This window comes from Dromaius novaehollandiae, chromosome 4, assembly GCF_036370855.1.
Source record: "Dromaius novaehollandiae isolate bDroNov1 chromosome 4, bDroNov1.hap1, whole genome shotgun sequence".
NCBI classification, from domain to species: Eukaryota; Metazoa; Chordata; class Aves; order Casuariiformes; family Dromaiidae; genus Dromaius; species Dromaius novaehollandiae.
Genome location: NC_088101.1, coordinates 76,398,699 through 76,542,877, shown reverse-complemented (window position 1 = coordinate 76,542,877; position 144,179 = coordinate 76,398,699). Strand labels below are relative to the sequence as shown.

Here is a 144,179-nt window from a genome sequence, read left to right as displayed (position 1 = left end):
ACAGCTTGGAACATCTTTTTTGCTCCTGCTCTGATGCCCCTAGGAAGCACTGCAAGGACAGCGCCTCGAGACACACCAAAGCCCATTACTTGACATACCCGACTGTCCTCTCAGTGATCAACAAGACTCGTCAATCAGTCTGTTTTAACACAACCTCATGCCACCTGAGGAAAGCAAGTCACACAAACTCCCAGCTACAGAGCCATAGACCCCTCTGTAACAGGTCACGATTTTAGCCATGAAAGTTCCTGATCTAGTAAATATTGCGTTGGCCAGTGGCTGATCAGTCACAGATCCACTAGCCAAACTCTCCAAGCATAAAGGGCTAAATTATGTGCTAATGTAGACATAGCCTAAGAGCTCTGGAGTCAGCCCTGTTGGTTGCCAGCAAGGTGGTGTCAAACTATTGATCAGCAAAGTAGAAATGAGGTTCAATGCAGGCGAGATGGAACAGAGCTGCTGTTATGGATGTTAAGGAAACGTGGAGATCTAGTATGAAGTTACATTCAGGTTGGGTTTTAGAATAAAAAAATTCTAAGCAAATACATTAGGCATATTTTCTTACTATATTTTGCGGCTCAGAATCCAGACCCATGTTTTAAAACTAAAGCTTGACAGTTAAAAATAGTCTGGAAACACATATTCCAGAAAAAGATATTGAACTCCTAGCAAATTCTCATGAGTTAAATACACTTCAGAAAGCCAGTCTCACTTCCACTGTAGGAGTTCTTTATCATTGTCTAGACTAGTTAATAAGATTCCTTTAAAATACCTAAAACTAATTTTTAAATTAATGAGTACAAATAGCTTCACAAAGTATTATAAATTCATTAAAAATATTAAATACAATCTCTCTTCAGACTACCAAGCTATTAAAGCTCCCATTTGTGAATGTTATTAAAAATGTATACAAAATCTCATTTTCTATTTGGTTTTAGAAGAGCAGATTTACACTTTCCAATTAAATAATTCTCATGTGGTTTCTTGTGAGGGGGAAAAAAAGAGAGAGTTTTATAAAACCTATTTTCAGATGAGGAAAAGATAAGCTATTTTATATGCAAATATAACTGATTTCATTTAATTGTTCCTGAGGGAAGCAGAAGATTTGTATGCAAACCTTTTGTCAACTGGTAGTGACTGCAACCTCCTAATTTTCTTCTCTCAGAGTATTAGTTAATAGGTGCACTTTCACAGTGGAAGAGTGCAGTCCTGCAAGATGTACTGAACATCTTTGTTTCTCAGCAAAATCAGCAGAAGTTAAGGGTGACTCTCAGGTCCAGGAGTTGCTAACTGCTCCACTGCAGGAAAATGCTCAAGACCTCAGAAGTCCAGCAAAACAAAAGCAGTCTCCCCAAAACAGTGCTGTAAGAGCACTATTCTTAGCCTATCAGTAGGGAATACATTTCAAGTTGGCACGCAGTGACTGAAACGATCATGCTAACATTTCTACATGAAATGTCTTCTGCTTGCGTTTAACTACCGTGCTGTTCCCATGGCAGGTGTTATAAACATATAAATCACAACCAGAGCCAAGCACACGGGCAAGACAAATGATCAACCATCAGGCACTTTAAGTTTCATCTCCACCTTTCGCCCTATGGGGGAAAATCTACATGTCTTGGAGGGGAGGACATTTTTAAAATTACATCAACACAAACACCATATTGTTGATTTGCAAGGAGACTTGTCTCAAACTAGCACTGCTGGGTTTTAGGCTACTTCACAAGGATCCTCTTCTGTGCTCTCTCGCCCTGTTGAACCGCTGTGAATCTTTCCCAAGGCAACACATTTTTGTCTCTGCTTAATTAATTGATCCACTTTACAGCTTATGTAGAGATCCACATCTCCTCCAATTTATCTAGTCATCTTATGCAGTCCAAACACTTTACTAACTTCCAAAACCACAGATCCTCTGCATACTCTTATGTAAAGCCTTAGCTGCTAGTTTCCGAAAGGGCAGACATCCCAGTAGCGGAGCGCAGTCAAAGCTAGGGACACCCACTCGGCATTTTGACCTATTTGCCGCGCAGCTCCCTAATTCTATTTTCTGTGTCACAGGCCCTTACGTCAGCAGATGTGTAGAGAGACAGCAAACATTTTTCTCCTGAATCTACACTGTGAAATTTCTGCGCTGAGCTCTAGAAGTCAAGGTGCCTGTTGCACTCACTAGTCCTGTGGCTTTAAGAGCTCTGTTCCTCTTTAGTACAAATCATGACATTCTGCAGAGGTGACTTAATTTGCATTCAGCTGCTCACATACCCACCCAAGGCACATGCAGGCTCTGGTCTGTTCCCACGCACCCTTCAACCACCAGTCACACTATGTTTCCTTGCAGGGCAAAGGGTTCAAATATGACTCAGAGCCAGATGGAGTCATTCTAGCCTTACGGACACCCCAATGAGTGTTTGGGGGTGTAGTGAATTTAACACTAGAGTAACCAAAGAAATACCCCAGCTGCCAAGTCCATCCCTCCAACTACAGGCAATCATGTAAAAACATATTCTTTGGTCCCCTCTGGTCTGAAGTCCTATTACATGTACCAGCATGTACAAAATGTCTTTCAATACCTTGTGATAAACTCGAGATCCCTTTTTTGTTTTTTTCTAAAGTCATCTTTTCCTTAAAGAAGCCATAACAGAACAGTTTAATAAGAAAATTTCACAACTGCATTTTTATATTGTTACCCATAATAGCCACTAAGCCTGAAAGAAGGGGACTTTCTAGATGCATAAAAGTATAATGCAACTAATTAAACATTTCCAACAGGTGATGACATCAAGCATCCCTTTTGAAGTTTTTCATCTATGAAATCAATTGACAAGGGAGAGAAGGGGCTCATAAATAAAGCTGTCAACACTCCAAACCTGAGTCTTTGACATCAGCCAAAAAGGAAAACGAAGGGTGATGGGACAGGCAAGAGTTTGCTGATTAGGAAAGCAGTAAGAGACAGAGACACTGCAGAGCTCTTCAGATCTACCAACTTCACTTCCACGTCAACATGCAGTGTTGCAGGAGATTCCCATGTGGCCAGCAGAAGCACCACCTAAAACTAAAGCAGAAGTTTATTCCAAAGTACTGTTTGAATTTGGCCATAGAAAACTTATTTTGTTTCCCCAGAAAGACTTATGACTTTCACTCCATGATTGCACACTCCAGAAATGGAGCTAACAATTTCTTAAATTGCTTATAAGAATATAGCTGCTATTTTTTTTATACAGCTAATGTTAAACTGTGGATCCTGTGCAATAAAGATTAATCTCAAAGTATAGCTGGAACATTAGCTGTATCTGTAGTCAAATACAGGACGCTTGCACCTCTGCCTCGTGCACTACCACTGATTTCAAGAGGGACTTCTGCTATGTCATAACATCATTGTTTTTCAGCTTCCCAATCTACAAGCTGAGTTTAGAGACTGGCTGAAGTCCTTAAATATGGTTTGAAGTTCTCATGTAATCCCATGGAAATGGTGTTAGTTAATTTTCAGCAGAACGGATTAGGGAGAAAAAATGTAGCAATTAAGTGGTTAAAACTGAAAGAAAGATTGAATCCTACTGCTACTAAGAAAATATGTGCAACATCAGCCTCCTGCTTGAGGCGTTTTCCGTGACTCCTTGGCTTTCTTCTAAAATTGTAGCTATCAGCACATCTTTGCTTGAAGAAGGTACTTGCTAGTCAGAAAGTAATTATAACCCACTCACACCGTAGAGCTGTCCAGCTTAACATGCCAGGTTAAATTTCGTTTTAATTTCTATATACTAACTCATAACAACAAGTTCATCAAAATGGCTCCATATAATTTTTTAATTTTTCCACAACGTTGCCAGAGTGTTGGCTCAGCCTAGCGAAAACAAAACTGGAAAAAACAAAAAACAAACTAAAAACCTGCATGACCTAATTAGTGACCTAAGGCAAAAAAATCTTGAAGCTGACAGTCAACCTGATCTGAAAACTGCTCCTCACAGAGACCAGATCATGTAGGTTTGTGGTGACAGATTGTCATAATGAGTTGTCCCTAGAGTTAAATACAAACTGCTTGTGAGGAGTTTTCAAAGTCAATAAAGCGTTTATCAACTCAACAGATGGGCTTTTCTAAATGCTTTTTCAACAGTACCTTAAAATCAAATGTTACACATCTTGCACCAAAGTCTAAGCACTTTACTTTGGTACTGCTAGATCAATATCAAGTGAAGTGTCCTATTAGTCTGATACTACTAGATAAAAAAAATAATATATCATTCTAGCAATACCAAAGTAGCTACTGGATTTTGCCATGATTTCACTGTGAGCAACTGAAATGTGGTCTTGTATTTTGTTTACATGTGAATTCAGTTTTTAGCAACTACAAGCTCACTTTCACTATTCAGTTTTACCTCATTTACTGTCCTGACTCAATTAATCTTTGTTCCCTGACTTCCCACAGGTCCTGGGCCAGCACAGCTGGGATAAGAGCACAACCATCAGAGGTTTTGTCCAGCTAGCACATGATCTGGCAGAAAATACAAGACTCCACAGATTAGAAGAAAAAAAGAAATAGAAACAGCAAAGTGGGTGTCTGGGAGCGGTGTGAGATGCTCCCAGCACAAGCCATGCCCTCACGACGAGGGTGCAGTCCTACAGCATCTGAACACAGCAAGCAGAGCCAGGTGCCCATAACCACGTCTATCGATGATCCCAGATGCAGCAAAGGGATGAACCAGGTCCAAGGGCCATCCAGGAGATCCTGCCAGGAGTGGCCGGAGATGGGGCTGGAGACAAGCCAGGAAACAATGCTACAGCATAGGTCTAAGGTCCATCCAGGAGACAGGGCCAAAGACTAGGTAGAGATACACATACCACATAGCTCAGGTTGGGACTGAAGGCCTAAGGCTGAGCTGAAATGAGGCTCCCAGGCCCTGAGCAGGGTGTGGATAGAGGCCTCAGGTGAGGCTGGCCAGGGCCATTAAGGCCCATTAGTGTCCTCAGGGCTCTGATTATGGGAAACCAACAGGTGAAGTGGAAGATAGACCAGAGAGCTTAGAGGTTCGTGAAGGACTTGAGGCGGCGGGACAGCAAAGTTAGGATGGGTCTAGCAGTGTGTCATGTTGCCTCTCTAAGGATAGTTCCCTGATAAGCTAACAAGTTGCCACTCTTCTCTCAGGTGGTAGATGGCAGTTTAATAATTGTATAGATGTGGCACTTTCTGATGACCCAGCTGAAGGTCAACATTGTACCACATTTCTATGTTTTCAGTTTAGGTTTTTCTTTGATTTAAAACAAACAACATCCTCTATAAAAGGTAACAATGCAAAGTATTCGATGGTTATGAAATTCCAAAATTTAAGTTGCTGTGCTGTATCTGTTCTCTCCACTCTTCCTGCAGTCCTCGGGAGTTCATACTTTATGATATATGGATACATTAACGTGATGACACAAAATATCTTTTTACCCAAATCATGCCTATTAAGCACACACATGGGCCTTATCTGCTCATTCATGTACAGTACTCTGCCTGTTTGTTAGAAGAGGGAGGGTGCATGGCGTATGGTGAAAAAAACAAGAGAAAAGTTACTCTTTTGACCAAAATGCAACTGAACGAAACCCAGAGTGTTCTTGTATATCCTGGGCAAGTCAATCACATGTACATTTGCCTTAAGTTTGCTTTAACATTTTCTGCGTAAGATCCCCATCTGTGAAATAGAAGTAATATCATCCCCTTACTTCCAAGAGATATACAAATAAATAGTATGGCAAACCATTATTTATTTTTTTTACTTCACAACACAGAGTACATCAGTAAAAATGAGGAAAATTTGAAGCTTGTTAACAGAGAAATATCCATTCTCTGCCTGAATTCAGACAGGAAACAGGTGGAAAAAGCATCCTTATTTGTTATATATGATTAAAGAAGGTAAAATAAAGCTTATGCACCAAGACCTGAATTAAGATTGCACAGATAATTTTATTTTCATCATTTTCTCTACAGAGCACTTGACTTAATAATCTTCATAATGTGCTTTGGACCATTTCTTTGTATGTGTGATGTACATAAAGTCAATATGCTCTTTTAGATACTTACAGGAGGATTAGTATAACTCTTACTGAGGTTGGCGAGCCCTCCCAATATTCTTATTAAAGTCAAAAAGATAGTTTATTTGGATAAAAGTTTTACAGACAAGGGTCTACACTATTTAAACTGCACATTATATAAGTTTTCGTCTTCAAAATACTTTTGGAAATGTATCTAACTGGAGAACATTTTTGGAGTAGCTTGCTGCTTCTGAGAATACTGAGAATTTTAAAAAAATGTATAAATGGAGTTTGAATTCAACAGATCTGTTCATTTTAAAAAGGTCCAGCAAGAAATGTAAGTCTACAGGATAGAGAGCTAAATTTTACTTTTTCCTTACAGTGATCTCCTATTGACTTCTGACAAGTCTGAGTAGTCTTTCAGAATTAATATACACTTCATATCTAGACTTCATTAATCTACCTTCTAGATGAAATATGTCATCCATCAATATTAAAAGTACCTTAACAAGGACAGAGTTTCATATCCATAATATACACAGGTGAGCAGACACGTAAAGGGGAAAAGTCTCACCAAATACGGTGCAGCAGGTCAATGTCAATAAATGATAATGGCATGGAAAGGAGCACTTGAACAGTGAGGCTCTTCCTAAACCCATCAATTTAGGTGCTAAGAATGAAGGGCATTTTTTATATTACTTATCCTTATCTTTACTTTTTTAAGTTTTAGTTTTCTCCCTCCATCTATTTTCTTCTGCTCTCCTCAGCAGTTGTCACTTCTGGCTGGAAACTCCTATCTGCAGCTGATTCAGTTTTTGGCATCCCCCTCTCTCTTTCTTCCTCCCTTCCCACTTCCATTTACAATACTTTTCAGCTTTCCTCTCTGATTATTTTTGCTGTCTTCCCCGCACCCTTAGACATTTTTCCTTTCTCAGACTCTATTTCCCCTAAAATAGCCGCTTTACTCTCATACAATATAGATAATTTCCACTTTTTTTAACATCTCATTAATTAAGACCAACTGCTTTATTTCTAAGAGGAAGCACCAGAAAGAAAATAAGGAAGAACTCCACAAGTATTTTTCCTTTTTTCTTCTTAGAAATTGCCTTCAAACTTTCACAAGGGCAAAACTGTGCCTCCTGAAACAAAATGATAAAGGTACAGACATGGTTACCTAATGGTGGCAGGGAAAGAGTGTGATTAATCACTTGCTGGACTGAAAATACTGGAGATAATAGAAAAAAGAAAAAGAGAAAGTAAGGTCTCTGAGAACAGGGTGTTGCTAATCATTCCTTTCATGTTATTATTATTATTATTATTATTAGAAGGTTGTCTTCCAGCTATCAAAAAGGAGAAGGTCAAGGAGCAGCTCTCCTAGCTAACTGGTCACCAAGCTGTCCAATGCGTAATACATTTGACAAACAAGCATTTTTTCAGTGTTTATTTCATTTTCCTTCTGGCACAAGGGAGAATTGATCAACCAGTTCACTTAGCGTAAATATAGATACCTGAAAAATACATTCCTAACAGCTCCAACTCTTATCAAATCACAGCAGCAAACTGTAGTACTACTGCGTGTGCATGTATGTGGGAGGAAAAGCATTGTTGTTGTGTGGTTCATTAGAAAGTATCAGATGTGTTCTTCAACTTAGACAAGAGGAAAATCCTCCACAGCAACACACCGTTATTTAAACGAAGACAGTAAATTTTCATTTTCAGTTGATGTAACCAAAGTCAGAGACTAAAATTTTGTTTCTACAGGTGCTATTCAATGAGACCCATTTTAAATAAAGCCTTTTGTATATCACACTCCTATGCACAACACACTTTACTGAGGCTGATTGCTGATGTACCTGCAGCACTTCTAAAAGCAGGCAGACATTTAAGCAGAACAATTAGGAAAATTGCAACATATAAATTATTTTTTCAAGTAATTTAGTAACCAGTTTTCATGGCATAAGCTTTGGTCAGGACTGTTTCAGCCTTATCACTGAAATTACCCAAGCTGTTGTCATGAGATTTCTATCTCTTACTGGAATGAAAATGTGGACAAGATTTCAACATTTAAAACCAGAAAATATTTCACGGATGGGGCACAACTTGAATTCAAAGAGAAATAGAGTCGACTTTGATCTCTGGCCACTGAAAACATGCACATGTTAACACCTGTCATTAAGGTTTGGGGCTTTTTTCTAGTAAAGAAAAAAATATCAAATAGCAAATGAAGTAGTTGCAACTAAATCATGTATAAAACACAAGTCCCTAAAGATCAAAAAAATACGGATGACAAAAATACTTAGAGTATATATATTTAGCATGGAAGCAAACATGGAGCAATGGAAGACTGCAGATGATAAACCTCATTAATAGCCCAGGCCACTCTTTGTGTATCAGAATGGAAAAGACAGACTCTGGAGACAAGTCATTGCCAGAACTGCCTACTGCAAAAAATCATTCTCTGAATTATCTCAGTCAGGATATAGACAAATAAAAAACAATAGACTAGAGGGAGTAATGGTCTGATCCAACATGTTAGTAATTGCACATTGTAAGCAATAAGTGATGCTTTTTTATGTTTATTCCTTTTGCTCTGTCTTCTCACCGTAAGCCATTGGGAACTATTTGACCTTGAGATGAAAGTAGCCTGTCAGCTTCCACCGAGTGACACCTTTGTGAAATCCATAGTTTATCCAGAAGTTGGAGACTATTTTTTAGCAAGCAACAATTATTAAGTGACAGAGAGAGAGACAAATCCTTAGGTGAGATTCTTCAAAGCTCAACCACGCTCCTGATTAAAATGCATGCATTATTTCTAATCCGAATGTATTTAGCTTGAACTAGATAGGACTGACAGATACTGTTATACCTTTTCTTCTAAAATAGAAAGCCTTATTGTATCATAAATCTTTTTTCCCTCCGGGTAATTCTAGGCTGTGATCACGTTAACCTTCCCATTGCTAAACTCTGCTGTCTAAGCTCTTGCAGCCTCTCACCACAAGGCGAATGAGACTCACACCTCAAAGACTGGCACTGAGCTACCTTGAAATACTTACAAACAGTTTTACAAATTCCAAAGTATTTATAAAGAGTGTTTAGCATTTTATTATTATGATGATGATTTTCTTTTCCTCCTGTCACTATACTCGTGTCCGATTTTGTGGCTCTACATTGGTTACCCAGGCAACCTCTGCAGAAAGGCAGCTGCTTGCTGGTGCTGTCAGAGGGACTGGCTGAGCCCTGGTGCGGCAGTGAGTTTTCATCCGAGTCAATTCTCCACCGCAGAAGGAGCGCCCATAAAAGATGGAGGAACTGGTAATGAGCTTAAGCAGGTTAGGCAAGCCCAATTAGGCGACTGACTGCAGTAATGGGAGCTTTATTTAAAGGTTAACAGTGTTAATAAATTCATTTATGCACATAATTAAAAAAAATCCTATGACTTGCAGGAAATGACAGGGAGAGAGATTACATCAATGTATTTCTGATATCAACCCAAGTGCAATAACTAAATGTAATGCAAAGACATCCCAGTGACATTTTCTAAGGATGTTAGTTAAACTGAAACTGATATAGCTCATCCTTCATTACAAATGCATGTCCTTGCACTTTTGAAAGTATGAGCAGAAACTACCACCCAGGCAGAACAAGACCCTTTAAGATATCCTAAAAACACATTACATCGAGACTTGACTTTTAAATGGAAAATTGCTAACTGCCTACACCTCTACTAAACCCATTTCAGGTAAATAATACAGATTAATTTGCTGTACAGAACTAATGTTTTTCATTAGTGATTAGTAGATGTATCACTTTATAGCTACAGATATATTTGCTTGTCCCTGAAAAGGAAGCCAATCAAGAAAGGCAACTCACTCCAATGGAAAGAAACTTATTGTTTCAAAAAAAGCACTAGAAGGATGCTCTTAAGCTAAAAGTTGCCTCTGAGGACAATTTCAGCATTTCTTAGGCAGTTTGCTTTCTTTTAGTCTAACAAAGAGCTGCATTACACCCATACAGCACCTGTCCACGCAGTTCCAGTTCAGCCCTGGATCCAAATGGGGATTCAGCCACCTGGTACCAGTATGTCACCATCCCAGTGGTGGCAGCAACCTCTGTGAGCTTCTAGCTTTTGCAGTATGTTAGTACATAGGTAGAGCATAGTCTCTGAATTATAAGTTTCAAAAGCATTTAGGAAAGCTTTTGATATTTTGCATTTATCCCTACCAGTTTATGTGGATATGGCCCTTCAAAGATCCCTTGGCTTACTGATTGTCTTCATTTGTTAGTACAACAGGTGATATTCTAACATGGCTACCTCAAAACATTTAAAATTTATCTCAGAGAAGTTGAGTTAAAATCATTTTTAAATCATTTGAAAATAAAATACAAGAGAAAAAAACTATTATCTTAAAAGAAAGTTATTCTAAAGGTCATTATTTATATAATATTCAAAAAATACCACCATCACTCAAAGCAAAACAGAACTTTTTATATTGAGATAGATAGATAGATACACAGATACATAGATAGATAGATATATTTGAAACCAAAATACTGAAGATTTAAGTCTCCAGGTTTCATTTTACTTTTTGTTTTTTACTGTTCTCCCTCTGATTAGCCTTTAAAAATTTCCTATTAGAATGCAGATAGCTGAAGAGAAACAGTAGTGGGAAGAAAAAGCCTTTGCTCCCCTGTAATCTTCATATTTTGGACTGAAAGTTTATTCATGAAAACTATGAAAATTCTTTTTTATTAATTCATTAACTTCATTAAAACTTTGAATTTTGTAAAATATTTATTAATCTAAGTAGATGTAACAAAAAGATGTGAAGGATTTACTGAACTTTTATTTTGTTCAGCATATTCAAGCAAAATAGGGATCCATATAATAGATTAACTTCACAAGCCACATATTCACGGTCATTTCTAATATAATTTTAGATAGTTTTTAATTAGTTTTAAATGGTACTTCCAGAAGCTTGGTCTTTCATTTTCTCATGAAACTCAGAATAGTATGAAATTGTACTATCTTTTGAGAATGTTAAGAAAAGCAGTTTAACTGGGTTTATTACAAAGAAATTTAAACAAAAAGAACCTAGCAATGAATGTTTAATCTTCAAGAAATCCTCTCTGTTCCCTTAAGCGTCATTCCTATTGGAGAATTGTCCCTGGGAAAAGGTTGATGAAGGGTGCACCATCACATTTCTCAGAAGAAAAATTATCGAGACTACCATTTAACACAATATTTTCAAATATAATTGTTCTTTCTCTATTAATTTGGACTGGTGTAAGAAAAGGCTGCTAGAAAGTTCAGGGCAAAGAGAGTCTGTCATATGGAAGGATACTATCAAAGATTGTTTTATTTAGTCTCAAAAATAAAAGGTGAATCACTGTCTATAAGTATATTAGGCAAGAGAAGAGCTACTGCCATGAAAGAATAATATTGGCAGAGAATAAAACAGATAAAGAGCATGGAGGTTCTGGTCCAGTCAACGCAGAAGAAGCAAAGATCCAAACTAATTTTAAAATAGAAGAGATGTAATATAATTCAATATGCTGGAAATATGTATTTGTAGCATGAGATATGCAGAGCTATCTAAGACAGATTATATGTCATGACTGGGAGAATGGGGTCAGTGATCAGATTCCCCCTTCCTGGTTTGTGCTCCAATTTCAGTTAAAGAAAACAGTCAATTTCAGAAGTATTTTAAAAAATTTCATGTGACCAATTAGGGTCTGCTAATAAGAATTTTCCAGATCCAAAAGAAAAATTGTTTCTTGATAAATTGGTGGGAATCCATGATGACTTCTTGTTCACACATCATTTCTTCTGCTACTCCCCAGCTTTTGAACCTTATTTATAGTGGTTACAGAAGAGAAAGTTCCCTCTGCTGAGGGACCTAGTGTCTGGGTTCCCCATGTATGTCCTCCTTTCTGCTCCCAAACTTAGTAGTGGAGAGAGGAATGGGCAAGATGAAATAGAAAATGCAATCAAAATTTCTGTCTATTTTTTTATATATTGAGGCTGCTTGAGTTGTTAAAGAATTTTAAAATACTAGAAGTATTCACAGTTGGTGGACAGAGCACAGGTGGTGAGGTGAAGCTTCAACAGAAAGTTATCTCATGGCTATCAGAAGCCCATGGTAAATATTTATGTATGTGTCACTCTGGAAAGAGTGGCATTTCCAGCTAGAAAAATACAATGAGCATATTCTTATCAAACAGCCTCAGTAATAACCTTTCCTGCCAGCATTGTGCTCACAATCTTTTTTTTTTTCTTTCATGAATTTTTAAATCAATTTCAATATTTTGTCCTGTGGTTTGTTAAGGGAAATTGAAAATTATACAATTATAAACTTCGTGGAAAATAGCTCTGAATTTCCATTTTAAAAAAGAAAAATAATCGAGAAACACTTCAAGATAAGTTCCCTTGGGATATTATTTAGAAACCCAAATTACTTATCCCCTAATTCTCTCTTCTCAAGATAGAACATCTCTTATACTGATTTAAAACGTATCAGATATTTCTATTCTTTACTAGGATTAACAAAAACAGTTGAATACTATGTTCATCCAGATTCTTTTCTCTCCTCTTTTTAATTACATATTTTGTCTTTTATTTCCATTATATGTTCTATTTTTTCCTTCCAGCAGACAAAACAGTAACACACTCCACAGACAAACCGTGTAGGTGTGTTGCCAGGGACAACAGTTTCACACATCAAATACTTTTGAACCACAAACCTTTTTATTGCTCTTTATTGAAGGCCATCTGTATGTTGTTATGTTAATTCAAGGCTTTCAACTAACTCTTCTGAACATAGCAATTTAGTGTGTTAGCAAACGTCCATATCATAACTGTTTACCATGGAGCAGTAACGTTAACTTACAGATTGCAAACAGGTATGTCCTAGTGCTGCAGCAAGCAAGTTAAGGCTTAACATAGATTTGTAAAGTGGCATGAACCACTATTAAAAGAATCATCCCTAAATTATAACTAAAATGTAACTAAAAGGGAATTAAAGCTACCTGATACAAAACAATAATTTCACCTTATCTACTGAAGGTATAAAAGAGAAATGAAGCATACTATTTTAACCAAGACTGTCTAACTTCCAAACTACAATTTCATAGTAGTTGCCTCAACTCAATCCTTCATCACTATCAGTTTGAGCATGGATGTTTTCTGCTGAAGCTGGTGGAGCTTTCATGATTCATATTTGCTGAAATCTGGACCATTTTTTTTTTTTTATTGCCCTACAATATGAAAATTTCAGTCAATTAAAAAGAAAGGTTCTAAAGCCTGAATGTTCTTTTTGCTTCGTTTGGTATGTGCTTTTCACTTTGACATTGATTGAGGGTAAAAATGAGTCAAGTTCCCAGCTGAAAGGGAAAGAGTGTAATTGATGGTTTTATGAAATTGCACTGACTTCTGCCAACCAAAGACCTGGCTGTTGCTTCGTTTTGCTTTTGTTTATAGTCCATAGATGTACCCTGTAACTGGCTCGATTGGATTATAAACTTTTAGGTACATAAACCACTTGTGTTTTGCTTCCTATATGTTGCCAAAGATACTGTTGACAATCAGTTATAAAGAAAAATAACATCTATGAGCAAGATGCAGAACACTACAGAGCTTTGAATACCACTCTCTCAAAAAGGTCATAAAGTCATTTCAGTCCATAAGGACTTTGAGGACATTATTTTTTGAGAAAAAAAAAAGTAAATATCTGACAGCAGCTCTATAAATATAGAAATATTCAGTATCCATAGAAGAATAGCCCTCCAAAACAAAAACTGAAAAGATGGCAGCAGAGAGGAAGAGACAAAGAGCATAGATAGATTGTGCCTCTGCTTCTATGTTTCATAACAACTCCACAGGTTGATGTGGGACTTAGGTGTCCTTGTCCTCTTAAATACCTTCAGAAGTGAGATCCAATTTGGGCAATCATCAGAGGATAATCCATACCAAAGGGTAAGTGCATTCTACACTCGCTATCTTGATGAGAGCACCACGTAGGATACGTGTGCATTTTACATATGGTCAATAGCAGCCCCTTTCACAAAGAATCCAAATTCCCTGGAGGTGAGAACTGAGAAAAAGCCCAGAAAAGCAGAGCCTCTGTGAAAGAGACCTCATATATTTATACCTCACACTTTCCGTGATTCTTAGGAGCTATTAGGTTGGTCTTCAGGTATCTCTCTTTGAGGTGAGACTTGAGCAGAAACTGTGCTAAAGCACATCCCTGAATTTCTGATGTGGCATTCAGACACGGCTTGTTCTCTACAAAGATTTTATAATTTTCTATTTTTGCTTTTGTCAAAACTGAGCAATGGAGCTTGGTAAAACCAGTTTAAAAATACTTTAAATATTTCCAGAGGAACTATTGCATCTCTAAGCCTTAGCTCAAGAGCAATAAATAACAGCACAAAGACTCCTTGCTTACCTTGCAGGACTTTGCCAAAAAAGAGACTTGCTGAGCTGTCTCTTTCCTGCAAGATTTGGACCTTCAGTCCTTGAGCTTGTACACCCCAAAAGGGTCAAGAGTGATGCTCTGAAAGCCCTACGCCATCCATCAGTCTCAGTGAAGTCACCTACTACCAGGGGGCTTTGCAAGCTGGTGTACTGAGAAGCTTAAAGCCTCTGAGATGCAGCATACTGCCACCTCCGTTTTTCAGCTTGCTGGGAGCTAAGGCCCTGAGGGGTTAAGTGTCTTGCCACGCACAAAGTCTGGTCTAACAAGGGTGTGAGTGCAGCTGTCTCAAGACCTCACTTCGGGCTGTAGTTCCTGGCCCCTGTTTTAGTTCCTCTGTCTCTCCCCTTTCTGGGAGTAAACCCAGGGAATCTTGTTGCTTCACTGCCTACTCCCCTCCCTCCCACTGGGATACAGCAAACAACAGGTAATAAAAGTTAATAAAATATAAACCAAAGAAAAATACCTCAGATTGAGTAAATAAGGAAAAATGACAGCATCCGAAAGGGTGGAAAATAAGGAAATGAGAAAATTACAACATAACATTAAGATTTTTACTACCTACAATAAGAAATTGTAATGGACAGGTAGGTTTTCAGCAGTATGTGTGCATTGAAAAGCCTGTGAAAGTCAGTTTAGCTGTCAAAACGTGAATGAGAACATAAGGGAGAGAAAAGGTAGTGTCTGAAAAGGATGGATTAGCATGATAAAATGCATATATTGTAACAGAACTGAAAAATGCAGAGCACATCTCTGTTGGATAACATAATTAATGGGGAAAGGTTTGTAGAAATATCATTTGGAGAGAGCTCAGGAGGAACAAAAATATGGAAAAAGCTAAGATATGCAATTTTGTGTTCCTGAAGTAACTTGAATAACCTCTCAGTTTAAAAATAACTATAGCAAAAGAACCTTGTATGTCTTTCCATGTCAGTATTGTCTGGACAGATTATGCCTTTCAAATGTACATACAGAAATCGTATGTTTCAAGTTATTTTTTCAAATGAGCTGTTTGAAAAGGAATTTCAAAATAGGAAGAAAGAAAAACATCAGATTTTCTCTTGGTAGAGAGAAAACCTGAGGGATTTGAGGGATTTCTGTAATCCAGACCATTGAAAAGGATCACCTGTTGAACCATACTTAACTCCATTTTCAAAAGCAGAACTTGCCAAATAAATGACTGCAAATATAAGCTGGGAAGACTAATATTGTCTAAAGGAAGGAGAGGAATTCTTGATGATAAATGATAAGTAACAGAAAAAAGGAAACAAAAAAGATGACTTTTAGGAAGACCACAGGGACATGGGTACTAGTTAGTTGGTCAAACAGTCTCCCAAAGGAAGCAAAAGAAGATCCAGCACTTTGTAGAGTAAAAATTGGTCTGTACAATACAATAAATAGTTTGAGTGTGAAAGATGACATTTCTTCCTTGGCAAGGGGTGTAGCAGAGAACCAGTCTCTTCTCCAGGGCTCACGCTGTAGTTCTTAGGCTTCACTTGCCAGTTTTCTTTAGTAAACCAGTCACGTTCTACAGCTAACGCACATCTTGAATGTGCAAGCCATTTGTACTAGAGTAATGCTTTCTAAAAAAAATCTCTGAAAACCTATATTATATTTCTGCCTTTCTAAGTCTTGTAACTCCATAGTGCTCATCACGGTAAAATTTAAGCCTAAGGTAAATTAGATCTACATCACAAGAGCTTTCTGGTATTTCCATAAAAAACAGTGATATTTTCATTAAAATATCTTATTCATTAAAATATCTTTTTCAGTCATCCTCCGTTTTTGAAGAAAAAGGAGAAGTTTATGAATAATTGTTTTTTGGATCACTAACTAAATGACAAAAATTAAAAAAAATTGGCTCAAAATAGGAGAATCTTTTTTCAGCAAAATAACAACTATAAATTCTTTGCCATTCAACCAAAACATCTGATGTAGACTAAAACAAAATGTTTTTATCTCATTTGCTTGGGGTTTATTCTTGTTTTAATTTATTTTGGGGAAATGTAAAAACAAATGTCATTTTGAAACATATGGCCTTTTTCAAAGTCTTCAGTTTCATTTTTTTCCCACTACCTACCTCTGCTTAGTCAAAATAATGCCAACTCAGTGCAAATAAACAGAATTTGCCCCCAGAAAAGGAAGTAATTCACAGACTCCCACATAAGACTTCCCCCAGTTTCTTGTCTTGGCTTGATGTCAAGCTTCATCCCATGAGTCAAAAGTTCTTCAGAAATTGAACTGTTCGGCTTTTGTCTGAATAAAGACAGCAGTAAGATTTTAGAAGCAGATCCAACCATACCGGGGACAGAATTCCCTTCTCAAGTCTGCTGCTGGGAGAATCATGATATTTATTCCTTAGAGTTGCTATCTATCATTTCAGGGACCTTTAAGAGAGAAACCCTTTACGTGGCACAAACCCTGTACATTTTGAAGGTTAGCATCTGGTCCTTATTTTGGCCTGGACTTGCTTGGAAAATGCAAACTCTTCCACCCGCGGAGGAATAACCAGTACAAGCTGGGGACCAACCCTCTGGAAAGCAGCTTTGCAGGACAGGCCCTGGGGTCCTGGTGGACAAGCTGACCATGAGCCAGCAATGCGCCCTGTGGCAAGGAAGGCCCGAGCAGCACCCTGCGCTGCCTTAGGAGGAGCGTTGCTGGCAGGCGGAGAGAGATGATCCTTCCCCTCTAATCAGCCCTGGTGAGGCCACACCTGGAGTGCTGTGTCCAGTACTTGGCTCCCCAGTACAAGAGAGATGTGAATAAACTAGAGCAAGTTCAGTGAAGGGCCTCAAAGACAGTTAAGGGTTTGGAACATCTGACATAGGAGAAGAGGCTGAGAGAGCTGGGTCTGTTCAGCTTGGAGAAGGAAGGCTCAGGAAGGGTCTTATCCATGTGTATAAATACCTGATGTGGGGAGTAAAGAAGATGGAGCCAGACTTCTCAGTGGTGCCTGGTGAAAGGACAAAAGGCAATGGGCACAAACTGAAATTCAGGAAACACTATAAGAAAAAGTCTATTTTACCGTGAGGGTAAGAGACTGTGAAGTCTCCATCCTTTGAGACTGTCAAGACCTAACTGGACTGGGAAAGGTCCTGAGCAACCTGCTCTTTGCAGAAGGGGGTTGGACTAGACGATCGCCAGAACTCCTTTTCTACCTCAGTGATTCTATGATTCTGTTTGCTTGGCCATATTTCCACTTCTCAGTCTTAGCTAAAATTCATCAACTGCACTCTTGCTAGCCAGCTGAGGCAAGAACAGCCTATAGCCATTACGGAGGACTTTCACCCAGCCTCTTTTGCCTGTATTTTACAGGGCTCGTTTCATGCGAATACATGCTATTTCCACGCTGGTTACCCTGTAACACAGACACTAAGGCACCACAAGCATACGAAGCAGAACATTTGTAAGTACAATAAGCCTGGCTAGGGCCTAATCAAAAGATGTCTTTCATTGTGCAGCTGAGAATACAGCAATTCAAGAGAAATTAGAGTCTTCAAAGTTGTGGCTCTGGAGCTTAACAGATGGGCTTCTTCAAAGATTCATTATTAGTCTAACAGAAACTATAAATACCAGGGTGTGAATTGAAAAACCAAAACACACACCTGCCTGTTTAAATCCATCAGATATATGGTCAGCTCTCTGCAGCAAAGGCAATGGAGGAAAATTCTCTGTATTTTAAAGGAAACAATATTAAGCACCTCATCTTGATATGAGAGACAGAAAGGTGGTTTTCACCATATAAAATATTATAACAAATGTATGTGACTAAACGTCATATCCTTAGAAAAAATGCAAACACATTTTTATACAGAGGCCATTTTTTAAGATTGGGATTATCACACAAGAGAAAATTTCAAACAAAACCTGTTTCTGAATTGTCAGACTTTTCAGTACTGCTCTTTATCCTCCCTTCCCTGCACAACTCGCATCTGTGCTTCTCATTCTCAAATTACTTTTAGGTTGAGACCTGCTAGACAGTGGCTCATTGTTTGAGGACTGAAAATGCAAAGTGACAAAGGGAACCATAGAGAAAGGGTGTGTAACAACCAGGCACATATAGTGATAGAGACAGAGATACACTAAAGGTAGCCAGATGCCAACTGAGAAGAAACTCAGACAACATACACTTCTTCCAAACCACACAAGTCCTTGCTGACAGCCATGCTGCTGGGGTTACACAGCTGTCTGTGTCCTCATCACCTAAACTGCTGCAGCATTCACACGTGTTGGAGTCTCACCATCAATTGTAGTAGCAACATAACCCCCCAAATGGGAAAACTTTCTATATTTGAGAGGACAAAGAGTAAAAGCAGGGGAACAGCCATGTATACTCCTATTGGATGATCCTGTGCATGGGTACAAAGGGCTTTTGATAGAGAATAGGCGCAGTCGTGATGTGATGGGACTGTAATTTCTGTCAGAGCTTCCTTCTTGCTGGGAGGCTAAACTCACCCCAGATAACTCTCTTTTTGCTCTTCTCTGTCTGCAAAAGACCGTGCAGACATCCTCTGCCGCCTGTAGTCCCTTGGCTTTGACTGTCCCACCATATAATAGAAATAAATCTCCCCCTTACATCTGGAGGTGCTGTAAGGATTGCTACATTGAAGATTTTTATACACTCAGCTACTGTGGTAATATAAACACAGTAAAAATCACTTTTATTAATATTGGTAAAATTGCATAAAAATGCGGTCAAGCCTCACTGAGCAGCAGACCTGAAAATTTAGTGTTTTATATTTGACTTTAAAGTTGATTGAGAATCAGCTGTCTCTAAATCCTGAGGTGCTGTGCTCCAGCTATCATAGGAGTGTTGTGACTTCATTCTCCCATTTCTGGCATGATTGTTTGCACTACATTCACAGCTTAATGTATGCCATTGTGCGAGTTTTTTTGCAATAATCTTGGAGGCAACCACAGGATGCCACTTGGCAGGGAAGAAAAGGATGGTATATTATTGGTAAGAGATATTTACAAAAGATTCATCTCATTTTATTAATCTGGAGTGGTTGTAACTATAGGTCACAAATGATGGTGCTGTTTGGTGCCTGATGTAACATGTTGGGCTAGATGTACTCTCCTCCCTGCTGTGTGAGCAAAAAAGGAGTGAGAGGGGGAAAAAAATGTGTTTTTTGGTTTATGTATAACTGGGCACTTTTCACACATATCCTCATCTATCTTGTTTCTACCACCTGGGGCTGGGAGCTGCAGGGCTTCCCATTATGCTGGATCTGACATCCCTAATCCACACTCTCATCATGCACTTTCTCTGGCCGTTACTATCATTCTGCTCCTGTATGGGGAGGAAGTTTCCAATAAATAAATATTAGTTAGATATTTTTTAGCTGGAGTTTTAGTTAATTCCTGTTAGATTTTTGAGCAGCTTTGTCACATGAGTTCCTTATGCTCATGAAGAGATTCCTTACCAAGATTATCAGAAGTGTGGGGAAAAAAAGAATAGAAGCTTTGTGCAATTAGTGAAGGTGAGGAGAGTAAATTAAATGGGCTATTTGAACCCCAAACTGCTCATTTCCTTTGGTGGAGAAGAAAAAAAAATAGCACATGAAGAAAAAGGCCCAGAAATTCCTGAAGAACTCTGTCTGTCTTCCACAGTTTCCTGCACAATGCAGTCTTATTTAGATGAGCACATGTTGCTTTCACTAGAGATGAAAACCAATATGACAGATGACTAAATTAGCAACCTGCCAAAATTCAGAATTGTTTTTATAGAAAAAGAAAGATATACACCTTTGCCCTAGATAAACAGAGACCTAGAAATCTGGAGATCTAGTCTTCTATCTAAACTGCTTGAGCTCTGGTAAGTCAAAAGACATCACAAGTGACCTATTTCAAGCAGTGTTATTCTAGCAGTGGATCACTGCAAGATATATTCTTTACTTACCCTTTAGCTTTAGATTTTCCCCAGTGTATACAGTTTCTGGCACACACTGAAGACACAGTTGTAAGATAAGCTGAAATAAATCCTGTTTTCTTCCTATCATCTTCCTATCATCTTCTAGCTATTTTACTTAATAAAATACTTTTGATTTTTTTAAGGCATTTCATATATACTGATGATAGCATTTGCAAAACCCATGAGAAGGGAAAAGAATCTGCTCTTCAGAAAGAAGCTGTATATATCGGTATGGTTCCGTGTTAAATTTCGTTAAAAGGTGGAGACAGAAGGTTTGTTGACAAAGAAAGAGGGCCTTTAGCAGATTTTGGAAATGTGGAAGTACATCCCAGGCATAGTCAGTACTCTTCAGAGGTCAAAAACATTCAGTAAGACTTGTCTGAACCTATCGCACACAGTTTGCTGAACAGGGTAGAGGGGAATATATTTGCAAAGCCACTTTAATTTCTACATCTTTGGAGAACCTACAAAATTTCATTTAAAGTTCATCATTCCTCAGGCTCCATGTGCTCCACAATACTCAACAACTGTGTGTTCTATAAATCAGTAAATCTTGATGTGGTTTGAAAAACCCTGGCTGGAGTTTTAAGAGAGCCGGCTGTCTTTTTTTGGCTCTTATCCCTGTTTCCAGATGGTAAAATGCATTTATAGACTTTGCATACGTTTCCGCCCAAAACATAAACAAATAAACAAAACCTATGCTAAAAATGCTCCAACATTTACAAAATCAAGCACCAGTAGTTAAGAAACGTGAGAATGCAGGGTCATCATGTAGCCAATTCACAGAATATCCACAAATTAGAATGCTTGAAATTAGGAAATTTAACTATTGTAAACTTGAAATAATTATTGATTCTAGGTCAAAGATACCTTTTCTTTGGCCATCTATTTTTCACCACAGAGATCTTCAAAATGCCTATTTAAGAGAAAGACCTGCTATCACAAACTGAAGTTAGAATGAAATAAGATTATTTGCTTTGTAACTTCATCCTCTAGCTGTCTTAAGTGGGCTCAGTAGGTTTAGTGTCACCCTGTTGACTGAGATTCATCAATAATAATTTTGTTCTGCTGCTTTGTTTGCTGTGCTTTAGTTCTCTATGAATAAAATGCAGAACAGAACAGAACTGAACTACAGAGGACAGACCACTGGGTCTACTCTTTGCTCTTGTTCTACTCCAAATTTCTTATGCACAAGGGATCAAATTTATACGCAGGTTTCACAAGGACCTACAATAGCACTGATCCCTATCCCTAAGGAAAATATTTTTTTTGCTGAGGCAACCCTAACCTTTTTCACAGCAACAGCACACCAGCAGCTCTCAGTCAACCTCAGCCAAAAATGTACCCATGTCTTCCTCTTCTTGTTGTTTTCAACCAATGATTATTGCAGAAGTTCTTGCTGCCAGCCCAGTGACATTGCACCCTGTACAACGGAGTGCAGGTTTACCTCCATTTTTCCCAGCCTGCCAAGCAGTCTCATTCTCTGACTGATAACTCAGTGCATCTCTGTGCGGGTTATACCCCCTAATTTTGTTTCATCGGCACAAAGCTGGCCAAGATCAGCTCTCATCATCTGATGCTCAAGTGATTCCTTTCGGTATCTCCCACTAACCTGATACCTATTGCCGTCTCTCTGTGGAGCAGTTCTTTGCCCATCTTATATTACTTATGTATTAAATACCTATGCAGTCCTTATTTTGTCATCTCCAATTACTGCTCACAGCTATATTCAAGGCAGCCTCAAGGCAGGTCTTAACAGACTGGGTACACAAACTTGTAGAACCAGTTTCTTTCATAATACATGAAACTTTGAAAGTTTGGGCTAATATCTGCAGCATATACATATGTACTTTTTCTCCCTGCAATTCTGATACAGAAATACCCTCCTATGTTATTAGTTTTAGCCTTTGTTTATGATGCTGAACACAAATTTCCATAATAGCATTGATATATCACTGTCTGCAAGTCATTACCATGACTGAGTTATTTATGTCCCTAAATATTTACGTATTCCATTTCAACTGGGCACTATTTATCAAACAAAGGCAATCACTGTGAAACAAAGTCAGCTTTTGCTTGTGAAGGATGATCCAAATATAAGCACTCTCTTCCTTCTGACTATACATTAATCTTCTGTGAAATAAAAAGCCTGTCCCTTTTTCCAAGCCAGGAGCAGCAAAATGATTTCAGACTGCATTTTTAAAGTACTCTGTAGAAAATTGTTCTTCTGAGAAATCCTGATCAAGATATTTAGTGCTGTATGCATATTTCATAGCAGGGCAGATCAGTATTAAATGTACACAAAACCACTGTGAGAAAGATAGTATCAAAAACACAGCAGTAATTTATCTGATAACAATCTTGCCTCAGATGGCAGTATTAGCTATTATTTTATAGGAAAAATCATCCTATTTCAAGGTTTTCTTTTTTTTTTTTTTTTTTTTTTTTCTTCCACAAAGGGATGTTCATCAAGAGCTTTGAAAAGAACCTGAGAATAAGACTGAATTCACTGGGGGCCAGCTTTTGTTCTGCGAGGATACAGTCTGTAGCCAACAAAACCCTAAGCCCCACTGGTCCCTCCAGGCTGATTTTACTATTAACAATTTCAACATGAGTCACTTGGAATATTGTGTCCAGGCTTTCGCTTCTTTGACCTCTTCTGTATAAATCTCATCTCCGCAGACAGAATCCCAGAAAACAGGGCCTGCAGGAGATCATCTATGCCATCTCTTTGTGCCAAGGCAAGGCCATGCATATCTAAACCATTCAGTACAGGCTTTCATTTAACCAGCTCTTAAAAATCCTAGTAACAGAGTCCCACCCACCATAACACCAGTCATTAACACTCTTCTCTCATTATTAATGCCAGTGTTAAAAATTGCATTTTAAAATAGGTGCTTTAGTCATGTTCATTTGTTAAGCATTTAACACTTAGGGAAAAAAATCACTTAAAACTTATATGAGGTACATTATTTTAGACTTACTTTTAAAAAAAAAAAGAAAAAAAAAAAGAAAGAAGAAGTAGTCTTGGCACACGAACATTAACTTAGCCAGCTAAGGAAATTTCAGCATATCTTCCTGGAAACTAGTTTGATTCTCCAGGTACAACTGTCTACATCAGACCCTGCTCCTTAGAATTATGCTTATCCTGTCAGGCAGTCGAGGAACACAAAGTACCTGTATCTCTAATTAAAATTACAGTAATTGAGAATATTATACCTTCAAAACAGTTCTGCAGCATAGAGTTCAGGGCCAGATCAATCTCTGAGTTGTTATTTATCCACACAAAATACTCTTAGACTAATTTGCCTGTAAGCAACTTATACATTTCCAGATTTTATTGTCATCATCCGTTTACTGGCAACTGGGAAATATAAAATAGCTAAGTTCAATGAATAAATTATTTGCTAGCAGCAGTCCACCAAGCTCTCACTTTCCGTTAACATCAGAAAAACATTGCCTATCTTTAGAGTAATTCTTTTTGTTAATTTTTTTTCTATTGAATGGATAGAATTTCGGAAATAAATCAGCAAAAGGAAAAGACAGACGATAGAAATAATTGTTCTACGGTGTATTTGGAGAAACAGTACCTTTCAGCCTGAAGGCAGCTATGACTGGGAACGTTCCTTTGGGGTGTCCTGTCATGGGCCAGCTGCAACTGGTCGCAGCACGCTCATCTGCACAGATCACTGGTAAATCGCACAACAGCACCAGCGAAGCATAGGTTCTCACTTACTGACGTTTTGTTCAACAGAAAATTGAAAACAAGAAGGCCTAAGCTGTGAACCACTGACATCAGTCCCTGGAGAGCTTGAGAAATATAAAGAAGCAGCTAAATCGAAACCAAGAAGTCAATGGGCTTTGAAGTCCTGGGAGCTGCTGCTGCCTCATAAAACCAGGATGATGTGTGTGTGTGGTGGGAAATATAGGTTATAAGCAGCAGCGTATCATTAGAAGTAGTGTTTCCTCCAGCTCCGTATGAAACTGTCATGCTATATAAATACAACCACTCATTATACCTTCTGCTGACCCCAGAAGATGATGCACCAAGCTGGGATTTTTGCCCAAGAAGTCCTTTGAGAGGCAAGAACTGCAGCAGGCAGTGGTGGCTGAGGTACAGCACTCAACAAGAAATAGCAGCTTTTCCAAAGTCCCATAATAACACTGATCTCTCTAGAAGATTCACGAAGCCACTTTACCACCAAAGCGTCTTAAGGCTCAGCTTGTTAAATTAAGCCAAGTTCAGTGTTTTTAAGGCACAGCCGCATAGTCCTGTGCAGCAGGTTTTTAACTACAGATGACGTGTATTAACAGATCATGAAATTGTTCTTTACCTCCTGCAGTACAAAGGCAGCTGAGCTAATGTGAACCATTTGGGGGCTATTTTAGTTAGACTATCTTTGCACAGAAGTAAGTGAAGAAAATGTTCTAGCCATGTGGCTTAGCTGTGAGACGATTACTTCCAGAAATTAGCAGCTAAGGATAGATTTTCCTTGCACCAGTTCTGTAAGAGGATCCCTCTCTTTGCTCCGGACTAGCAGACTGACCAGAAGTATTTGAAAATGTAAATCACGTGAATGCTGCTTGTTTATTTTTATTCTTAAATTTGACCGACGAAGGAAGATTTGGGAAACAATCCATACAAGAAACCTACTGAGGCAATCTGGACTCAAGCCATGTTATGCAGATTCGTGTTACGCCATCCTGATCTGCAAAACACCAAAAGAGAGATCTTGGTCAGGCTCCTTGGTGCCGAGTGACTAACGAACAACCACCACTAACAGGACAGCGGAGTTTTACAGTATCACAATGCAGATCCTGGCTCTCTCATTACAACTTGTGTTTAATGCAAGGCTGAACTGATTCCCTTCCTTCGTTCTAAATCTAGTTTTCAAGAACTAAAAAAAAAAAATTACATTCTTTTTCAAGACCGCAAAGTAATTTTGTTTGTTCTGCTAAAAGAGCAAAGAATGAAGCAGGCTTATCTGTAAACAATTCTTTTTCTTTTATCAGTTCTATATTTTTCACATAATGCTTGTCAGAATATCAGAAAGACACTGCTTAAAAAAAAGAAAAGAAAAGAAAAAAGTCTGACTCATGTATTGTACTGCTGAGATAACACTGCAGAAATGGGTACAGGGAAAAAAAAAAAACAAGATAATGTATCAGAAGTTCAGCTTGCTGAGGCTGCAGCTGGTATTATCCTGTGATGCTAAAATAACTTACACTTTAGAAATCTTACAATCAAAAAACAACTGCCAGAAAGCCAAGCAGATTGAAATACTGGCAAAAAAGAGCATAATAGTCATACATCTCAGAAGCTGCAAATATGGACTCTCTGAATATCTCTTGCCACTTAATTCATCAACTATTAAAAAACCAACTGTCAGCATAGTTCTCTAAAGCATATGTGAGTACATATGCATAAATGAAATACTTCTAACAAGAAACAATCCATCAGAAACCTCATAACTGAAACACCAATTTAACCCTGCCTCAGCTCTTCTGCTAATCCAGTCAATGCTTTCTCTATGAGTCTCACCCCTGGGCACCAGCAGCCAACACAGTGGCCTGCTGGAGATGCCCAAGGTATTTCTACGTACAACGGCACAGGCAGAGAGTGGTTCACAGGCCTGAAGAAGGACAGGAATGCCCTAAATGCCATTACTTAGCCCGGCTGATAAAGCCAACCTGCACCACTTGCCTTTCCAGCCAGTGCTGCACTGCACAGCGTTGGCATGATCTGAAGCACCCAAAGGGTGTCAGCAGATTTCCTGACTTCTCATATATCCCTGAAACATACCCTTCCTCAAGGTCTTACTTTGAAAAATATGTTTTAGGTATATATTACATGAGCAGTCACAGTCTTTTGCCCATATGGAAAAGATGAGATTCACTACAGCTAAAGCTAAATGAGAAGAGAAAGTTGTTTTCTTTTATGTACTGGTTTAGAAGTGGTAAGCTTTAGATGACTAAAAATGAAAGTTCTACTAATTTTTAATTCAATCACATTTAAATGTCTTTTTTTTAATTTTCAGAACTATCAAAATTGTTTCATCATTCTCTAATAGTGATTTCATTCCTTTACTATCATTAAAGGAGTACTTTGGAACATTTTACAAACATTTTTATGTTGGGACAGCATTTTTAGTGCTATTTTTGTCACGCAGGTTTTCCAAGACACACCAAGAATGTTTACAACCAAAAAAGAAAAATGATTTTTTTTCCCTAATAAATACACCTGAAATTTACTTTTCACATTTCACTGTGTGTTGAGATAACATATATCACCTTTTCTTTGGATAGCTTTCTCTAAAAGAGGAGGAAAAAATCATTATTTAAAATAATGGAATTATGATGAAAGGGGAAATTAAAAAATCACCTTTTTGAAAAGGATATTAATAAAATTAATTTGAGACAAGTGCCTCAGTTTACACATCTACAAAATTCATTTTGTTAAATACAATTGAAAATTAAAGTATAAAATTAAAAAGTATATTATATTTAAATATTATATAGCTACATTATAAATATATATTTACACTATATTATGCAGTATATTTATATTATAAAGTACTATAGTACTTAGGTTTGAAAACTTTAAAACTGAAGCAAGTAGTTTTCCATGTTCATAAATACATGCCAAATTTAAGTTCGGCATGGTCCAATATGTTCAAAAGTAATAAACTAGTGCTAGGAAAATGGGGAGAGTGGCTTAAAGAAAATGAGAAGAGACTTTATGAACAAACTTTTTGTTTTAAAGATAGTTTTCTGACATTAAAACTTTTATTATGTATATTGGTCTCATTTCCAGTTTGACCATGAGAGCTAAAGGATGCTTTCCCCTGAAGACCAAGCTTAGGTTCTCACCCTCAAAGACCCGACATCCCCAGCTCATATCCAGCCTTGATTTCCTCCAGAGAAACCTTTTGGGCCTCCAGAAAAAGGAAAGCATGACAGCATGAACACTGCTGCAGCAGAGAGCAATTTAGCTTCTCCTGGTGGGCTACAATTCTGTCTTTACTTAGCTAAGCAGACACAAACACGGCTTAGATGTTATGAATTTAGACATTCAGCTAATAATGTAACTGTTTTCCACAGCAGTACTGCAAGTGTCTGCCTTTGCCTTTCATTAACGCATAGATGTGTTCTCTGCTACTTCTTATTTTCATTTTCATTCTCGCCTCATAAATTTTAGAGTGAGTAGGAAATTAGTAGGACCAGTCCCGCCTTTGCCTTTCCACATGGACATCCATGCCCTCAGACGCCGTACCTGCACCAATTTAATCTGAACTTTAAAAGCATTGCAACTGATCCATAACACTCTGGGAATGCTGCAGATGTTCCGAGAGGGATGATGGTCCCAATTTCACAACATGAACTTAAAGTTCACCGACAAGTACCAATTATCAGTTGCTGAGGCATGTGATTATACTGTGCAAGCTACATGATCAGTTTATATAATTACAAATTATAATTTGTGTCTCCATCTGAATGGATTACAGAGACTGCAGTTTAGCCCTTGATGTTCTATAGCCTCTTCATGATGAAGGAGCAAAACAACCATTAACCAGGCAAAAATATACCCCACACAGGAGATGCGCACAGTGTCTGTCGCTGACAAGCAGTGCTGAGTGGGATAGGATCATCCATGATCTAAATGAAGTAAACTGCAGTGAGCAGAGGATTCTGCCTGAAGGAAACCCTGCCCAGTGCATGTTACAAAATACTGAACAAAAAGAGAGATTTTTTTCTGACCATTCCCAGAGACATACCAGTGCAAAAATCTTAGTCCTATTAACCTCACTCTAATTTTCATGTTTCACTATGCTGAAATTTAAGCATTTCTTCTTAAACCTGTATTTTGTCTCCTCTCTTCCCAGCTTCTAATCTACAATTTCTTAATTTGGCTAAAGGGTCTGGTTATACCCTGCCCTTGCTGGAGCGGAGCTGGGTGAAAAGGTTACATCCCACAGCCCAGCACTAGCTTCTCACCATCACCTCCCAGGGAAAAACTGGCACTTCTTCAAATCTCCTGGCATAAAGTGCTCAGCTGATAACCTGATTCAGTTGAACTGATCAGGCTTAGCTAAAACATGTTAACAGAGGCACAGGCAAGCAGAGCTCCCACCTGGTGCTGATCCAGGTCAGGGAGTTGTCAGTCCCTTTGCCTGTTCATCACCACCCTCACCCTGCCTTTCCACCAAAGATTAGCACCTCCTCAGAGCTGCCAGTTAAACTGCTGGGGGTTTTTTGGTTGGTTGGTTGGTTTTTAAATATCAGTCATTTCAGAGCTCTGAGTATGGAATACAGCCAAACAAAGAAACTGCCCCCAAAACAGAAATAAGTGGAGAGAAACTTCTGGCCGAGGGCTGGAACAAGCACCCTCCGACACAAGGGGCATGACAGCCACAACCACATAACTGATCTGCCACAAGCAGAGTTACCGCATATTTTCTAATCCACACTGGTCTAAGATTCAGAGTTAGGGAACCAGGTTTTTTGATATTCTTTATTGCCCTAATACAGCCCCTCAAAAAGAAATTTCAAAGGTTTTAGTTGCCTTCACAGAAGCAACATTACTGTTCTCTTACATTCATCAGAAGGAATTATAGCTTGATTTTAATGATCACAGAACCCAGTCTTCAGAAAAGTAGCTGCTTTTAAGGTGAATTCACATATGTATATTTTTAATAGAACATCCAGTTCATTCTTCAATTATTTAAAGACTCTTGGATGAACCTGCCAATATGACATTTAACTAGGAAAAAGGAAGAGCAAAACCAGAGGAGCGAATAATACTGGATGAGAGACCTGATGTAGCCCTGTAGCCCTGCAAATACAGTATGGACATTGTTCATAACAGGCCACAGGCTTCATACGAGCCTGGAAAGGTCTCAGGGGTGAGGCTTGTCAGACTTTGAACTTGTCTTGGCCTGCCTGGAGCTCTGTTTTAGCTTGCTTAGATATAACAGTGATTTTTCTAATGACCAGGTAGCTAATTGCTCATTTGTTTTACTTTGTATAATCTCCTTGCATAATTATTTGATATAGCCATAATTTTTATATGGATAGTAGTTACAAGTGGTCACCTGGGGTAGAATGAAATACTGATGACCCTAGCATAACGATGCAGTGCAAAGGCAGGCAGGCGTGATAAGATGAAGGACACAGCATAGAGGAGTACAGGCTAATGCAGACTATGAGCTGCTCGCCAGTGGTCTGTTAAAGAAATGAAGGATTGGGAACTGTGCAAAACTGGTTTCAGCGATAACCATGAGAACAAAGAACAAGCATCCAGCACTGTAAGGCACTGCACATAAAGCGTATTCAGACACAACATGAAATTGCAGGCCAGTGGAGAAAGAGAAAGGGGTTAGGCATGGTAGAAGATGTATAAAGACAGTCCCAAGTGGACTCCAGAGTAAATAGGAAGAAATTGTTGGTGTCATGTTCCTGTCGGCAAAGAGGAGGAAGAAACGCCACCATCAATATCACGCTGCCCCAGCGAGGGACCCAGGACTCTGGTAACTCAGCATAACTCCTCCATCCCCCTGACAGAAGCCCACAGCCCAGGACCCGGAGCACAGCCGAGGGGCAAGCAGAACTGCAGAGGGAGGGATGGATACTAGGAAGTGTGAGCACAATAAATTCAACCATAATTAGACTTTTTCTGTAATACTCTTCTTATTTTCTTTATTTACCTGTATTAATTAGGTCCAGACTAGTAATAACTCTTCGATTAGACTGTTAAGATTTCAACTACAGTAACAATAAATCCTTGGCTTTACATATAACATGGTTTTGCCTTTGCCCATAACAGGATTTTAAGTGTAACACTGAAGAGGCAGTGACAATTTGTAAGATAGCCAGGATAAAACTGCAGCAGCTTTTTCTGTCAATAAGGTGTCTGGTATGTTGAGGTCCTAAAGCAGGAAAGGATTATAGTTTTTATGCAATCCCAGAGAAATGAGGTTTGGAGAAAGGATTGAATTATTTCTGTGGAATTCAAGGACAAAATAAGAGGATGTCCCCAGATTTTTAGAAGTGAAAGCTACTTAAGAAGAGTTATGACTTTGTACTTTCCTCTCTTTTTGTGGTACCTGTCAACAGTTACAATATTTTATTTTGTGAGAGTGTTCTTTAATTTGCAGTTTGTGAGTTTGTAGACTAATCTGATACTGTGTCCCCATAGTAAGAACTGCGACTGAGGGTAGCAAGCAGCGACGTCCCACAGCTGTCCTCCCAGTGCTGCACACCAAGTCCTGCTCAGGCCAGGTAACTTGCTCTCCAACTTCAGCTCCACTTTTAGCACCTCCACTTCAGACAGTGATTCCTCAATACGGTCAGACTACACTGTATTTAGTTAGTCATTTGCCTCAGTAAACAGTGAGGAATCAGACTCAGATTCCTTACTCTAGGTTTCCCTGGTGATTTCTTCTGCAATTTAAACTAAAATACCAAAGGGGTCTGCTTTTCTAATTAAGGCATGAATTTTAACAGACAAACATATGATTCTCTGTGCTATACTGTAAAATAGCTATAAAAAATAGCAAACGCTTAGCTCCATGAGCTATGTTCTATGCTTTACAGCCAAGTGGGAATTGCCTTCATACTTGCCATGCCATTGCTGAGCTATGTGTTATTGCTAACTTATGTATCTCTTTTTACTTCTACTGAAAGTATGATATGGTAGAGCTAAAAACAAGTTAGACTGCCAGCACTGAGCAGGCAGAACACATTTTATGTAAGAAAAGAATCCAGAAAAATATAGTTAAAACAAGAAATATTTCCAAAGCCTGATCCACACAGAATAAAAACATGGAAGTATTTCACTAGAGGAGCTAATACTCAGAATAGTTGTCCTGGAACAACCCCTCGTGCAGACATCATGGCTTCATCTACACCAGATAGGAAAAGTAGGCTAGCAGTCAGATTCACAAGCTGTCAGAATCACACAGATCTGAGCCCGCTCTAAATTTCTAAAATGTCTTAACATACCTTGCTAGTTTCCAGCTCCATCCTCAGTGTAAAATGTACCAACAAACCAATTCACCCACTCTCCCACCTACCTCTCCCAGCTGTGTTAATGACCCAGATCCACTTCAGGAAGTTTTCCAGGCTTCTACTATTTCCTTTCCTGCTTATCTCTAGTTTTAGCTCAGCTGACAATTATTTTCTTCTCACCTACTTATTCCAGGTATTACTAAAGCAGGCTGGTTTTAGAGAGACCAGGTTCGGACCTGGCAATGTGGCTACGTGGGATTGCTTTTCAGAGTGCCCGAGGCTTCAGGTCACTGCTAGAACAGCCATCTCAGCACAGCAGAGACATGTCAATGTATATACGTGCTCTGCCCACCTGAAACATCTTTGTGCTCATCTAATCCTATCCAAAAAAGAGAGATCATGCTACTTTTATACATACTAAAAAAATGGCAAACCCATATGTACAAAAAAACCTGCAGAAACAATGATCTCATAGTGTAAAAGAACATCACTGGGGAGTCCAAAATTGAAGTGACTCATTTGGAAATTTATAAAGACTAAAGAGACAAGTTCTTAGAAGTTTTAATAGTACTTTGTTTGGAACAGAGTAAAAATGTGGGGTAAAATGAGTTGGTCATCAAAGGCTCCAGTTAAAGGAGCAGCATCTCAGAGTACAGTTTCTTTTGTTTAATTAGGTCACTCAAAATATTTCCCATAAATGAGCGGTGCAGACATGCCCTTTCATCTGAGTCAATGAATCCATTAGGAGCCAACAGTCTGGGCAGGACTTTGTATTATTGCCAAAGATATTTCACAGGGCCTGAAGATATGTGAGTTTGGAAGAGGAGTGCAGGTTTCTGAGAGGCCATGTGAGGAGATATCAGCAAGAAGTCCTTTGGCTGTTAGATTTTGAGAAGCTGTAGCTATGTGAAATGAAAGCGATTAGGGTGGTAAATGGATATGCTGTTTCTTTTTACATTGCTATTGTTTTGCATAATAACAAATGTGCTAGAAAGATATTCTTTGATCTACCAGAAAATTGAATTCAAGCTGGTTGAAAAATATGGTGTCTTTTCCTCCACAAAAAAGGAAAATCAAATTTTCTGTGAAAAGTAGAAAATTTTAGCAAAAGAAAATTGTTTTGCTTAGTGAAGAAAAAAGTAAAACAAACATTTACAATGAATTTTAAATAAGGCTCTGTTATGAATACTGATCAACCTGTAACTGATCAATCTCATTGTAACATCAAAACCTGCACTTGTATTTAGAGATTACACAAATAAAGCCATTCTTTTAGACAATTTGGTTTTGCTTTCAGGAAGTGAAAGGCAGCCTGGAGATTTCCTTCACCTGAATCAGTGGAGACCCTCTCAGAATCACTGAAAAGAGCAGTTAGAAAAATGCTGAAAGCGAAAAAATTACACAGCAAAACCAAGGGAAAAACTTTCACAGCCCCATGAAGCCAGTGACAAACAAGAACATGATACCATCAGAAAAGCAGGACTTGTCCATCCCAGCTTTGGACAGTGATATCTCCCTTTTCTGCTGCTGAAAATAAGCTTCTCTGCTACATAAACAGGGAATTCTGAAACTTCTAAAACAAATTGGTCCTACAGCCCCTGCTGCTGTTGTATTCAAAAAAAAAAAAAAAATCCCTGAGAAATGTACCAGCTAAATCTTTAAAAACAGAAGGAAATGTCCCCTTTATTGTAGTGAAATGTCAGCCTGATGTGCAACTGAAAGAGCCAAGACTCCACCAATTTTTATGCCCAAACCACAAAAATGACTGAAATTGTGCTTTGTATCTAGCATCCCCACAGACATTTGCTTTAGTTTTATAATAAATTACAATTTAGGGCAAAAGCTATAGTTCTCCAATGCCAAATAAAATATTTTATTGGAATGTCTAATGCATTAAGGTTCTGTTTAATGTAAATATATGTATCAAAATTTGGCTGTTGCCAAAGAAGCAAAAACATATAAACTGAAAGCTCATATTCCCTGTCACTTTACCAAGTGACTTCACTGCCTGCATTAGAATTACTTCTGATTAACACAGGTGTGACTGAGGAGAAAATTAGGCATCGTCTCTAGCATGGATCTAAACATATTGCTGATGCTTAACATATAAGATAAGTGTAGTTTAGAGAAATGAGTTTTTCTTCTCTATACAACCACTCTTACTAAATACATCCTTCTAAATGTCAGACTCCCTGATGAAGTAAACACTGTATGAGTCATAAGCTTCTTTAAATGCAAAGCCACTATATTGAAGAAACTGAAAATGACTTTTAATTTTCTCTTTAATGATGCTGAAGAGTGTGTATCTATAAGATGCCCGAGTCTGACATCCAAGGCAGAAGCACAGATGCAGTTTCTTATTGTCTGCAAATCATCACCCATTCGGTATTTCCTTTTCTAGCACCTTGCCTTAGGTTTTTTCTCTAAAAATTCAATAAATCATATCATGAGATTTAATCACAGCCTTCTGTACGAGTCATGAAATAATCATTGTCTGTTGCATTATTTCTCCTTGATAACTTTGTTGCATAGTGAAACTCCATACTATTGTACTGTGCTCCAAATAGCTAATTCTTTATTAACAGAGAAACAACAGCAGCAGACCATAATAATCTTTTTTATTATGCTCCAACACCTCACGAAGTCCTTGGTGTTTTTTTGTACTGTAAGACTCAGAAACACAAGATGGAGACCTCTCATGAGATTGTCAAGAAAATGAAGAAAGAAGGGAGAAAGGGAAAAAAGAAATGTTTATTACCAGAGAATAAACCCAAAATGCAGTACACTGAGTAGGAAAATGATTCTTGACTGGGGACTACAGTTGATTCAAAGCCCAGCAACCTCAGTCTCCAAGTGGGACATCTAGGTTTCCTCAGTTCTTCTTGGTTTCTTTTGTTCCTTTCCACAACAAAACGCAACCTAAGATCTTGCCTCTTTCACTGGTTGGAATCTAGCTACCTCCAAAACAGCCTGGACTAAATTAAGAACTACATGGGTGAAATGAAGATGTTTGAGTACAACTATGCTACAAGCACATCTACTAAGGAAAATATAACTGAGGGGACATTAGCTCTGGGACTTATCAGGTCATTGCATGCACACACCTTGTAGTGGGCAGTGGAAAGACTTGAGCGGTTATGAAACCTCACATTTGGACTTAAATTTTGCATTTCATGCTTAGATATCATGCTAGATAAATATACTCATTGGTGAGGGCAAGGCCTTATTCAATCAGTAGAGCAGAAACGTTACTAAAGAAAGGGAAGACCCAAACAGACTCTTAGTCTTGTTTACAAAGATTTTCCTAAAATTCATCATGATTTTCCAGCAATTTACTCTTTTGTTAATGTCCTATCTGTCTTTTCAGGTTTGTTTGGGGGGATATTTTTGGCTTCAATTATGTGGGCTGAAGTTCCATTTGTTCCTTTAACTGCTTTGGCTAATGTTGCCTCATTCTGTTTTCTGCCATTTTAGTTGCCATTTTTTCCTCTATCAGCCTTCCAATATTCTGTCTACTTTTGACTAGTTGCCAGTGGCTAACTCTGTTCTGTGCAAGTCAGGTGCTTTATAACATAAAAATGTGTTTGATAAATATTTGTATTTGTTTCCTCAAAAACACCTGCGAAGCTCAAACTTTTCATAGTCTTTTTGTCCTAGAGTTAAAGAGAAAAAGCTTGAAACATCAAAAGACTATGTAAGGAAGCACAAAAATTAGCTGGTTAATGGAAATTGTCTTCCATTATAGGTAGACAGAACAACTGGAGGGAGCTGCTTCTTTTTCCATTGCTCCTCTCAGGTAAAGCACAAAATACAGTTTTAGGCCTTGCTTTTCCTCCACTACCACCAGCCACTCCCACCTTGAAATGGTTTTTTTCTTCTGGAACTCCATTACCTTTAACTAAGCTAGCACTGATTTATCCTGCATGGGGGAGGAGGAATGATGGAGAGGATGAAATGGCCCCCGATGTTAGCAGAAGACTTTTCTATTGACCTCACCTTGTGGTGACATCATAAGCCAGTTGTGGTTACTCCTTGCATGCCATCGTGAGGTTAAAATGCTTTTAAAATGCTCTGGTAATAAAAGAAATAGCTTACGTAGATGCCCCTTAAAAAACGTATTTACTAAAGAGGCTTGAAAGGGTTTCCTGCATCAACTGAAAAACCTTGAAAGAGTCAGTTGCCTACTCATTTCACAGCTATTGTGAGACATATGGGGGAGCAAATAAAAACTGACCATGACATACAACAACATTAAGCTCCAGCAAGATAAGTGAGACTCCTAGAATGAAGACTGGCAAAGTGCTTATATTTCAAAGTACAATATTTGTGAGTTTTGCTAAAGAAATACATGTTTGCAAAGTGAACTTACACACTACTATATGACACTTACACTTAAAACATTTGTTGGAGCACCATTTTATGTGAGGGCAGCAGAGGAAATGTGTTTACTTTAATTTTTAGAAGCAGATGGGGCTTCTACTATCACAAAAAAAAGGAGCTGATGGTTAAGTGTTGTCAGTATAGATGGGTGCCTGCTCTGCCATTCGGTTTTAGAACTGGCTCTCAAAATTCAACTTCCAAGCAATCCAGGGCTCCCTCAGCATTTCAGCACAGACAGAAGTCTGAATGGAGAAGTCAAAGTGGGATCTGCATTTTCCTGGGATAGACTATCCCCTTGAACGAATATCTGATTGACAGTTGCTTGTCAGGGGAAATAACCAACATGAGGTATTTGAAATAACATTTTCCTACCCCCAAAAAACCTTAAAAACAGACAAACTATAAGCGTAATGATAAGATTCAAAGCTTATTTACTTGGGAACGATATAGGAAGTCAGTCCGAATTGATGAAGGATATAGACACACAAACAAGTTACAGGGAAAGATAGGCTGTGAACTTAAGATCTTAACTTTAAGAACTCTCACAACTGCATTCATGCATGCTCCTGACATCCAGAAAATGGAAGATAATTTACTTCTCTTATCTGGTGTTTATTACAGTGTGCACACCGACAGTTACCTCAAGTTAGTACTGCATTGCAAAGTCAGTCTTGCTTGCCTAGTAGTAACTTGTGCATCTGTCCATATGCTAGACACAGTGCACATCTACAGCAGATTAACTGTCAAATTCCTGTGGAGAAACTGTGCATTTTAATTGGGAGTAAAATGTTATTTTAGTTTAGCATAATTAAGATTCATGGTAAACTCAAGTAAGCTAACTGAAGACAAGGTTAATTCTGAATTCAAGTGCTCACAGAAGGACTAAATGCCTTTTAATGAAATCAGTATTGAATGTCAGTTCAGACTAGGGGTCTGCTGTAGACAAACCCTCAGAAATCAGGCACTCAGAAGTCATTACATGCAAATACTCAGAAGAACAAGCAAGTTGCATGTGGTAGCTTAGCTCCCTCATGCTATCTGCTAAATTATGGTGTCTCATTAAATCATTTTACCTTGTATGACAGTTAACACAGTTATATAAGAACCAGGTTTGCGAGACACCCTCATAGTGACTTCTGCCTAAGTGTTTAATTAAGTGCAAACTGGCTGTGAAGCTCTGGACTCCAGGTCTAGTGCATAGATGGATAAATAAAGGTTAAAGAAAGAAAAGTAAATATCAAATGAAAATGAAATGCAATAAAGGTTATTTTTATTCATTGTGGTATTTTCCCAGGTTAAGCTTTTATGAGTTTTGTAAATGACATCATCTGTTAACTGCTTAAGCCAGACAACAAGCTTTACAAAATATCCTGATTTTACCAGAACAACGACAAAAAATGAAGCGATACTGAAATGAAATGAAATTGTTCTCCCACGTCAGTAAAAGCATCCCTCTCTTATTTTATCTGGGAAGATTCACACAACCAGAGAAACAGTTCCAGATGCGGTTCTCTAGCCACACGGGCTGAGCCGCACACACATCTGCAAGGCAATGCCCGTGTCAGGGGATGACACCGCCATAGCCTAACCACCTCGGTTTACAGCGGCCTTGCTTTGCCAGTCCATGGCCTGCCTTTAGGCTGCCTTCCCGATCCAGTGCCACTGCTGCTTATGGTATCAGAGCTTCCCTTCCCACTTGCTTTCTGGGAGGGTGGATTTCTAGGAGATTGTTCAGTCACATTCCTCACAGACCAACCTACCGGGCAGAAATCAAGACCACGCACCCACATTTCGTCACAACACTCATCTGTTACCTGCTAAACAAGCTGTTCCCATGATATTTTTTGAAGCACATAAGTAGTTTAGAAGCACCAGTATAACTGAAAACTCTTTCACTGGTGGTTCCTTAAATCATATCAATACTATTGAAGAGTCCACCTTCCATAAAGACAGACTCACTTCTTCAACTTGAGGATGTCTGGAAAGCCATCTGCTCAGAACAGATTCACCCTATGTATAATCAGATAATCAAACACCAAGATGCAGCAGACTTAGTGAAATTGTACTTTCCCTACAGGTTGACTTGTTAATCTGGTGCCAGGGCACACATGCCTTTGTGAAACCAGTTGTTCCTCAGAAGATTCCTATGTCATGGTACAGAAGATACCCTTAGTATGTGATTCAGTACATGCTGCCATTACTAACACTGCTTGGGGATTTTCCAACAAAACAGTTTTTGCTTAGATGAGATCTGTTTGTCAAAAGCTAAACTACCTACTGAAACACTGATTTAAAAAAGAATGTCATTGCCAAGAGATACTTCCTTTCCTCTAGGATGGTTAATAAATACTCCAGTGACAAGAACACTGATCTAAGATGTGAACAAACAAACTTCTTCTCCCTGTTCTTCTGTTTTCCTCCCTGATTCTTTCCTAATGGGTAGCAGAAACAAGTTTTCTTGTAGCTCCAGAGTTGTCAGCTGCGGATTCCTGTCCCACTCGATGCTGCCATGCTGCTCGAGGAAACTGCCTGCCCAAGGAAACCTCCACCCGCTGAGCCACTTGTGTGACTGGGTCACTCCAAACTAACTGCTACTTAAGCAGTTTAAGCCAATGTTCCTCTTTTTGATTGAAGTTAATATGGGAACAACTGCATGAATACCTTGGGCAAGATCTCAGGTGCCAGCAGCACGCTGCTGAGAGTTGGTGGCAACAACCATGAGCTCCAATCCAACTTGAAGTAGTTTCCACTCTTGGATTCAAGGATGCTGCCCCAGCCACCTGGCTGTTCTGCACGAGTTTCTTCCCACACTTTCCAGGAACTCTTTTACCTTATAGACAGTCATTCAACCCTGGGTCTCCCCCCATTCCGATTAAAAGTCTTTTCTATATGACAATATATTTTTTCCGACTAAATAAATATATAACTACTTAATATTTAAGCGAAGCAGCTCAAATAAGTGAAAAAAAAAGGACCAACAAACCTAGAATATCTCCTAGTGGACAGAGAAAACTGTAGGTTATTATTACAATTTCAAGTTTTTCTGGGTCTCAGCTATTTTTTATCCTTCTCAAGTTATGGCTTGATCTGCAATATCAAGAAATTGCCTTGAGTTTCTGTAATCCAGACAGGTACTAATTATGTACGCAAATACACAATTTTATGGTTGCCATCCTTTAATCCATTTTTTTGTTCCATCACTATTTATTTCTCCTTGATGCTCATCTCCCCCTCTCTTTCCCCAAAGTCTTGTTCAACAAAGCTGATCTATAAAAGCCTTTCAGTTCTTATCTGTAGTAGACAAAATCCTTTAAAAAGCTAATCTCAGGTTTTGTTTCATTTGACACTAACACATTAAGCATCCGAGAACTCTTTCTATTGTGCTGTCAGCTTACATTTTTCAGTGTTACAGGATTGAAAAGATGAAAATTAAACAGCAAGCCAGGGCTCGTTCCAACAGCACAGGTAGATAACTACGGCTCTGTCTCACCTCTTTAGTACATTTTTGAAGGCAGCTAGATAGGTTTTCCCCATATGCATGCAAAACTTTATTTTTTCTATAGCTGCAGTAAAGCACTGCTCTGGAGCCCTGACATCACAGCATGTAACTTGCAAGAACTCCTAGGACTCTTAAATTCAGAATACAACTACCAATTCACATCAATAAGAGCCGCATCCTATCCATGCTGAGGGAAATAGAGCAATTCCTAATGCTTCTGTCAGGCAGTGCTGTTGCTTGCTACCGGCCAGACAAGGCAGCTAGGCATATTTGCTTTTGTCAGTCATGACAACAGCCTGCAGCTGATAAAAGAGCATATTTTCTACTTTTCTACGTGTTTTCTTCAGTGCAAACCAATTTAGCAGCATGGACACAGCATTACCAGTTTCTGTCTGTGTGTGTTACTTTCTACTGTGTGGGGCAGTAGGTGGTTCATGCTGCCCGAGTACCTTTTTTCACCCTCATGGTTCATGGCCTAACATTATTCACCAGTTGAACAGAGCAAACCACTGCCAAGCACTTCAAATGCAGAAGAAACATTATGGCTACTTTGTGCTAGTGTATACGACTATATAAGGTGCAAAACACAATACTTTCAAACCCTTTGTATTTCATGTCTTTTTCTGATCAGGGTGGGCAGAGGGGACAGAGGACCACTGTTTTATTTCAACATGCATGCTGTTTTCTCTGTGCCTTAGAAACATCCTGAGCGGCTCCCTGCCGTGTAAGCGTAGCACACTCACAAACCTTACCCCAGCCTGAAGCAGAAACATCACACTGCTGAAATGCAATAGCTTTTAGAAGACTTTTACTTCTGATGCAGCAGTTCATGGCTTTCTGTTAATAATTTGCCTTTGTTCCTAGAGGGCTATTCATATGCAAATACTGCTCACTCTTTAGTCTGCTTAAAAAGAAATCTGAGCAGGAAACACAGCAAATACCTGACCCCTGCTTAGCACAAATAACAAGCTGAGATTAGTTCAGTTTTATGGCACATATTTCACAGAATATCAGCTGCTTAAAATTTACAGATAACAAGCTGCTTACAGAAACCTGGACCTGTATGTAACATATCACAAGCAGAGAAAACAGATAAATGTATTCAAATGGAGCAGCTGTGCTTAATGTATATCTCTGTACACATACTACATATAAATCTGTGTACACAATGCATACAGTAAATGTATTTAAATAGAGCAGATGCTCCTATAATCAGAATATAAATCAATAATTTTTATGATGGATTGTCCTACGATTGTTTGAAAATCAGCAAGGTAGCTACAGAAAAGTTGACAGCAACATTTAAAAAGCATGTCTAACAAGTAAACTACCTATGCTTAACTTTCCCCACCTGTGAAGCATGAGTAGTATTTCTTATTATGCTGAAAGTGTTCTTTCATATATATATATATATTTAAGTCCAAGAGAAAAACACACATAGGCACAGTCTGTCTAACAAACTAACCTGTTTTCAAATTTTAATAGAAAAAAAAAATCACACAGAGATAATCATCAGTAAATGCATAATGCTTGTATTGTATTCCTTTGAGACTTTTCTGTGTAGGATTTTCAGACTTACAAGCACTGATTTCTTGATCAGTGTTTATAATAAACAGGGAAGCAGACTGCTTGCAAATATTTACGCAAATGAAAAGAAAAATGAGACACTTTTGGATAGCTTGAAATTGTTTAACATACTGGGTGTTTCTTTAAGGAAAATGGGCATCCAAGAAGCTGTGTTTGCTGCTGTGTGGAAAAATACAGGTATCTCCTGAAAATGGATCCCAGTATTACCTCCTGATCCAGAATTAATTCCTATCTGCTCACAGATCACATTACCATGAGTAGCTTGCTTAACTCACAAAAGTAGCAATCCTTTTTCTACAATGTTTTAAGAGGAACTGGTTGTCCTGTGCAGGAATAAATGATGCACCAGTGGGTATGAAATTGTATTTTAATGAAAACGGTGTGTGGATTTTAAAGCTGCTCTAACTTGTATAGCTTTCACATCAAGAAACAAAAACAGTACTATGACTAATCTTCTTGTTAGACTCAGTCTTTTTGTTTACACAACTTAACTTGGATAGATGCTAATATGGATGAAAAGTCAAGTATTTTAATTAATATTCTGAATATTGCTAAGCTTGTAGAGTGCAAACTTCCTTTCCTATTCTTGAACAGTACCTACAGAAAGAAACACCCAGGAGCAGGAATGCCAGACCGCGACATCGGCTTTCCCCTTCCGTGGAAGGGGAAGACAAGTGGGAAGCCCCGTGATGAGCTGCCTACTTGCCTTCAGGAATCAGATCCACGCAGATCGCTGTGGTGTGCACATTACCATTGAATCTGCCATGAAACAGAAATCAGTTAGTGGATCTGGGCTTTCCTCTCCCTGTGCCTCCTTAACCTTCCTGTGGAACAGTGGATAACAAAACTTCTGAACATGACAGAATTAGTTTTAAAAATAAAACCTGCTAAGTGCCTAAATACTGTTCTAAAGGAGAGAGAGAAATACTACAGGTAGAGTAGGTGTTTTACATGTTTTCCAAAGAAGGTACGGAGACTGCAGTTGGTATCCCCTGCGATATGGACAGCTACACCTGAGCCAGGCACCCTATGCTTCCTTTATAGTCAATGAAGAAAAGCTGGGTGACTTTCGACGTTTCCTTTCATCCCATAGCAGACAACTAAACCAGACTGCACAAATCCCATTTTGAAAGCGTTTATTGCTCCCCATTCACTACAAAGGGCATTTAGGGGGACTAGCTCGTACGTTGATCACTACAGACAACAAAAATTAAGCGCAGTGAGTCCCTACCATAGCTGTCCAATTTAATGAACCTGGTTACCCATTTTCATTAGGTTCTTTTGCTGCAACAGAAAATTACTCTTAGCAACATACTTTTAGCTGCTTTTCAGTGTCTCCGCAGCAAAGAGGAACGAGAAGGAGCCAACACCATATAGCTAGCCAGCTCTCCACTGAACGCTACTGAGCGCTCCACAGGACAGGCTTTGAGAACCACTGTTACACAACATATCATTAATAATATTTTCATTGCATTAGTGTCTGGGGATGAATCCAGCAGAAAAGATGCACAAAAGACCTTTCACAAGCCCACATACAGATGAGGGCCATTCTGGCAGACCTCTGTGAAAACGGTTTGGACTAGAGTTTAAGGGGGGAGGAAAAGGTAAAGAAGCCAACAAGGCATGGAAAACCACTAACTTCTAACAGCAAACAGACTAAGATCAGCCTCAGTTCAGACCTGAAGTTGTCTTTACTTCTAGCATATATTAGAAATCTCTTATGTTATGCTAAATATTATGTCTCCGGTAAAGCCAGATATCAAACTTCACAGAAGCCATTTATTGGAGTCTAGAATATTCTTTAATAAATTCCATGTGTTTAATAATGCCAGCAGTTTCAACTATTATGACCATCTGTGACATTTTAAAAGTGCTTTCCTGCTAGAAAAGATTGCCTGGGAGTAGTGAGAGTGCAGCCACCAGGCCCAACCCAATCAAGCTGTCATGAGTCCAGATGAAGGTGACTCAACCTGAACCTTTGTATTACATTTGCAACAATATTTGAAAATTAGGTCTGTCCTAACGTGAACTTCTTCAAAATGTAGAGCCTCTAATCCCATGTAAATTGGCTTTGACATTTAAACAAATTCAATTTTCAGAAGAGTTTATATGCAACTTGAGTAGACACATTAAAATATTTTTCTGTCCATACATACTTATTCACGCTCACCAAAAATTTATTTTATTTGGCTATGGAGCTGTTTTTACTTTACTGAAGTGCATCAGGCAAGGAACTAGGACAGGAAGAGCACCTTCCTTTATTTTAGATATATGGCTTCAGTTTAGACTGCAGGACTGCAGTTTTGTCTATGAAGGCAGAGATTTTTGTGGCTGCGTGCCCTCAGGCATATTCACTTTGTTGACTCTCTACATTACACATCAGGTTTCAGAGTGGATAGGGGCAAGCTGTAACAGAGTTCAAGACTCTGAATGCCATATCATAGGTAATTTTATCACTTGTGACCTTAGAATAGCCATTTCACACAATCTGCAATACAAATTTCCTCGTCTTTTCTCTCCATCACACCTCAGCATTTAGGATATTTGATACTCTACACCTGGCTAACATAAGCCCAAAAGAATAGTCCAACTATTGCTGAATGATCTCATTGTCACTAGAGACAAGAGTATGTATTGTGATAATGCTTCATGTAGCTATCTGTTATCAATGGTATTTGAATTCAACCTGATTTGGGAAACAGTTCACTGAATAGTGAAAACAGCTAGAGGAAGGAAGCAAGAACATATAAGCCAAAGCCACTGCAAGCACTTCATCTGCTCACCTAATGAGGAAAGATGAGGGGTGCTGAAAGAGTGAAACAAGGAAAAAGAAACACAGTCCCTCTCTCCTTCAGAGGAAGACACATGAGGGCAGAGAAATGAAAGTGAAGAACATGAAGTGATATTTTATCAGAATAAATCCACATAAAGGGGTCCAGATTAACCATTAGAGAACTCATTCAGTTCCATATCCACTACTAGTGGATAAATCTTCTAACAGCTGTAAGAAATCCATGACTTTGGGACAGATTAGGATGTGTGCAAGATGGAAGATAAACCAGGGAAATATTTGCTTTGTTTATCATCCTCCTTCCCTAAGCATCCATTAGGACCACAGCCTTAGCTAGATATTTCTTTAGTCTAATTCTCAATTTGTCCTTCATAAATTCTGATAAGAAAATCTATTAATCAAATCTGTTTAGGAATCAAAAGGCTAGACCTTATGGCCCAATTTTCCATGTAAAGATATATATTAAAAAAAAAAATTCAGCTCACTTTAAGTCTGATATTAATTAATGAGAGATGCTTGAATACCCTGGAAAAATAGTTACTGACCCTTCTTTATGCTACTGAAGCCAATAGATTTTTGTAGGCTCAGAACCTAGCCTCATGATTCTTTTACAGCCAAATAGAAGAATCTGCAACAGACAGAGGTCGTGCTGACTACAGCCTGAAGAGCAACATTATTTCTTATTGATTTCTTTTGTCCTCTAAAAAAATAAAAAATTAAGTCTTACTCCACCAGCTTAATGTTTGATCTGGCCAGAATAACACTACAGTAGTTGAATAAATGACCCATAAATTTCACTTATACACGTGTTTTATGTTTAAAAGCCCTCATATAAAATTTCATTAGCCCATAACTTTTCTGTAGCATGTTGCTTAATGTAAGCAGAGCTTTAGCCAAGTAAAATACAATATGTGTTTTTTATTATTCCCCTTCAGATAATGAACTACAACTTTCAGCCCTGATGTAAGAGGGCTTATCTTAATCTCAGTCATTAGGGTATGTCTTTAGCTCTTGATGTTGAAAGATAGAAAGATGAAACCTGTTAGATGAAAGAGAATGTCAGCATTTGATGTATAACCCTCCATCTCACCCCGATTCCTTGACCATAATATCTATATCCATGGAAAATCTGAACACTTTCTAACACTATTATCAAGCTTTCATTCCCCAAGCCTTGCTGTACATTTCCCCTAAGAAATTATCAGGTTTATTTCTATTTACCCTAAATCAATATATTAATTAGACTATAGGCTTCACAAGTCTGATAGAATTAATGCTAGAAAAAGAAAATACTTCTCTTGGTCCTCTTTATATTCCATACACTAACCATCTATGAAACTTGTTCAAATGATATGGAAGTCAAAATATTCACAGAAGTGTTGGTTAATGCACAGAGGCCTAAAGAGAAGTCAGCAAATCCGTCCCATGGCTACTTATATATAGTATCATATATATTTATTTCTCTGGGTGAGAATTTAGAGAACCCTGCACAGTGACATTGCAAAATGAACTCTAAAACATAAACCACCAGTATTAATAAGCGTGCAGTTCAGGAACAAACCAGTTCCATTTCCCACACCCACTTCTATTGAAGAAGAGACTAACAATCATGTTGATGATCAGTTACAAAATCACCTAATCGTAAGCTATCAAACATGCATCTTTTAGGAAGATACTTCAGCAGAAGAAGGAGCATAAAATAGCTTTGTTATCGATTTGCTATGTATCACAAATGACTACAAACATACACAGGATCAGTGATTATGTCTCAGTTGCAGATCCAACTACTCAGGCTCACCGCTGTTTCTGATTAAATGAGCATATCCGATTAAATGAGCATATCCGATTGTTCTCTTACTCTCTCACTTTCTCTGGGTCAGTGGATAATTATTTAATAAAAACTAGAATAGCCCCAACATATGAGCTTGAGACAAAGAACACTCTTTCCTCCCAAGTGGAAGCAGATGCAGGTTCAAATCTTTTTTTAAAATCAGGCATCCAGGAAGAAGCTGAACCTAGGCTTCCTATACTTCTGGGAAGTGCTCCAAGCACAGGGTTAATACCCATTCTAAGAGGGCTTCCCTTTCCTCTTTACGGAAGGAAAGCAAGACTTCAGCAGGAGGACTTAAACAGGACTTTGGCCAAACTAAAATGTGGATGAATCTGCTGGTCTCTGGCTGGACTTTTTAAGAATTTTTAGAAAGTACTCCATCCGATTTAAGTTAATTCAGTTTTTTTTTGAGGCTACATTTATAAAAATAATCTTTAAAAAGCCGAGGTTTCCATGATTGCCTATATTGGTAAACTGCTTGCTCCTTTGGTACAGTTTTAGCCTATGCCAATTGGGAGTCTTCCAGACAACACCCAGTTTGGGAAATGGCCTGGGGCAGTTAATGCCCCAAGAGGCAAGCGGATGAGGCCACTCTGTTTGGGGTGGGAAACAGGTGGATGCAAACAGTGCCATGCCACGCTATTTGCCATCAAACTGGTCTTGGACCACTTATTTACGAAAAGTGGCATGACCAGCATGTTTTTCTTTGAGTATCTTACACTGTGCCAGATTATCCTTACTAGGCAACAGGTTATCTAGAATTTTAGTGTTACAAAAGATAAAAACCTGTGACAAAACAGTCTCTGGGCTTTCCTTCATCATCTGTAGGATGAGATAAATTTTACTTCTTTTTCCCTTTGTTGGTATAAATGAGCAGACTGTAAATTCTGATGTATATACATCTGGTACAAGCTCAGTGCACAAAATAGGTGAAAAATTCATCTCAGAAATCTGGGAACATATCTATTATCTGAACCCCAGGGGGACAAGAGAAGAGAACTACAGTTACACTTTGCCCTAGATGCAAGGAAAGATCCTTGATAGTGACTATTTACACACAAGAAAAAGAGGTCAAATGACATTATGCTTTTATGTTGGCCTTTTGACAACTGTACATAGAAATGTGTTTGATAGATAAAACAAGTACTATTGATCTTGACAGGAAAAAAAAAGAGAGACTTTCGTATCCAGGGACATTTGCCAATGGTGTTATCTTGGTTTAGAAAAAAGAATATTCACATATGGGGAAAACAAGTTCACTGGGGAAATGCCAACAAGAATGAAATTAAAGCAGCAAAAGAGTAGGAAGCTTTCAACAGACCACAAAGTGGGAAGAGGCAGCACCTTCTCATCTGTGAGGTTACCATCAATATAATTTTTATCCTGTTGGTTTACCTTTCTTTGAAGCAACAAAAGATTTTGAAACGCTGAGCAGAAAAGCAAACAGACAATAATTACTCTCTGCAAAATGCAAGCAATGCTTACAGAGGGAAGAATTGCTCAGCACTTTCCCTGCTGAAGGAGGTTTCTGAAGGTGAGGAACCAGCCTCTGGGGAAGGGCAATATGCCACAGGCAGCTCTGGGCTCCTTCTGCGATGATGCCGCTTGTGTCCCAGAGCAGTGCCTGAGGGCAAAAGCAGCCCTCGCTTCACAGGTTGTTCTGCATATCACTATCAGACAGTCCTTGTGACAGTCCAGGCCTAAACCATTAGCTGAAGTTCAGCTCAAGCCTGTTGTTAGTCTCTAACATAAACACTACAGGGAGAAGGGAGGGAGCTGTCTGGCATACAGCAGATCCCACCCTTCTGCACTGACGAAATGGTCCCACCAAAAAGATGAAAGTGGGAATGAAAATTAATCAGCAGTGAGACTAATGGGGTTTTTTTCAGTTTTAAGCTCTTCTCTCTTCTGTGAGTTTTCTTACAAATAGATCTAAAACACAGCAAATCAAATTTAGGGTTTTTTTTGGGGGGGGGGAACACATCAGTAGATGATTCCCTTTCTTTTTAATTCCTCTGAGGTAAAACTCAATGAAAAGTACCTGCACGTATTTAATACAAGGTAGAATAATTCCAACAAGACTGAGAGAACAAATACCTGTAGGACGATGGCTCAGTCACCCTACTCCAAGAACAAAGCAGATTTAGGTTCAAGTTTCTTCTCCAAACTGGGCATATCAGGGAGTTTTGTAGTCATGTCACTTATGTACCAGGGAAGTGCTCTAGCCAGAGCACTGGTGCCTCTTCTTTGGGTAAATGCCTTCTCTTACCAGCCACGTAACTGAAATCTTGACTCCCTTGAAGTCCATGGCAATCCTTTCACTAAACTTGAATAACAGGAATGATAATGCTGAATAGTGTTATTAGACACATATAAGCCACCATAACATTAAGGCTTAAGAGTTGTGACTAAATTCTTACATTTCTTTCACACTAATAGGAGATGTTGGGTGCTTAGCATCTTTGAAAACTGCCTTTTATTTAGGTGCTAAGTATCGCAAATCAGCTTAGCATAATTATTTTTCATCTCTTTTGCTTATTTCTCCCTAATGACTTTTTTCCTCTAATTACTGAAAAACTGTGCCTATTTTTGATATTGTGATGTCCGGAACTGAAAACAGAATTCCACTGGACCCAAAAAGTCACAGAAAAGGAGTCATATTTTTGCAATCTGAGTTTAAATATGTTCATGTTGTACTACTTGAGGTATATAAAAAGATGTTTCTTCCCATAATTCACTGCTCACTCAGTTCTTTTAGAGAGGCTGAATAGTTTTATGGTTAAAATTCACATCAGGAGCTAAAGTAATACAAGTTCTTTTCCTGATATGCTGGAGAGACCTTTATGTGCTTCATTCTGGAAGAAGTACCACGTTTCCACTTGATGAAAGCCTCTTGGAACAGCTTGTCTGGTTTAAGCCAGAAAATTGCTTCTCTTGAGAATGCTCCCGTCTCCAAAGGATACATCTATGCGTGTGCCAGTTTCTCAACTATAAAACCTATAAAGTAATACTATGGTGCCTTAATGCACCACAAGTTCTGTTTTCAAATTGCATGAGAACTGATATGAAAAGCATTTATAGAAATCTAATCATAGAAACCTAACCTTGTTACTCTGCCATTCGGAGTTTAAAATTTCTCCCTACCACTGACCATGTGGAATCAACTCTTCTTTATCTTTTGCAGATATTCTCAATCGCTGTCCGTTCCTGTTGACCTATTTCTCTGTCTCTCCTCTTTCATTTTTTAAAGATCTTTCACATTCAGTGTTATCTGCAAATGTCATTAATGTTGCAGGTTTCTTTTTTTATTTGTAACAAGTGCAGGACAGAAGTATGCATCTATCAGAAGAAATTTATAAGGTTATAGCTTTCGGTGAAAAAAACCCTGAACTTCTTTGCGACATATGCCTGACCAAACTTTTTTGAATTACTGCACAGGAATACCTAGCAGGATCACATTCAGTCAGTTTAAGCTAGGGATAAACTTAATCTAGTAAATCTTTGCTGACATCCACTGAAACGTTGGGGTCATACATTAACCATCTGTTGAAATGATTTCATGACATAAGGATATTCAAAGCTTCTAAACAGTAATATACTAGATTTATAAGCACATATGTTCAAGGAATTTGAGGCCAACAATTTTGTAAATATTGAAAGTACACTTACTTAGTGGATCCAGTGTCATTTATTGTGTCTGTGTCTTCTTTCAAAGCCTGTAATCCTCAGATGCCAAATTAAGCAGTGCAAATCATATTTGTTTTGCAGTGGACTTTAAAAGGCCTTTGTCTTGTGCCACAAGTTGGTAAGACAAAACTAAGAGTACACTACAAAACTAGTTTTATGTGTCTATATGAAACTTCTCATATGACAAAAAATTTGTGTTTTAGTTCTCTGGTTCCTGAAGTTTTTTATTCTTGTATATCTGTGTTCTAGTCTGATTTCATTATGTAAGTTGAAGACATAAGGAAACAAAATCAATTTTGCCTCTTGAAGCAAAGTAGAGACAGAGATTATGTTACTTCTATTTCCATAGGGCCACCCTGAAGAATATCTGCAAAGTGTTTATTTTTTTCTTGTTGTTAACTGAGTAAATGTACTATAGTAACCAGGTTAATTTTGCAGTGAAACAGTCCAAAAATGTAAACCAGAACTGTTCAGAAAACTTACTGTAGCCTTGTGGATCACGGATACTTTTGACTTTTCTAGATATTTGTGACATCCTATCACCTCCCTCTGCACACAGTTAAAACTGAAACAGTGCTAGATACAGTATAATATAACAGCAATTAAATAAGATCGAATATCCTAAAAGTAAGAGCCAGTGCACATGAATACCATGATAGTACTTACAATATATTCAGTGCTACCTAATAATTAGTGCAGAGAAATAGAGCAGGATACAAGATTTTGAGACAAAATACCTGGTTCTGACTCTGATACTGCTGCTCATGTCCTCTGCCAGATGCCCTTTCTTTTAGAAAGTACCTGATTTATCAGTGCTTCAGGTTAAAAAATGTTACTTTTAATTATGTTCACAGCTATTTCAATTATGATCAAGCAGGACAAAAGTGTGTCTAATTGCCTTGATGCTTTAAGTTTTAGAAGATTAGCTCTGGAAGCATCTAAATGCACATCCTTCCGTGCTTTCTCCTTGCTCCCTGGGAAGAGAGAGTTATCTGCCAACCTAGTCCAGCAATAAATTAAGGTACCCCCCTACTGTCAAAACAGTTCTGAAGATTGCTTCTTACCATGCTGCTCCAGAAAGAGAGTAAGCAGGTGCATATATAACCTTCAATTAAGTGCCTTATAGAGCACCACCTGTGCTTACCCCAGGGATGATGTTCAGCAATCAGACAGCACGATTTCTTAGCTCAGACTGGACTGCCCATGTACTTAGAGGTGCAAGATTGTCTGAGAATCAGGTTTGTTACCACCCTTAGATTTTTTCCACCCTTCCAAGTTTGGCAGAAAGTTGATATCCTACACACTTTTTCCAGCTGATCACCTAAAACTTCTTTTGGGGCCTTCTCAATATTTCATGTTTAGTATATCCAGAATATTAGCATAAAAATAGTCAAAGATTAAATGAATCCTCTTCTGTGTAAATAATAATAATAATAATAATAATAATAAATCAAGGGGTGGGATTCCTTTTCTTGATTTCAGAAACCAGATAGGTGAAGTGAGATATTTTGATGGATCATGAAAAAGCATATGCATTTTTAAGGTCAGAAAAGATTGGTTTTGAAAAATTTCGCATGAACAGTTTTAAATGAACTGACAATTTATGATAGGAAAACAAGAAATTCAAAGGACATTTTCAACTATCCCTTGTAACAGAAACTTATTCTATATTTCCCTGCATGGGGATACAATTCAAGCAACTCCTCACTTCTGAATCTTGTGCTGTGCTTAAAACCAAAATTTGTGGTGCCAAAACTGATCTCTTCTTTTACTACAGGAAATGCTAGATTAATGCCCAAATTGGACACTAATTAAGAAGTCTCTATAGCTGAAGGATAAATGATAGCACAGCATGGAAAGGGTCTCTATTTGATTTTGATTATGTGCCCCCATCTCATTCTGTTTATAAATAAAATGGCAATTATCCAGAGAAGTGTCATAGCTTAACCGTCACTTTTCGCCTGAGCTGTGATGGAGTAATATAATTAATTCGGCAGAAAGAAAGTGCTGCTTCTTGAAGAGAAAAATTCGTTAAGTTCCCTCATGTTGTCCTAGCAACTTCTAGGAGTTGACATAGATTCTTTTCTTTGAAGGAGGAGTAGGTACATGTCAGTTCTGAAACAGAGGTGTTATCTGTCATCAAATTACTTTGAGCACTGAATAGAATAAAATACTGTTTTTGTGATTTGATTTAAAAGAGTCCTGTGTGCTAAATTTGCTGAAATAGATAATCAAGCAGGTTAACTTAGGTCTGATCCAAAGTTCTCCGAAGTCAGCAGACAAGAAGCTTGTCTGCTTCAAAAAATTTAACTGAAAGATCAGATCTTTAAAGGTATTTAGGTAGCTAAATCCCTTTATAAGCCCCTCAATTGATTTCCATGAAAATTAAGTGTCAACATGCTTTAGAAGCCCTGTCCTGCATCTTTAATGGGAGAATTAATATCTTCGTAAATATGGGCATACAGAAATAAGTCTGTGCTGGTTCCTGGAAATTGCATAGAACCATACAATACATAGTAAAACGTATAGCGCTATTGCATAGCACTGAGTTTGACCATTCTTCCTTCTCTGTTGTAAGTTGTTCTTATGGTTGGGCTGCTGTGGATTGTTTCCCTTGGACAAAATCTTTTCTCATTCCAGCAAGATAACTCCATACATGCGTCCACATCCTGGCGTTCAAAGTACACATCCCCAAAACATCAGAGCTTTTTTCACATTCTTGTGGAGACAGGTGAGCTGCTTTTGGTTGGTCCCCTTCTTGCTGTGAAACCTCCATGTGGAGCTTTAGCCAGATGAAGTTTCTGTTTTCTTACTATATTCATAGCTTCACTTTCCCTTCCCAGATCTGTAACAGCACCCTGTTCATCTTTCCAAGGCCTGTTTCTGCTGTGCCGTTCCTTTCTTGTCTCCAGAATGTTGTTTGTTTTAAGGGTTTCCCTTCAGTGCTCTTTTTTCCTTGATAAGGCACCAAATCTCTTGGCTTAGACAATTCTTCCTCCACCTGTGTGACAGCTGCAGCTTGAATCCTGTCGTCTCGGGGGACTGCCCATTCCCTTTCAGTTCCAGGCTGTCTCTCATCCACCTCTGCCTCTGACAATGCCTCAGAAGGGTTCAGATTTGAATTTCTCCCTGCTGTCTTTGGTTCTCAGTCATATGCTGTTGATTTTCACTGCCCATTTCTGGTTAAAGTAGATTCAGTTTTATTTTCTGCCAATACAAGACTGACATTGCCACTCTTACCAGATGCTCAGTCTATCCTTGAATCAGGGACACATGCTCTGAATTTTAATTACATGCAGGTTGATCTGACTTCAGAGAGGTATGAAGATATAAGCAAAAATAATACTTATATCCCCCTCCTGCTCCTTGTTTTGTCAACTTGCTGTTACCAGTGATTTGCCATAAACTAGCTTCATTGTTTAACTATACAAGACAGAGGGCTTTGATTTAATGGAGGAGATACTTTGGCTAAATTGGTATTAAACAACATGTTTACTACTAACAGTACTTTTGTTTCTTTTTTCTTCCATGGGAAACGACATCAGAATACAACAGGTCCCGCATGACAATGATCTTTTTGCAAGACTAGCCTTTTTCAATGCCAAACTATTCTGATGACATGTTCTAAACATTACAGTGCTCATTACAGTGCTACAGCTACCTGAGAAGATATTTGCCCTGCTGTTGTATACTTTTAACAAATCCAGATGATTGCTGGTGGACATACCTTCAAGAAAGGCAGGTAGGACACCAAACATCACTATAGACCAAATAATCTAACATGGCCAAATTCTTAATTAAATCCTGTATCACCTTATCAATTAAAAACTTGAATACTGGAATATAATTACAGCCAGTGATTATGCTTTCACAGAAGTTAGATCTTATTGGCCAAACCTTATTTCAATATTTGATGAGGTCACAAGTTTCTTTGAAAAAAGATAACTGTGAAAATATATTTAGACTTTTATAAGGCATTTGACTTGGCAGCATATGATAATCTGATCTAAAAATTAACACTATGCATTATTAATAAAGCTGTCATTAAATGAATTAAAACTTGGCCCACCTCTGGAAACAGTCACAAAAGGGAAAACACTGTGGGACCCAAGGAATTTAATATGATTCCTCAGGGTTGGCACTAGATTTGAGAATATGTAACATTTTCATAAATGATTTTGAAATAAGGCTAAAGCAATCTTAAAACAATTACAGATGACAAAAAATAAGTGGAATGATAAAGACTAAGAACAGAACAGTTATATAGAAAGATCTGGAGTACTTCATCAGATGAAAGAATTGAAACCCACAAAATATTTTAATACAATCAAATTCACATTATACATCTAGAAAGAAAAATGCAAACCAGAATGGAGGGTGTGTTGGTAAACCAGTGCCTTAAAATGAATCTAGGGTTAAAATGAGCAAATAAGTTGCACTATCCTAGCCTCCAAGTGCTATGTTGATATAAAAAGGGCTAATATGATCCTTCAAATTATAAACCTGGGAGAAGTAGCATGATTTTAGTTCAGTGTCTTCACCAGTAGCACTGAAAGGGGAATACTGCTTCCATTTCTGATGTCCACATTCGGAAAATCATGGTACAAAACTGAAGAGATACAAACATGAAAGACTTAAAAGCTTAGACTGTATCTTTTGAAGGAGAGACCTACAGGGATGCTGAGTCCTAGCAGGATTTGTAATCAAGCAGGGGCAAACCAAGAAGCAGGGGTCAGACAGGTCAAGTCAAACAAATTCAAATAGGAGATAAGACTCAGTTTCAACTGTGAGAGTGATTAAGCACTGAGATCTTCAAAACAGACTGGGTACCTCTTTTGAAGATAGTAACAAGACTTGATCTAAATATCCTTTCACAGCTTTTAGTTCTATCAATCTATCACAGTTTAATCAACAAGCGAGCAAAGGTGATAGGGAGTGACACTGGGCCTTGACTGCCCTCTGAAGATCCTTCTCATTGAACCAGGGACCACAGAGAGAAAAAGAGTGATAATTATGAAGTTTTAAAACCTTGCACCTAGCACTTGAAATTCAAAACAAAAGATCCACTTTCTTTAGCTAAGCACAGCCTTTCCTCTTGTTTTAGACCTTGCTTTGCAAAGAGCTTTATGCAAGGCTAACAGACCATATCATAAAGGATATACAACTTGCATCTTGTCAATATGAGAAATAGACAGATTAGGCCAGATTCTCGCTTAGCATAAATCATCGTAGGGACATTGCTTTGGCTCGCATACTCTCACAGGAAAAGATGCAACTTCCAAAATCAGGGTTTTGTCAGACACAGTATTACCTAGAAGAAGCATTAACCTATCCTTCAAATAGTTATAACCTGCTCCAAAAAGGTTTGTTGATGCTGTTCAAAAGAGAAAACTTTCCAGGTAAGTGAGTGTGATAGAAGCAATAGAAAGATTTTAAATGCTTATAGATCTGTTAATTCCACCAAATAGTCCCAACTTAGTTAACTACCTCAAATTTCTGTAAGGCCCAGACTACATCAGTCAGAAACACTACACAGGTGATGTTTTAAGTCACTTGCATGTTAAACAGTGGAGTAGTCAAATCTCTTCTCAGCTTCCCAGTGTGGCCTATTCAACCATTATATTAATCTGTTGATTCTAAGGAAGAATCTAAGGAGGATCACTGTAAAGACTCAGTAAGGATGAAAGGCCAATCTCTCCCTTCAAAAGATAACATTTCCTAGGCCTATCCCAAGTTATGAGAAAATCAATTAAAGCTCACGTATCTCATCACTAGAACATAATTCCATCAGCATTTGGCTATCAGGAATGACTTACTGACAAATCCAAAGAGCAATACACAGGCTTGGGGGAAGAAAAGAGCCATGAAAAATTAATCATTGTATTAAATCAGCTCAGTTCAGGATCTATGTAAGCAGACTAGCACAAACCCTTCCTGAGAGTGCTATCCACTGTGAATGCAGGGCAGAGGTGCCCAGCCTCACTTCCCAGAGCTCTTATACCTGACTGGGAAAAGACCTTCCTCACTTAATCCACGATGTTTTTACTGAGGCTTGTGGCGCTATGTGTGAGCCCTCACCAGTGCAAATTTCTGTAAGTTCCTTTTGCATCTATGGAAGAGGGACAATTTATTCTAGACAGAAATGGGCCTTAATATTTCTCACTACATCTTCCAGAAGAGGCTGGCAGGAGAAACAGTACATGCACCACTGTCCCATTATCCACACAGAAGGCAATCAAGTTGGTCAAGTGTAATTTTCCTAATCTGCATTGACAGTTCCCAATTACCTTCGTGTGCATGGAAATGGATTCCAAGAGGATACGCTCCATATTTCAAAGGAGTCAGGAGAGGCTGATTGTACTACATCTTGTACTACACTAGGACTCTTTCCTGCATTTCTTAGTGAGTCTGACTGTTGATGTTTCCACTCAAGAGGAACCTACCTTGACTGCCATGAATTTTCATAAATGACAGACAGGAGCCTCATAATCACCGCACCAGCACCCTCAGGTAAATCCCATCCAGCCCCAGAGAGTTTAACCTATCCAGCCTCTCTGAGTAGTCTCTGCCCTGTTGGATGCTGTCCTGTTGGTTGCCATCTTCCTCCCAAACTTTGGTGGTACATACAGAAGTCTGGGAGCAAGCTTTGCCTATGAAGAGTGAGGCAAAAAAGGCATTGAGAGTTTCAGCTTTCTGCACATTGAGTCAGAGAGCCTAGTGAGAGAAAATCATCAACAGACCCACTTTTTTTCCTGAACTTCCTTTTGCAACTAGCACAGAGGTAGACACCATCCTCACCATATTTAATGCTCCTTGCTAGTTTTAGCTCTGGCTGAGCTTTGTCATTTCTGCTTTTGTCCCTAAGGACCCAAGCAATGTTTTATACTCTTCCTTTGTTGCTTATCATTTTTGCAATCCACCTTCTTCCAAGATTAACCTTTGAAGATATCTTTCTCCATCCCATTCACTTCAGTTAAATAAAGAAATAAATACACACATAAAAGATGTTCAGATAACACAGTGGTGAGCATGAATATGATATGAATATGCAGACAGAGATGAATACATGGACAAAAAAGGCTTGGCTTTACATTTTTTTAAAATATACTTTTCGAGTCACCTTTACACATCACTAAGAGGTTAGTTGCAGGAGCACAGAATTTTGCACAGAATTCAAATTAGGAAAAATGTGATTACCAGACTTCCCCAGACCTGTGTCCATCTGCTCCAGTATCTGCCATGTGACATGGGGTAACAGGAGATGTTTCAACTCCTATTAAGGGCAACTATAGAACAACCTGTTCTTAAATAAACCATCCTCTTCCATTCAGATATATAATGGCTGTCTTATGTACTGCAGTGTGTAGCTTTATGTGCCTTACAGGTTTTTTTTTTTAGTCTTCTTATTTTAATCTTCTCTAATGTGTCAGGAGATTTTCTCATTATCTATAACGCTTTTTTGATTCTATTAAGCTTCTGGCTTCAATGATATCAGGAGACAGTGGGGTTCGGAGGTTAATTGTGCCCTGTATTTAAAAAGCACTTCCTTTTTTCCATTTTAACTGTGTTCATTTTTAAATAATGTTAAAATAGAAACTAAAAAAGATCTATAGCTGAGTTTAAATGATTAAAAAAAACAAAAAGAGAGCGTTAAATTATGACACTCGAATAATTCTTTCCTGTAAGCCTTGGGGAAAACTTGATGGCACTGAGAAGCTAATGCAAATTGCCACTGTTAAGGTTAGATTAGAAAGAAAATTTAAAAAATAACTCTTTTAATCAGCTCCTCAGCTAGTATGAATCAGCTTAGTTCTTTGGGAGTTACTGAGGCTGAAGTGATTTATATCACCTGAAGATAATGCCCTTTGATCTTTAAATATCTAATCATTTTTTATTGATCTCTTGTGGTCTTTTTCTAATATATGCACATCTTTCTTAAGCCATGGTGTACAAAACTGGACATTCTACTTCACCTGAGGTATCACCTCCTGTTTCTTATACATGATCTTCCCATCAATAAATCCCAGAATTAGATTTATTCCTTTTTTTGTGCAAGTATCACTGATTGCTATTCAGTCTGTGATCTATTATAATATCATCACCCAGTCAGTAACACCCCCATGTTATATTAATAATCCTCCCTTCCAACCTACCCAAACACATCTCATCTCATGCATTTTGTGCTTGAACTTACTCTGTTTTATCTCACTGATTTCAAACCACTTCTGCAATTAATCAAGATCATTTTGAATTATAATTGTGTCCTTCACTTTCATTCTTCCTTCAGGACTTGCATCCTGCCTGCCAGACATGGATTATGTCCGTTCTAGCTACAAACTCAATTCTGCATCAGAACTCTTTTTTTCAGGGAATATAACAAATAGAACAACACCAGCAGATTGCTGGCTGTACAGCCACTTATGGGAATCACTGACCCAAAACTCAAAAATCAAAGATTGTAAAATCTAGTTCCCTCTTTTATAATATACATATCACTGCATTGTGCATTTCCAACCTAGCCACATAGCATGTTCTTAGCACTGAACATGCATTAATCATGCTTTTGACCTGAAGTAGTCATACACACAATGACTCTAACCATCATTTGGAGAACTGTAAATTTAACTGAAATCATTTACCTGTTTTTGTTTGTCCCTACTTTTACTTATTCTTTCTTGTTACCAATACAACTGTCACATAAAAATTCACCTTCTCCATTTTAAGTACCCATTTACCACCATCCACTCCAGAGTACTTGTAGTATCTTCCATGCAGTATAGTCTGAAAATGTAATAAGCATACCCTTTATTCCATCATCCAAATCATATATAAAAGTACAGATTAGGATAAGACTAACAATTTATGCATAAGGACACTTAATACATCCTTCAGGTTTACTAATAATCATCTTAGAATGTCTGTAGGTGTGGTATTTCAACCAGTTGGAAACAAACTTTATGGTATTTTTATCTATCTGGGCTTAATCCAGTAGTCTAAACAAAAGTATCTTGTGCCACTTGAGGTGTCCTAGGTGAGATACAGTCACACAAGGCTGAAAGATATGGCAAAGGACCTAACGGAGGCCTTATATTCTTCTGCGCCAGCAGCTGGTAACCTGGTGAGATACCAGGAGAGATGAGATGAGACACTACTGTATGTTGAATGGCACTTCACATCCATTTGTAGGCAACTGAACTGTTCTCTATATTTCCCTAAGTTTTTTTGAATATGTCATTTAATGTGTCAGTGCTTGCTTATGTATAAGCCTGAATTCATGTGAAGGATACTTCTATACAGAGGAAGACTACTGCAGCTATATGCTTCTTTGGAGGAGGAACAGTTTTATGCATCCAGTCTACATTTGCTTCTGACAGTTAATGAGTCAAAGGAGAATTGTTCAAAGCTGCTTGCCTTATGCTAAAAAAAGTATTAAAAAGAACTAAGCACACATAGACCTCATCTCTGCCTGTACATCTTTCACTTGGTAGGAAAAATGCAGAAATGGTTGACATATTCAGTAATGAAAAGTGCAGTCTTTCTATTTTCAGTGTCAGCCAGCAACCAGAATTATTTGTGTGGACATAAACCGCACATTGCAGGAATTATTTTTTTCAGAAAGAACCAGGAAATACAAATGGATAACTGCTCTTCATCCTCTTTAAGAAAACCTTTGATTGTGCTCTCCTACTGGGATGTATCATATCTCCCTTTCTTTTCAACATCCACTTGGAGGAGTAAAAGCAGCACATAGATTTCTCTGCCAAGAACATACTGCTTTTCTATTTTCTTCCTCTCTGATGTAGCCATTGCTATCTGTAAAATATCACGGTGCCTCCCAGAAATTAGTTCCTGTGCAAAGAGCAGCCAACTTATTCTGATCCTATAGAAGGCATAATGATGATCCACAGAGGAAAGTACTTCAAGGAATTAGCTAGGGCACTACCTGTTCCTCTCATCAGAAATATCAATGCCCTGTTCATCAAAAGGGTGTGAAGCTGCCAGATTCTGTTCCACCACTGATTAGATCACTGTTAGTGGAAGAAACACACAGAAAAAAGCCATTTCCCATTAAGTGCATAGGTTTAAGAACAGTATTTCAGATACAGCTGATTGCCTGTTGACAAAATTACAAAATATGTCTGGATTTTACAAAAAGAAGCCCATAGTCTACTGAAGTGCAGAAGTGGAGTGCTGTGATAGATGAGTAATGGCAGAGAAGGTGTTCAAAGGCACCTGAACTTGCATCAAGCCTTGATCCTGTATCTCAAAAAAACTAACAAAAAAGCTAATTGCCTCTGCAGGGCCTTAATAAAAGGTTTGTTTTATGACACTGCATCATATAAACCTTACAATAGCTAGGTGTATAAACTGGCTTCTGGACCCAGAGGAGAAAAGAGATGATTTGCCCTTTTTCCATAACACCAGAACTTTGCTGTAAATAAATGAGGCATGGGAGAGGTGGGGCTTCTCTTCCAGCAGCTGAGGTACCTCAGCCTAGTGGTTAGAGCCCTGGCCAAGGTCAGATTCCAGCTGCGACACTCTGAAGTGTACGTAGCTCCTATCTGGACCTCTCTCCAAATTGACAATGATGTGATAGATCAGCAGTGGGACTTTCTTTAATGACCACGAAGTACCATTTATATTGGCTTAAAATATTTATTATTATTATTAAAATAAGAATATCTCGTCACCTCTCATCACCTTGTTAACAATTTCTAATTTCTTTATCACCCCCTTTAAAGCCTTAACAGCAACACAACATGAAGCAATATCTTCAAAACAAAAAAAGAAAGAAGCTGCAGTAGTATAAACTGAAGAAACTCCCTCACATATAAATCCAAAGAATAAACATTTTCTGAGGAAAGTGTCAATGTTTAAACAGAAGGAGTGTTTCAGTGACTGAGTCATCATGCAAAGCGGCTTATGACATGACATGCAAGCTATGTCAGGTGCAAATTGATGTTAAATATCCTATGGCAAAGAGCAAGAAAGATGACAAGCTCTCTTACGCTGTAAGTTCAGCTACTAGTAATTATATGTCTGAGAGACACTTCAAGGTAACTTTGGCTATGTTCAGCCAACATCTTGCTGAACACCCTTTCTTGCTGAACATCTTTAAGAAAAATAGCACTTCTACCTTTTTTCTGAGACACCTGAAATTTAGCAGTTAGCTACTCATTCAGTGTTTTTCTTTCAAGGGTATGAAGTTCACAAATACTTTTAAACACACTTCTATCACAATGGTCATTTTACTCGTCCAAAATGGAGGCATTTATAAACACACTTAACCGTGCCATAAAGACACTTCTTCACATAAAGACCCCTAGCGGAAAACTAATCTGTATCACTCTGTGGCATTTTCCCTATTGTTGTTTATTCCACTGTAGATATACAGATCCCAAGAGACTTGGAAAAGGGAAGATTGTGACATCTCTATTTATCAGGAGATATCACAGAACAGTTCAGGACCTTCTAGTTTACTAGTGCAGGAGACTTACCAAAAACTGGCTGCCTTTTCCCACACACTGCTTGTCCTAGATCAGGATCGGCATTTTTAGAAAAGAAATCAGCATTTCAGGGGAAAAAATGACCTAAATACAGAGTTTCTTAACACTAATTTGCATTTCAGATTGCCAAGAAATGACTTTAAGTAATCTAGCCTCTTCCATCTAATCAGACCAATTATCAAAATAACACCACTTAGTTATAATATACTTATATTGCATAGGCAGTTAAATTTATACAGAAGAAAGATCCCAGAGAGAACTAGATACAGGCTTTTTAGTTTTTCAGGAGAAAAATACAGGAATACTCTGAAAGATTGACACAACAACAAACTGCCTAAAATATCTAACAAAATGCAATGCAGCCATGAGCCCACTTTCCCTAGAAGCAATCCCAGGCCTTTCTGAACATGGTGTATCTGCAGGCTTTCTCCTAGGAGCAGCTCGTATCTGCACCTTTCTTTTTTCTCTTTCTCCATCTGCTGGCTGTGCTGGAAAGCAGCACAGCATCAATATGAAGACATCAGACTCAAATGATTCTGCCCTCACACCAAGGAACTTCCACAAGCTATTAATAAAGTTTCTCTGTATTTTATATTTCTATAAATGAGATCAACATCTGTCTTGAGACATCCCATTAAAACAGCATTGAGAGAAAGGGCAAAAATACCTGATCGTTACAGGGTTTTTTTCAGGAAAAAAAACTAAGCTCACTGAAAGCATTCCTTATCTGCTTAGATTCCAAACCTACAAAGAATATGACTGCCAGGCTAAAGCATATGGGAAGGGTCAATGTTTATGTCTGTAGCATTATCAGATCACTGCTAATAGGTGATGTGTTCACTACATGGCGGAATGTCTTTGAAACAATCTGACAAAACAGATATTTAATAAAATATTGGAAGACAAAAAAGATGAAATGATTAAACCTACACTGTTCCGTAGTAAAACAGACACCTCACAATGCAATACCTGTACGCAATGGATTTCTTTACGAAACACCAAGGGCTGATGAAGATACCACAGGTACTGCAGGATAAAACCGTTGTCACAAGGAGGGTCATACACTCAAAGAAAACAGAAAAGCATGATTTAGTGGCAAAGAACAGGCAACTTGAAAACTCCCCACTCTATTTTCTCCCTAAGAAAACGCAAACAGCTTTCCCTTCCTCTCTCAGTTCCATGTTTATTCACTGGATTAAAAAATGCTAGAATGAAGCCTACAATCTGAAAGCAAAAATGCTGTCATTTCACAGCTGTTGTATCTGTGTGTATACCCTGCACATAATATTAATTAGCAATGAGGACAGTTTCCTTATTGCTGCTACAGTAAAGCAATCACCAAAGTAGTCAAAATTCTGGGCAGGCTTTCTAGGAGGAGAAGATTGTTTTGCTTTTATATACAGTGTCTGGCTAGCTGTCAAACAACAAGACTGATTGGCAGCTTGAATGACGATGCTTTCAAAACATGCCAGGTGCACTCAGCTTCAGCAGCCAATCACTTGCCCCTGGAGCATGCACAAGTACCGTATACGTGGAAAAGGCTGGATCTGCAGAGCCCTTATACAGTTTTGCCCAAAGCACAGGGTGGCTCGCTGAGACACTAATACAGATAGTCTGCATCCATTCATCCCTCTTTCCCACCTTTCCTGTCATGAAGTTTGCTGTAATGCTCCCTCCACAACGGAATCTGAAGTTAACTCGCCTATTTAGAGTCATTGAAACCTGTTGTAGTGAAATTGTATAGGGAAGAATGGAGCTGGGCTGCAATTATTAAGCAGGTTTCATCTTGCAGTATTTTAGCAGAAAGGGCTTAAAGTTAGAAATGGCTTAAAGCAGCAGCTATAAGATGGTAACTGAGCACTAAAGCAGTTATGTGTTTTTAACCTCATAAATATGAGCACTAAGTTATAATATGAAGGAAGCACACAAACTCAGCAGGTCCAAATAATAGTGTTCACTAAAAATTACTCACAACATGCAAACCTAGTCATGAAACCATGGCCATGTATATACTATTTGTATATACTATTCCTGTAGTAAGTATAGTAAGTATACTTATATATGCTATATATATGCTGTAGTAAGTATAGTAAGTTTACTATTGTAGCAGGCTTCCACGAGATGAAATGCACTTCCACCCTCAAGGAAAACTTTAACAATGCTACTCACAGGTCCAACATGATAAAACAGCAAATAGATAAATGTGAAAGGTATTCCTTGTAGTAACATGATAGTATTATGTTTTGGGTGAATTCCCAAGTATTTGAAATTTTTGTACGAAAATACTATAAAAATCATATGAATGTAACTTACAGCAATAACAGAACATAACAGACCAGGTACTGATGTACCTTCAGTTGATGCCAAATACATGAGCACTTTAGTAGACACCTGTCCCAATAACTATTTTAGATGCCACTCGGTAGGACTATTATAGATTTTGTTTTCTATCTCTGTTGACTCTGAAATATTTGCCTATATGACATCCTCAGCAAAGCTACTGATTGCTCACTATTGCTTACTTGTATAGCAAGATAAAGCTAGAGTTCAGCCCATAAAATCATGCTCCAAAGATCACTGAAGATAGTCAACTGTGATTTAAAATTTTGAATCTTAACAAAAAGCCCCAAAACATACTTAGAGGCCTGTATTTGCTGTTAGACAAACTGTAAGACTTCCTCTAAGAATTGCTCTAAATCTAGGCTACCTAAGAATTTATAACAAAAAGTAATGACAGGAGTACCATAAGCAGATAATCCAAATGATACACATACAAAAGTTTTTTCCTCATTTGAAATGTGCCAGAAAACAGACTGCCTTGAAAATAAACACAGATATTTCATAACTAAAACACTGTCTCATGATTTTGTTTTAGGGACCTGATGAAAAACCAAACCTCAGTAAAGGGCCAAATTTTAAGAGAGTAAGGAAAAATCAGAATTTTCCCCCCTTACTTTATTTAGATTATTAACAAAACTACAGCTAATCTTCTTTATGAAACTATAGCTCACCTACAGATAGAAACACAAAATCTTTAAACTCCAGCATTTCTATGATTACAATCTGTCATCTAACTCTGCTATCTCTCTATATTCTCACTCTGTGTTTATAAAATTGACACAGCAATTATTTTCCCTCCTTGATAGGCTTCAAATACAGACAAATTAGCTGATGGGTAGTGATGCTAATAAATTAGGGACCAAAATTACAGTATCACATCAACAACTGGGACTTCGTGCTTGAATCCCTTGTGGAGCACGGGGATTTTATTAAGAGCAAAACTGATCCTTACCAACTCTAGGAATTCATCCATTGCCAAAGTTGGATACTGCATGAATGCCATTTTAAGACTGTGGATCGCATACAATGCAACAAGAAACTAAAGCAGATAGATTAAGTAAAGCTACTTTGTGGCTTTAGCTGATACCTTTAGATTTAAATGCAGAATTTATAAGGCTGACATTCTGAGGCAAAAATGAGGAGGAAGAATGTTCTCTCACCACTTTTCCAAACAACAGGGAAGTTTCTGTAATTACAGGAGATGCTGGATGGCTTGCCACCTGCAGTGATGCCAAACAGGGAGGAGAACAGCTATTATAAATCTGTGATAGAAGCATATATTGTTGCATTTAGAAGACAAAGGAAGTTGATAGCTACTACCTTAATAATACGCTGGTTATCATAAAATTTCAAAGGAATAATAAAAAAAAGCTTTAAAACCTATTGACTAGTCTGGTCACATGTGTATCTGTGACTTCAATGAGTTGGACAGTATTTTATTCCAATTTGTTGGGAAAAAAATTAAGAATAAAAGAAAAAAAAAAAGCCCTTCCTTCAGCTTCTTCACCCTGACTTAATGCAAGCCCATCTGATGTATTTTGGGCCTCCGCAGGTGAACTCTAATTCAGGAAAGCACCTGTTTCAAGTCAGACACATCCTCTCCCAAGGTGAAGCATTGAAGGTGTTGATGATTAGAAAAAAACTTGAGAGTCTGGTTTTGCTCTTTGCACCATCTGGAAACAATCTCCATCTGGAAGTAGTATGAATATGATTTTATAGGATTTCCTTCTTTGCCAAACTTACATTATTATAGTGAATAAGCATCTTGGGGAACTCTTCTTACTTTGCATGCAGCTAACTAAGACTAAAACTTCAGCTGATTATTCGTAGGTATATAAAATGATTCCAATGGCTTTTAACTTTCTTCTCCTCTGTAAGCTAACATTTATCAGAAATGCTTGCAACAGCTAAACAATAACCACTATCAACTACATTCTCTTACTGTGCTGCCCTGTTTCATAGGAGCTGCACTTTACACAGCTGATGCTATTATTCTTTCCTTTAGTCCGATAACCCTAACTGAACTACACCCCGCATGCTCTCCCCTCAGAGCAGGATCCACTGTAAGCACAATTCCCCCAACCCCACCCCAAATTTGTAGGTTCTGTAGTCTTTGGGACAAAGCACTAGAAACATTAGTCTTGAATTCAAGACATGATATACACCTTTGCAGAGCACAGCTGCTGGGGAAGGCCCAGAGAGTCCACCGCAGCTCCTGTCAGAGGTAGGCCACATGGCTGTACTACCTGGTAGGCGGATAGCATGTAAGTGATCTCTGAGTAATTGGTCAGGTGCCAGATTTAGTCCCTTCTTCTGCATACTATGGGCTGCAGCCTGTTTTAAAAGCAAAAAAGTTTTGTTTTAAAGCAAAGGCTGTGAGGAAGTGTCTTTGGAACCGCTTTGAAAAAGATTTTCAGTGCCACCTTTCCTTTGTCTTCAATCGTTTCCTTCCTTTGTTCTTCAAACTCCTTGCACATATAGCTTATCCACTCTTAGAACCTCATTACAGGAGAAAGGTTGGATCCAGGGCTATACCCTTGCTCTCACTTCCAAATTTCTCCTTTAGTAATATACCCCTAATTTATCTTTTTACATTGTAATTTCTTCAGCAAAAGTTTTCTCTTCTTGTTATCTGATAAGCACACCCCCTATCATTCTAATATTATTAGGTATACTAGACTACACACCACACACTTAATCATACTTAGCTACTTTAATAGAATTTTAAAAAAGCACAGTATAGCCCAGCAAGCCCTAACCAAACACATAAGGACTTCCACAACAATCCAAAATAAATAAATAAATAAATAAATAAAATAAAAGAGAGAGAAAGAGGTAGTAATAGCGACAGAAGACTATCACAAGTCAGAAAAGAATGAAATCTCTCTACTTCTGATTCCAACTGAGCCACAGTGAGTAATAGGAAAGTATAAATCCCACTGGAAAGCTCTGAATTAATTTGCAGGGTTCATAGATACATCATCGTATACAAATGAACTGATCAAAGATGATAAATGATGTGCTATGATTTTAAGAGTTTTTACTTTTCTAGTTACTCAAAGTATATTGCAAATACATGAGACAAGCCACATCTTTTAAAAGTAAACAAAATCCAAAAGTATATACATATTTTACCATACTCTATCAATTAGTAATAAAATTAAAAAATTAAAATACTGGAGAATTTATAAAGAAATTGGAAAATAAAATACATATGAATGAAATAAAAACCTTATCATATAGGTGTTCATGCACTAGGCAGTCCGAGTCAATCAAAAATCCATTCAGGTACACAAGTTTAAAAACAAATTGCAGCATTTTATTATTGTGTATGTTTTTTCTTTTTCATAATCTGAGACTGTCTTAGCTCCTCAGTCCCATGAGCATAAGGACAAGATTCAGAAGGCAAAGAACAACCATCAGGATGATGAATGAAAAACCAACAGAGACGTGTTTTAAATGCTTCAGCTGAAAGGCGTCGTTTTACTTCAGGCTTGTTTTTCCTTGATGGTTTCTTTTTTCTCCAGTCACGAATATGAACTCTCCCATTTAGAACTAAGATTTAAAAACAAATAAAAAAAATACAGCTGTTAATAGAGACTCATGGGAATTGTAATGGAAAAAATGCATAGTGACATCCTGTGAATAAAATACATATGCTACAAATGGATCACTCAGGCAAAACAAAAATGTACCATTTGCACAGAAATACAAAGATGTGCACAACAAACTGAGATAATGTAGACACGGTCTAAAGAAGAATTGACTGATTACCCCTGTGAGATGTTTTGCTGTCATGTCAGACAGCCTGAGGCGCCTTTCTATCATCTTTGTAGAGAGTTTGTTTGTTTTCTTTTTTTTTAAATACCATTTAGGATACTTTAAATTAAAGTCTTCTAAATTCAGATTGCAATTCCCGAATCTTCAACTTTATAAACATCAATCTTTCCCTTGTTCAAAACTTCATTACTCCACACTTAAAGTGTGATCAGCAGCAAAACTCTAGTAAGTCTTCTGTAATTTTAACTAGAAATTTTAACTAGAAAGAAATGCTCTTGCAAAAGACAATGGTCAACTGACCAAAGCACAGACTGCACAAAAAGAGCTGACAAGTCTAATCTTGCATATGAATCAAGAGTCAATGGGTAGGAACCATCATAATCAATTCAGCACTGCACCAGGGATTCCTTTTGGTTCTTAATTTTGGTGGGGTTTTTAATTCGTTTACTGTGTCAGGACCATAAACTATACAGACAGATTTATCTGTGAACCTCTGTCAACTCCTTACATATGTAAGCAAAACAGAACAGAATAAAGAAAAAATAAGAGAGAAAGAAAAATGTAAAGAAAAAACAGTGAAAACAAAAGACAGAACAATCTACCATTTGTGAATTGCCATATTCTATTTTCATATTCTACTAAAACTATATCCTCTGTATCATACTTTTGCAGCTTGGAACATTTAACCCATGCCATTCTGTATTCTGAAAACTGCTAGTGAGGCGACCACAGGCTAAACAAACACATTAAACTTCACACAGTTAAAGGCTCTTGACTAGTTTTATTCTGTGTTGGCATTTATTCTGTGGGCTTAAGTCCTGACTAAACCTCAGTGAAATGCTTTAGTGAAATTACTCTGCACTTGACTGCCCCCCCTCCTGCACCTCCACAACCCCCCCCCAAAACATTACAGAAAAGTTCTCTCTAGATAGGCTATAGCATCCAATTACCACCTTAGTTAAAGGGCTGCCCTGCTGAAGAGCTGTCTTTTCTGACACAACTGGTCTAAGAGAACAACTCTTTGCTGGCAGCTGCCTTTCCAATATTATTCAAAGGAGAGTTTTAACTAATAGTATCTTGGAGCAATAAAGCTGCACATAGGCACCACCCAGTCTTCCACAAAGGTATATACAGCAATTAAAAAAAATCACACTACTGCGGTAAGTAGAGAAGCCATAAAACAGATTATTAAAAAAACAGAAAGAAAAAAAAACGTCTCTCTAGTCTTTACCTTCAAATACTTGATGGCTGTTCTTAAGCAGTGTCTGTAGGCCTCCATATTCACTCTTTAGCCTTTTTAAAGTCTCTTTATTTAAGTGTTCTGCTACTTCTTTCAAGGAAAGGCTTTCTGCAACAATCAATCATGTAGGTATTAAATACATATATATATATATATAAAACTCTAAAAAGCCCTGCTTCTCCCACTAACTAATTAAAAATTACAAGCAGAATCTATAAATTACTTACAAGCACTGCAGCAACTTTGTGCTCCTAGTATCCTGCCTGGTATGTATTTTATATGTATATTGTCTGTAAAATGGAAGCTTTCATTCTACAGGACTCAAGTCAGAATTTCCACAGTAATACGCAATTTACCACCCTACACACACTTTTTTTTTTTTTTAAAGCAGTAATATACAATCCTCATTGTGCTAACCACTCTTTTCATGCATATAGTACAGAGACACTGACTCAGGATGTCCTAGAACATTAACATATGACAGAAGACAGTGAAGTAAATAATAAAAGCGGAGGGAGGAAAGCAGAAAGAGGATAGCAGTGTTCTAGAACTACTGTGTTTATAAAATTAACAGAAAATTCTATTCTTTTTCTTTGGGACTAAAATAATTAAACATTCCTAATCATGCTGTGACCAAACGGCACTTCAAAGCACTTCTTATAAAATTATAGCCAGTTATTATGTGACTATGCAAAAACAAACTTAATATTCACCCAAAATAGGTGTAGACTGATGTGTTTTGGGCAATGGGGAGCAGTTTTGGTTTTTTTAACTATAATATTGATTTTGGCTTAGTATTTAAGCGTAGAGAAAAAAAATATAAAGCATATAATAAAAAATAGAATTTATATGCCTTATTTGCATCCCAGCATGCAAAAAGACATGGTTAGAAAAGGCCTCTCATTGTTTTTTCCAATAAATCTGCATTATGGTAAGTTTAGTAAGTGAACAGATTTTAGGAAATAGATTGAGCAGTAATGTAACAATCTCTATCAGCAAGTGCAAAAAGTAATGGCAAGCACTGCTAGAAAGACAATCTCACCTCCTTGATTCCAGGTGCTCATACTTGCGCTATGTGTATTACAGCATGATTTTTCTTGGGTTGCATTTAACAGCAAGTTTGCCACATTCAGAACCACATCATCTACAAAATCCCGAGGGAGAGCAGCACAATTTCTGACTTGTTCTACTTTTTCCCTGGGTTGAAATCCAGGCATCCAAATTCTACCAGCAGTCTCAGTCTCACTTCCAGGAAATTCCGTGCCTGCTTCTTTGCACACATTGTCAGAGGCATCATTATGATTAAATCCAGCTCTTCTGTCGTGTGCGACCAGAGGGCAAGTCTGACGATTATGAATATACTGTGTTATCTGCTTGTCAATCAGAGCACATTGCACAGGTGGATAGGTCCTGTTTTTCCCAATAAGGCACACCTATTTTAGCAGAAACACGTAAATTATTATTTCTATCATAGTAATTATATAGCATCCCATGTTTACACACAGTCCCCCAACCTGCACATGACTTACCAGGTTTCTAAATCTAACTAAAGGAGATGTCCATTGGAACTCAATGCTCGTTCATCTGAGGTGGTTTTTCTTTTAATTTTAGACCAATGGAAGAAATTCAGTAAGCAGACCATAATCCATCACACCATACACGCAACAAGAACAAAAAGATTTTTCTTGAACCTCAGATTACTTATAAGATTAAGGCTGAACACCTCTTTTTACTTTGAGAATTGAATTTCATGGGACACGAAAAATCAGCAATACCTGAGGTAAAAGGAACCAACAAAGGCAGTTGGAAAATTAAGGTAAAAAATGAGCGTAAAAGTTTTTCATCCCATAGAGATGCATAAGAAATAACCATAAAACCTTCTACTCTTTGTTGTCTTTGGAATTGTACCTACAACTTTAAGTTTGATATAGCAGATCACCCAAGAAACAAATGAATGTTTTTAATCTCTCTTCAGAGTACATTGTCTGAAGAAATGCAGTTGACAATAGTCTAGTCTTACACAACAGTAATAATGAAAAAACATCCATATGCTTCAGACAGCTAGTAGATTAAAAAAAAAATTACCTTTTTAGTTGAGGGAATTCTAAGGCAATCTTCCTCTACATGAAAGCCACATACAAATCCCACTTGGGAAACAAAATCAAGATATTCTCTGTACTGAGTCTTCTTGCTTTGTCTTCGCCTATACTTTCCATGGAAATCAAAGAAGCAACATGGCAGCACAAAGTAGCAACAAGAATAAGAAGACCTACGAGACGGATGATAAATGTGCGTAAATGTAAAATCCCATTAGATACAAGTAATAATGGCAATTTTTATGAAGTGACAGAGCTTCAAGAAATAATACAAGTACATTTCTTTTTCAATAATTCTATTAGTATAAACTGATATTGTTTCACAAATTATTTGCTATAGCAAATTACTGTGGTAGTTTGGCTTGTGGGACTAAATCTCTAGGTATCAACCTACTGCAACTGATTGTGATGAGCAGAACAGTTCAAAGAAAGGCAGGACACAACTGTAATTTTTCACCAGACCGAAATCTAAAGAATGAAAATCAATTCCATTTTTGAACTTCAAAACCCAAATGCTATACTATCTATTCTATTCTACACTGAAATAAATATTATTTCTACACTTCTTTATGGGATTAAAGAAGAAAAATTGTATAGGTAATCAGCTGGCATCATGGGCACCAAGTCTTGCAAAAAGGACAGCAAGTGTAGCTGCAAGAACTGTAGTTTTCACCAAGTTTGCACGGGTAGATTATGTTTTTAATTTAACTCCTTTTTTTCATACCTAGCTGCAATTACAGGTATCCATGGTGTTAATTCATCTGAATGGTTTCCTATCAACCAGTCAGTATCTGGGAAGAGATGACTGTCACCCGGCGTGATTGTACATTCCTGAGAAAAACAACAACAGCAACAGACAGAAAAGAAAGAAAAAAAAAAAGTAAATGTATTACATCTGAATACATTTTATTTCTTAATAAAGCACTAAGCAACAATATAAAATCCTACAAGCAGACAAATACAAGGTGAACAACAATCACAGAAGCTATCAATATTTTCCTCAATCTGCACTTTTGCCAAGCAGTAATTTTTTAGAGCTTCACAGAATTAATTAAGCAACAGCAACCCACAAAATATTGGTAGACAAAGAGTGGAATAAAAGATATGTGGCACCCTAAAAATATGTAAACAAACAGCATTCACCAGATTCGTGTTCCTTGCCGTTCTCCTTCTGTGTCACGTATTTCTGGACTCAATTTTTCAGAAAGACCTGTTTAATTTGCTGCATTTTATAGAACTATGTCTTGCAATTAATTGGAACAAGTTTTGCTACTGTCAACTCTTCTTCCACAGATGCTTCCCAATACACAGAACACCATGCCTCACATCCTGTCATTCCCATACATTGTACCTAATCCATTCCAACACTTCCGTTCTTGCCTATGTTGCCATTCCATCCTCTTCCAATCTGTGTTAGAATTACCTTACGATACACACCAAAATAGGAGGAAAAGTGGGAAGCCATAGGTGTATACCAGTTAGAGGAAGGTAGCTTATTTGGTGGCCTTTACAAAAGCATTTTGCTTGCAGAAATTCAATATATATGGACTGAGATATCAGTTCAGAAGTCCTCTCGCCACAATATTGCCTCAGAGAATAATAATTAGCCTTAGGAATACTCTATTCAGATATTCTAAGAAACATGATGAATTCTTCGTATGGATTGAATTTTAAAAGTTCCAGAGTGCCTTTAAATGTTTAATTGTCTTTCTTGCACTTACATGTTCTTACCCAGATGTTTAAGAACTCTGTTTAGCTCAAGACACCCAAAGTGTGTTTAAAAAAAAAAGAAAGAGAGAGAGAGAGAGAGAGAGAGAGAGAGAGAGAGAGAGAGAACACCAAGCTCAGCAAATAAAAGCAATTGGAGATGTTTATACTACAAAGTTACATATTCTTCTCTAAAAATGTATATGAATCTCGCAATAATTACTGGGAAGATTTAAAAAATAAAACAAATAATCCTGTTTGAAATGCAAGTTTCCACAGATATTTAGGGAAAGCTCTGAAAACAGTTTCAACACTTTCATTTTATGTATGTTTTATGTTATTCTATGTATGTTCATGTATTTTCTGTAGCTCAGCATTCACACGCATGCAAAATAGCATCTGTATAGAAATTCAAAAGAATTAGTAAAGGACTTCAGAAACCTCAGAATACCTCTAACCCATCCCATATTCTCTCTTCAGAGAGCACTAGTTTGGGTATTTAAGTGTCAGTATGGTGTGTCGCTGCCCACTTTAACCGCTCTATCTCCATCCATTTTTTTAGTATGTAAATACATATTCAGATAACATGTATGTGTAATATTCATGCTTGGCAGGTTAGGGTATGTTAATCCAAGTGTTTAATAAATGTTGTCTTATGGTTGATTAAACAAATTACACCTATGTTTCTTTTCATTTTTGGTTACTGAATTTAAACATAGCATGAATTATGAGTGCCATATTCCACATTTTGACAGTTGTTAATACCAAATTTGTATTCACCATGTCTGATAGCAGTTTGGTGATGCAGCATGCCACCTGTTACATTCATTTATATTGTTAGTATTGGCACTGAATCTCACAGATGGCAATATTCATCCTGCAACTCACGCTTTAGATAAAGATCAAGACAGAATTAACTTCCAATGGGAACAAAAAGGCTGCAGGCAGGTGCTTTCTTCTTCTGTCACTCCTGTGGCTAAGGGAGCCTTACTTAACAAGCAGGAAGGAGGAAATATGATTTTCCTCCCAACTCCCTCCCACACAAATTAGTACGTTGCTCATATGCAAACTTGATACTTTTATTGTTTTCTGTCTGTTTTTTCCAGTGTTCTGTGTGAATTCTTATTTGTCTTGGTTAAAAGAAAAAAACCAAAAACATTCTTTTACTGCAAAGACTGACAGCTAATGCTCAGGCATTTTCCTAAGAGCCAAGAAAACTAAGAAACTGTAAATGGTCAAACCTTAGTATGAAATAAATATGAAAAAATCACTGTTTTTTGCAATACAGAAAGCAACTGGGACAGAAAAAAGAATATACAAGAAAAACACAGTGTGATCAGATATATTATAACATCAATATGTAAAATATATAAATATGTGTGTATATATATTTTAAAATATATATGCATATATATAAATAAAAAACAGGATATAAACTGTATTAATAGTATAAACAGAATGAAGTAGCACTGTGGCTTGGTGTTTTAGATTATTTTGTCTTGGATCCTTTAAAATAAGGTCTGGTTGTAGACTGTACAAAAGAATTTGGCAGTTTTGGCAATTCATACCCAAAATGGCAAGGTGGCAAAGGGTTCCACAACAGTAAATTTCCCACCCTTCCTCCATCTCTCAACAGTGAGAACTGCTGTTTGTTTAAAGTTGTTAGCACTCAAAGATACATTGAATACTATTTTTAAACAGCCTGACTAGAGGGTAACTGTAGAAGGAAAATTCCTTTAATATAATGGAAGTTGAAACCACCACAGAGGATGTTTGAGAGAATGGGGTGAGAAGTTTCTGAAATATAGAGAACAAGAAACCAGAAACACTTCACCTTCAAAGGGCAACCATTCATCAGCACCAAACTTTAATGAATATCAGACGAAGAACACCTGGAGTTAAAGTGAATGTTCCTGTGCTGAACTGTTTCTGTTCTCATAAACATGCTAATGTGGAATTTGAAACATAATCCCTCTTTCAGACTCATTTTCCTGTCCAGTTTTCTGCAGGCTATTATTTCAATGACTTACCACAAAGTCAGTACAGCAAAGAATTGGCTCCTCTGAGGTTCAACAATTTTGTCGCAAAACAGCACAGAGCACTCTAGAAGGTCAGAACCACTTTCAGAGTAGTTCTGTTATTAATTCAAGAATAAACTATTCGTAACTTAGAACATTAATTTTTTTTATAAGGTACAACAGTGCAAAGAATGCTGCTGAATATTGATTATTCAGCAAAAAAGTTTCATAATGTGCATGAAAATAGAAAAAAAAATCACACTAGTTGTTTCAGCTGAAAAAATAAGAAAAGTGTGCAAGGATGTGATATTGCATTGCCCTAACTATCAATTCTCTTTACAAGTTACTTATAATACCACAGGATGGATGACTGTCATCATACCAAGTCCATAGACCATTGCAGACAACAGTCTGTATAACCTGATATGTTTGATTATATTTGCATAAACATGGACTGAGGCAAGGAACAAATGAATAAAGTTACAAATGATTGAGATTGACATACGTTTGCATAATACCTCTAAATGAGTTTCTGATCCATACATGTCCCATATTTTTCTTCTCCTCACATCAACGCCTCTACCTGAATGCTGAAATATTTAAACAAAAAAAAATATCATTTTAAATACTAATTTTATCAGAAATTTTCATACAAGCTCACTACATCTATATATAAACATGGATTATTTAATTCACTCTAATTAATTCTAAGCCTCTGCCAGGATTTGCTCCTGGTAACTACAGAATGACAAAATCCTATTCATATTACTATTTGAATTAATTGAATTTTGGCTATTTGCATGCTAGACAAAAGGAGAGCAGAATATTGACTAACTCTGTTTTTACAAAACAAAACAACAAAATACCCACACACTGTATTTACCCCTTCATTGCTTAGAATATGAACCAGTAGACCATTTCCACAGCCGAGATCTACAAATGACTGTTTCTTGGACAATCCTTTCTCCCTTCTCTCTTCTTCCCAAAGAACCTAATACAAGAAAAGAAAACACTTTAGAATTATGCTCTCAAATTTACCTTAAAAGCACGCTCTATATAAACCTCATTAACAGCTTTGGTGCTCAGCTGTGAGCAAGAAAATTCATACAGGCATCTTAAGTGCTGCCACAACACATGCTCAAAAACATTAACACCTTAACCAAACACTTCAGCATCAGTATCTTGCCAAAGCTATGAGATTCACATATTAGGCGTCACTGTGTCTCATCAACTCAGGCTGCTGCAGAATTTAGTGCAACTGTATCACTGGAGTGTTTAGCCCATCTAGACTTAATTTGCATTACTGTACACCACATCCCATCTCCAGGATACTGCAGTCAAGCATCAAAGAGCTATTCATAAGCACCCATGGCTTATTATTAGCGTAAGGTGACAAGGATAAAGATTGTTTTCAAAGCCCAATACAGTAACAGATTCTCAACTTGTTTGTCTCAACAAAGTTTGTCTCAGTTAGGTACACCACAGGTAGGGAAACTGACCAAAATGAATTTGGAAGGAGGGCATTACAACAGCAACAGATTAGCAGGTATGTTCCCAATTTTTATTAGTCCTGCAAAGGATACTAGAAATGAAAAGAGAGTGCTGGGAGACAGTGCAGATGTGACAGAAGGCAGCCACTGCACTCAGAGAAACTAACTTGAGGAAAGAGGCTTTAAACTGTTGGGGGGGGGGGGGGCATGCTGCAAAATATCAAGCATATTGTGAACTACTAAGCATCCTCCAATCACTTCTGAATCACTAGAAGCTGAAATAAATCACAGCTATACAACACTGGGCTAGAAAAGCATAAATGTAAAATAAGCTGCTAAAATAAAGGGTACACAAGATGAACAGAGGAAGTAAGGGAAGTAGCAAGTAAGATTCAATTGTGTCTCTGTAAGGAGCACCATGAAAGTATTTATACCTGTTGTACAAAAGGTAAAGAGTTGGTGGCAGAGTTGGAAATAAAAATAATAATAATTAAAAAGTGTTCTGTGTACTAGATTGGTACACGTAACATCACTTTCTACTGAATAGGCAACAAGTAACTTACCTAGCAACATTCAGTTGTCCCAAATTCTAGATCAACCAAAGTGAACTCAAAGCTTTTAGCCCGGTTTTAGTCCCTGGCTCCATATATGAGTAGTTTTATGTAGTTATGTAATTCATAACTAGTTAATCTTAATAACCGGATGTTTGTTTGCAGGAAATATCTCCTGCCCTTGTTGTCAGATAACCTTTTTTCAAAGAGATGCTACAAAAGAGACATTCATCAACTCTGCACGCTTATTTTTTTCCTATTGAAGCAGAAATAGGAAAAAATAGCTGACTAAGAAAACTGATGTTTGTAAAACTGCTGCTCGCTAATTGGCCAGTTTTGCTGGAGAGAAAGAAGCTGCAAATATCCCATGAGAATATCAGGTTGCATTTGTGTTTGTTAATGCACAAGTCACTACACTTTTGCACTCCAGGCTCTATCCCATGAAACCCTTATCACTTCCTGCACAGATCAAACCTATCCTCCATCATCTGCTACTCTTCTTATGATGCAAAGTGAGTAGGTACTTCTTTGGGCACGTGCCTAGACAGTTGGTAAACTTCTTGTGACTGCAGAATAAATGACGGTCAGATGCCCTCCTGTCCCCATAATCTCAATCTAGTTGCCATAAATCCATAAAGAGTTAACATCGGACCTACCCTCTTTTAATCACCTGTTTAATATTTCTAAACAATGAGTTACTATATACCATAGTGTGCTGATACCTGAAAATTTTGCAAAGAGGTTAGGTTATTAATATCATATATTAAGCTTCCTTTTAGCTAAGCCAGTTATTGGATCATTTTAGCAACTTCTTGAAAATTACCATCTTTTTAGCTAAAACACATTATCGCTGTAAACTAATGCTCATGTGCATAAAAGTTTGCAAAACAGATTTTCATGAGTATCCTGTCAGATTTTTCCAGTGGCCACAACTATTACAATACACAATGAACAAGAAGGAATTTTGATTTTTAACATCCAACAACTAACATTATCAAAGTGGTAAAAATAATGTAAGATATGTCTATTACATAGATCTTTCCACAAATGAATGTCATGATCAACATTTCACTTGATGAAGGAAGTTTTATCACGCCAATGCAATAATTAAGACTTTGAAAGCAGCCTAGGTCAGCCAGGCTTTCTCAGACACTTCTAAAAGTCTTTACAGGATAAGAAACTGAAGTTCTAAGTTTAAACAGTCAATTAACAAAACAAATTAGTCCTCAATGAGTTCTGTAAATGAGCCAGCCTATTTACAAATGTTGATTTACAGAAGATGCAACAGGTCTCCACATACACTTCAGAGTAGACATACTCTTATTGCACCCTGGACTGTAGTCAGAAAAACATTTTCATACCTACATAGTGACAAATCTAGATGCTGTCTACAAACCTGAAGTTTCTAGTGACTGTACATGGTAGAATTTTCACAGATTCTTTCCTAGGCAGGTGCCTTAGAAAGTTGCACCAAGCATCTCTGCATTCCTAGATGTTCAGAAACCTACTACAGCTGGCCTTTATATTGCACTTGAGGATGGAATTTGACCTGAAATTTTATCAGGGAAAGACAAAGCAGTGAGAAATTTTTTAGTACCTAATTAATAAATAAGTGGTAGAAATGGGTATAAAACCATAGCTTATCTCCAGATTGGTCACTAACCACTATTTCTCCGACACCTCAGTGCTTTTGGACCTAATCGCTTTAAATATACAGTTAGTCTGCTTAAATTATCAACCTCCTGTGATAGAGAATTGCAAATCTTTATGAAATGTTCACAAAGAAGTTTCACAAAGAAGTTTCGCTTTTCCTCTGAATTCAATTTTCATTTACTGCATTTATTTTTTGTGGCATAGGGCAGTATAAAAACCACTTTCACTGATTTTCATTTAACCTTCACATTTAACTTTATTCCATTTCTAAAGGCTTGTTTTTTGTAATCATTCATTATATGTAAATCTCTGTACTTCAGCCTTCTTTGGCAGTACTCTCAAGAGCATTCCAAACTCAGTTTCAATTGAGTTAGAGCCACAAATTTTACCTTCTTTTTAAGGTGCACTTGGAAACACTGTAATAAGGACTTCTGTCTCTCCTCTTAAATGAAAAAAGGAAAGAAAAAAAAACAACCAAAAAATCTTTTCCTCTGCCCCTTCTTTTTTCTTTGCAGATCTGTAATAACTGTATGTCATTCTATTTTAAAGAATGCAGTAACAATAAAATGAAAGTAATGATGTTCTTGAAAGAGGTTTTATTTTTTTCTTACTTATGCAAAGCAGCTCCTTACCAGCAGATAAGCAGCAATAGCAACATCTTCATACACAAATTTCTCAGGATCCGTTACTTCCGGCCACACCTTCAGAAAAACAGAGGAAACACTATCAATTCATATGGCATCCTGAACTAATTTGAATAGTATGCTCAGAGTGATTTGGATACTCATACCCTTTAACAGGCTCTAGCTTTCGTGAATTTTCCATTTTAACATCATTAAAAAATACAAAAAGAATGTAAACAAAAACTGTTAGCTTTTATGAGCTACACAAAAGAGTAATGGGATAAAGAATGCCTACTGCCATTCAATTAATAAAGTTTCCAAGAAAGTTACAACTCCGTATGTGCAACTCACAAGTAAACTGCCTCACTGTACTGTAATAGAGCATTCATGTATACTTCTGCTTACTGCAGTTCTCCAGAAAACAATACTCATTCTGCCTGTTCTGTGCAGCATCAATAACACTGTTATTGGTAAGCTTATTTTCATAACATATCAAGGCATAGAATCATCCTGGCACAAGAGCACGAAGAGTCAAAACGTGATGCAAAAGAGGCAGAAAGGAAAGGTATTATCCCTCTTTTGTAAATGAGGAATTGAGACAAAGATTAAAATGATCTGCTCAGCAGTACACAATGTTTACTGCAGAGCTGAAGACTTAACCCATTCACAAGCCAGTACCTTACCCACAAGTCCAACCTTCCTTTAATACATATCTATTAGCATAAAAATATCAACAACAAGTCCTTTTAACATTTTCACACTAATATTTTACAAAAGTATTTACCCTTTTTTTGTATGTAGCAAAAGTCTGGTGTATTAGGATACAGATATTATTTCATAGAGCATTTAAGATAACCATTGTTATTTTTAGGGATGGCAAGGATGAAACACTACTAAAACATTACTCCTTCAACTCAGAAGTACTTATCAATACAGCATCTAAATTTAAGAGTAGTAAGTTTAACCTGCTCACTAACCAATGCTGCTTACTGATTCTTGGAGTCTGTGGAGAAGTAAGTATCATACTTGTGCTTTTTAATGCAGATGACTTATTGCCTTTCTCCACTGACTTCATGAATTGTTTATTTCTTATCTGAAGGGAAAAATTCTGGAAAATATCTAACTCGCCAGGTAGTTAGTGGCTCAAAAATCTTGCTTTCCAGTTCAGTCCTTCCAAATACTATAAAAACCCAAATTGTTTTTTTCTTCTACATAAACAAAAACATCAAAAAACCCTAATACATACATTTAAATTAAACTGCTTCTTTTAGTTTAAAAAAAAAGTTTTTAGTGAAAGAAGCAGTTTCACTAAACAATACATAATGCCAGAAAAACATGTTACTGTTGCCTTTTATTGTCAAACTTACCTTTACCATCTCTTTGTATTTTTCTTTAAGTTCTTGATAAACCTTGCTGTATTTTGCCACAGGAATGAGTGACAGAGTATTTTTAAACTCACTGTGCTTTTTCTCCACAGACCATTTAGCCAGTTTGGACAGCAGCTCATTGCCAAGCCATGCTAATTTGGGGTATGCAATTCCATCTGAAAACCAATTTTCTGAAGATGACACTACAATAGATATAGACCTTTAAAAATAAAATTAAAAAAGTTGTATAAATACAGTGTGTTTTAATACCTTGGCTACCTCAAAAGAAGAGAAAACAAAACCATTCAAAATTTATCTGTCACATTATTTAAGCGGAGAAGAATCAGACGATCCAACAGAGGTGTAAGGGTAGGCTGAGGAATAAAGAACTACGTAATGCACAAAAACAGCGAATGTACTGAATAATGGAACAGTCTCCCCTGAATTTTGTTAGCCCATTACCTGCTAATTCAAACACTATCTGCTCTAGATCTATCACAAAAACAGAGTACAGATTTATGTATGATGAACAACTTGATTCAACAAGCTAATCCAAAGGCTAACAAGTAACAGTGAATAATTCATGAAAATACCAGTAAATTTAGCAGGAAAAGTTATCAGTAAGCACATTTCATGATCTCTAACTTTATTTAGTTCTCTTTAAAACTATGCAAGCTGCCAGTGGATATAGTCATGTCCTTGAATGCACTGCTGGATGAAGCTGCAATTGTCCATATTTTAACGACTGAAGCTCAGTAGGCTCCAAACAGAAATTTCCAATTCTAGCCTCAAGCTTACCAAAAACCAAAGAACCCAACTTCTCTCAGTGGTGTAAGGTGGCTCTTCAATATCAGATTACTCAAACTTTTTCTAGACCAGGCACAGTCAAGACACACACTGAATACTGAAACAAGATTTGTTTTGCATTGATTTTGTTTTTGTAGATGTTTCATTTTCAACTGAACACTAAGTATTAAGACCACGTCATTACTGTTGTTTACTAATCATGAACCAATTATGCAAACCAAATCAAGTAGATACCAATATCAGCACATGGTGTGATCCCTGAACAAAAGGTTTGCTTCTTCTCTCACTTCTAACTTACCATTCATCATCTTTTACATGTGTAAGTTGAATTTGATAAATATTGCACTTTTTAATCTGGTACTTCCCTTCACTGTCTTCCTCCAAAGGTAGAAAAGTCACAGTCCCATTAAAGGCATCTGAAAAGATTCAAAAACAGTGAAATATTATTCCATGGTGCAAACCATCCCGTTGCTTAGCCACAAAAAGTAAGTTTTTGTTTTCTTCCTAGACTAAGTGCAAACTAGTAAGGCAAGATCTAGGACAAGGCAGTAAGAAGAACCCCAATGCTGAGAACAGATTCATTTCTCCATTCACCTAATAGCTGAAACTACAGAACTGTTTGAATTCTCAAAATCTAGCATTCTGCTCCATGATGTTTTCCAAAATTTCTAAGACTCCGATTACTAAGACTAATCACATTCTTTAAATCTGAACATTTGCATATAGTGAAAGCTATATAATACAGACATTGTCATAGTCATTTTCTAGCACAAAACTGCTGCTTTCCCCCACCTCCTGGTAAAACTAGATTCCTGGGGAGCACATTCCAAATTAATGGAGACATACATCACTCTCGTTGTAGATACACAACCAGTGCAGCATTAAGAACTAATCAATGATACCATCAATATCTAGAAATTTTACTGTGTTCAAACACAGTATCTAATGTCTGATTACAACAAAGCATATCTACACTTCACTTTCAGCAACATCCAGCTTCTCCAGTTAGATCTCCTAGCCTAAGCAAAGTGTGAAACACAGTCTGTCTCTCTTTCATTTATAGTAGTAATTCATAACTCTGAAGAGAGATGACCTGGGAAGACTTGAGTTTAGATAAGGGCTCGCATATTGTGTTCTATATTTAGTTTTATTCAGCAACCATCCTACTGACACAAAGTACATCATATACGGAACAAAATGTTTATGTCCAGTGACAGAATTCCAAACATCAGAGATTTGGGGACAGTGGAGATGGGCAGAGTAACAGCTGGCCATGACCTTAAATGGCTCTACCAGCTCTCAAGAAGATATGCTGCAACTTCTATTTGTCAGGTTTCATTTTCTATTATCACTCACATATATATCATGATTAACTCCTACCCACAAGTAAAAACAGGCTTTTTGTACTTCATTTGAAATAACCAACAAATAAAAACAGAGGAGGCTGCAGCAAAATACAAATGGCATGATACAGCCTAGTACTCATATGCTACTGCTTTTTAATCATAACATCTTATTTTACTCCCTATGTCCTTCCTATAAAAGGACTCTAAAAACATTTACTATTTACATATTACTATAAGAAACATTTACTATATGGCATTGCTTTAAAACAATTAGCATTACTGCCATGAAAGACCTATGCATTACTACTTTACAAACTAGTTGCAAAAATCTTTTTAGCAATTATTTATCCAAAGGCTAAAGACGCTTCCTTGTCTTTGGATATGAATCATACATAATAACTCAGTAAGCTCTCTTTTCCGAAAGTGTTTCCTTTTAACTAGCATCAGAATAAGCATTCCAACAAAACAGCTGCAAACCTCCGAACTAAGAATGTTATCCTTGCTGAGCAGCCAAAATTTCAATAAATTTCAAAATTTTATGAGCAAGCTTGGAAAAGATGATTAACAGTTTCAGCAAACATAAATCTTGTTATCTTGGCCCATCCTTAGCCAGTCTCATTTAAAATTCTAAAATCCATTAAAAAAAAAAAGGAACTAGTAAACAAATCTAGAGATCCTATGTAAAAAAAAAGAAAAGTAGCTCCAGAATATCTCTTCTTTTAATCAAAACAATAAAACACCACCACACACTTCTTTTCGAAGCCGATGTCAGTCCCCAGCGAGAGCCCTAGGCCGTAAGCCCTCTCCCCGTCCCCCATCCCGTTAATTACCACAGGCCTTTCCCAGCACTGAATTCAACTGGCTCTGCACTTCCAAGGCTCCTCCAAACATTAATGCCAGCATCTAACACACATCAATGCATTCTGAAAAAAACATTTTTATCTGGTGCCAGCTTCTATCCTCTACGTACATTTCTTCGTTTTAAGAGAAATTACTACTATGCATTTTCATTACATAGGGTAAATGCCTGGAAAAAAAAACAATTAAGCTCGGTTCTTAAGCAATGTTAAACATGAAGGTAGACACAAACAGCTCAACCTGGGTCAGGCAGGTGTGACAGCTGCCTGTTGGGGTTTTTTTTATATATATATAGATATACACACACACACACACACACATATATATACACACGTGTATATACATATACACACACACACACATATATATAAATAAAATTCCCTCTGCATTCTCGAAGGCCGCTGTCCCTCCTGACAAGCCTGTAAGCAGGGTAACCGCAGGAACTCCGGCCCCCCGGCCGGCGCCCCCGCCGCCTCACCTTGCACAACGAGCTCCCGCGGCGGCGCGGCGGGCGGCCCGGCCCGCGGCAGCAGCGCCCGCAGCACGGCGTGGAGCTCCGGCCCGCCCCAAGCCCGGAGCGGCGGCGGCAGCAGCAGCAGGGCCCCGCGCCCCGCCGGCAGCTGGCCGCGCACCTCCCGCCACAGCCGCTCCAGCGCCTCCTGCCCGACGTCGCCTCCCGCCGCGGCGGCCGAGCGGGGAGCCGCTCCGCCGCCCTCCCCCAGCCGCACCGGCCCCTCCGCCTCGATGGCGGCGCCGCACAGGCGCCTGTTGGCCACCTGCGGCTTCTCCAGCCAGACGCGCGCCGCCGCCCAGAAGCCGCGCGGCAGCGCGGAGCCGCCGTCCCGCACGACCGCCGCCGCCACCACCGCCATGGCCGCGCGGGGGGAGGAGACGGCGGCGGCGGCGGCGGCGCAGGCTGCTCTCGTCAGTTCCTGAGGCGGCGACGGCCTGGCCGCGGCTCAGGTAAGCGCGGCGCTGCGGCCTCCACGCGGAGTCCGGCGCTGCTGGCAGCGCCCCCGGGCCGGGCCGGGCCGGGCCGTGTGGCTGAGAGAAGAAAGCAGTTTTCCTGAAAACTGGCACGAAACGGGGGGACGCGCCCTGCGACGTCACGGGGGACGGCCTGAGCGGCGCCGTGCTGGCCGCTGCCTCCGGCTCGGGGAAACAAGCGCCGAGTAAACGCGTCTTTTGCAGTAATACCGCCTCACACACGCAGCTCCGTCGGGTTTTCTTTTCCTCCTAATCGACAGAAGCCCCTGGCCCCAAATTTGGGGGTCCTTCAGTGAAACCTCAATGTAGTCTTAAATAAGAGATTTACTTTACCTACATTTAATCCCCCCATTGCATTTCACTTTCCTGGGCGATGGCTTAGGTGCCACTTCCCTCATTAGCTTTTAATTTCATTTTCTAGTGGGTCTGCACTTGTCAGCAGTGGAATTTCTTACGGCGAGTGCGAGCAGGCAGCATCGTTATTCTTGATGTCTGTGCTGTGTCATCACTATGCAGGATAATTCACAATAACATACTGCAAACTCATCTGTTGCCTGGTGGTTTGCACACCGTTATAGCTGCCTGGTTATGAATCTGAACTGCTAACAGGAATACCTTCCACGTAGGCAGGTTTATAACTCCACATTTCTCAGTGAAATTGCAGCAATTCCCCGTGAATTGAAAACATGTTATTCTTTACAGCCACATCCACATGCAGATTTTAAAATGTCAGGTCATGCAGTTCTGCAAAACACACAAGAAGTGGATCTCAGGTCTGCCAGGATGAAAATAACCCTAAGGTTATTCTGTGTTGCAGTCCTTTGACTATTTGTTTTCTGTTGTAATTGTTGTGATTTCCTAACTCATTTTGAAGCTGTTTGCCTGGAACCAAGTCAAATTAAAACACTGTGTGAAGACAAAGAGGGACTTAAAGTATGAAGTCCCTTTTTATGAATGCCTAAGTTTTCACTTTTGAGCAATCTCATTAATTTGCAATGTAGATAAAGCTAAATGCATGTTTGAATAACTGTTTTCCTACAAAATATTCCTGTTTTGAGCCAGAAGCCTTGAAATTTTGCATAATTTACCTGTTTTCCAGTTCAGTTACGAGCTCTGTTTGCTGGCTGTCAGAGTAGTAATGTAATTATTTGACTTCAGGGTGAAATGCTCTTTCATAATACCTGTTTGTTTTGGGCTTCTCCCCTCCGCGGTCGCTCAGTGCTGTAACCGCAGCTTCCCAGATTAGGAAGTCACGTGCAGAAGTACTGTGGTACGGTCCTGTTCTTGGACGTTCTTATCACCCAGAAATAGAAATGGCCTCAATGAGAACGTTAGGTTGAAAGAAAGGAAATGGAGCAAAGAGGTGTATCAAGATGAGGAGGAAAAAGAATGACATCGAGTGGGCTGCTAAGATAGCGGCTTCTGCGCTCTGTTACTTTGGTGGTCCTCGCTGAGCCCCTTGCCAGCCCGTAGGCCTGGGCGTCCTCATGGTGGCTTTCAGAACCGCTTCTTCCAGCTGGACCCTTGTCGTGATCTGGGCAGCTTCTGCTCCCCTGCCCTGGTCTCTTGGGTCTACTCTGTGCTGCTTACCTGCTTACCACAGATCTCTGCCAATCTGAATAAAGTGACATAAACTGTTGCGTGTGATAGGAGCCGGTAGTGGCAAAGGGCACTCGACATCCAATTCTGCTGTAAGCAGAGGCATGAGCCTTTATCCTTCGGGCCAGCTTGTAACAGAAATCGGGGATTTCCACCTCTCTCCAGAACCAGTAGAGCTATACCTACTCAAAACTAAATTCTGCTGGTTCTGTGAAGTTTTGCAATTTGTTGGAGGAATACTATGACCCATAAAAATACAATGTAATGCCATCAGACCTAATGGGGCCTTACTGCTTTTGATCACATACACGAGAGACAGGCCAGCTGCATAGAAATAAAGAAATAAAGGGGTTTGGAAAAAATGCTTAGCAGGAGGATAGAGAGACTAAATAATGTTAGAAGCCACCAAATAACAGAAATGAAAATTTTAACTCTGAGAAAAAAGAGGGAAAAATGAAAGTTAAGTGTGGTTTATATGTGAAGATCTTATTTTGTATTGTTTTAGGTCTAGCCTTGATTCCTGGCAAGGTAACACTTGAGAGAAGTACCCATCTATGTGCATACAAATTTCCAGAACTGCATCTTCTGTGTAGAAGAAATGCCCTATAGTTATCTGTGTTTCTTAAAGTCATAAGTGAAGTAGTTTTATTTAACTTCATTTATGCGGATTTAATCTATACCCTTTACAGATCCGTTGCGCATGAGGCTTCCTGCTTGTCCCATTCACCTGTTCTGTTCAAGTCAATGTTAGTGATGGACAGCATGTTGCTGTCATTTTAGTTTCACAATTCAAAATGTCCATCATATCCAAGCAATGAAAGAGTAGACACGGCTGGAGGTGATTGCGTTTACCACATGTAAGGCCATCTATTTGTTTCTGTGCCATACATACTCTTAATGATCTGTGCAGATATACCAAGGTGGCACAGGGCTTACGTACCCAGGTGGATCTGTGGGAGCCAGCCCAGTTCTGGACAAGATTAATCACCTTAAATCAGTACTTACAGCGCTTAAATCAACACTTGTGACAGCCTCCGACTTACCCCATGCTGACCCACTAGGGTATTTGCTTTACGCTTTCAGTATACAGTATTCACAGTATCTGGGTGTATCATCACTTACAGTAATCCAGTCCCCCCAGCCCACCCTTCCTGTTCCCCATTTCCCATTACTCCAAATAATTGACTGGGCTTTTAGCTAATCAAGTCAAACATGCTTTATAGCAATAATTTCACCGTGCATCTGTTCACTTAAGGAACCTTTAGCATCTTTGATCTTACGGCTGGTTTCAGTCCACAGAGTATATCCTTACTTAATGAAAATTTTCATGGCTCTATTCACTTTGGTATCTATAGTCTTGTTTAATTCAGTAAAGTTATGAGAAATTACTCTGAGGAACTGCTCCTGCAGTCCAGAAGAAGCCACAATTGGAGGAAGAAGGTATATTGTGTCCTTTCTTAGCTCTTCTTCCCTTCCAGTGCCTAAAGTGCAACAGACGGATTGCATAGGCAAAGTGGCACTAACTACCGTAAAAGGGGCAGGATGATGCTGCAAGAAGCCACAAAATAGTGAAGACCCTCCTTGTTCTGCATTGGCTTCTTCACACACCAAATGCTACATCTGTGCTTCTAGGATATAAATATACCCTCTTGCCTGGTAAAGAGCACTTATTTTCTTGATTAGCATTTTTTAAATGGCTCTTGTGGAGAATTATTACTAAGAGTGTATGTTAGTACACACATTTTTCTGTAGATCTCTGCGGAATTTCACAGATCTAATTGTGGGATAGATAACTATAGTAGCAAGATTCTGTCACAGCTGGCTTTTGAATGCCACGGTAGACGTATCTTTCTCATTAGAGAGACTGTTCCCATTTCAGTAATCAGGTTAATCACCACAGAAAGTCTGGGATTGGAATCCTGGTTTAAACTTTGACACAGAGTATATGAAGTACACTGTATCTTTTGCAAAATTAAGGAAGAGTTCTAGCTGCAAAACAGTAAGTTCTTGTTTCCTGAGAAAATAATAATGAATTTACTAAACGTTACCTGTCTTAGAGAATAGGATTTATGCAAGAAATTTTATAAATTAAATTATGAAACATCATTTAAAATAAATCAATATATACAAGGCTATCACATGAAAAATTCAACTGTAACATTCCTACACTGATCCAAAAGTGCTTCCAGATTATATACAGTAGTATCATCTCATATATCTAGAAATTATTTTACAGACTTTTGAAAAATATATCAAAGAATAAAAAGTTTCATTATCTATCTCAGAGACTATTCTGTATGAAAATCAAATAAGAAAATAGGTGGATTAAAGAGGAAAAGAAATACGTTTTTCTAATTTTTCTATTTAAAAACATTAAAAGGCATCATTTAATGTTTAAGCCCTTCAGAAAAAAAGTTGGCAAAAACTATAAAAAATTGCAAAGGCAGAATTTTGTTTTGGTAGAGTATTACTGTGCTATTTGGAAGCAGGCTTAGGTAGCAGAAGGTACAGTTTTTGTCTTTAGATAGTGCCACAGTTTTCTGAAGGCATGAGAACTGTAGCTTATAGGCCAAATTCAATCATCTCACCTAGTCTGGAAAAAACAAAGCACCAGCATCAATGGAAAGGACTTTGTGGATGTGTGAGAACAGATGGTTGTGACTCAGTTCTTTAAGAATTACACTAAATATCTTGTGAGTATAGAAAGTCCGTTTGCATAATGACTTGTCTTTTCTCAGTCAGGCAAAGTAGATGCAAATATGCAGAATTTTACAGCAGTTTGGTTTTTGCAATTGGATGTACGTGTATATATGGTTTTATTACCCAGTAATTCATGTATTCCTGTATTCAGCCAGTGGAAGATAAGGTCCAGGCTTCTGCCGTTTCCCTAAAGTCTTCTGACTTGGGCTATTTATGCATGAACAACTGTTCAGCATTTCAGTTGTATAGAAAAAACAAATTTTGACATATAACCAACATGCCATTTGGTTAAAAATCTTTTAAATCTTTACTAGTAATGTGGAGGTATTGCAGGCATCTTCTGCATTTCAGTGTTTTCATGTATGTATGTTTGGGTGCTTTGATATTTGATTGTTCTCTATTTCAGATAGAAGTGAGGTGAATTGATTATTTACCTATGTTATTTAAAGAATGTTATTTTCTTTCCCCAGTCTTTTATCTAACCTATCCTTTCTTAATATGAAATATTCATTGATGCTACCTCTGTTTCATATTTTGCTTATTTAAAAAGTTTTAGATCACATTTTAATAACATAGGCTATATCTTTCATTTACATTTGATCAAAGGCATTTTTTTCTTAGCTCTTACCAAGCTAATTAAATTAGAAAAATGTAAGGCCAAGCTTTTAGTTGACTCTGCACTGCTGAACTCATACATTTGAACAAGCCTGTATGGATTTACTTAACAGCCCTCTTGAATCTCTTATTATTATTCTCTTGTAAGATTATCTGTGAAAAATCAGACATCTGCAGTGCTTCAGTTCATGATGTGTTTGTTTCTGTTGGGTGCAGCACTGTTTAACCCAAGGATGGCGTCCAGTCTGGATCTGAAAGAAGCAACTAGCAGTCAAAGTTCATGGGATACTTTGCTACCAGATTTCCCTAAAGGACCACTTTGCAAATATCGTAAGAAAGCTTCCTTCAGTTGGAAGGAAATGGCTGTGTTTTTAGATGGGGAAGATATCATCCAGCTCAAGGTAAGCTTTGCAAGAACTGTGAACATGTTTTAATTTTGGATAGACCTATCAGCAGAGATGAGTGTGCGTGATTCAGAAGGAGGGTGTTTAATAATACTCCGCAGATATGGAGCATGAAGAAATTATTTTTCCATATCCAATTTTCAGAGCAAAAATGAACTTTTAACCAACCTACTTTGCTACCTAGTAAAGCTTATTTCATTACTAATAATGAATAGTGGGGAAACCAGCATGTGCTACATTACAGGACTTCAATAAAAAGTATAGTTCTGTAGAAAGAACTGTATCATACCATATTTCTGTAGGGCCAGCGTTATATCATACTTTTACAATTCATTTAAGCTGATCTAAGTTTATTTCACTGCCAAAAGCAGTATTTCTGTCCTTCTTTGACCTGAGATAAGTTCTACTATCTTCTGTGCTGGCAATTAAGTGCTTGTGTTGCATTGCAGTTGCGCAGGTTAGCTTGCCTACCTGGCTGAAAGCCAGCTCTACCGATAAAAAAAAAAAAGATTGCTTCAAGCAGAAGAGAGTTTGCAGGAATGCCTGACCTGGAGGATGCAGGAGGAGGTAGCACTGCTTTTTTTGGTGGTGTTATATAGATTTACATGTATTTAAGCTAATTATGAAACTTCACTGTAGTTATTAAAATCTTAGAAGGTGGATTAGAGAAATCAAAAGTACCTTGGTCTGCATCTGACAGATATATTTAAAAGACATAAGAAGGCAAAAGTGCCCTGTGTTAGAACGGGCAGATAGTACTGTTCATACAGAGAGGTGGAGTTACCTTAACTTTCAAAACAAGCACATAGAATCTTGTGGTTTTCTTCCCTCATATTGTGACATTTTCTTCAGCGAGGAGAAGGGGACTTGAAAAAGCTTTTTAAAAGATTTTGCCTAAGTTACTGCATTTTTTTTCTGAGTTTCTGTCATTACATGACAAACAATTAAGGAGGCATGGATAGCTCCAAGACACAGAGATTCGATGGAAAAAATGCTGTAGCGTATTATCTAAGGAAAAAAAAAGATCCAAAGTAGAACATTAAAAGATGCACATCCACAGATTGAACATCCACATGCAGCAGTTGTGTTAGCTGAAGTACGTTTCTACTTTTGTCTGGAAACAGAGCAATCATGGTAGCTTAATGCCTTTAGCATTATAGCATATTTCTAACTGAATTTAATCCCTGGAGCTTTACATTTGTGCTCAAATAGAGGGCTATTGCTCTTTAGAGCCCTGCCAACCGCTTCACAGTGAAATGATGAGGCAGTTGTAAAAGGTAAGTTGTACCATACCGCTCTCTTATATTCAAAGTGAATCAATCATACACTACTTCATGAGTAAGAAGCTTTCATAAAATTGAGCTGCATGAACTATACATATAGTGTTGGACTGTTTTAATGTATTTTTAAATTCTGGGGAGTTTTCGTTTTGTCTATAAAGTTACCTCTTCTATCAAACCGTTGTAGTTTGAGGCCTAGCGTTGTACCAGAAGTCTTTTAACTTGTTTTGTTAATGCCCTTGGATAAACTTTCTCATGTCAATTTTTTCTCCCTCAAGAATAGAATCTTCTCTGCTTTAGAAAATGATCCTGTCTTTGCACATCATCCTGGAGAAGATTTGAGCCGTGAGAAATACCAGGAGCTGACATTCCTGCGCTGCAAAAGGCTCTTTGAGTATGACTTTCTTAGTCCCCAAGAGAATGCAGAGAAACCGTTAAAGATATTAAATGTGATTAACTGCTTAGGGATGTATGATTGGTCTCCATGTCTCAAGTATTTTCTACATTGTGGTGTAAGTATAATTCAAAAAGGTATACTGATGTCTATTTAAATTTAAGTATCTTGCGATACCATAATTGTGTTGCTTTCTGCCTATTTTATTAAAGCAATATCTTTTCATAGTCTATTTCTTTGTTTTTAAGAATCAAATTGAGTTAACTATTTAAAAGAGCTGGAGAGCTGTGAGATGACATTTGTAGATCTTTGTCAGACAGGGTGTAAGTCCTATCTCCATTGGAATCACTCCTGGAGAGCAAAGCTGAAGCAGTGTGGGCAGAGCCACAGAAAGATATTTTGACACCTGTAGCATCACCGTCTCTTTCTGTTGTCCCCTCCTCTGCATTCTCTCTGTGGCAGTAGCAACTAAAAGGACTTGGCTGTATGTGCCCCACTTTGTGTCTCTGTCTTTGTTACACCACCAGATAGAGGTACCATAAGCTTCTTTGCCTCACCACATGGTGTATCCAGAGGGAACTAAAACCTGTGAAAAGATTCTCATTGACATCAGTGAGTTGGGGTTGTGTTTGTCAGTTGTCCCCGGTTGAGTCTTCCAGAAAGAATACTTAACAGAGCTGGTCAAATAACATTGGCTGAATAAATTCAGTAGCGCTAATCACGGAACAGAGGAGGGTCAGAGAATTACAGTTTTGTTATGTGAATATCTATTCAGAAAAACTGAAGGTAGCTTTAAAAACGATGATCTTGTCTGGTCTTCAAGCAGCTTTCTCCTGTTCTTGGGTCATTTACAGTGAAACAAGCTAAAACACTCTTAAAGCTTTTGCTCTACTTAAGTGAGCATCCGTAAGTACAAGTGGAAAGTAAGCTCACTAAGCGTTTTGAAGAGCTCTCAGTGAAGGCTTGAACAGGTTAGAACTGTAAAAATTTGATCATGTCATTGAAGTACTGCATTAATGGGCCATTCAGTCTTTGGTCTCTTTGATGAGTGTTTTTCTCCCTCAGAAGGCATTCAAACCTCTGTAAAGGGGCTATGGCAAGTTGAAATCTTGACTTATGTCTTCAAGGTGTAGCGTAAGTAGTAGTTTACTGTGCAGCTTACCTTTCCTGGTTTCTTTGATGGACATCACTATTACAAACCATTCTGTATGTGTAATTTGTGCTTTCCAACATGAGGTCATGGATTTCACTCATAATTCTCCATTTTTTACAGATATTTGCAGGTACAATTTTGAGTGCTTCTAAGAGGTTTGCAGACTTCGTGAAACAGGTTTATAGCATGGAGGTAATTTTTTCTGATAACTTATGAGAATCAGTTACTGTCAGAATTACTTCAGTACCTGCATCTTTGCGTCATTTCTGATCTCTTTAGGTATCTAGGTACTTCTAAATAGCAAAATAAAAGAAGACCAAGGAGAAGATTCAAGCACTGAGCCATGACTGTCCTCACTGCTAATTATTACACCACTTCCTGAAGCTGTTTTAGGCTGTCCGGTGCAACATGGAGAAAAAATTTGGGGATAGTTCATTCCAAGGATTTCTCCCAAAAGGCAATATAGATGAGACTGCCTCAGTTTTGTCTCCCTCTACAGTCCTGTAACATAACCCAGCAGGTTTTGCATTCTTGGATACTCCCATATCCACGTCATATACTTGCAACCTTTTCATGATGCTATAAAAATACCATTTTGATGCTATGGACTGAAAAATGATTATGTCTTTTGGCCACAGAAACACCACATAGAGTCCAAAGGATGAAGTCCTTCACAGAGCAACTGCAGCCAATCTGATCTAGGAAGAGCCAATCCTAAACAGTTTCTCTTGTCTATGGCATTTGGCCATGTGGTCAGAGTTCACTCTGGCCTCACCCTCCTTGATTTTGTAAGATAGATATATGTTCTGAGTGCGCTCATATTTTCCTGAGCTTCATGCTTGTTTTGTTATTCTCTATCAGTTTTTATCTTGTTGTCAACTACTCACCGTCCTTAAATATTTAACTTTATTTCTTAAATTGTGGGCTTATCTCTCAGCAAATAGACAGCAATATACTGATGTGTGGTCCTCATTGGATACCACATGTTAAGATCAGGATGAGCTCTGTTAATGACCCTCAGTGTAAGCAAAAGCCTGGGGATATGCATTTGCAACCTCAGGGTTAGGTCTGATTGGTTTCTTAAAACTGCTAGTCATTATCCAACAGCTGAATTTTCAATCATCTGAAAATCTTCTGGTTTTAACTGCCATATTAAACTAGACTTGAATTGTGCCTTATGTCTCCTTATTTAGATTTTTGGATGTTTTGCTCTTACTGAACTCAGCCATGGGACTAATACCAAAGGCATACGAACTACTGCCACATTTGACAGCAGCACTCAGGTTAGTCCATAATGCCTAGGAATAATGTTCGGCACTGTTAAGCTCTATTATTTATTAACAAGGCAGAATGATTCAAGTTCTTTGACTAGTAAGAATTAATAAAGTTTGATTCTAAATAAAAAAAAATCATATACATTGGAGAGAAGAGTGTTCTTGCAGAGTCCTACTTCAAGAAAAACAGAACAGAGAAGCATATCCCCCTTCATGTGCTGTGGGTGCCTCAGTTCAGAGACAGCCCTTTCTCCCTTTCATGTATTTCTAAGCGAAAGAGATTGATTCCTGCAGAGAGAAGATAAGGGTGAGTATAGGAGTTGCAGCAGTTAAGCATGTTCCTACACAATTTTCCAGTGTTTTCAAAACAATAAGAAGTATTCTGTGGCAGTGTTTTTGACTAATTCAATTCCGTAAGTTTAATACTCAGAAAACTTGCAAAGAAGAAGAAAGCATCGTGATTCCATTTTAAGACAGCAGAATAAAACACAGAGAAGTGAAAAGTATCTCTATCATGTATCAATCATGTAGAAATTTCTCTTTCCTTGTTTAAGTGCTTATTATAGCTTTGGAGCGTGATATAAGGATAGCACCCTTCTCCTTTGTTATGTCTCTTAAGGAAGAGTCGGACATGTGGATTAAATTGTCTGTTTTCTTCAAATGTGAAGGCTTTGTATATGAAGGTTAGGATTATTTCCTGAGGATGAGAAAAAAAAAGTATTAAAAAAAGAGGTAACTAGTACAAGATTATCAAAAATACCCAAAGCAGACAACAGTAAACTGCTCTTTCCAGTAGGATACTGTTTACTGTCCATAGTTGGCTTCCTGAAATCATCACTATTGCAGAAATTAATTCATCCTCATAACAGTTTTTTCAGTAAATGGATAGAACTCAGCCTAATTTTGCATTATTTTTGCATTACCAAAACAGAAGTTAAGAGAGGGGTTAATAGAAGTCACTCTCTGTCTTTATCATCTGTATTCTTGGGTAATGCAAAGTTAAATTTAAAGCTTATTATTTGATGTCCCAAAAAGGTAGGCTTATCATCTTCCCCCAAAGACTGTAGCCTTTGATGGCAGTCTAAGGTACAGAACTGTGTGCTCTTACTATCAACAAACAAGCTGTACATCATTAAGTGGCTTCAAAAGAATGAAAAATATGAATCATGGATTTTAAACATAAGCATTGTAAATCCTTCAGTAGGTCAACATTCCAGTCTGCGTTTTTCCAACATACAAGCAATTAAAAGATAATTTAAACAGTATGGATAATCAGATCACTGTCCTGAGAAAAACCTTGCAAGATTGAAGTTCCATTAAAATAAATGGGGGGTTATGCCGGTAAAGAGTTCACTGCAGTAAAAGAGACTGAAGTGATTATATCTTTAATGAGATCGTGAAGCTATGAGTTTAGATTTCTTTAACATACAGAAAGATGCACTACTTAGAATCTAAAAATCTGAGCTTTGAAGCTATGTCTAAATTTTAGGGTACATGCATTCTTCAGCATACCCACTATTCACGGTTCCCCAGTTGTCCAAACTGGGAAATATGCTGTCTTTCAGACTGTCAGCCAGGTTTCCATTCCATAGGAGACTGCACAAGAAGGAGATGGTCCCTGTGCAGGTTTCAGCCCAACATGGACCCACAGCCCTACTTGGCATATTTTAACCCAAGATCTAGGAAATGCTACTGAGGCCCTCGCTTTGCTTTCTCAAAATGAGCAGTTTAAGAGTTGGATTTTAGGCCTTGCAATGAAGTCATGAACTTATTCTTTATATTTGTCTTAGACAAATGTATTGTCTCCAAAGTTGAACACAGGATAAAAAGAGAGGTCTCACACTGTTGAAGTCGGGAATAGAGTGAAACTCTGGCAGTTAATGGCCATGTTCAAAACATCACCATGCTCATGAACAAAATTAAAGTAACTATGTGCTGACTTTTATTATTTATATAACTTTGCTCACTTGTTTTCTGTGGTTGCAGGAATTTATCATCAACACTCCTGATTTTGAAGCTGCAAAGTTCTGGGTTGGTAATATGGGGAAAAATGCCACTCATGCAGCTGTGTATGCCCAACTCTATACTCCCGATGGACAATGCCATGGATTGCATTCCTTTATTGTGCAGGTAGGATAGGAATATTGCTAATCATTTGGGGGAGGGAGACAGGGTTCAAATTAAAGTTTTCTGTTATGCTGTTATTGATGTCTGACCAGCAGATTCTTTGGTTAATACCATCAACATTTATTGCAATTGTAACAAGCATACTGGTTTTAAATGTTCACTGTGTTTTTGTGATGATTGATAACCAGTTTTATAATGTCAGTTTCCTATAACTGGAAAATATAAAAGAGCTGAAAAGCCTCCAGATTATCACACTACATATACAGTTAGAAATAACCTATGCTATATGAAGTCATGAAAGTCTTAGATGAGGCTTAAGGTGAATTACGTCTGTCCCTCGTACAAGATTATCTGCATGAAACCAAGTTTCTACCACAGAGATCAGTTTATAAGATTAAAGGCATTAGAAAATATGCCTTTATGGATGCCTAATGCCTTATGCATTAGGAAAGTTATAAACAGTAAAATAAACTGGTTGTCAATGTAACAAGATTTATGACAAAATCAGGGAAAGACACAAAGCTGATCGTTATATAAAAGTTCTGTTGATTTTTACTATGTCTGTGTAGACCAGAGGAAGGGTTTAATGCTAGTTTGATGAAGGAGATCATTTGTGCTTAGGCGTATCTTAACAGACTGCTGTAATTACTGCGATGTTACCTAAGTCTTTTTCATGGTGAGATCTATGTCTTGAAAGAGGTATATCAGTACAAGTTATATCCAGAATTATGAGCTTGGAGAAACAGGAAGCTTTTTTTAATATTAATAACAAAATACAGGTCAGGAATATTTTCACTGTTTGAAAAGTCCAACCAAGAATTGTCTCACAACTGAAATACTGTTTTGTTCCTTTCTTATGCAGATTCGAGATACAAAAACTCTCCTACCAATGCCAGGTGTGATGGTAGGTGACATAGGAAAGAAAGTTGGGCAGAATGGATTGGATAATGGGTAAGTCAATCCGTTTGAATACGGAAACATGCCAGATTGTATCACACTGTAGTGGTGCAAATATCTTCCTGTGTCAGTTCTGTACTTCCAAGGTACTTACTAGAGGTTTTAATTAGCTGTTATTTCCAAAAAAAAAAAGAAGACCTTGAAGAATCTTGAATTTCAGAATTCACTACTCCAGTTAGAATACAAAGTACCACTGATACTCTGCCAATATCCCCACGCAGTTTTACAGTCATAGATTCTGCAGCAGGAATAATGAAAAAAAAACCACAGAGTTCTGAGTAAAGGCAAAACAACCTCTCCCACATTTTGAGTGAAAGCCCTTAGTTGTTTACTGCCTATTTAAGTTCCTAGCTCGCAGGAAGGCTAGTGGAGGACCAGACATGCTTTATTGTTAGTAAAGACAAAAGATTAATGAAACCCAGTAGGGAAACTAGCAATCTTGCTTAAACCTTGGGATTCCTGGAATAATCCTGTCCACTGCATAACAGAAGGATAAAGTTAGGATTGGTTTCTTTTTTGTTCTCTGTATATAGTTTAATCTATCATGCTCATTGCTCGAAAGACTTCTTTCCCTTGCATGATTAAATTTAGATCTCAAACCAGAGGATGATTAGTCATCATAATATTAAGACGATACGGATTTTGTGTTTTTAATCCGAATTTGAAATAAAGAAGTACCTGGGATCCATTCTGTATCACAGCCTTCAAGCTGTGATGGCTGTAGCATTTTAATTCATATTAAACAAGACAGACTGAAACATATGAGATCAAGAGAAAGTTAGACAAATTAAAAGCAAGAAAACAAGGATGAGCTGACCCTACCACAGCAGCATGAAATAGAATAGATGAAGGGAGTGGTTGTGGATGATTCATGAAACAGTATTTCATTCTCATTCACGTGTCGCTAAAATAGTTGTAGCACCAACACTGGGAGAACCAAGTTTTCTTCTCAGGTGGCTGTTTATTGCTGGAGCTGCTTATGGTTAGTTTTTCCCTATTTGTTTACCTTTTCCTAGAGCATCATGAACAGATGTGTCCCTACTTCCCGATGCAGAATAATCTAATGGAGAGGAGGTATAGCAGGGAAGTTGTGGTAGATATCCACATAAAGACAGCCATAAATCATACTGTACATAGTATGATTTTAAACCCTTTATTATATATATAGCTCTGTGTAAAGAAAGAGACCTAAAATAGGAAGGAGGGGTGGGGAATTCTTGCCTCAACTTTGTTTTTGGTGATACAGTTGTTTATAGATGTGTGTGTTTTCCTATGATACATGCAGCTGCAGTAAACAAAGTATAAACATCCTAAGATATCCTGCTGCATAATGCAATGGCTTTGGCTGGCTTTCCAGAAGGTCATAGGTCTTCTGTAGTTTTTTGTTCTATGTATCAGCCTCCTTCTGATGTCCCAAATATCCTGCAGTGCCAAATATGGCACTGACATTCATATTTAAGCCATTGATTCTCACTGAGACTCTGTTGCATAAAGACACAAAAGAAAGAAAGAAAGAAAACATTAAGTTATTGAAGTTTTGTTAAAATGTCAAAAAAGAACTGGGAAAGGGTTTGGTTTTTTTTTGCCTGCATCTTAACATTACAAACCGGTAGCCACCAGATGGCACCACAACATGGGCCTAAATGAGTAATCTACGTGTAATTCAGCTTCATGTTAGGTAGAAACGGACAAATTTTGCTGTTTACTTTCAATTTGCAGCATGGTCTTAAGCACAACATGAGGAAGGAAAAGATCATGCCAAATTTGGTGTACAGTTTGTATGTTCATGTGTTCATCTAAAGCATATCTATATACTCATGTGAGAGTATGGATATGAGATTACTGTGTGCTTGTCACATGTCTAAGATACACAGGATTTTAAAATCCATTTTTCCTTTGCTGATCTAATGAAAAAAGATATCATTTCTTAAAATATGGATGATGACTTGTAGCGCATCCAAAATGATAATCCACACAATACATTGTAAATAAGAGATAACAATAACTGTCCATCTTAATGTTGGAAGGAATCCTGTATTTTAGTTATGACATCACAGGTCATTTAAAATAGTCATACAGTATTCTAATCTTTCTGTTTACGTTGCATATACCTTTTGAAAATCTGTTACCACTGTTTCCTGCACAGCAGTGTCTAGGGAGCCCCAATCATGGATTTGGATCTCTACGTATATATAAAGACAATCCCTGCACTGAGAAGCTTAAGTCTAAGAAAGCAACAGCAGATTAATATGAGAGACACACAAGGGAGCCCCAGGATACTGAAAGACACCCTTCATTCTGCTGAAAGCTGTAGGAGGTTGTTGTCCAGATGTCCCTCAACTATTTTCTTTGAAGAGGTTTGACGCTAGGCGCCAACATTGTTCACAAGAGTTGGTTTTCCCTGTACAACCTTCCTGCTCACACTGCTTTGTCAGAAATGTCAGGATTTGTACACATTTGCTTCTGAGAGGTACATGAAGCTGGGGATGGGACTGGAGAGGTAGTTATTTCATAACCCTGCACTTGTCTGAGGAGCAGACAAGCTGTGCCTCTGTAAGAGGTGGACTCTTGGCTGCATGATCTCTGAAGGGTCGAAACTGACAGGCAGAGACTTCATCCTGGGAGGTCAGACACTGCCTCATCCAGATGTTATCTCCTAATCAGTTTAGTTAGCTTACATGCCAACTTAGCCTGGAGAAAGCACAGCCTATAGTTCCTGTGCTTTATAGAAGCCTGTTGTGCATGGGCATGAGAAAACATCCCGTTGTGCTGCAATGAAAAGCGTTAATGGATATCACAGTGTAGGGAAGCTGATAGAGATCTCGAATTTTGTACTTGAAGAAGTTTTTGCTAAGACTTTTCGATATGTGTACACACAGTTAAGTTCCTGAATGCATATATAGAATATGGGGAAAAAATTCCAGAGATTCCTAGGAAAACACGACTGATTTGTGCTATGTAAGAGAGCAGGGTAGGTGATTGTAGCCCTTTTGGTTTTTGAAAACTATTAATCTGTTGGGTTGTTTGGCTGAAGGGTAGTTTCCTGCTAATGCAAAATGTAATGTTTTCAGTAAGAAAAAAAAATCAGAATCAATGTAGGAGTTTTTGCAGTGTAAATCCATTTGACTAGCCTACTCCTTGGAAATCTGTCTTTTCAAATAATTCTCATAGCTTCGTAACTGGGATGTCCTAAAATCACTTGGCTTTTGCAAGTCTTCCCAGCTTCAGCTACCCATTAAAAAAAAAGACAAAATCACTTGAAATTATTTTAAAACATTTTCCTTTCTCTGTGCCATTCACACAAATTTTGTGTTATAAATACATAAATAAAAATAAAACTTCAGTTTTTCATATGGTAGGCTAGACTGTTCTTGTGTTTTGTTACCAAAAAAAATCAGGCTGCCACCAGAGGATGCCAGTGCTTCAATCTTAATTTTTATAATATAAAAATGTCCACCTGTTGCTAGTGGTCTGAGATTCTTTGAAATGTGCTGTTCACTGAACTCCTAAAATGGAAAAAAACAGCTGCCAAAAAAACCCTGGTATTTGAGATCTGGAGGCTTTTCAATAATATGCACAGCAGGTATAAGAGGAGAGGGACAAAAGACAAGAGCTTGGGCAAGTACTGAGGTGAATTTATTTCTTCCCTTTGATTTTTCAACAATTACCTGTCTACCCTGGTTAACATAACAACATTAGCAAAATTACCCATTAGTGCAATGCACGTCAGCAAGTGCTTGCCGCTGACTCAGTAGTGACTCTAGTTCCTGTCCAGTTGGAACTAGTGGCAAACTGTTCTTTCCCCACTCCAGAAATCACAAAGACAAATAAGACACACAGCTGCATCTGTACAGAAAACAGGTTGAAGAGCAGGTAAAACTGTGTTTCTAAAGTGGTGCTTAACATGCCTGCCTTTGTAAAATATACTCTGTGCTGGTTCAAATGTATCTGCTGATAATAATGATTTTTTTATATAGACAGAACCTATCATAAAAGAAGAAAAATGATGGCATCACTAGCAAAGATAAAGCTTTTTATTTTAACTGACTTGTTTGTGGGAGAGAAAAGGATCTTTTGGGGGGAAGACAAACTGTTAGCTGTATTTAATTACAGTAATGGACTTTGGAAAATTGAAGCTTTTTCTTAGCTGCTTAACAGCCTTCCACATTCAGTTAACATGTGTAATCTCTCCACACATATGACATGTGCTAAGACATTCAGTACTTTCTCTTACAATATAATTGAAGCCAGATTCAGTATTCTAGATACTGAAAACAAAACAAAATAACCAAGAGGAAATGGGTAAAGGAGAATATGCTGGACAAAAAAGCAGTTAGTGGTGTAAAGGTGACCGTCCTGGAAAGACTGCAGGTTCTGAAAGTCCTCAGTACAATTCCTTGCGTATTTGCAAAAACAGTATGTATCACACAACCTCCAATTCTTTGTAGATTATTTTAAAATATTATCTATTGTTTGTTTGTTAGTATTTCAGTATCATGCCAGAGTGCCAATAATAAATTAGGGTTCTGCTACTCAATTTAAGTGTAGAACAAATGAAAATCTAGTCCTTCAAAAGGTTTTTGTCTCCCAGTGTTTATGCTGTGAACTCTTATTTAGATTTTCCAGTGGTCGCAGTTATTTCTCTGGGAAGATGGGAGCTGTAATAGATTGTTGGAGCCTAAGTAGTCTCCTGGAGCACAATTTTACAATCTGAAGTTGTTCAATGAAGATCAGATCCCATGCACAGTTCCTTTGGTTGGTCGTTTCTACTCGCCCACTGCCTTTTTCCTTGTGCTGGGACAGACATTTGTTTAGCTGTATAGTGGACTCAACTAGGGAACTGGAACTGTCTGAAAACTAATCCCCCCCCCAAAAAAAATTTGGCCGTTTTCAGCCAGATCGTTTGTCAAGTCTGGTTCACTGCAAGGCCATGGAAAGGACTGTGCCAGGACAAAGAAAGGGACAGTACAGGGATGAAAATAAGAAAGCAGGTGTAGAAATCAGTCCTACTGCTCAAATAGACAGGCTTATACTTGCTTAAGATTTTTTTGAACTGCAGCCTCTTGCTATAGTTACAAGCAGTTGCATAAAGAGCAATAGTAGTGAAGCAAACATAAAGTAAAAATAAATGTTAAAAATGCCTGTACAGGGGCTTACATATATCTACTGCTATCAATCAGTGTTAACAGTGGTGTTTGCACAGTTAAACCAAATATTTTGCAAGACACATCCTGTTTATTTGCAATTTAAATCTAAGTGGTGATTTTGCAGGGAATCATTGGTATTTCTCTATTATGCCTTCCAACACTTAGGTTCTACTGCCAAGGTGAAACATTGTACAGATACACCCATGCCGTGCATATGATTAAGACATGATCACATTGCTAAAGAATACTGCCTCATTCTCTCCTCAGTTTTGTCACTCACAAGGACTTCAGAACTGGCCAGTTCATTGCAATGCCTTTCACACTGAGCAGTACTAATAGGGAGAAATAAGATGAATTCACATCTGGTCGTGCACTTGTTTTATCACTCACAGAAATAAGGCCTCACATCTGCAGTGAACTTCAGACATCCTTTTCCTTTTCCTTAGCAGAGCCCTGTCAGCTCTAAACAACTGCAGAAATCTGCACATCCAGAACTCATTGCAAGACTGGCACTTAGACTATGAGAACTTTAGGGTGAGAGGGTCTTTGTGTCTCCATGGAGTCCATTGAGATAGGATTAGGAGACCTATTAAATGGTACGTTGTTTTATCACAGCTATTGAACATTACTGTTAGAGAGCTAAATTCTCACTTTAGTGCCTCGACTGTAGAAACTGGGCCTAAACTACTGACTTGCATAGTTTTTCCCAGCCTCTCTGTAGCTCTTCTCAACTCTAACGTTTCTGTGAGTTTTCAGTTTGGAATATGCGGCTGCTTTCTTTCTCTTCTATAAGTCTTTCACCAAACCTCTTAAGTGTTATTCTTCCCAAGGTTTACTGTATCCCATAAACAGCTGTGAGATCGCTTGACTCCCAGTCTTCCAATACCATTCACCTGCTTTCGGTTTCTGGCTGGAAGGATTAAAGGAACTGTCGCTGCACCATCTCTAACATAGTCAATAACACAAGCTGGCAGGAAAGGCATTTTAGTGGGTTTGGAATTCACCAAAGCATGCCTGAGGTATTTGTACCATAGGTAACAGCCTATTAATTTAGTACTGGCAAAAGCAGCTTGTAGCTTTTCCAGCTGCTCCTTTTTTATCAACATTACTGCACACCAGATGAATTATTATTGCATGATTTAAAGTCAGTAAGATTAACTTTGCTTGAAATGTTCCCTAAACGACTGGCCAAAGAACCCTAACAAGAATGCTACTTTTGGATTAGTGCTTCACTCTGCTCAGGTAATCTCGGTAGAAATGTGTATAACACATTTGTTTTACCTATTTGCTAAATGCTGTAAAAATGCACATTTCTTTTGCATATTATATGTAAAATATCATGTCTTAGGCATTGCTAAAGGTACAGTAGTATTTACTTGTTGCTGGAATATTGGGGTTATTCTGTGAGCGTGACTTGGTCCACCATCAGATAAGGATGTACATGTACTCGCTAGAACATACATGTACACTAGACTGATGAAGGCTTGTAAGTGACAGAAATTTAAAGAGCAGAGAATTCATTATTTATAGAAAGAGAAAACATTGTGGAACCACAACCAGAGAGAAGGCATGTTGTTTTCTCTTCCATTTTTAACTATGAATTTTACCAAAGAGAGCAGTTAAGTACTGGGTCTCCTGACCAAGTACAATTTGCAAATCAAGACAGAATGACTTGGGGCAGTTTGCTTTGCAAATCCAACTGTGGAGTACCTACCATTTCCTACAGAATGTCAGATTAGATGGTCTGGTAGTTCTTTCTGACCTTGAAATTTATGGTGTTATGAATTTATCATGACCAAAATCATACAGCTGGAGGCAAACACATTAGAAAGAATCATACAGTATATAAAGTGACAGCTGTTTGTCCGAATGCAGGAGGATTTTCATCTCAGTCACACTAATTGCTATGCAGAAGAGGCAGTGGAGTTTTCAGACCCATGGTCATGTCATCACCACATGCGACTTAGCCATTTTCCAGACGTGCTGGTACATGATATCCCCATGACAGTATATACAGTTCCATTATTGTGAGGTATTTCTACTTTTCTTCAATTTCTTCAAGGGGATTTTCTCCTAAATGCGTTGACAGATGTGGTCCATGTCTATTCATTATGCTTTCTAGGTTAATAAACATTAGAAATGTGATCTTTGACTTCATTAAATCTTACTATTTATTTTTAATATGTTCCGATATCAAGTTCAAGTTGGCCAGTATATCTAATGATTACAAAGTAAGATTTCAAATAGCATAAAAGTTCTTGGAGTAAAAGCCTAACAGGAGTTGGCAGTCATATCACAAAGTTATCTAACTCCCAGGTTCTGTTAAGTTTCTGCTTTTATTTTCATCACTAGTGCTTATAGACAATATATCTTATTTCTTTACTCATGGGAATTTTCTGTGGGATTTGTAATTGCTAATTCTGTCTCCCTTTTTTGCTTCTTAGTTTGTACCATTTTTAGATGCATTTATTGTGATAGCACCTCACAGAAAAAGGAGGAAATGAAGCATCTGTAATGGACAACATAACAGAAAAAATCTAAACTCTCCAAAACTGTCTCAGTGTGCTTTATTTAAACTAATTTTTATTTAAGAAAAGAGATTGTTGTTATAATATGATTGGAAATTCAATATTCTGGTGTACTGCCTATGAAATACATAGCTATGTATGTTTTATTTTTTATCAAAATAATTCTAGATAACCTTTTATCTGGTACAGAAGTAGCTATATAATACTTGTGTCTGACAGATTATAACAGAACCTGCTAAAGATTATTCTCCCTTTCCTACAAAAGACTTCTGATAGGTTTAACTGCTTGGGATATTACTGCAATGGGTTGAAGAGGGTAAAATATTAGGTTATTTTGGTAGGTGTTTCATTTGGCACGTATCTGCAGCATATCCAATATTAGTAGACTTGAATGTTCTAAATGTGAAATGTTAGTAGATATGAATTTGCTTTTTAAGAACTGTAGAGCTGCAAGCCTGTATCAGTATAAATAATTTTCCACAACTGCACAGCTCTGCTGAATTAATTGAATTAATCACTTAGGGTAAAACACAAAAAGGACAATTTGCAGTCTTGTTCATTGTCATGACTACCATGAATCTTCCCATTCATCATACACAGGACTAAACATTATACTCTGAGTATGTATTTGCAAAGAGAAGGCCCAAGAAATGGAGCCCTTGGAAAGTTCTTCATAACCTGTGCCCAAAATTGTGTATCATCTCTCGGTTATGCCAACTCCTCCTTTAAACTGGCTCATGATTCCAGTTTTTATAACCCATTCAGTAGCTTTTTCAAAAGGTATTTCACTGCTTTCTTCCATGCATCTTTTCCTACTTGGGAGGGACCCTTTATAAACATCTGTGAAACTACCTTACTTTCATCACTCAAATTCCTTCTTAAAATTCTTATTTGCCCTAATGGCTTACAAAAAAATTGACAATGGTTAGCTGCCAACATGCTGTAGCTACCAGTTATCATAGCAAGCAAGTATTCTTCCGTAGTTAGCATCTGCCTCACCATTCGTTCGAAAACATTCGTATCTTCTTGCCTTATACTTGGATTGTAAGATCTTAGGAGCAAGCACCTTCTTGTGCTTCTAGGGTTGTACAGTATCTAGCAAAACAGGGTGCTAGACTAGGGCTCTAAACGCACACTCACTCTCCTGTAATTAAAGTAATTAGTAATAATAAAAAAACTTGAGTTCTATCTAACACGCATACTACTGCTTAAAAATACTGGAGTTGGTGTGTATTTGTAGTTGTGATGGGTTTTATTTGGGATGTAGGGAGCAGAGAAAGTGGATTTAACCAGAAGATCTTTCTTGAATGAGCTTTTTTATTGTAGATGACCTGAAAAAAATATTAATGAAGATGGTTATCAGATTTTGGCAAATCTGAATTTGCTTCTACCACCAAGTAGTGTTGTCTCACCGAAACTGGCTCTCACTAAAGCACTTCTTAGCATGAATAAGGCTAGTAAGCAGCTAGTTTCTGGTTGGGATAGCATGCTTTTCTCTGTGGCTAAGTCCGAAAATACTCTGTATCTCTAAGGCTGAATAAATTCAGTATGCAGATACGTTTCCTTGGAAACAACTCATAATTTTAAAGCACATGTAGCAATGCAACCCTTATGTGATTTATTAATGTGAAAGACCTCGCTCTCATGAGCATTATTAAATAGATCAGCCAGTATTGGCAGACAAAAGGAATTTGCTTTGATTACAAATACAGCTTTCAAATGCTATTAGATACTGAGATATTCATGAGTAGAGCTGATATTACTGGTATTGTGCCAAGCTGTATTGCCCATTTGGGTAAAACAGTTTATACACTTTCTTCCTGAAGAATATGAATACTCAAGACATTTTGCCTATTATAACAGGTTTCTTCTTTATTACTGCTAGCATACCACAATTTAGAAAAGATTATCTGGCTGATTCCTTTTTAAGATGCCACATTATAGGAAACAGAAATCCAAGTTTGAGTTTAGGCGAAGGAAAATACTCCTTTCAGTTCCCTCTCAGTGTACTAATTCAGCTATGTTCTTTTCTGTATTATGCTAAAATGAAGGACCCTCACAGATCTGTGTTTTAGAATTGTAAAAAATATATAATATCTCTTCCAAAAGCATTTACAGTCTCCAGACTGGACTGAGCAACGCTTCAGTACATCAGGGCCGTTTGGTTCAGCAGAATTATTTGTAATAGTGAATTATTTGGAATCACAATAGCCCACCCTGGTCCTAAGCAGGAGAAGGAGGTTTTAATAGTTCATCTTTCCAAACTTTTAGATAGCTGACGTATGAAGTAACCTGCCTAAGCTCATACAAACTGAGCATACAGTTCACGTTTCTGGGCTGTGGCTGAAAGTGTCTGAGTCAAATAGACCCTGTATAATGTCTCTAATAAGTCATTCTAGCCAGAAAACTCTTTCCCCTCAAAGAAAATGCATTGGTCTTCCTTCCATTAATCTTCTATTTCTTTGATGAAATGCTCCCCTAGAGTCAATGAGGGCTTTGCTTTGTGTTTTAAGCATCATTTTATTTTTGAGTAACAGAATGAAGTTAAAAGTGATAACAAATCACTTCCCTGTTTGTATTTCCTCTACTGGCCTGTGTCTGAAGGCTTTTGTTCTCCCGCACATGCTCTCCTCAGATTGCCTACCTGGTTTTGATGGTGCTGTTTTCAGTTCACTGATACACTTGAAATCCATGTGCAATCCTTTCTTTGTTGTGATCTTTTTTTCTGTAATGTAGACACTTAAAACTGTGTCAAGGTAAACTTTACATTGCTTGTGTATTTGTTTGAACAGATTTGCCATGTTCCATAATGTCAGGATACCTAAAGAAAACATACTGAATGTAGCTGGAGATGTCACAGCTGAGGGGAAATACATAAGCTCTTTGAAGGTATGAATCAAGATTTGTATTTCATTAGTATAGTTCACTAAATGTAGAAAGGTACAATTAAGATACAGGGATAGGGTATGGGCCTTGTGGGTTGAGAAGTGCTAGGTATCTTGACTTAAGTAAGACCGTTGACACATTTTCACATTAAATTGTAATAATCAATACATTTCATACTTACATGAGTATTCAAGGTTATTCATGCCTGGGAAATGCCTGTTTTCCCCACTTATTACAATGAGAGTCTAAAGTTACCAGCTCCGATGCAAATATCCAACTTTTAAATAGTATCAGGATCCAGATAGAAGTTCTGTAAGCTCCTGAGGAGGCAACTGATTAGTCACAGTGTTTTCCCTTACCTAGTTTAAATGGTTCCATAATCAAAAATTGTGGGTTTTTAATTGCCTTTTAGAGATGTCTCAACTCACCTTATTGATTTTACCTACTTCTTGCTTTTTGAGCTGCCCCGCTGCTGCCAAAGTAGTTTCACTGGACATTGCCTAGACACCTTAACTGAATGTCTGAAGAAATAGAATTGGCCAACCCTCCAGACTTTTGATCATGCTGCCAGACTTGTATCTTTACAGGATAGGTAAATGCAACATTTACCTCACCATTCAGTCTGTGCCTTTTATTCATTCAGGATGTTAAAGATCGTTTTAGTGCTTCTCTTGGGTCCTTGTCCACTGGCAGAGTTCTGATTACAGCAATGTCTGTGACCAATTTGAAGCTTGCCTTATCAATAGCCATTCGCTTCTCAGCAACCCGTCATCAGTTTGGACCAACTGATGAAGAAGAAATACCTGTTCTTGAATACCAAACACAGGTAAAAAGTTTGGAATTCTAATCTACAGACTGTCGTATAATTAAAACAAAATCAGATTCGAAGCTATCATAGATCAAAACAGTGGCACTGAAGTTAGTGAAATTGTTTCATCTGAAGTATAGATCCTGTGCAGCTGCAGCAGTTCATTCTGACTTAAGGCCTCATTGCTGCTACTCCTGGCATGATCAGGCTTTTGAGATAAGTTCTTGGAATAGCAAAACCCAAAACACTCTTATTTCTCTGAAGTACCTAGAAATGTTTGTCTTCTAAAGCAGTAGTCTTTTCAGAGACAGACTGTCTTTTTTGTGCACATGAAGGTATTGCAGATGTAGAAGCTAGCATTTTTTAAAAAAATGTCAGTGCCTCTTTTGCTGCCATGCTCATTTTCCCTTTTTTAGTCTTTATTCTTTAAAACTGTAGAAATTGACATGCACTGTGATTAGGTCCCAAGCTAGCACTAATTTTGAGAGGGATATAAATGATTTTTATCTATAGAGTAAGCAGATGAAAAACACCAAAAGGACTTTTGATCCAAAAAAGTAGAAAAAGAGTATATAGGGTAAACTTTGGAAATAGAGAAGCCTCAGATGTGCTGAATGAAATGGTTACTATATAGGAAGTGTTGAAAATAAACCTGCCCAGTTTGTCTGTGTGAAGTGGGTGCTATTTGGCTGGCTTGCCCGTAGTACTGCAACTTTCAAAGATTTCATGGGTTTCAACAATCTCTAGCAAAAGCTACCTTCTTTCCACCTCTTCTGCGGTTAGGCTGAGTTTGCTTCCCACTAGTCTTAGGAATCTCTCGATTTCTGCTTACTCTGTAGCCTCTGCTTGCTGAATCTCTTATTCCCTACTTGCTCTACAACAAAAGCTTCCTCTCAAGCAGCTTCCCTTTTCTTTCATGGGTTTCCATCTCATCTACTTGGAGCAACAAAAATGCTTTCTTCTCTGCTCCACAGCCCTGTTCTTTTGACAGAATGCAACGAACAGTAATGTACGTTAAGCAATGAAAAAGCAAGTGAAAGTTACACTCTCTGCCCTGTTGGTACTAAAGTAACTTATGAATCATGACTGACTTGTGGCATGCCAGACATTATGTAAACACAGGGCAAAAATACATTCTTCTGCCCTCTGCCCAAAAAGCTTCAGTGAACATCTGCAATGATGTAACAGGATGTTTATCACAAATGCATAAAATCCATGAACTGGAATAGTGTAACTATAACTGACTTATAAAGTAGTTATACTTAATTATGTTTGTAAAGGGTTATTGTTAAGTTATCGTCATGATCAACCAGAGTTTCTCTATTTGGACAAATTAAAAAGGAATGGATTGGTTCAAAATTATAAGATAGTTATTGGAAAAAAAATTGTTTTCTATAAATTTAAAATTATTTATCATCTCACTCACATAAAAATATATATCAATTTGCAATCAAATATATTTATTTTTCATTCCAGCAATGGCGCCTTCTTCCTTATCTGGCTGCTACATATGTGTTAGATTATTTCTCCAAATCACTGTTTGAGAACTTTGTAGAATTTTATGCAGGCTTATTGACAAAGCAAAGGAGTCAGCGACAGGTGAGATATTTACACATTTCCTATTAACTGAGCTCTTATTACAATAAACTTGAAATTGTTAGGTGAAGGATCTGTGTACAAGTCTTCAATCTTACAATAAAGAGTTGTACAGCAGTGCCTCAGAAATGTGGGGAAAACAAAATAATAGATAAAGTGTGTATTCAGAAAGGCACCCAAATTCATTTTGATGGGCTTGTTAAAGTTGTATTGGTTTCAGTGGGATTTAAGGTTACATTTCCTTGTAGGATTGTTCATCATAAGTATATGATGATAATGCAAATGCAAAATGCAAATTCAGTTTATGACTGTTGTAGATGGTTTTGCAGGAGGCAGATATCAAAGACTTTCTGAAATGTTGTTATTTTTAGTTCCCATACAGATTCTGTGAGTCTGGATCAAGTTTATAATTCATGGTCATGCATTAGGAGAAATCTTCTTAGAGTGAAAAGTTGAGACTTCTGAGTTGTTGGTCAGTCATTATCTCAGCCACTGTCAGGCAGAAGTTACGTTTTTATATAGGAAATAGTTTGATATATCTGTCTCAGTGTAAGGACTGATTCTCAACCAAAGCAACTGCAGTGTGATTTCTTATAGCTTATAAAATATATAAATATAGTTTTTTTAGTTTAACAATGCTAACCGTTTGGTAGGGCCTACCCAGTGGCTATGAATTGTTTAGATCTCACTTAAATACTCAGTCTTTTCTGGCTTAACTATGGCAGGTGAAAGATTCATGTACTGATGGATGGGTATTTTAATTTTTTCTCTTCATCCAAACCAAAGAAGAATCTGTTTGATTCTATAATCTGTTCCTTTATCTCTGGAGGTCCCCAGTTCAGTTACTACCTTAGGCAAAACAGTGGCTCTCAGAGACTAATTGTGATACAATAAAAATCTTGTGGTTGTTAACAACATTAAGAATTTAGCATTTGCACATTCATTTTGTTCTACAGAGGGTCTTAAAGAATCTCAGGGAACTGCTCTTAAACAACCTTTGGTACTATAGACCCAGTGTCCCCATAAACTCTAAGTAATTCCCAGTATGGAAATTCCAGATATACTTCCAAAGGAAGGCCAATAGTGTTATTGTAATTGCAGGTCACTGTGGTTCTTTGGTGACATTTTTGGGCATTTAAATTTCACTGCTTTTTCTAAAATTGATGCTTAAAATTCAGTGATGACCTGTAAGGGAGGAAAGAATACAAATCTCCCCTTGCTGACTGGGGACAGAGGGATTGCTTACGTCGCAGAGGGGACAGAAACTTTCTCTGGACATGCCACCTTCAACCACCTGGCTCTCTGTCTTGGGGAGGAAGAGTGGCAAGCAATGAACTGTCCCAATCAAATGCCAGCTGATACATTTGAGATAAGGTGTACCCATGTGCCCATTATCTAGCACAAATTATTCCTGCTCCATCTAAGAACCTCAGTCCCCCAGATTCTTCAGATGTGGCTGTTTTCTTTCAGAGATGGCAAAAAAAAAAGAAATAACTGCCTTTACGTAGATTGCCAAAAATGTTACATATGTATTGCAAGTAACTCTTTTTCCTCTTTATTAAACAGTGCACATAGCTATGGATTTAATTGGTTTAAATCATCAGTACATAATAGGGCTTTGTGTAAGGCAGAAACATACTTCTTTGTATGCTCACGAACTTACTTTGTGTAAGTTATTATTGACTAGAGACTTGTTTTCCACAAAGGCTGATTTGGGACGTGAGATTCATGCCTTATCTGCTGCCAGCAAACCACTGTCTTCTTGGACTGCTCAGCAGGCAGCCCAGGAATGCCGAGAAGCTTGTGGAGGACATGGTTACCTTGCCAGTAAGTTGCAGACTTACTTTATGCAGTGCTCAGAAAGAGAATGTTTATATTCTTGTCCACCTCAACTGTTTTTGGGTCACAGCACCTAGATTTTAGAGATACTTTTAGAAAGGACTTTTTCCTCATCTCCTTTTTTTTACAGATTTGTTTTATACCTGACACTGCAAAAAGAACTAAACCCATGCAGTATCTGCACCAGCATTTGGGCAGAATAAGACTGTTATGTGTGATTCTGTTTCAGTTCAAGAAATAAAAATGCAGATTTTTTTGGTGAAAATTGCCGTTCTAAAATGGATCCACACTTTTATACTGCTATATTCATTTTCTCAAGCTAAAGAGTGAATTTCCAAGCTCGTCTCTGGGTAGAAATAGCTGTACATACAGGAACAGATGCTTTACATAGATCTCTTACATTTTTATCATAGCATAATTATTCCCTTACCCTTCATTAATACATTGAAATGTGCACTTGTTCTTTTTAAGTGAATCGTCTGGGCGAAATTCGTAATGACAATGACCCAAACTGCACATATGAAGGTGATAATAATGTCCTGCTTCAGCAAACCAGCAACTACTTAATGAGCTGGATGAGTTGCATAAGAGGTCAGTTTTCATTCTGGAATCGTGTGCTGAACCCAACACTGGCTAGATAATGGAATTAGGAGATAATTTTATACTAAAACAACTGATAGTCATTTAATCATTTTGTAGAGCATAAATAATGTGCTACAGAATCCATCACATGATAGATTCACAAATACACAGATATTTGCTGCAAGAAATATTCTTTCTCCTAGATCCTGTGGAAGCTAACTAGATGTTCTGCTATCCCTAATCATGTTAATTAGTATCTTACTTACTGAGAAGTGCCATTTAGTTCAATGGAGCTACTCCTAAAATCATTGTGTGTGAGTCTGGGTACCTTATTCATTATGCTTAAAAAAGTTCCTATCACCTGACTTAGTAGTAATTTCCATGATTATGTTTTATAGTTCTCTAGATAAAAGATTTTGTGTCATGTTTGTAGCAGTGATTTTCGCCAACATCCAGGACTATAAAACCCTGCAAAAGGAGTTGAGTCTTGTGGTGCTTATAGACCTGACGATGTCAGGTTTTTTAGCACTTGTCCACCTGTCCTCACTTGCTGGACTAGGCCACAAAAAATAAGTATTTTGATCTATCTGAATCTGGCCTATGAAGTGTATGTCTGGCTTTATAATACATTTTTAGTTCCAAATAGTCTGATTTCTTTTCTCCTAAACCATTTTTATTTTCTTTGGTTTTTCAGAGAAAGCTCCTTTTGAATCCCCGTTTGGAACAGTAAACTTTTTGCAGAACTACCACCACATCCTTGGCCAGAAATTCACAGCCAGTAGTGTTGAAGATTGCATGGACTCTTCAGGTAGCCTTTTGCTGTTGTAGAACTGCTTCAAAAATCTTAAATTCCTGCCTGATACAGATATTTGAGATTCATCCTCCAGTACTTTCTAGATATTTATCAAATTACTATTTGCTGACTTTCTTTGCACATTACAGTTTGCTAAGGATGGAGTTTTCATTTCCTAATATGCATTGTTGTCCCCAGAAGTACAATCTGAATTCTATAATGGAATTTTTATGCAGAATAGCATCACATATATTTATTCCATTTTTGTTCTTTTAAAATAGCACTTGTGATCTAGGTTCTTTGCCACTATATTGTTATTGTTCTTAAATGAGACTCCTGTGAGCGACATTGACTGCCACTACCTTTGAATTTTAAATACCTTCTTTTAAGAAAGCATACATGTGATTTAGAAATATGTGGAAAAGGCTTTAAGTATGTCCACTGTTTTGACAATTGCTTTCGGTTGCATGAGGAAAAAGGAGTAATGACGAAAGAAAAGTCACCGCAGTTTTCTTGGCTTGCTCTATTACGTAATCGAAACAAGAAAGACATTACAAGCCATTCCCGCTTTTGTATTCTTGTGAACCCAGATTGGCCCGTGGAGGCAAAAAATAATGAAGAAGTGAAGAGATAATGAGATAGAGGCAGGGAACTGAGCAAAAGTGAATCTGTGAAACTGAGAATATACTGGGGGAAGAAACTCCAGTCTTAGTATATAAGGGGCAATTGGGTTGATTCCTGGAATTCAGTAACCACTTTTGTGCTCAGAAAATTGAAAAAAGCTGAACTTTGAATAACAGTCAGAGTGCTAAGTGAGATACAAAGTGAGGTACTATGGTAGATTACCGTAATAGCTATGGGTAAAAATCTGAATAACTTAAAATACAAAAATAAGAAAAATGCTAGTTCAAAATGACTGCATACTTTATTCTTTATTTTATGTTTCCAGCTAGTGAAATCCATCAGAGCACAAACTAATAGCTAAATACATTTTCTGTCCTCTTTTGTAATTCCTACTGAACCAGATTGTAGTTTTAAAAATATCTGAATCTCGTTATCGCAGTGTTCTGTTAGAAGCTGGGCTCTTAAACTAGGTGCCTATACTCAGGCAGCATGTGAACACTCAGAGTTGCATAAATAATATCCCTACATTAAATCTTAAGCTAGGGTGCAGACGAGCAGGATTTATACAAGGTCTTTAGGCTGTAGTACTTTTTGCCTTCGTATTTCCAGACAGCCCTAAAAATATAACACTCATATACAAAGCAGTTAATTCTCATGCAATTACATTCAGCCACCTTTGCTCTATTAGAAGTCATCTGCTTGACAGCATGTAGCGTCATTTCAGTGTTGAGAAGGGATGAGTCCACAAAATGCTGACTGTCTTTTATTCTCAGAAGAGACTCAGAACCTTGTAGACCTAAGCCTTAAAATAGGAAAGAAAAAAACTAAAAAAAATCAGAAAATATTTGTGTTTAAACTGAGCTGTGGATATACCTGGTCTTGTAGCTTGCGGTCAGTTGGAACTCTCACAGTTACAATCTCACTATACCCACCTGTTATTTACTGCAACTACAGTAATGGGCAAAGTGCCACGTTAATGGGTTACAATGTCTACTTTGGATATCCACAGTTCTTTAGGGTTCTTGTGTAGCCCTAGGGATATTGCAAGAGGGAATTGAATTCCTCCTATTTGGGTGAGGTGGCATTGGATCAAGATGAAAGCTGTCTTCCACATGACTATCACTCTGCTTTCTATGACCAGAATTCTGCCTCAAGGGAGAGTCTTGCCCAAGCCAAGAGTGCCGCCCCTTAATTTTCACCAGAGTATTGGTTTGGTGTTGACTGAAGAACCAGCACCTTTTGACTCATACAGATCTTGTCCAAGAAATAATGGCTTTATTTGTGATGTTTTGTTTCTTGTTGATTAATTATCACCCTCACTTTTCAGGACCTGAACTGAGAATGTAGTAGGAGCTGCATGTGACTTCTGGCATTATGAATGTGAATGTTAAGAATTTCAGTTTTCTTCTCTTTTCTACAGTTCCTTTAGCAGCATATAAATGGCTGGTTTGCTACCTGCTCCGAGAAAGTGATCTAAAGCTGAACAAGGAGAAGCAGTCTGGGCAAAGTGATTTTGAGGCAAGAAACAACTGTCAGGTAACACTTATTCAGCTTTTTTATTTTATTTGTGTTTTCATCCAAGTTTGCCAGATCCTGTTAGTTTTATCCCATTATATCATGAAGTATAATTTCCTCAAGCATAAAGCAGCAAGTCATATAACTAATAGAATGTAATTCCTGTCCATATGCATTGTATCAATCATGATAGAAGGAGGACAATTATGATCAGCAGAAGCCTTCCAGGATAGTTCCCTTCAGAAAAATGCAGGCGTGTGGTGGGTGGTGTGTGTGTAAGTTTGAAATCACAACTTCTGAAGACTATATGTACTACTATTAAATCTACTGCAGCATCTGATTATTACATCTCCATCTGCTCTTGTGGCCAAATACATACTGTAGGAAAGAATCTCACACTGGCAGGTAGGTAAACTAGATGACCTAATAGGTCTTTTCCATCACTAATTTCTGTAGTGCAAACTACTCATGAAAGATACCAGACTGACAGCACTGGAACCTGAAAAGGAATCAGTGAGCATCTGCAAATAGCAGATCCACTCTCACACCAGTGAGCTTTAACAGCTAGAAATGGCATAACTCCAAATTTCGGTTTGTATCCCCTAGCTCCCTAAACACTTCTGTTACCTCCATGAGAAAAACTGGCTGGCATCCAAGAAAAGAACACTTGGCATTTGTCACTGAGGAGAGAGATCTGTTCCCTGAAGATGTCCAATGTGGTTGACCCTGTCTGCAAAACTCATTTAAAAACTGCAGGAAGGAATATTCAACTCTGCACCTAGAGAGCGCCAGCTTGGCTTCAGTAGGGTATGGTCTGTGTAAAGCCACTAGTAGAATGAAGGAAACCTTCCTGTGTTTACCACAGGAGCAGCATAGTAGAGACGGTCGTCTGTGTCAAATTCAGGACAAGAATTGCCCTCTAGTTGCGTGCAACATAAGTAGAAGAAATCTGAGCCTGATTGCCTATCCACTGGCCAGCTCTTGGGAGTCTGGTTCTAGGGCCAGTATGTTAAAGAAGGTGATTTACTCAGCAGTGTAAAGGTTACTCACCTTGCTCCTATGTTCAAGTGTGCTAAATTTTAAAGTTATTTAAGCACACAATTCCCATGGAGACAGCATTGAAACACCTTAGGTCATTAGATTTTCTTTCCTCCCTTCAATTCGTCTTCAGGACAGGGGGATTTTTTCCTATAAATGCCTCAAAAACATATGAAAATGATTTACAAGCAGTACTTTAATGGTTTACACATATTTGGTTTAAAATTTTCTGGGCATGAAGAAGCACTTTTCTGTCAGACCAGTGGCTGATGAATATACCGTATTTGTTCTTGCTATGGAAGATCTGGGAGAGAATCCTAGGCTATCCCTAGATTATTTTGGTTTGGGAGTTCTTTCAAGACATCCCAAAGCAGAAAGGAGAAAGGGCTTTGTGTTACTTGTCTATGATGTCTCACACAGGTTGAGAAGATGAGAAATCTGAGTAAGGAGGAGTGTTTATTTGTCTTCAGCCAGAAGTTTGATTAAAACAATACAGAAGTGTAAGCAAAGGTAAAGAAGGAAGAAGAGTTATAGGGAGAAGCATAGAGAAATAATTCTTAATGCTTCATTTGAGATGTTGAGACCTATTTCTTTATGACTAGAGAGCTGATGCTTATTTCAATATTCTGATCTAAACAAGTCCATCTAGTAAGGGGAGAGGTCCTCCCTAAGCCTGCAGAAAATAGATGTGGATTTTCCAGTTCATACTTACATATTAGCTTGGTATTAAGTATGCTACTGAACAGTTAGAGAGAGAGTGATCTTTGCAATATGTCTTTCTCAAATCCCACAATTGATTTAAATGCGAGGATAATGCAAGTTAAAAAAAAAGAAAGCTAATTAACTAACTCTAAATGGCACAAACTGAACAAATGGGTTAAAAGCAAGTACCAGTTTACAATACTGCAACAAATCAGCCACAAAAGAAAGAGTTTCATATTCCGCTCTTATTCACCCACTAGAATGTTTTCACTCAGCAGCCTGTTTCATCACGACATATGCCGTGCTACAACAAAGGTGAAGCGTATCAAGGTAGACAGGTCTTCCTATGCGAGTACAACTTTTTAAGATTTTATACTCTGTGTTAACAGGAAGTGGTGACTTTTGCCTTTCTGATCAGATAGTTGGCAAGGATTAGCTGAGTATTTCTTTCAAAACATATTGCAGGCCATTGTATTGAATCCAGTCATGCTTACATGACCGGATTTAATTTTTTTATAATTGAATGGACTGTGATAAGTTTTCAGTAGGTTACTGAACTTCTTTAAAATTGTTATTCCCTTTATAAAATTCTATATAATATGAATTAAAATCTAAACCTACTTTTGTCATCTTAGAGCTGTATGGGTTTATTGATCATCCTAAGGTCATCAGACCCAATTTTCCACGGACTTCCCTCTGATGTAGCTACTTGATCCCACACAGTCTGGCTGCAAGGTGCTGCCAAATTACACTACTTAGATTTTAAACATTGAATCTGCCCTCTCTTAGGATTGGTGTAACTACCCAAACTGGACCACAGTGGAAAATTAGGATTTTACTTCTACTTGCATGAGGTATTTTATGATTAACCTTTGCAAAAGACCTTGTAGAAAGTTTTTTATTAGTGTTTCTTGTTAGACTTTCTTTAAATCTCAAGCTATGTTATCAGCAGATTTAAATGAACAAATCTCCACTAGCTTCACCATTTTGAACCATCTGGGTGTTCATTCCTTGTATTTTATTACTCAATATCCTTCTTTTCCGTTTCCTAAGGTGTACTACTGTCGATCATTAGCCATTGCTTTTATTGAACAAACAGTCTTACAAAGATATCATGACTACACTCATGATCCCAGCATGCCATCTACTCTGCAGCCTGTGCTTAGGAATCTCAGTGCTCTGTATGGCCTCTGGTCTTTAAGTAAACATCTGGCTGTGCTCTACCAAGGTGAGATCAGCTCCCTGTATACATTATGCATGTCACTTTATAAAAGTCTTAATTTCAAAAGTAGGGTTTTTTTTTTCCCCACATGTTGCCTCTTGGCAGGAGGAGAGAATCCTAATTAGGATTTACATTAGAGAATTTTCTTATTGCCTGTATAATGTAAAACAGTCATTCTGGGCAGAATTTTCAGGAGCAGGGTTTTGGAAGTATAAAGCTATAAATTAACCCAAAAGATTCACTCCTAGCTCAAAGAAGATGGAGGGCTTTGGTGTGGCCTGATCCTTGCAAGAGAGGACAGGGAATTTACAGCCAGATGCTGTAATGTAGTTTATTCATGCAAAAGGCTCCAGATGTCTTAGACTAAGGGGTTTGCAGTCAGCTCATTAATGAAAGACAGTCAATCCAATTACACAAGAGCATTTAGTCTCTTGAGTACTGAACTGATAAACTCCTTTGTAACAGTATAACTTTAACTGGTTTAAGCTTCTTTGTATCATTTTGTTGTAAATGTATTTGCAGGTGGCTATGTTTCAGGTGAACAAGCTGGAAGATTTATTCAGAATGCTATTTTGGAACTTTGCTACAGGGTAAGCCATCAATATTGTTTGTTGTAATAGAATAATAATATAATATATGAATACTAAAAAAGAAACATGTCAGTTATGCTGTACTTCAAGGGGTAGGTTAGCAGAATGTTATATTAATTGTTTCCAAATAACCTGATATCAAGAGAAGGCTAATAACCCATTGACCCTGAATCTAAGTTTTTTGCTAAAAACTGAAAAACAATATATCTTACAAAATGATGCTCTTTCATTTGTGGCCTTGTGATTTTTGTTGCAAAACTAGCCAAATACTTGAGATCTCTAATCCAGTTCTATTTATTTATTTATGTTGTTAGTTCATTAATTTTTTTTCTCAACACAAAAGCTTTTCAAACTGGATCATATTTTTCCCAGGTAAGATAAATTTTCAAAGAAGTTATGTTTTTAGAGTTCTTAAGTCAGTGTTTTTATGTCATGAATAGTACCATCTTGGTTAAAATGTGTCTTAACACTCCTAGATAACAAAGGAAAGCATTTAAAATACAGTCTCTTTTTGGTAATTATCTTGGGAGAAAAAAAAGCAAAATAAACCTAGTCTCCTTACAGTGGATTTCTCTTAAGTTACCACTGGCTAGTAGTTTATGGAAGTAATTTAATACTGCTCTGGAGTTCACAGATAGCCACAGATATCTACAAAAGTTGCCAAATGTATGCCTTTTGTTTTTAAACAGTTGAAAAATGATGCCGTTGCCTTGGTTGACGTCTTTGCTCCTCCTGATTTTATTCTCAACTCTCCCATTGGCAAAGCTAACGGAGAGGTAATAAAACCTGTTTTAATATTTATAAATCTAATCATCTTGAAAGGGATTGTTTTTGTAAATGGCCATAACATGCTCAAGACATTTTACAGCTAGCAAAGAAAGGGAAGAGCCTCTTTCAGTGCAAGGTGCCATAGTTAAATTGATGTCAGCGGAGCACTGACAGCTTGCATTTGCTGGAGATATGCTTCAGTGGGAAAGTCATGCAGTATTACTCTTAACTGCTTTTGTGGGCACCTATACTGCTGAACTGAAAAAAAATAATTATACCATCTCCTAAGATTCCTTAGGAGATAAGCTGTTTATGGACCTCTATCCCATCAAAGTCTAATTTGGTGGCTATTACTACTTTTGCAATGAACTTCTGACCCTATAAAATCACTGGCAAAATTCCCATTGACTTGAGGAGACAAAGATTCCTCCTATGTCTTTGTTTCTGTGTTACCCATTGCTATCCTAAATCATCATTCCATTACGACTAATATCCTAGATTAGATATTACATTAGATTATTACAATATTACTCTTAATAAGAGAAAGGAAAATTTAAAACTTGTTTCAGTTAAAAATGATAATACCAGAAATGCATGATTATGAGAGAATTTTGTTTATTTAGGGGGGATTCTAGGATATGACAGAGAGTATCTTGTCATACATTGATGATGCATGGCTTGCAACATAATTTACACACATTCAAAGCCAAATAATGATAATAATAACATTTATGGAGAAATCCATAAATAAAATTAATATTCATTATTCAAATATATATGTATTTTCCAAGACAAAACAAAATTGATATGTTTTCAACAGCAACATGTCAAACATCCAGCAGTATGCCATATATTCTAAGGTAAATTAGACCTAGCAGGTTTCCACATCAAAATTAGCTCTGTTTGGAATTTTTTACATATATGGGAGGATAGAGGAAGTTGATGCTCAAGTTTGCTATCATTCTGCTATCAAATCAATTGAGTTTGGCAAACCCCCTTCACTGGAAACTCTGTAATATCTAGTATACTCAAATCATCTCACCCACCCATTGTGTTCATAACACTTGCCAATTGTGTAGCCAGTGATTCTTACTTAGTACTTATACATTGCCTTTCATCTATCAATCTCAAAGTATTTAAAAATCCTGTTAATCAAATCTCCTAGAAACCCTTTGATATAAGCTCATGTCATGATATATGTTTCACAGCCTAGGAAGCACAAGCCTCAAGCTAAGGATTGTTAGGACTGTAGAATGTATGCACTGATTATCACAGGTGAAATGATGAAAAAGACTTTAAGAAACACTGGCTTTGTTTACTTCATTAATGATAGATTCACAGAAGTCAGCATCTCGTCCTTACTTTTGCACCTCTGCTCTGCTTTGACCATCTCAAGATCTCCTGTCATGAAATATCTTCTCACTGTAATTGAATCAAGCAGTGTATAGTAGTTTGGGTCTGTTACTAACTAGTGCAACAGCATCACTCCGTACATGCTAATTTAATCCTGGATTTACTCCACAAACATCTCTGTTAAGCATAAAGATGCAAAGAGTCACCTACCTCACCTTTCAAAAGTCATTTCACTTATGCAGTTAAATATAAGCTCTATACATAAATCACATTGGTTTGATGACACCTTTCCAGGAAGGTGTCCCAGATTCTACTTGAAAATTCTGGTCAAAAACTAAAGAGAGAGATCCAAAGGGTCTTAATCTAGATGTGAAAGATTCTGTTTTGTCCGTGCTTTTCCTCGCTTTACTATATAATTCATCCCTGTTAAGATTCAGAGGCATTATTTTATATAGTCTAAGTCACACAAAGCAAAAATTGTATCAAGAGCATGAGAATGGCCACACTGGATCCAATTCACTTACTACTCTGTTACTGACAGTAGCCAATAGCAGAAGGAAAACATTGTACAAAACAGATGACATATAGACATATTCTTCCCCTGGTGTCTCAACTTCTGACAGTTGGTAGTTGAAGAGGTTTCTCAAGCCATAGGTTGTATTTCTGTCGTCCTTTTTAATACCACCAATGTATTTATTCTTCATTAACTTTTCTAATCCGTTCTGAATCCACCTATCTTTTAGCTTCTGTGAAACCTTGTGGCAACATGTCCCGTAATTTGAGTACTGTGAAAAAGTACTTCCTGTTCTCAGTCCATATCCATTCAATATCTGTGGTGGCCTTTTCATTCCTCTGATAAGCCCTGTTGTCCTTTGTATCCTTCTTAGTTCTGCCCTATCCTTTCTGAGGTGCCATAACCAGCCATACATGCAGGATTCAGAATGTGGGTGCACCATGAATTTGGCTATTCTGAGTCATTGCTCCTCTCTGCTTTTTTTTTCTTGACTTATTTTAAGGGCTATATTTCATTCCAAAGCCTCAACAAACCAAAATTCCTGCTTACTGGCCAGCTCTAGTCAGCAGCGCCAAACTGTGGGATAACTATTATGTTGAAACTAGCAGTACAGTAGTTTCCTTTAGTGTGGACAGACCCTGTAGCGAATCATTAGAGCCTGGGGAGACTGCCAGGAAGTTTGACAAGACTGCTGAGTCAAGTGTACTCAATATTGTGGTATCTGTGCCTTGCTGTCTAAAATTGTCCATTGTTTCCATGGTGATCAAGCAATACAGAAGGCAGCACAGATGTTTCTAAAGAGACACTGACCTAACAAAATGATTACTTTGGGAACACAGTATCTACAAATAAAGAAGGAAGGGTTAGTACTACATCTCAGACCATCTCAACAAGAGGACCACAGTAATTGCTGGGAACTTCCTTTCCCTTTCTATAGGTTTTTTGAGGATTAAGTTAATGAAAGAGGCCCTGGAGAAGGAAGCTTCAGAGATAATTCTGGGAGAAGGAATACCATCTATAAGAACATCTGTATTGGCCAAAAGCCCATTTTCACCCCACATTCTGTCTCTAACAGGGACTATGAGTGGATGCTAGGGGCAAGAATAAAAGATACAGGGCATGTATAGTGATCTTTCTTAGAATACTTTCTAGCAATCAGCTGGAGATTACTTATCAGCGACTGATAAAGCTGTCATGTAATGGATTTGGCTAGCTCCTTTTGGGATTTATTTTGTGAATTCTAACAGAAGGTTTGGGCTGATTTCTCACATAAATATAGTAGCCATGGAGACTTATTTAATTCATTAATATTAGGAATTTAGAACTGATAGACTTCCAAATACATCACTGAAATCAATACAGCTTAGTTTTCTTACAGAATTTCCTTTGTTTAGAAAATCCATTTCCATTGCAAAAGAATGATATAAAGCTGTTCCAGCAACTGTGTATCTTCAGTTGAGCACCACTGCATTTTAAGATGTTTGAAAACATGACAGCCAACTTCACCTATAGCTATACAGACCTTGAATAAAGTGCATCTTACGCAGATAGGAATCTAAACATTACTGACTTCCTTGCCTGCTAAGTACTTGCTAAGTTTCTTGTAAAATCGTAAGAGTCATATTGAAACACATCTTGAGAAAGTAATTTCAAGCAGTGATATCCAATCCATGTTCTGCAGGATCAGGCAAGTTTTGTGAACTACCTCTCAATCCATGGTTTTCAACTTGCGTAAATGTTTTTGACTGAAATTTGAAAAAGGTTACCAGTCACTCACTGAAAGAACATACTTAATAAAGCGCCTTGTCTCCTGACTGCCCATATTTATTTCTTTATTTGTTGCTATCTGTGCAGCTTATCAAATACTGTAGCATTAACACTTACATTTGGATACCTTTCTTTCTTTCTAATTACGTGTATGTTAAACATTTATATCAGTCTGAATTTTTCCATTGGCTTTCCCATAGCCGTAATCCTATGATTATTTTTAGTCTCATACTTTCCTCTCCATTTCACACATCGTATTCATTAATGAATTATAGATGGTTTGTGTTTCGTATGAAAGGAGAGGGAATGCAAAGGAGAAAGGAAAACAATGGAAACATTTTAGTACAAATTATGATGTGGTACAGAATAGATTATACAAGCAAAACAGGCAAATGAATTTAATTCAGGATAATCCATGTTGTGCTGCAGTAGGGTGGCTTGGGCCTAGAGCCACAGATCCTTAACTGGAGCAGGAGAAAAGTTTCCAAATTTGTCATAGACAGCTTTAAGCACTGAATAAAAGTTCAGATTCTTTTTAAAATAAACTTTAATGGTCTGGGCATCATTTCCCCCTGCAAGCTTTGACAATCTCAGCTTAAGTATGTAAAGTTTTCACTATATTTATTTCAAGATTAATTTAAAAAATTATGAGACAATATTAAACCAAACTTGGAATGGATTAAATAGTATCAGTAAGCTCTAGCACAAATAATCAAGGTGCAAATATATTCAAAGAATGTATTTCGATATTTATTTAAATCATCACAAATATATAGGGCCAGGCCTTCTTTTGATGTCAGTGAAAGGCTTTCCATTTTACATCACTAACTGCTCTTATACTGTATCATTCTGTACTCGTACTTAATGCTGAAGATACAGCCTTCCTTCCCTCATATTTATATAATCATATTTATCCCTCATAAAATTGTCGAATTAACAATCTGCTTATGAGAGAGGAATTTTTTATGCTCAGACTAAACAGTTAGTATCTGGGAGAGAAGTTATGTTACTTGCCAGAGGTGTGTTGACATATGTGAGTGCTTGCAGATACAGCCTTCAGGTGTGGGCAGAATGAAGATTAGCTTAATTTAGCCCTGCTTCTAAATTTCTACCTTTGAGATACAACTGATGTGAAATTGAAAACAACATAATCACAAAAAAAAATACAAAGGTAACTGTTCTTATGCCAAGGATGGTCTAAATGATTTACACAGGTAACCTGATGTTCACACTAGTTTGAAGTTTTGTCCTTTATCTTTGTATTTATTCTGGCTCATACATAATCACCACATTTGTTATCTAGAAATTCAATCACAATCCCATTCCAACCAAATATTTGTTGAATAATTTAAACTTGCAGAAATTTTCCTGGTTTTATTTTCTGTACAAATTAATCATATTTTTCTTAATTTTGCAGCTATATAAAAATATGTGGGCCGAGATCCTTCAAGGCAGCAAAGCTCTGAACAGACCTTCATGGTGGGCAGAATTTTGTATTAATAAACCTGTTACAGGCAGGCTGAGATCAAGATTGTAAATGAAACAATTTGTTAGAGGCCAGATGGGGCTGAGAGGGATACTGTATTTCAAACACCAGGAGGAAATGAGACCGTATGTAAAACACAGAAAATGAAGAAGATTTTCATATAGAGGTGGCAAATCTTAGAATAGCTTTGAAATCAAGTCCAACTTGATTGCAAGGACTGTTCGCACAATAGTGGCAAGAGCAAAAGCAATATATCTGCATACTATTCATATTTACTTAGTTAAATATAAAAAATGAAGATTCATTAAGATCATTGCTTTGCAAAGTGTCTATAAATAAAATGTTCCAATAGTGTCTTGACTTTACTGGCATATTACAGAAGTTAAGTAATTAACAAGCATCTCCCACCAGTGTTTATAAACAAGCTGAACAAAAATATATTTACAAGATTCTAGGAGAGTATTAGCAAAATAAAAGAGAATTTTTAAAAAAATGAAAAAAGAAAAAAAAAATCAAGAGCACTAACAGGGATAAACCTGTATTAAGGAATGGGAATCATTTCAGACAGCCTCTTTAAAGTCCCTGAAGCTATTCTGATTTACTTCATGTGCTTCAGTGTTAAAATACTTGATTGTTCTTCCATTGTAAGAGAGGATTTGGGATTTCAGGTAATCTTCTTTTGAATTGTATATATCTTTGTAAATGAAATTAATTGAAAATGAGTCATTTATACATTTTTTTTTAAGTATGGTAATGCAAACTTCAAAGTCTTATATAAGTTTCCTGTTAGTTATAATGCTTTCAGTACTGCAAAACTAGTAATAAGCCTGGGATAAGTCAACATACACAGAAACTGCACCTACTTTTTTAGATCAGAATATACTCAAATGAATTGTTAAAAATATTTTGCTATAACAACATGTAACTGTGATAGGCAACATTAAACAAACTACAATTTTTCTCTGTCAGCTACATCAACTGGTAAATATTTTTCTTTTCAAAGGGAAGAGATACTAACATAAAGCTTTGAAAATTCAGAATATTTTGTTTTAGATACACTGTGAAAAAGTAATTTTTCTTTATTGTATCTGTGAACTGTTAAACTCTAAATTCTTCTTCCCTTGCTTTTGTGAGCAGACTTATCAAGTCAGAGAGATTATTTTATAAGTTGACTGTTATTTATAGCTTCATCTTGTGCTGTTAAAATAAACAGAAGTTCCACACTGAATTCCACTTTAGCAGAATCAGACCCTTGCCCTTGAAAAGTTTTAAAATTTCTTAAGTAGTTTCAATGTCAGTATATAAAAGTTTGTAAGTCTTTACACACCACCACTATGTGATCAGGTAGTTCTATGGAGGCTTCCACAGTTCCATCTAAGTCTGACAGAGCTCAGGAGACATTTCATTGCAGGAGAATGCATTGCAAGGCCAATAATAAAAAGATTTCTTGGAGTGCCTCAAGGTACATTACCAAACAGAAAATTTTTCCGTTTTAGTTTGGGTTTCTAAGAGTAGTTCAAGGTTAATTAAAGTTGATCACCCTCAGCACACGTCAGCAATAAATAAATAAAAAAAGTTGCTCATATTTCCACTGGAAAATGGATAAAAATATCTTGTTAAGCTTTACCTATTTTTTTTTCTGGACTTCATTTTCTTTGTCCAGAAGATTGTCAGTGTTGCCAGTGTTTTTTCTGTCTATATTCTTTCTTTTCTAATGAGGTATCATAATTCAAGATGTCCCAGTAGAAATCTTTGGCTAGCTATTGAACTATATGAAAGAGTCAAAAGTTTAGCCAGCTTTGCTGAAAAAAATCGGTATATACTAAGAATTTATTTTGTTTGAATTGCTTTGCCTCTTTTAAGAACGTCCAATAGGTGGCATCATCCCATGGAAAAAGGTAGATCAATACAGCTATCATTAGATACTATAGAATCGTAGAGCCATATGATTATCTTCATCTGTTTCTATTTTCTCCATCTACAGGGAATCCAGCAAGTGTGGATTCGTAATCTGTATTTGCAGTTTGTATTTTTGCAAATGTGAAGGAAATAGGCAGCGCACATTATTTCCAATATCCAGTGTGAACACCGTGATCTGTGTGTCGATAAAAGGGGCAAATGGGGAAAAGGATGCCTCACTGTTCAAAACGCAGAGACCAGTAGCACTGATCAGCTGCTCCACATTCTGTACCATCAACTATCAGCAGCATTATTTCACCGCATCTTACAAGCAGGTGATTTCATTATCACCTCTGAGCTCTTCCTAAGTGATAGTCTTTTACTGTCTTTTTCCTCACAGCTGGGAAGTAACATAAAGTAACAAAGTTGTATATAAATCTTGCATATAGATTAGTCATCTATTTTTGAGGCCTTCTGTAGCCCAGAAGAAGAAAAAAAAGGCTATGTTTGGCAACTAGCTTTAGCCACTGTTCTCCAAAAAAAAAAAAGAAACTGTGAAATCACAGTAGAACACAACCAAAGAGCCAGCAAGCCCCAAAGATATCCACCAAAAACATAACAGGAAAAACAGAATCATATCACTTTTGTGGAGATATATGCCTAAACTGTTCCTACTAATCTTATTTATTACTACTAAACTTTGGATGTTTGTCAACATCCAAAATCCCTGATAAAAGCTGAGCCACTCCATGCTGATAAAGGCTGTAAAAACTGACAGAAAACTGTGGTGTTTGTCCTGAAAAGCTTGTGACTTAGACTGGAATGAACACTGGAGAGAGTATATTGACAAGAATGTGGTTGTGGGGAGGCAGAATAGGGTAATCAGTGAAATGTCATGATTATAGATGCTAATATGACCTGTGCAAATCCTTCACACAGCTTACATTAAGCACAGAATTTTATGAGAGCCTTGGATACCTACAGTTAATGAAAAGCTTTAGATACCTGAGCATTTTACTACAGTCCAGATGACAAAAGTGCCAAAGCTGAAATAAGTAAAAGTGGACTGGGTCCACAGCAAGGCTATGGGGAGTTACTCTTTGTAACATCACACATCTCTGCACCTCCAACAGGGACATGGTGGCTGTTCATCAAGGCTGTTTGCAAGCTCAGGGCCAGGTGTTCAACAGCTGTTGCACTTTATATGCTTCCAGCAAAGGCAGATGCATTCCGTGGGCCAGATCCACTCTGCACTGGATAACTATCAAAGCCTTAATATTTACTGTATGTATATTTGAATAATCATTCTTTCCCTTTAATCAGTTGTGACTATGAATTTCTGACCTGTATATTATACCAAATCTGTATAATCAAGTGAGCAAAATACCTTTTTTTCCCAAAGTCAACACTCAGCCAAAGGTTCTAGAGGTCTCCTGTACCAAGCTTTTAAGAGTAGCTGAAATCTAAGTGTGAAGTTGCAGAGTTTAGTGACAGTGTGGAGGGAGCAAGATGCGATGAAATTTGGCATCCAGTTCTCTACTAAATCATAGGGTAATAATTCAACAACTACCACAAGAGGTCATTATTATTTGCAATCTGTTCCTCTTACAGGAGGTTAAATAGAGGAGACCTCTGGCAGAACAGAAAAGTCACTTCCCACCCAAATGCCAAATAATGTTGGATGTGTCATTGTAACTTGGCTGGGGAGTTGAGTCAAAGACTGTCAAATAGATTCAGCCCAAAACCATTTGGCCATGGGAATCCATCCTTTCAGTTGCCATGTGAAGGAAACCAAATCTATCATCAGAAAGCTGAATGCGTGTAGGCCTGAAAGAGCCTTGACATAGCTTTCCCACCAACTCCGATGGCTTGTCTCCTGGGCAGCGCTATTTTTCTTCTTTGTCAATTGTCAAACTACCTACCTACCTGCTAAAGGTATTTCAGACTGGTTTTCTCTGTAATGTGATATTTCTGCTGATGTGACTCAGTTAAATCTACAAAGCTCTTTTATATCAGGAAAACTCGAATTGTTCATATGTGTTAGGATACTGAATACACAAAACTCCCTTGGCAGTATGGAAGATACATACTTGAGTCATTCACAGGCCTTTTGTAGGAGCTATGGTGTAAGCAGAAATGATTAGGGAATCAAATGGAGGTCCTACCATTTAGCAACAGCTGCAGTTCTGTGGATGTGGGCTTCCCAGAGGTGCTGGTTTTCTACAGATAGACTCATGCTCCTCTCATATGGCTGTAACTCCGAGAGCCTTAGTAATGTTCTGTTATTTCCAATGCTCATTAGCCTGAGATCAGAAGAGGGCTCCAGATGATTTTAGCTTGGTTCACTGGCCTAAGGAGCACCATAAGCAAAGGGGAGCTCACTGCATGAGACATCCATGTGATAATATAATCTGAGACAGACAGATCCAGTCAAGGCAAGGTCAACTGTGATCTCAGCAGGCCGTCCAGAACAGTGTTAGCAGGAACAGAAGCATAAAGCGTCTCTCTTCCTCAAGCAAGTAGAGGCACGAGTTTATTAAAATGCAAGCAGAGCATTTCACATTATTTCCTTTCAGAGGCAGAAAGAGTGATAAACGTAATTTTTGCTGAGAGCAACAATTCTGCTGGCTACCTTGCCTTTTTGTTTTCCAAAATTTTACAGTCTGTTTGCATTTGTTGAGCCTTCTGACAGCATGACTCTCTCTTGAACAAAGTGCAGCTTCCATCGGGATTTTCTTCGCTGCATTTCTCAAAGGATAGACCAGCAAGGGCATGGCTAGAACAACTTCCTGTGGACTTCCTGAAGCAAAATTACACATTTTTACGCTCTTTCCAAAATTATCACCATAAAAATAATGCTCAGATTAAAACAACATCTCTCTTTTTTACGCCTAGAAAATTTTTTGGCCTGGGAGCTATGGTAAACATTAGTATCAAGCATCTGTTGAGATTTGCAGAAGACTCCAAAGGCCCAGTTTCAGTGGATGACAGCCCCTGCTCTCATCGATCCTTCTCTAGAGTGGCCTTCCCAACTCATTTCTCCTACTTGTCAACTCCTCTGCATTCATAGCTTTGCTAAAAACTCATTTTTGCCAAATCATGAAACATCCATTGTTGTCTCCCCTTCTATGCAAAGGACAGCTGAAAACAGCAAGTTCTTTGATAGAGAAAATGCCTCAGTTCGTAATGACAGTTTTGCTTAGAAGGGCAGTATTTTTACCACGTAGAGATAACCAGGAGTTCTCAAATAGCCTGTATAAAGATCACGAACATAGAGCTCTAGTTTAGTCATACCTGTGGCTGTTACAAAGGTATGCCTAGTGCTTTCAGCCATTGATCCATGGACAAGGGAGACTTCTAAGCAAGCCTTTTGCCAGTATGCTTATATACCATACACTTGGCCTACCACCTCCAGGAGATATTTTGGGGTAGATTGCACTTAAGAATGGAAAACGATTGCCTGAGCATGAAACCTCTTTTTACAGTGTAATACATCATTTTTGTAAAATGTAAGAATCATAACAGAAATCTATATACATACATCATTCCCTATAACAACAACATGAGCTGTGATAACAAAATTGTTAATATCACGGCAAAAAAGGCAAAAAGTATTCAACAAGTTGTTCTGCTCTGTATTTACATGCTTTCATCACACAGAGGTGATGAACAACTTTCCAATTCATTAGTAATCAAGGAGGGTGTTAAGCAATTCTGCTATGGTAAACACTGTAAATTCAGCAGACCCATAAAAGTTACAACAGAAGACTGTAAGGAGTTGACTAAGGAGATCTTTGGCCTCCTGATGCTCATTTCTATTATATTTAAGAGTGTCAAAGAAATTCCAGCAGACTAAGGCTTGCTAAATATTGTACCAATTTTTTAAAAGGGCAAAGAAGTGGTGACTATGATTCAGTCACAAGTAAAATAATGGAAAAGCTGAACTAGGATTGAACTAATAAAATAATTAGCATATAGCAATATAATTAATATGGAAAGGTTTGAAGAAAATAGACCCTGTCAGACAAGCCTGATTTCATTCTTGGAGAAGTTTACAGGTATACTCAAACTGTGATGTTTGAACATAAATGACATCCAGTGTGTGTGTATATATATGTGTGTGTGTGTATATATATATAGATTTTTTTATATATACACCTCTAAGACACTTGAATTAGTGTCACATGACACAGTGATTAAAAAATTAACATTCTACATATCAGTAAAACACACATAAACTGGATTAAGAACTTGCTAACTGACAAGATCTCAGAAAGTCATCAGTGAAGAAATCATTGACTGTATTTTACAGACGGTATTAAGGATAATCCTAGACCTGCCACTGCTTATTATTTTCATCAGTGAGCTGGAACTACAAAGGCACTCTTATTAAAATGTGCAGGTGGCACAACAGAACTGGTGGAATCGTAAATAAAGGTGAAAACAGGCTTTACATACACCATAGTCTAAAATGGCTAGTAAACTTAAACCAGCCTTTTTTGCCAAACCTAATATGTAACAGTTCCTCCAAAAATATAGAGACAAAGACATTTAGTGGCTTGAAAGATCTGGCATTCAAGGTCAGACAGAGCTGAGCAGAGGTGAATCCCTTCCTCTCCCCTTCGAGTGATTGCTCTCAACAACCTATCTGCATTGGTGCATTTGGGAGGGGAGGGTGTGTTTTATAATTCTTTTAAAGGTTGCAGGAGTGTCACAGGAAGAGTGAGATCCTTACATTTACATGCTCAGAAAATTGTTTCTTGTCCAGCTGTAGTTTTAAAACAGCCACATCCAAAGTTAGACCCACAAAAATGCAGACCTGCCTGCAGAATGGAAGCTGCTATGGAAAACAGAGGTTTCTAAAAGAAATCTAAGGCCATCAGGGTGGGTAGGCAACTTGGTGTGAGTTCTCAGTATGGTGCAGTAACAAAAGAGCTTCACTTAACCCCTGTAAAACATGTTTAAGGTAAAAGAGTAGTGTGTAAGAAGATAATTTTATCTCTGCCTGTGCTGGCAGAGACTACTCTTTCCTTAGTGCAAAGATCAGGAAAGGGTGCAAAAAAGAGCAACGATATTGACTTCAAAGCAGGAGAAGAGTGTGGTACAGCAAGAAACTGGAGGAACTTAATCTGTTTAGCATGTCAAAGAGAAGATTAAAAGGTCATGTGATTATAATATTATCCGCCTCTCCAAAAGTAGAGCAAAATGTTGAATGTCAAAACAAATCTAATTTGTGTCCAATCACTAGGGAGAGATTTGAGGAAATGGTTTACTTTGAAGGCAAGTGTGTGCATATGCACACATTATTTGGGATAGCCAAACAATGGTCTATGATTTTGTTACATCCTGTACCAAGATTTTTTTAAATCTCCTTTTCAGAACAGCTGGTGCCATTTGAACTGTCCTCCCAAAATGTACTTCTCTGAGTGTCTTTAAATAATGATTTTTTTAAGCCCACACAAACACTTGGCTTTTTCAATCTATTTTATCAATGGTGAGAGTTTTAAGAGTTCAGAATTGAGCACTGGCTATATTTCACTTGTGTGATGGAGGAGCCAGGAAAAACATTTCTCCTGGGGAGTATTCCCAATTGTAAACTTATTTTTGACACATATAGGGTGGAATTTGGGTTCTTGTGCTTGTTTTGATCTCTTTACAAATTCTTGTTTAAAGGATGTCTTCCAGACAAAAACTGCACTCTGCTCCCCTCCAAAGCTGTGGATAAATCCCACAGCCAGAAGCATGAGGCAGGGAGAGCACAATTTTCACAAAGTACTTCTGTAGAAAAACTAGCAACCCCACCTGAGTAAGGTACCGCCATCTGATCTTCCATAAGGTCATAAAAGGAAGGAAACACGCAAGTGTGCAAGAGACACTCTGAGCGCAGCTCTTCATTCAACACAAAACATTAGCGTAGTTGAGCTACACAATACGGCAGATGAAAACTGTGTATTTTTTCACAGCAGTCAATTGCACTGAGCACTGTTGGTCCACGGCATAACCCATTGGCACAGACCCAGTCAGAGCCACTCCTCAGCCTCACTCGTCGGCTCTGTTCTGGGGTGTCCCAGTGACCAGATATTTTGGAGTTGGCGCAGTACCATCTCTCCATACTCTACTGGAGCAGGAGAGATCCACTCTCAGCCTTAGATTGTCGTAATCATTGTGCGCGTGTGTGTTCAGAGAATTTCCATGTATGTTTTTGGCTTGCTGTTTGGTTTGGGTTTCATTTGCTTGTTTGCTTGTTTGTCTTTTTACAAAGAAAATTTTAGCTGTCTATCTATCAGGTTGTCTGTACCTGATACCTGAACCTGAACAAGCACAGAGATAGGTACAGTGTTATTTATCCATATCGTGGTTCCTTCTCCTCAGACTGTGTCCATTTTTCCGGTTTCTCCTCATTATACTCAAACTGCAGTAAACTGTTTCTGCAGTAAAAGTTGTCCAGTTTGCAGGTTTCCTTCTGTTGCCCCACTGTTCCTTGTGGGAGGATTCCATATGTAACCAGAGAATGATCTTCCTGTGTGTTAAGAAATAGTCTTGGCACTAAACTGCTTGAGTCATCTTTCTGTTTGCTTGACTTCTCCAATAACGATATTATCCAAAACTTGATTCACCAGCTAATCTCACAAGACAAAATTTTAAACAACTAAAGAAAAAAATCTTCTTTTCTCTGCTTTTTCATTTTAACCTGGGAAAGTTCAGAGCTGAATAAGGATCATGCTGTATTTTGCTTCAGTGGAGGTTAGAGACCAAAAACTTATACAAAAAGGTACCTTCCTTAGATGTTTGACTTACATTATCAATTCTTGTGTTTTTTAAATCGGGAGGGAGTTTTATTTGTTGTTTTTCTTTGTACACTGCAGTAGCATCATCATTACTAATAAGGTGTGTCTTTCCACTTCTCAGCACCACCATGTCACCTCTGACTGACCAAAATGTTTCCTCGTATGTATTCAAATTCCCAATCAGGTATGCAATAATAGCTCAAGAAAACTGTTTGAATATCCCATAGAGACTCATTCGTAGATGCTCTGATGTCATAAGACTTGAGATGACTCAAGATGTCAGCTGGTCAAATCTTGTTCTTCAAGACAAGATAAACTATATGTATGTTAGTCCTTAAATCAGACATTTTTGTGAGTCACAGATTCAATGTTAAATTGTAATTAACATGCTGGAACAGGCAAACATGGCTGTTACTCTAGACATCTAGTGTTTTTTTCATCTTGTGTTTTTATAGAATTCTTGGTGATGAGCAAGGAGGATTACTATAATGCTTAGGAGTAGAAATCATGCACCAGGATCCCACTGACCTAGGTGCTGTATGCATTTGTATGTCCTCACAAGTATATAGTCCCTTCTCTCCAAAACTGCAATTTAAATAGACGAAAAGAAATAACACATTATGAAGAAATTAATCCATGGTTGGGCTGAGTAGTGGATAGCACTATGTGCAGCAATTGCAATGTTCCCGTGAACATTGGAACATTGTTGATCTCTTTTGGTCCATTTTTTCATAAATCAGTGGAGTTTGAAGGACAGATGTGTAAGAAAATAATGGGACAGTGAAAGAATATAATGGGACAGTTCTCTGGAAATTTTCTGGGAGCTTCCCAGTTTGGAAAGGAAGCTTATGTGAAAATGTGTTGCCAGAGCTTGGCATCATGGAATAAGCAGGAGTTGCAGTAAACATCTTGTCAGTGAATGTGAGATTTCAGAACTGGTTTTGGTTATAGTGGGCCTTGAGAGTTAAGATTACACTTAGAGTGAAGCTTACACTTTGAATGGCATATAAAGACGCTGGAAAGACACAGAGAGCCAGGAACAATGCCAAGGCCCTGCGGTAAGACAGTGTACAAATAATCTTTTGCATTCTGCATGGAAACGGTAAGGACAGAGCTGCATTTGTCAAGGCCAAAGAAATGGAGATAATGGATACATTAAAGACTGAGTGAGTTTTACTGTATGAGAAAGAGGAAAGTCAATACTTTGCAGAAAACTTCTTCAAAATTTAGTGATAGCTTGAACATAAGGACTAAATCATAGACTGAGTAACAGTAAGTTTTCATCCACAGCAAAGGTCTCTCTTTAAAACACTACTTTCAGTAATTACATCTGTGGCATTTTTTCAGTATTTTTTGCTTCCATATGTATCTAGGCAACACCTGGAATAATATTATTCTCTAAAAACATCTAAAAATTCAGTGTTGCATTTCAACATGTTGCAACACTTTCATTTTAAGGATACAGATTTCACACCCACACCCACATGTACACACACACAATTATTTACAAAACTCAATCCATGCATGTGTGTCCAGATGCAAAAGTAGTACATTTTGATGTAGTTGTCCTATAATATAAAAAATGGCTTAGTTTATTAGTTTTCCATTTGGCTGCTATTTCTTTTTTGTGAAAATTCAGCCAGAAATAAATGTTTAAAGTTAAGACATAAACTTTTTAATCAGATATTTTTTAACAAGAAGTTAAAACGTTATCACAGTAATCAGCTCTTTATTAAAGCATTGTGAAAGGCAAAGTGATAATTAGAAACTATTTATGATATGGTCTATTACTTAAAACTATAATGAAGGTAGATAAGATCATTATCTCAAGAGTTTCTTTGTAAAAAAATTGGGAGAGGGAATTTTCTATTACATAGTTTCTGGAAGCATATTGCTACCATTCAAAAATAGCAGCAGAACTGCAAGCTGCAAGCATATTTTATAGTTTAAGTTTGTGAGAAAATTTTGGATAATCTGATTTGTCTAATGAAGTTGCAGTATACTTTTGAGTAATAAAGTCAAGTAGGGGAATTACTGTTACTTTAACAAATGCATCCTACAAAAGATATTGTAGTTTTAATTACATCAAGATGTTTAGAGCTCAGAAACAAGCTATTTCATTTTAATTAAAAATCAGTCTAATAGCAGTGGTATGCCTGAATAGCCCAGGGAAATCGTTTGTTGTTCTGCTGTTGCTATGAGAATATTCAGAACTGTATCATGTCTGTGGATTAACATATAGTTATGTAAATTCTGAATACTCTTAAAAGCTTGGTTTCATGCAAACTGTATTTCAAGGCATGTATTCCAAGGCAATGACTGCATTGCACTATTTGCACACTGCAAAGGTGAGTTCTGTCTCCAGCCCTTCCTTACTATGCAGCATGGGAATTTCACTGCACAGTGCACTTGCTCAGACTCTGCCATGTCTCATGTAGGCTGCAGTGATTACATGCGGCAAAGCAACATTTCAGCCTCAGAGAAACCACTGAATATTCTACAGTCAGGCCTCTGAGCCAACAATTTTCACCTTGCGAAGGGTGCAGGCGCTCTGATACGAAATGAGCAGCCACTGGGTGTGCAGGAAGCTCCCTCCACTGCACTGCAAGTGCACTCAGGCCTAACCCATAAGCACTAGGTGTAGCAGGGAGCGGAGCTGTGGGCGGTGGAGAGTCGGTTGCAGTGGTATCCCATCTGGGAGGAGGAAAGACCCAGAACAATAGCTCCATCAAAGCATTACTTTGTTATCCTCCAGCTGAGCCATAACGTACTGATGGCTCACATTCATGCTTCATCTCCTGTCCGATATGGCTGGTCTAACAGTTTTGGAAAGGTCTTATTTCTTTGTGCTCAGACTATATAAAATAAGTGAGTGGTCTTATTTCTTTGTCCTCAGACTATATAAAATAAGTGAGTGTTAGGGAGTAACACTGGTTAAATCTGGCTAAAATCACTTGTACATGTTAAATCTAAGCACAGATTTTGGAAGAGTCAGAACTGGGGTACTAAGAATACATTCTGCGGTTTTCCTGTTAGCAGCCACTTTAAAGCATAAGGCACAGCCTGAAACCAGATTCCCTTGCAATGTGGTTTGACTGCACCTGCCCATCCCCAGCGGTGCAGCTGATAATAGCATCTGTGGAAGCACAGACCAAAACATCTGTACATCACTCTATAAACACAGTTTACCAAATGTTACCAAATTACCAAAGCAGCCTATGAGTCAAGAGAAGGCCTTCTGATGAAAGAAGAGGGTATGCTAAAAATTTGCCTAACTTTTTAATATGTCTTACAGTGTAACCAGAAACAAATTTATAATCACATTAAATTGTTTAGATAGCAATGTAATAGCTGACACAGCTGTTTTCTCCTCCCATGTTGTCAAATTTTATTTTATTTTTGTCTATTTTGATATTTTTGTTATTCAGATGCAATATATTATACTATATTTCTTTATTGGCTTCTCTGATTTCCCTTATGATAAAAAGATACTGTAAAATGATTAATGTCCCAAATATAGATAAATGGGAGTGTGTACCACTATTAAAACATCCTCCTCAATTGTGAAAGAAACACGGATTTACAGACAGAATACATCCCTTTTGGGGGGCTCTGCTAAGCACAAGAGAAAAATCTCTGGACATTCGAAATCTAACCACTGCTGTTTAGAGCTGCCGCTTTTCAAGGCTAAGTAATGCCCTCAAAGGACATTACACCAGTGGCTTAGTATGATAAAGTGGAGTTCTGCCTTGCCTATCATCTCTCCTAAAAATGTTCCTATCTCCAGGAAACAACATCACAGAAATCACTCTCCATCTGTTGCCAGCTGGCCTCTTAGTCCCAGCAGAGCAGCCAGAAGACAGCCACTGAGGCTGAAAAGCAGGATTTCTGATTTGTATGCAATTTTGGTCCAGTTTGGACTATTACCATGCTTTTTAAAATTTCTCACAAACCACAATTCCTGAGAAAATCAGTTTCAGAAAGACTGTTAGATTGTCTTCTGGAAGCAGTGTTCCAGAATCCTCCTACTCCTTTGAAATTCGCCTACTATGACAAGATCTCAAAAGCTTTAGCTCTTTGTAAAATGTGGGATGAGAGAAAATTGTTCAGCTTCATCATCTTCATACCTCCATCTTTTCACGAGCCTACCTTTGTGTCCCAAAGCAGTGCAGATGACAGGGTCACATTTATTGGTGGTGGTGGGGCACCCTGAAGGGCCACCCGCTCATGCTCTCTTCTTTCTCTCCATCAATTTTCTTCTGCCATAACCTTAGTCCATCCTGCCATCCCCTCCAACACTAAATTCCCAACACAAGGCACCTATAAAACAAGTCTTGTAATGAAGTGGCTCTGTGGGAATCTTTTGCCTCAGACCAGGTGACAGATACACATCTTTGTGTCTGTCTGGTCATATGAGGTCAAGACATACCAGCTCATGTGATGGTGGAAGGAGTGTGGTACTAGGCTATAGGTGCTGTCAACAGGCTTCTCTGGGTGCACACCAAGCTTGTAACACACACTGAGGTCCTGCTTTAGGACACAAAACTAGATAGAGTTAGTCTGAAGACTTGTGATATAGCACATTGGGAGCATGGGGGTCCTACAGTGGTAGAAAGTCTATGGTGCTGCACTGAGGATGTCTGAGATGCACTCACTGCCATGTGTGTCTCTGTGTAATGTGTCACCCTGGTTTCCCATACCAGAATTTCAGTCACCATCAGGATAACAGAGCTCCTCTGATGTCTGAACACCTGTACAGAGCAGGGAGCCTGTAGCTCCCTAGCCACCAGCCCAGAGACGAGAGCATGTGACAGTGAATATAAATCACTCAAAGTCTTGCCACACTTTATTTCCCAGGAAAACAGGTCCACTCTTCAACCCGACCTGAACCTCTCAAGTTCTTCCTCTCTGCTGCCAAGCCCACCCCTGTATGCCCACAGCTCCCCTCTCTTTCCATAGCACTCTGCCCATTTTCCCCATTCTTCTGTACCCCACTGCATCCTAATTCTCCTCCCCACAAACATTCCTATATGAAATTCAGGGGATTATCTGAGTGCCACTATATTTATGATGCAAAGTCCTATACTGAAAATCCTCCTCTGACTGATTTTATAGCCACGGGCTACTTTTCTTTGCTTCCTGACTTTTGGGTTTTGCCAGTGGCACAATTAACATTGACGCAGCCTTGGCACTGGTAGGACTCCAGGCCCTCTAATGTTCCCTTGAATCAGTGAATAGTAGGTGACCCAAACAATTCCCAGCTCCACTGCTCTCACCTCTGTAATTTCCCTGGCACATCAGCATTAAGCTGTCTGTAGCTTAACTTTTTGCCAGAGACTGTGTTTGATATGGTTTCCACAAAGAGGCAGAGCTAACAGTAGCGTTGTCCTGTACGCCTAAGTAATAAAAGGCAATCTATGAAGAAGCTATTGCTATTTTTCTTTCTCCTTCCACTATGTGTGAGTAGCTAGCCATGGAAGGGCCTGCTAAGGGTCCCTCTGCAATCTTCCTGATCTTCCTCCTTATCAGGAGCTCTACAGGCACCTTGGACTGAAATTGTATCCTGACATTTAAAAACCTGAGCACCCACATGTAACTAAGACATCCATACTGAGTGGCAATGGAAGCATAACCTCACGAGAGGGTTTTCTCCAGATCTTAAAGTAGCTGCTGACTTGGACTAAGAGTATATAAATTGATAGTTTCTATGGAGAGATGTTTTTTTTTATCCAAGATAAAGGTCAAGCACATCTGGAAGACATAATAGCCGTGTCCTATAGAGACTACATCAACTATCTTGCTGCCAAAATCTACTATAAACAGGCACAAAGGGCCAAACTGCTGATTTTCCCAGCTGTCACTGGTTTATTTAAGAGGCTAAGTCAGTTTTCAATTATCATTCTGTTCAGAAAAAACGAAATCTATTGTGCAAGCTCTCTGCCAAATTACCATTGCTGCAATCTATATATACTTGAATTTTGAAAAGCTCATTTTCTGTTGTACTATTTATCTCCACGGACTGTATATATTTTTAAATAGTCCATAAAATCTTCTAGCCACGTCACAGAAGGAAATGGATATATTTCCTTGAAACAGTCATAGCAAGGAATCTGATTTAAAGGGGACAACTGTTTGCTATCTCAATCTAAACTGTCCAATTCACCTTTTAAACATGTGAATATTCATTTTGACTTTATTTTTGAAGTAATAATTTAACTCACTGTAATGCCATTACTCAAAACCGCACAGCACAACCATGAGGGAAAAGGTATCACATGCTAAAATACAGACATAAGAAACTGTATATATTATAAACATATATGTGTGGTTTTATATTTAGTTTAGATATATATATTATAAACTAGAATGAGAGGGTGCTGTCTGAGAGGAAAAAAGCTTTTTCAAAACAGCATTTCAAATCTGAGAAGATAAGGTGAATAAGAGAACGTGCTTCCCAGGGAACTTGTTTTGGAACAGTTTTGGAGTCCCTCCTGTTGAAACTAGGCCACTGTCGAGCCAAAGGTGTCAGATGGAGAGCACAGCTCTGCAGCCCACTGGTTAGGCAGCTCACTTCTAATGGACTCAACTTAGGTCCCAGGTACCAGCAAAGCCCCTAGTGTATGAACTTCCTCGATTTGCTCAGTTGAAGCCTAGAAGGAGGATTGTCTTCAATGGTATAATTGCATCGCATCCTCAGTGAGGCTACAGTTCCGACCAGAGTCTCCAGGAGCTTCTGCAATTCTATCAGTTTATCTTCACTAGACTGAATATTTTTTGTGTTTAAAAGAAAATTTGGAACAGTCTCAGTCTGATATTGTTTCATATGTCTCATTAATCACCTGTAAAGTAATGCATTGCTTGAGCATGTGAAAACTAGCAAAGGAATATAAGCATATTTTGAATGCAGATAAGCATGAAAATGGATGGACTTGCAGGAGCTGGTTTGAAAGGATAGGTAGGAGGAGAAGGAAAGCATTAGACACATTATTGGTTTGTCTTTATTACTAGAATTACAGCAATTGAGAAACTGTTGTTGCAGTTGCTTCTTCTGTCACTAGCAGTTTTAAGTCCTTGGAAAGGTAAAGGGAGGAAAGAGATTCAATGTAGAAGAGAAAAGAGGAGTCAAATTAATATTGACTTGTAATTTATTCCACTAGTTAAACGAAGAGACAATACGTGATGAAAAAGGTATACCACAGTGAGTTTGCTACGGACTTACAGCACATCCCTGTGCAGTAGGTGCCTGCATACTTACTTCCTCATGACCTCCACTAAATTTTAGGCTGCTTTCTCCTCAACTGAACCATTAGTGAAATTTTTCTTTGGCCCCAAATTTAATTGATTGACCAGCAATGTAGATATAGAGTATGCATGAACACACACATATATAAGGAAGCAACTTTTCTTTCTTCCACCTCCAGATCAGTGTCTCTGTAGTCTTTAGTAAAGCAGGACAAACTGGCCCTGTAAAGCATATTTTTAAAAATCTTTTTATACTCTTATCCTTTTTTACAGACTAGGGAGAGTTAAACATTTGTGAAAATGATTAATCAGCTCCTTTATTTACGCAGAATCTCTGCCAGTCACCAGAGGTGGAGAATTATTAAACGTCTGCGCGATGAGCTGATTCATGTGGAGTGACTTGTTTTCTTGGGAGCAGTGCACTATTAGAAATGATAAGATCTGGAATCAGTCAGTTATAGGAGAAAGGGAAAGGCAGCACCAGCACATGAAGGGAGAGGCTCTGATGAATCAGCACGTTGGAGACAACAGCGATCCAAGAGCACAACCAGAAAATTACTTGGGACCTGTTTGAGCAGCAGGTGCATGTTAGTCAGCATCTATTAGCAATTTTCACAAATGCGACTTCCAGAATTAATGCACTGCACTCGGCACACCCCCTTTTCCCAAAAAGCTGCTGAAACTGCCAATTCTGTGGAATTCTCAGGAATGGAAAAGGATCCAGCCAGGTTTTCCCAAAAGATAACTCAGGATTGTAGGCAAACTTGGGCTAGGCTGACAAGCCATACATTGAATACACTGGGGCACAGAGAGATATGTAGGAGGCGCAGAATATTTAATCTCAGGTTTTTACTCGGTGGACAGCATTTGAGTAAGGAAATCACTTGTGGTCTGTGATATTTCAGCAAACTACTAACTGAACAACCTCCCATGTAGACCATTGCAGGGATCTGGTGTCTGAAACAGCCTCTCCTCGCCTTAGATATCCTCCGCAGAATGGTGCAGTGGAGACGGTCATATAGACAGCTTTTATAATCACCAAAGAGAAACAAGCACTTAAAGGGTTCATATCACCTATTTCAGATGTCTATGCCAGCATGAGATGACAGCATTTCTTGCTGTGTGTAAAGGCACTAAGACACTAGCAAAGGTATTGATTCCCACACTGGAGTATCCATTAGGTGAGATACCTGAAAGTCTACATCTGTGTGTCCCCACATCTGCCGCCCTAGGACTGACTCGGCACACAGCTCCCAAACGACTCCAGTGAGATCCAGAAGGACGGTTGTGAAGAACCTGAGGCCATTACCTAGCAAATACCCACCTACGGCCTGTGTCCTCTGCAGCCTCAGTGGGGGAGAGGTTGGGAGGGGGGTGTCATGTTGATGGACTGAGATTCTGCTAGCTTTTTCGTTGAGCAAAAATATGAACATGAGCAAGAGAGAAAGATGAGAGCAATAACAACATCTCAAACTAGTTCATTCTTCCTGTGTATGAAGAAATAAAACTTTAGCTGATAGCAAAGCAGGGATTGTTGGGGGGGTTATTTATTTACTTACGTCCTATATTGGATACATCAGCTAAACTGCAGGTTCTGTTAAGACACAGTCTGTTTATCCAGAGTCTGAAACAAGAGGAACTAATCAGTTCTGGCCCCCTTTAAGTGTTGTATTATAAACAAAAGAAATAAGCCCAAGAATCCAACCCGTACCTGCCAGGGAAAGGTACCCGCGTAGCCTCAGAAGTTACACCTCCATTAGTAAATTAAACAAGCTCAGAAACACTGTCAGGCGCTCGCGCCAGCTGGCCCCGAACAACCGCTGCGGGCCAGGGAGCTCGCTTCGCCCCCGAGGCCGGGCAGCCACCCGCCGCGGGAAGCGCCTGGGAAGTGCCGGGGAGTGTGAGCTGCCGCAGGCTGAGCTGGGCCAGGGCCCAACGCTGCAAACAACCGCACGGGCTCCAACAGCCGGCAGTGCTGCCTGGCGTTGCTTAAGTTACTGCTGGAAATGCAACTGGTAGGTACAAATGGGCATTCAGGAAGGGGGGAAAAAGAAAAAGAAAAAAAGGGAACTTCCACCTTCATCCTGGACTGCAAAAAATGAGTTGAGTAATAATTTTCAAAAATGAAGTCAGCAATGGCATATTGGCTTATTTTTGGAAAGCTGCAACAAGTACTAAAAGCCTCTAACCTATAGAAAGAAATAACACTGTTAAGTTCAGTGGGATCATCAAACATGGCAGAAGGTGAAGAGCGCTAGCTTTAAAAACCTGTGTAAAGGTGCCATCTAAAAGCAGGGAAGGCTTGATTTCAGAGCTGGAAGGCTGTCCCAGACATGGAGCAAACTGGAAAGCATTCTCTGTTTATATTTATTTATTCATCCTCATGGTGTCCTTGGTTGCCCAGAGGAGCTACTGAGAGCAGTTTCTACTGCGCTGCTTGTTAGAGTGAGGTTACACAAACTCTTAGAAATTCAGCTGTCTGCCACTAATGAATTGTTCAGTGTAGCTTGAGCGTAATGACGCAATTAGCGGAAGTAGGCCAAATCCATCCCAGGTGAAACTCTGCTTATGTCAATGGTTTTATTCTCAATGACCTGCTTGTTCCAGTGTGTGTAGCTAGCATGTAGAAAGAAGAGTCTTGTAAAGGACTCACATAGATTTCATTTGTCTTTTCTAATACCGATCCTACAGTACACTGAAATGCAAAATTGTGACACTTGTACTGACAGCAACAATGCATTGCTATGGACCAACTCACAAGTTCAGTCCATTAATAATTATTTCATATTTTTAACTGAGTCCTTTAAAATTCTACCCATGGCCATATAAAACAATGGTTGTTCCTTTCCTTGAGTACATACTACTTTTTTGAATTTGCAAATGTAAAAAAAAATTCTAAAAGTCATTGTTACCACTGGCTATTTTACGACGGGGCTTGCTTCAGACAAGCCCACAGCTAGGGTATGGCAGGCCAAAAGAAGAGCGAATCTTGCCTTCACTTCCTTCCTGAATGGGGCATTGTATGAAACAAAGGAATAGACTGTCCCTGCCCAAAAGGCCTTTACAGTCCCATCCCTCAAATATTTAAAGACGTATTTTATTGCAGTGAAGTCACCACGGCTGCAGGACTGGTACCCTTGGAGGTAAGAAAGAGTGTATAGATCAAAACTAAAAGCACGAAACAGTCATTTCACCCAGGTCATGCAAGAAGTCTGTGTCAGAGCTCCCAAATCACTCTGATCCAGGGTTGCGCGACTATTTTTTCTGGGCTCTGCCAGAAAATTGTATCACTGTCCCGCTGGTAGCAAGCAATGCTTTGGATACAGGTCTCCATGGCCAAGCTGCCTCAAGTGTTTGCCTGCATTAGCATGGGAGACATCACTGTCTGAGACTGCCACAAAATCCAAGCAAATTGTGCTCCTGGTCAAGATTTAGTCCAGAGACCACCAACCCTGGTTTAGTGACTTAAAATAAGAGCCATCCTTCCTCTTCTTATTGCTTTCTAAACAATGAGAATAATGAGGACAAATTTATGACTATCTGGGTAGTCCACTTGATACTAATCCAAAGAGTACAATCTACAGCCTTCGGTTTTATTATCCCTGAAAAAAAACAGTGTTTTTGTAATGGATCTGCTTAAGTGTGACCTCTTAAATTGTCTTTGCTAGTGGGTTGTAGCAACAGTTCCCCAGCTGTTCTGTTATTCATCAGTAACCATAGAAATTAAAGTGCTGCCAAGTATGTGCTCTTTGTTTTCGAAGGGCTGAAAGATGATGCAGTGATGTCTTTGCCCCTCCTGACTTAATTCTGAACTCACCCACTGGCAGACCTGATGGAGAGGTGAAGAAGAAACTTGCCGTCACTGGAAAGCTCAGTCACCAGCAAGCTCAGTCTAAAAGCCAGTTCTGTAACCGGGCTGTTGGTGAGTTTTCAAAAAGCCTGCAGCTAGAAATAGGATGTGGTGGAAAGTCATATCCTGTTATTCAGTAATTGCAGTCCTTAATGAAAAACTTTTCTTGTTTATTTGTTTTTGTTAAGACCAAACTGAAGCAGCTCTGGTATTTTTAGCCAAATGATTTGTTTTGGAAAGAAAAAAGCTATGTAAAAATCTCTTTTAAAGGGACACCTTCAAGTTAACTATTGGCCCACATTAGGTTTTGAAGTGGACTTTTTACTGGTCATTCTGCCATTAGGATAGGATTCATCACCTCGGACTTTAGCTGTGTCTAAACTGTCATCCAGGCTTTTTCAACAGTCGGTAGGAAGAGGCACACCTCCAACGGGCAGTTCATCCCACCAGCTTTAAACATCTGTCTTAGGATGGGGTAAGTCCTCTCTCTTCCCTGTTACAGAAGGAGCCTGGACAGCTAGTTTAGATGAGACTCCTGACTTTTAGACAGCTACAGTTAGATTAGAGAAGTCCTACTCTTGGTGGCTTACTGCCCA

At 38.1% G+C, this 144,179-nt stretch overlaps 2 protein-coding genes across 3 annotated transcripts; one reads left to right on the top strand and one right to left on the bottom strand.

Moving 5' to 3' along the window:
• Positions 1-65,718: 65,718 nt before the first annotated feature.
• On the bottom strand, positions 65,719-83,428 carry TRMT44 (tRNA methyltransferase 44 homolog). Its single transcript, XM_064511482.1, has 11 exons — positions 83,035-83,428; positions 80,651-80,768; positions 79,546-79,765; positions 78,188-78,256; positions 74,745-74,852; positions 74,380-74,451; positions 70,861-70,967; positions 70,126-70,309; positions 69,083-69,473; positions 68,032-68,148; positions 65,719-66,575 (listed from the first exon to the last, which is right to left on the bottom strand). Exons 1-11 carry the CDS (start codon positions 83,426-83,428, stop codon positions 66,343-66,345), a joined length of 2,013 nt encoding a protein of 670 aa, XP_064367552.1. The 3' UTR covers positions 65,719-66,342.
• ACOX3 (acyl-CoA oxidase 3, pristanoyl) lies at positions 83,393-125,032 on the top strand. Of its 2 annotated transcripts, XM_026122019.2 has the most exons (18): positions 83,393-83,519; positions 88,674-88,858; positions 90,420-90,653; positions 91,809-91,880; positions 92,882-92,971; positions 94,949-95,092; positions 95,952-96,040; positions 106,514-106,610; positions 107,251-107,433; positions 108,892-109,014; positions 110,718-110,838; positions 111,322-111,441; positions 112,127-112,240; positions 114,270-114,385; positions 117,158-117,332; positions 117,849-117,916; positions 118,606-118,692; positions 123,736-125,032. In XM_026122019.2, exons 2-18 carry the CDS (start codon positions 88,691-88,693, stop codon positions 123,853-123,855), a joined length of 2,121 nt encoding a protein of 706 aa, XP_025977804.2. In that variant the 5' UTR covers positions 83,393-83,519; positions 88,674-88,690; the 3' UTR covers positions 123,856-125,032. The 2 variants fall into 2 exon arrangements, with proteins under 2 accessions (XP_025977804.2, XP_064367553.1); XM_064511483.1 differs by lacking the exon at positions 107,251-107,433.
• The last annotated feature ends 19,147 nt before the right edge of the window (positions 125,033-144,179 follow it).

Excerpts from the sequence above, each read along its gene's own strand:
- ACOX3 (XM_026122019.2), top strand. The coding sequence starts at position 88,691 with ATGGCGTCCAGTCTGGATCTGAAAGAAGCAACTAGCAGTCAAAGTTCA. Across the intron at positions 92,972-94,948 it reads CATTTGACAGCAGCACTCAG|GAATTTATCATCAACACTCC; the intron begins GTTAGTCCATAA and ends CTGTGGTTGCAG. Across the intron at positions 114,386-117,157 it reads AGGCAAGAAACAACTGTCAG|GTGTACTACTGTCGATCATT; the intron begins GTAACACTTATT and ends CCGTTTCCTAAG.
- TRMT44 (XM_064511482.1), bottom strand. The coding sequence starts at position 83,428 with ATGGCGGTGGTGGCGGCGGCGGTCGTGCGGGACGGCGGCTCCGCGCTG. Across the intron at positions 80,769-83,034 it reads GCGGGAGCTCGTTGTGCAAG|ATGCCTTTAATGGGACTGTG; the intron begins GTGAGGCGGCGG and ends GAATCTTTTCAG. Across the intron at positions 69,474-70,125 it reads GAATTCCCTCAACTAAAAAG|GTGTGCCTTATTGGGAAAAA; the intron begins GTAATTTTTTTT and ends CTGCTAAAATAG.